General features: G+C 48.1%; 2 protein-coding genes and 1 long non-coding RNA gene across 6 annotated transcripts; 2 read left to right on the forward strand and 1 right to left on the reverse strand.

The window, feature by feature from the left end:
* Nucleotides 1–874: 874 nt before the first annotated feature.
* Nucleotides 875–29,369, reverse strand: MLKL (mixed lineage kinase domain like pseudokinase). 2 transcript variants are annotated; one of them, XM_075576614.1, is made up of 11 exons: nucleotides 29,249–29,369; nucleotides 19,291–19,744; nucleotides 18,219–18,329; nucleotides 17,414–17,576; nucleotides 17,161–17,258; nucleotides 16,694–16,829; nucleotides 10,401–10,485; nucleotides 8,696–8,844; nucleotides 5,346–5,395; nucleotides 3,894–4,046; nucleotides 875–2,138 (listed from the first exon to the last, which is right to left on the reverse strand). In XM_075576614.1, the coding sequence occupies exons 2-11, from the start codon at nucleotides 19,739–19,741 to the stop codon at nucleotides 2,071–2,073; spliced, it is 1,464 nt and encodes a 487-aa protein (XP_075432729.1). In that variant the 5' UTR covers nucleotides 19,742–19,744; nucleotides 29,249–29,369; the 3' UTR covers nucleotides 875–2,070. The 2 variants fall into 2 exon arrangements, with proteins under 2 accessions (XP_075432729.1, XP_075432730.1); XM_075576615.1 differs by lacking the exons at nucleotides 875–2,138; nucleotides 5,346–5,395.
* Nucleotides 29,370–32,998: 3,629 nt separating this feature from the next.
* Nucleotides 32,999–86,720, forward strand: LOC142469891 (mixed lineage kinase domain-like protein). 3 transcript variants are annotated; one of them, XM_075576618.1, is made up of 11 exons: nucleotides 32,999–33,125; nucleotides 48,195–48,645; nucleotides 52,275–52,418; nucleotides 55,102–55,264; nucleotides 56,242–56,339; nucleotides 56,598–56,733; nucleotides 56,846–56,930; nucleotides 59,390–59,538; nucleotides 59,999–60,048; nucleotides 61,062–61,214; nucleotides 63,564–65,319. In XM_075576618.1, the coding sequence occupies exons 2-11, from the start codon at nucleotides 48,198–48,200 to the stop codon at nucleotides 63,590–63,592; spliced, it is 1,455 nt and encodes a 484-aa protein (XP_075432733.1). In that variant the 5' UTR covers nucleotides 32,999–33,125; nucleotides 48,195–48,197; the 3' UTR covers nucleotides 63,593–65,319. The 3 variants fall into 3 exon arrangements, with proteins under 3 accessions (XP_075432733.1, XP_075432732.1, XP_075432731.1); XM_075576617.1 differs by lacking the exons at nucleotides 32,999–33,125; nucleotides 61,062–61,214; nucleotides 63,564–65,319 and adding exons at nucleotides 45,607–45,756; nucleotides 84,025–84,177; nucleotides 86,503–86,720; XM_075576616.1 differs by lacking the exon at nucleotides 32,999–33,125 and adding an exon at nucleotides 45,607–45,756.
* LOC142469893 (uncharacterized) lies at nucleotides 71,407–73,579 on the forward strand. The gene is made up of 2 exons (XR_012789118.1): nucleotides 71,407–71,542; nucleotides 73,503–73,579. It is a non-coding gene; the product is annotated as an uncharacterized LOC142469893 (long non-coding RNA).
* Nucleotides 86,721–108,825: the final 22,105 nt, after the last annotated feature.

Here is a 108,825-nt window from a genome sequence, read left to right on the forward strand (position 1 = left end):
GTAACTGCAATGGGAACTTCTTTAAGTGACAAGAAACTGGGTCCCGTCCCCTAGGACTTTGACGAATACCGGGAGCATAATGCCAGAACTTGGAGGTATACAAAGGCAATTCCACGCCATTGCTGTGCTGCATTGCTCAGCTCACTCATGGGAACTAGTGGTTAAGGCAGCGCTGCGCAATCTTTCCTGCTCGCGCCCCCCAGTTTGCGCACCGCTGGGTTAAGGTATAGTGGTACTAAGGGAGTGGTACTAGGGGACCAATCTTCTCGTCACTCCCACAGTACAAATACTTTTTTGTTGTTTACAAAAACCATACATTTCCACTTTATTTTTTAAGGGAAGAGGATTTCTTAGTACACATCTCCCCCCTCCTTACTTTTCAAGTATAAATATAGCTTACATCCTATTAAAATAGAAAGCCCGAAGAGCTCCGTCCTGAGATTTAATAAATGTGGATCATTTTTGTAATCTGGTCCAGTACCATGGTTATTTGTTTCTAAACCACGTTGTCAACTGGTGGTAAAATAATATATTGAGACACAATGAACAAGAGAATGCTGTGTAGTATGAAATATGTAGAAGGAAAATGATCACTACATATGTTTGTAATATCTTTAAAGGCAGCAGCTACATGTAACACTCTCCTCGGGACACCCCAGCCTTACCATGTTTTGGGACGATCAAACCAATCACACAAGGTAACCCCTAACAAGATAAATACATACATGTGTTCTTGGTAATTAACGGACTGTTTCCATAACTTGGTCTGGCTGGGAGAGGGTTGAGAAACCCTGGTTTTGCAATGACAAGCTTTTGGGAGCTAAGTATATGTATTGAATGTTCTTGTACCTGCATCAGACACCACCACATGTAAGACTAGATAATTCCTTTTTATTTTTTTATTTTTATGTATTTGTGTGTTCAAAAAAATAAATAAAAAAAAAGCTCAATACATGCTCATCACCTGCGACCGAATGAGGAGAGAATGTTCCATCCTGATGGATGGTCAATCAAGAAAAAGTAATATTTTAGTGTTACTTATCTCATTCTGGGCTCCTTACAGTATATTTAAGTATATTTAAGAAGCGCTGTCCTGGTCTCTGAAAGTAGCGACCGGGGTTACTGAGTTTTTTGTTTATACTTTGGGGGATTTCGATATATCCATTTGGGGATAGGGATACAAAATAATAAACTGGCAACGCAAACGTTGTTATTTCCCGGCTTCTGCGCCAAATATGAGTAACTAATAACCAAAAGGAGGTAAAAGGTTTCTTACATAATAATAGTTTTTTCTTGGGCTAAGGCCATACAACCTTCGCCCCCGCGCGGAAGCCTGCGAAGGCTGTGATGTCACCCGCGTGAAGCGGGTGCGTTTTCCGTCCATGGTGTACTCGCGTCACAGAGCTGGTTCGACCTCATTGGGTGATTTGTCGCGCCCAAAAAAAATCAGTTTGAACTGATTTCTTGCGCAACGCGCCCCTCCTGCTTGCGCCCACGCACATCCGCGCTGTCTATGGGCGCGATCAACGCCTTTATGCAACGCGATCGCGCCCCACGCGGACACCTCAGCGCAGTCTGCAGCATTATGGACCTGCCCTTATTTAGCACTGGTACAGTATCTTCTCTCCTTACCTCTCTCTCCTTAACATAATTATCACTAACGGCCATCATAGTTAATGCGCTGCTCTTTCTGGCTAAAACCAGAACTTAATATTACGCTATTGGACTGTGAAGATCCACGATAAGTAAGGCGCTGGTTAACGTCACGAAGCTTACAGTATGTGGATCTGGCCCCAAGAATTCATTCTTATGCGGCTGAACGTTCCATTTATTGCTTCGTGTATTTCAATATTTTCTGATTTCGAGGATTCACAGAGCGGTCCTTACTTCTGGGGTGATAATATGGCAGCGGGCATTATTCTCAGGATACGGTCATATTACAAATGGAAACATCCTGGAATCAACAGAATCTGAAACCCCGAAACTAGAGATTCTAAAGTTTTTTGGAGCAATTTTGCTGTTGAAATAACAGAGATACTGCAATTAGCTTCAAATACTGTACTATTGGGACTAGGTCTCAACTGAGACTTTTTTTGGCTCGGGCTGGTTCCGATGAGATATCAGCAGATCCACAATAACTGTAAGAGAACAAGAAAAATTGCATTTAGTGAAACACTCAAGTCACTGCCATCCCACGGGCAGTACAAAGGACTCGGGGCATCCCTTAAGGTTGGAGGAAAGGAGATTTCACCAGCAACAAAGGAAAGGGTTCTTTACAGTAAGGGCAGTTACAGTGTGGGATTCATTACCCATGGAGACTGTGATGGCAGATACAATAGAGATGTTCAAAAAAAGTAGGACCACTTTTTAGAAAGGAAAGGTATACAGGGATATCCCAAATAAGTAAACATGGGAAGGATGTTGATCCAGGGAATGATCTGATTGCAAATATTTGGAGTCGGGAAGGAATTTATTTTTCCCCTTATGAGATATCATTAGATGATATGTCACTGGGGTTTTGTGTTTGCCTTCCTCTGGATCAATATACTGTAAGTACGGATATAGGATAAAGTATCTGTCGTCTAAATTTAGCATAGGTTGATGCTAAATGGATGTATATCTTTTTTTCAACCTCATCTACTATGTAACTATGTAACTATGTAACTATGTAAGTCTGTTTACTAGCCAAACTGAACACATAGAAAGGGAATTTACTGCAATTTCCTTCAAAAATGAGGATACAGTAAACGGTTATGGTGAAAAGGGCTATATTTACTAAGCGGTGCTACTTCACAAGCCACCCGTCAGCCCCGGAAGACACCTCACAGCAGTGGTTCCCAACTCCAGTCCTCAAGACAGGTCAGGTTTTAAGGATATGTCTGCTTCAGCACAGGTGGTGCAACCAAACTGAGTCACTGATTGAGCCACCTGTGCTGGAGTCGGGATAGCCTGGAACCCTGACCTGTTGGGGTTCTTGATGGTTGGCATTGGGAACCCCGGCTTTGCAGCGTTTTTGAGTGAATGGGCCACAATGTGTCTTCTGGATTCGGAAGGTGTTTTATGCAGGCGCTAGAGATGGGAGATCTCTTGGGGTGCATTTGGATCCGCTTTGGGTCGGCCAGTTCATTTGGTCCACGGTTCAGTCTCAAAAAGGCAAAGCCGCCGTTTCCTTTTATTTTAGAGAGCAATTTGAAATCCGTGGTCGGATTGTTACAAATCTGGACACGGATAAATCTGCGGGGCGGCGTCTCGCTCCCTCCGTGGATTAATCAGTGTGTGGATTTGTAACAATCTGGCCACAGATTCTTGAATCCGTGGATCCTATTCTTCCAAAAACAATCCGGATTGTATCCAATAGCAGATATGGATTGATCCGCACAGATGTTCACCCATCTCCGAGTAGTACTGGCTACCAAACATGGTCCAAAATGGGATACTTTGGCAGGCTAATGAGAAAAACATTTTCTTATGAGGAAGATGCCATAAGACTCAATGGCTACAACTAATTTATTGTAGATTGGTGATCCTAGTAAAGTCTAAGAAGACAAATCATTTTCTAAGGCGGGGGCTCCTGTGACCGTCTCGTCAGCAAATCATTATTTCACTAGTTCAGTTTTTTTTATTCATATTTCATCTATAATGTAAAGGTTTCACTTGGTAAATTAATTCTATATTCAGTGATGCGGCAGCTTTAATATCCACATGGCCTATCGCAGAGCATTTAAATAACAATGTTATATGTAAACCCAGAAATAGCTCAGCCACGGTGGGATTAAGAATGTAGAGTTTGGGATTAGGATTAATATAGGGCATTGGATTAACAATATAGGGACAGCCCTTCCCCACTATCAGCTGATATGCCCCCTCTCTCCATCCCCCTTGATTCTCCATACCTCCAGCAGAGGGGCGTTCAGTAGGGTCCACGGCCCGGCTCCTCTTGATGAGGTCACTCAGGATAGGGGGGCAGTCTGCAGGGAGGCCAGTGTCCACCTCTACACACACCCTCTTGTATATGTCATCCGGCTTCAACTCAGAGAGAGACTGGCCTATAGGTACATAAACACATTCATTATACAGAGCTTTAGTCTGCTCTACCCAATCAAATGAGCAGTCACATCCATTATAATGTTTAACATTTATTTATAAAGCCAACGTGTGTGTATACATACATGTATCATCCGTAATATATATATATTTAAAGTTTCTTGGGTGACTGGGAGGGGGGGGCGTGTTAGCTGGGTGGGTAACTCCTTTCCACCCCATTATTATGTCAACTACATGGCTAAGGCTGGGCAAACTTGCTCATACTACTTAATGTGTTTGTTTCATCCGATGTTTAACACTGATAGGTATATACCGGTAAGGAGAGCCAGGGAGAGAAAGGGGAAAGGGAGAGGGGGGGAGGATAGAGGAGAGGGGGGTTAAGGGAGATGATGGGGGCGGAAGAGAGAGATGGGGGGGGAGAGGGAGAGAGGGGGGGGAAGAAAAGCATGGGAGAAAGAGAGGAGGGGCAGTGGGAGAGAGAAAAGGAGGGGGAGGGAGACCATTTACTGGGAAGGTCCAGATGCCTGAGTGAGTGATCTAAGGCCGGGGCCATACAGAGTTCAGCAGAGCGGAGGCGCGCTGACGCTGAGGCTCGCCTGCTGAAGTCAGCGTGATTCCATGGACTTGCAGACGAGCCAGCGTGCGCGAAGGGAGCCGGAGGCGGGGCAGTGACGTCGCTGGGCCAATCGCCCGCGACGCACTGACGCCTAAGGCTGCGTCCATAGAAGGACAAGCAGCGCTGAGCCGTGCGGACGCTCCGCGCTGAGCCCCTGCATCCTCAATGAGGATGCCTTGAGAGGGGGCTCACGCAAGCGTCCGCAGGCGTGCTGAGGCTTTGGAGTTTTCAGCCGACAGCCAAGCTGTTTTTCAGCGCGCTGTCGGCTGAAAACATCCAATCAGCCTGAAGCAGCGTCAACATCACGGCGCCGTGACGTCGACGTCAGTGCGTTGCGGGCGATTGGGGCAGCGACGTCACTGCCCCGCCTCCAACCACCTCCCCCCGGCTCCCTTCGCGCACGCTGCTGAACCCTGTATGGCGCCGGCCTTAGTTGTATCAAGAACAGGCTGTTGTAATTGAGCATGTGATGTAAGCAAAGCAATGCATTTTGGCCTCTGGCAGTGAAGGAATTAAAATAAAATATTTTCGTGACAAATGCTTGTTTATGATAAATAAACCACTGTGGGACTGCAGCAAACGTTAAATCTTTCCCAGCATCCTTTAGGAATTGTAGCTAAGCTCCGTCTTTGCACAGTGTGGAGAACTGGGGTTAGCCCAGGACCCTGCAGGGAGTAGGACTTGCCTTGTAATGGTGTTATTCCGCTAGCAATCTCCCAAAACACAATTCCCAGACTGAAAGCACAAAGACAGACAAAGGAATTCGTTACATAAGCAACATGTTAAAAGGAACGTTGCATATTTAGTGGGTAATTGCTTCTAACCTGCTCAGAAAATGAACATGATGAACTGCACAGCGATACTGTATGAACTTATACAGGGGGTATGTTTATTTCCAGAGAGGTAGAAGCTTCCCAGCCACTACTCACCTCACCCGTCTAATTGAAATACAGGTATGTGACGGAGTGAAGAAGTTAACACCCTCACTCTTCCAGGCCCAGGAAGACCACAGCCTAGTTTTCAGGTCTGATAAAGCGGAGTTTAAATGGCGCTGTTTAGTGTTCCAGAACCAGCAGGGAAGCAGGTTCCCACAGGGTCTGTCTGGGAATAGCTGGGACTCACACCCAGTTCCAGAACCAGCAGAGAAGCAGGTTCCCACAGGGTCTGTCTGGGAATAGCTGGGATTCACACCCAGTTCCAGAACCAGCAGGGAAGCAGGTTCCCACAGGGTCTGTCTGGGAATAGCTGGGACTCACACCCAGTTCCAGAACCAGCAGGGAAGCAGGTTCCCACAGGGTCTGTCTGGGAATAGCTGGGACTCACACCCAGTTCCAGAACCAGCAGGGAAGCAGGTTCCCACAGGGTCTGTCTGGGAATAGCTGGGACTCACACCCAGTTCCAGAACCAGCAGAGAAGCAGGTTCCCACAGGGTCTGTCTGGGAATAGCTGGGATTCACACCCAGTTCCAGAACCAGCAGGGAAGCAGGTTCCCACAGGGTCTGTCTGGGAATAGCTATGACTCACACCCAGTTCCAGAACCAGCAGGGAAGCAGGTTCCCACAGGGTCTGTCTGGGAATAGCTGTGACTCACACCCAGTTCCAGAACCAGCAGGGAAGCAGGTTCCCACAGGGTCTGTCTGGGAATAGCTGGGACTCACACCCAGTTCCAGAACCAGCAGGGAAGCAGGTTCCCACAGGGTCTGTCTGGAAATAGCTGTGACTCACACCCAGTTCCAGAACCAGCAGGGAAGCAGGTTCCCACAGGGTCTGTCTGGGAATAGCTGGGACTCACACCCAGTTCCAGAACCAGCAGGGAAGCAGGTTCCCACAGGGTCTGTCTGGGAATAGCTGGGACTCACACCCAGTTCCAGAACCAGCAGGGAAGCAGGTTCCCACAGGGTCTGTCTGGGAATAGCTGGGACTCACACCCAGTTCGAGAACCAGCAGGGAAGCAGGTTCCCACAGGGTCTGTCTGGGAATAGCTGGGACTCACACCCAGTTCCAGAACCAGCAGGGAAGCAGGTTCCCACAGGGTCTGTCTGGGAATAGCTGGGACTCACACCCAGTTCCAGAACCAGCAGGGAAGCAGGTTCCCACAGGGTCTGTCTGAGAATAGCTGGGACTCACACCCAGTTCCAGAACCAGCAGGGAAGCAGGTTCCCACAGGGTCTGTCTGGGAATAGCTGTGACTCACACCCAGTTCCAGAACCAGCAGGGAAGCAGGTTCCCACAGGGTCTGTCTGGGAATAGCTGTGACTCACACCCAGTTCCAGAACCAGCAGGGAAGCAGGTTCCCACAGGGTCTGTCTGGGAATAGCTGTGACTCACACCCAGTTCCAGAACCAGCAGAGAAGCAGGTTCCCACAGGGTCTGTCTGGGAATAGCTGGGACTCACACCCAGTTCCAGAACCAGCAGGGAAGCAGGTTCCCACAGGGTCTGTCTGGGAATAGCTGGGACTCACACCCAGTTCCAGAACCAGCAGGGAAGCAGGTTCCCACAGGGTCTGTCTGGGAATAGCTGGGACTCACACCCAGTTCCAGAACCAGCAGGGAAGCAGGTTCCCACAGGGTCTGTCTGGGAATAGCTGGGACTCACACCCAGTTCCAGAACCAGCAGGGAAGCAGGTTCCCACAGGGTCTGTCTGAGAATAGCTGGGACTCACACCCAGTTCCAGAACCAGCAGGGAAGCAGGTTCCCACAGGGTCTGTCTGGGAATAGCTGGGACTCACACCCAGTTCCAGAACCAGCAGGGAAGCAGGTTCCCACAGGGTCTGTCTGGGAATAGCTGTGACTCACACCCAGTTCCAGAACCAGCAGGGAAGCAGGTTCCCACAGGGTCTGTCTGGGAATAGCTGTGACTCACACCCAGTTCCAGAACCAGCAGGGAAGCAGGTTCCCACAGGGTCTGTCTGGGAATAGCTGGGACTCACACCCAGTTCCAGAACCAGCAGGGAAGCAGGTTCCCACAGGGTCTGTCTGGGAATAGCTGGGACTCACACCCAGTTCCAGACCAGCAGGGAAGCAGGTTCCCACAGGGTCTGTCTGGGAATAGCTGGGACTCACACCCAGTTCCAGAACCAGCAGGGAAGCAGGTTCCCACAGGGTCTGTCTGGGAATAGCTGGGACTCACACCCAGTTCCAGAACCAGCAGGGAAGCAGGTTCCCACAGGGTCTGTCTGGGAATAGCTGGGACTCACACCCAGTTCCAGAACCAGCAGGGAAGCAGGTTCCCACAGGGTCTGTCTGGGAATAGCTGGGACTCACACCCAGTTCCAGAACCAGCAGGGAAGCAGGTTCCCACAGGGTCTGTCTGGGAATAGCTGGGACTCACACCCAGTTCCAGAACCAAGAGTTCCCAACCTGCAAGTGCACAGAGCTTCACAAGCCTGCTAGGAAACAGGGTTTCAGTTTGCAGAAGGATTGGCTGGTAACAGCTGGCACTCACACCCAGCACTAAAGGACATTTTATGTTTCAGACGTATGTTGTTTGCTGTCTGACTGTTGTACTGTCGAAGAAATTTGAAGCCTGTTTTTTCAATTATTGGAAGGCAGCAGGCACACGTTAAATTGAAGAAAAAGTTTATTTATTGAATATACATATGTATCCATTAGCACCACTACTAACTTGTTCCAGTACAGTGAGTAATAGGAGTGCAAGCTCTAAAACCATTTATTTTAAGTAGCTTGTTTTCCCAATCTATGATATAAAGTCCTTTATTTTGGCGAGAAACAACTGTGAGAGGACTCCTCACTCACCCAACATTTCACAAGGTTTCAAGAACTAATTTCTGGATCTTACAATATTGGTATAAAATAATAATAAAGTCCAAATGTTTGGTTTTTTTATTGAATAATAAATTGTATAGTTCCAAAGTATTTTACAATTAAATTGTAGCATTATTCCTGCAGCAGTCTCTGAGATTATGGAATGCTTATTACCCAAATAAATTAATCTGAATCTGGTACATTCAAGTCCAACACCTTAACTACACCTCCTAACAGACCAATGCTTCATGGTGTTAGCCCGCACTGACCTGTAAATCTCGCTGTGCTTGTTGTATGCATTAATGTCGCCTGATGTCTCAGGGGCGATGTAAGCCCAGTCGCTAATCTCATTCCGCTTCTCCACATTGGAGCTTCTCCTCATGGAGGTCTCTGTCTTAGAGAGCTCGAACCCGGCCAGCTGAGGAGAGAATGAGAAGATAGGGCAGTGATTGAGAAACCCTCAGGGTCTGTGAGGTTTCTCCGAGGGATTCACCAAAAGAAAAACATGTAGAAGGTGGATCCCAGATAGTTCTTGAGAAGTGTGGGGACTACACACTTTATTAGGCACTATATTTCCCCTTTAATATAGGCGATATAGCAGTCACAGCATGAGCTTCCAAATTCACTCCCCACAATGCTTTACATTTGAGTAGGCAATTAAATGTATTCATTAGGGCTTCGCAGAACAAATAATTTCTAGCAGGGGGTGCACAGTGTAAAACAGGTTGGAAACCACTGAATTATGGTCACCATCAAGCATCGGGCTTCCAATCCGGCTTGTGTAGTGCTCATTCCCTGTAGTACTTTATGTCATTTAGCATTTGGATTGTCCCATACCCAAGGCGAAAGCCTTGGAAGATGTTTTGGGGCTGTACACTGGAAAAGTCTCCCTATTTATCATGCATACTCAACCTGCTCCTTGAAGTCCTCCTTTTCCCATTTCAATCATAGCTGCGGTTCTCAGTGTCTCTTGTTCAATATGCTGGAGAAGACTTTAATTTCAATTCTCCAGCACTGGGAAGGAGCTTCTCAGCATGTTGAATAGAGGTCAAAGAGTTATAAGGCCAACTAGCATGTTGGCCTTTCAGGATGTTCAGTGAATGGGATAGGAGCGCCCTAGGTGTAAAGGCTGATTATTTAAGTTATTCAGAAGTACAGATGTAACGTGACATTGTTCCCCCAGATAGCACAACATATCCACTTTATGAAGCCGTATATCACCGTTTCACAGGAAGAATGAAACCTGCTACATGGCGCCATGAGTGTTGGATGCAAGAATGGTGGGCGGGAGAGAGTGGTGGAGATGGAGGCAAACTCAAAGACCTAAAGAGGGAAAGTGAGACCTAAAGAGGGAAAGTGACAGCGGGGAAGAGGACGCGGAATCGCAGCGAGAGAAAGGGCTAAAGCGACGTTCATGAACAAGCTCCCAGGTATCTATTGTACTGGTACCTGAAGCGACAGCATTACAGTGCCAGGCTTGAGCCCTTCCATGACTCCGATGAGTAACGTAACATAAGGACGTTTATCTGTATGAATTTACAGATGAGTAATATACTACACTATAGCGTTCCTGTTCCTACGTTCGAGTGGGAAGCTCTTCTGAAAAGCAGAATGGGAGGTCTGGAGTAACAAGACTTGGAATTCCTATGGGATCATATACCCCCAATTACTGTGGTATTTTTAGTATAAATTAGTATAATTAAAAATTCTACTATACAGGCAATGGACAATTGAAAAACAGATGTTGCCTGTACACCGGTCACCGGGATAAAAGCATAACCCAGTACAAGTCAAATTATAACAGACTTTGTATATGATTCAATTGAAATGTTACATCAGTATATAATTTGTGATGTATAACCACATATCAGACATCTGGACACTTAGGAACAGAAAGAGATGGAGGATATCAGAGGCATTTGAAAAGTAGTAGCAGGAGGTTAGATAGACGGAAGATAAGAGTGTCTTAGGTACCTTTACACAGTATCTCCCATCCACTAGGAACTTGGAACTGCTCAGACTCCCATGCAGAATGGCTTTACTCTCCGTCTGATGCAACCTGCAGTATATGTAATAGAATGAGGAACGCCTAATAATAATACAGAAGTGATACCTGATAAAGAAAGTATGATACATTCTCTTATATAGCAATACTTTATATGTTCCTTGATAAAGAGACATGCAGATCCTCACTTGAGTTCCTTCAGTTTTCTATATTATTTATTTACTAGCTGAGAGACCCGGCGTTGCCCGGGATGTAAATGCGTAATAGGTAGTATTATTTATAAATCGTGGAACAATAGGTGACTGTTTGTTGTAAAGGTTGGATAATAATATTGAAAAGAAAGATGGAAGAAAATGTAATACGATGTTGTATAAAAATGGTTTATTGTAACCACACCACAGTACAATGTATATTTTGGTGGCATAAGTGATGTAAAAATCTGAGTCGTGTGTCCTGCTAGGGTGTGAGGCGGCGGGTGGCGCGTGGGTTGTGAGTGCTGTGTGCGAGTGGGGGTCCTGCTAGGGTGTGAGGCGGCGGGTGGTGCGTGGGTTGTGAGTGCTGTCTGTGAGTGGGGGTCCTGCAAGGGTGTGAGGCGGCGGCTGGCGCGTGGGTTGTGAGTGCTGTCTGTGAGTGGGGGTCCTGCTAGGGTGTGAGGCGGTGGGTCAGTGATGTCGGTGCGTAGGGGCGGGAGGCAGCAGGTGTGTGTGGCGGCAGGTATGTGTCGAGTGTGGCGGGTGTCTGTTGAGTGCGTGCAGCGGCTGTGAGGCGGTGGGTGAAAGGCAGAGGCGGCCGGAGTAAGGGCGGGTGAAAGGCAGAGGCGGGGGTGGGGAGGCGGTAAGGCGGGCATGAAGGCGAAGGGCGGCGGGAAGGGGAGGAGGGGGTGGAGGAGGGGGGCAAGGGGTGGAGGAGGGGGGCAAGGGGTGGAGGAGGGGGGCAAGGGGTGGAGGAGGGGGGAAGGGTTAGAGGAGGGGGGAAGGGTTAGAGGAGGGGGGGGGAAAGGGTTAGAGGGGGGGGGGAAAAGGGTTAGAGGAGGGGGGGGGGAGGGTTAGAGGAGGGGGGGGGAGGGTTAGAGGAGGGGGGGGAAGGGTTAGAGGAGGGGGGGGGAAGGGTTAGAGGAGGGGGGGAAGGGTTAGAGGAGGGGGGGAAGGGTTAGAGATGGGGGGGAAGGGTTAGAGGAGGGGGTGGAAGTGTGGGAGGGGGTGGGAGGGGAAAGGGGAAAAAGAGGTGGAGGGAAGAGGAGCGGAGGGGGGGGGTGGAAAGGGGAGTGGAGGGGGGGTGAAGGGGAGCGGAGGGGGGGGAAGGGGGGGGAAGGGGAGCGGGGGGGAAGGGGAGAAGTGGTGGGAAGGGGGAGGTGGTGGAAAGGGGGAGAAGGGGGGAGGTGGTGGAAAGGGGGAGAAGGGGGGAGGTGGTGGAAAGGGGGAGAAGGGGGGAGGTGGTGGAAAGGGGGAGAAGGGGGGAGGTGGTGGGAAGGGGGAGAAGGGGGGAGGTGGTGGGAAGGGGGGAGGTGGTGGGAAGGAGGAGGAGGGGGAAAGTGGTGGAAAGGGAGAGAAGGGGGGATGTGGTGGGAAGGGGGAGGAGGGGGAAGGTGGTGGGAAGGGGGAAGGTGGTGGGAAGGGGGAGGAGGGGGGAAGGGGGGGAGGGGGGAGGTGGAGATGGTGGGAAGGGGGGGAGGTGGTGGGAAGGGGGGGGGGTGGTGGGAAGGGGGGGGAGGTGGTGGGAAGGGGGGGAGGTGGTGGAAAGGGGGGGAGGTGGTGGGAAGGGAGAGGAGGTGGGAAGGGGGAGGAGGTGGGAAGGGGGAGGCGGAGGGAAGGCGGGGGGTGGGAGGCGGTGGAAAGGCGGGGGGTGGGAGGAGGTGGGAAGGCGGGGGGTGGGAGGCGGGGGGTGGTAGGCGTGGGATGGCGGGGGGTGGGAGGCGGTGGGAAGGGGGGGGAGGCGGTGGGAAGGGGGGAGGGAGGCGGTGGGAAGGGGGGGGGGGGGCGGAGGGAGGCGGTGGGAAGGGGGGGGGGCAGAGGGAGGCGGTGGGAAGGGGGGGGGGCAGAGGGAGGCGGTGGGAAGGGGGGGGCGGTGGGAGGCGGTGGGAGGGGAGGGGGTGGGAGGCGGTGGGAAGGGGGGGTGGGAGGCGGTGGGAAGGGGGGGAGGCGGTGGGAAGGGGTGGGGGGAGGCAGAGGGAAGGCGGGGGGTGGGAGGCGGTGGGAAGGCGGGGGGTGGGAGGAGGTGGGAAGGCGGGGGATGGCGGGGGGTGGTAGGCGGTGGGATGGCGGGGGTGGGAGGCGGTGGGAAGGGGGGGAGGCGGGGGGGAGGCGGTGGGAAGGGGGGGAGGGAGGCGGTGGGAAGGGGGAGGGAGGCGGTGGGAAGGGGGAGGGAGGCGGTGGGAAGGGGGGGGGCGGAGGGAGGCGGTGGGAAGGGGGGGGGGGCAGGGGGAGGCGGTGGGAAGGGGGGGGGGCGGTGGAAGGGGGGGGGGCGGTGGGAGGCGGTGGGAAGGGGGGGTGGGAGGCGGTGGGAAGGGGGGTGGGAGGCGGTGGGAAGGGGGGGTGGGAGGCGGTGGGAAGGGGGGGTGGGAGGCGGTGGGAAGGGGGGGGAGGCGGTGGGAAGGGGTGGGGGGAGGCGGTGGGAAGGGGGGCTGGGAGGCGGTGGGAAGGGGGGGGGAGGCGGTGGGAAGGGGGGGAAGGGGGAGGCGGTGGGAAGGGGGGAGGCGGTGGGAAGGTGGAGGGAAGGGGGGGGGAGGCGGTGGGAAGGGGGGGAGGCGGTGGGAAGGGGGGGGAGGCGGAGGGGAGGTGAAGGGGGGGGTGGAGGGTAGGTGAAGGTGGGGGGGTGGAGGGGAGGTGGAGGGGGGTGGAGGGGAGGTGAAGGGGGGGGAGTGGAAGGGAGGTGAAGGGGGGGGTGGAAGGGAGGTGAAGGGGGGTGGAAGGGAGGTGAAGGGGGGGGTGGAGGGGAGGTGAAGAGGGGGGGTGAAGGGGGGTGGAGGGGGAGGAAGGGGGGGAAGGGGAGCGGGGGGGAAGGGGAGAAGTGGTGGGAAGGGGAGAAGTGGTGGAAAGGGGGAGAAGGGGGGAGGTGGTGGAAAGGGGGAGAAGGGGGGAGGTGGTGGAAAGGGGGAGAAGGGGGGAGGTGGTGGAAAGGGGGAGAAGGGGGGAGGTGGTGGGAAGGGGGAGAAGGTGGGAGGAAGGAGGAGGAGGGGGAAAGTGGTGGAAAGGGAGAGAAGGGGGGATGTGGTGGGAAGGGGGAGGAGGGGGAAGGTGGTGGGAAGGGGGAAGGTGGTGGGAAGGGGGAGGAGGGGGGAAGGGGGGGAGGGGGGAGGTGGAGATGGTGGGAAGGGGGGAGGTGGTGGGAAGGGGGGGGGTGGTGGGAAGGGGGGGGGGGGTGGGAAGGGGGGGAGGTGGTGGAAAGGGGGGGGAGGTGGTGGAAGGGGGAGGAGGTGGGAAGGGGGAGGAGGTGGGAAGGGGGAGGCGGAGGAAGGCGGGGGGTGGGAGGCGGTGGAAAGGCGGGGGGTGGGAGGAGGTGGGAAGGCGGGGGGTGGGAGGCGGGGGGTGGTAGGCGGTGGATGGCGGGAGGTGGGAGGCGGTGGGAAGGGGGGGGAGGCGGTGGGAAGGGGGGAGGGAGGCGGTGGGAAGGGGGGAGGGAGGCGGTGGGAAGGGGGGGGGGGGGCGCGGAGGGAGGCGGTGGGAAGGGGGGGGGGGCGGAGGGAGGCGGTGGGAAGGGGGGGGGGGCAGAGGGAGGCGGTGGGAAGGGGGGGGGCGGTGGGAGGCGGTGGGAAGGGGGGGTGGGAGGCGGTGGGAAGGGGGGGTGGGAGGCGGTGGGAAGGGGGGGGAGGCGGTGGGAAGGGGTGGGGGGAGGCGGAGGGAAGGCGGGGGGTGGGAGGCGGTGGGAAGGCGGGGGGTGGGAGGAGGTGGAAGGCGGGGGATGGCGGGGGGTGGTAGGCGGTGGGATGGCGGGGGGTGGGAGGCGGTGGGAAGGGGGGGGAGGCGGTGGGAAGGGGGGGAGGGAGGCAGTGGGAAGGGGGAGGGAGGCGGTGGGAAGGGGAGGGAGGCGGTGGGAAGGGGGGGGGGGCGGAGGGAGGCGGTGGGAAGGGGGGGGGGGCAGGGGGAGGCGGTGGGAAGGGGGGGGGCGGTGGGAAGGGGGGGGGGGGCGGTGGGAGGCGGTGGGAAGGGGGGGTGGGAGGCGGTGGGAAGGGGGTGGGAGGCGGTGGGAAGGGGGGGTGGGAGGCGGTGGGAAGGGGGGGTGGGAGGCGGTGGGGGGAGGCAGTGGGAAGGGGGGCTGGGAGGCGGTGGGAAGGGGGGGGGGAGGCGGTGGGAAGGGGGGGAAGGGGGGAGGCGGTGGGAAGGGGGGAGGCGGTGGGAAGGTGGAGGGAAGGGGGGGGGAGGCGGTGGGAAGGGGGGGGAGGCGGTGGGAAGGGGGGGGGAGGCGGAGGGGAGGTGAAGGGGGGGGGTGGAGGGTAGGTGAAGGTGGGGGGGTGGAGGGGAGGTGGAGGGGGGGTGGAGGGGAGGTGAAGGGGGGGGAGTGGAAGGGAGGTGAAGGGGGGGGTGGAAGGGAGGTGAAAGGGAGGTGAAGGGGGGGGGTGGAGGGGAGGTGAAGGGGGGGGGGGTGGAGGGGAGGTGAATGGGGGGTGGAGGGGAGGTGGAGGGGGGGAGGTAAATGGGGAGGTGAAGGGGGGTGGAAGGGAGAAGTGGAGTGAGGGGAGGTGAAAGGGGGTGAGGGGAGCTGATGGGGGGTGAGGGGAGGTGAAGGCCGCTCACTCACCCGTCCGGCAGGTCCCACGTGGATCTGAGGCGGGAGGCAGCGTGTTGTGGCCGCTCTCCCGCTGTGTCCCGGGTGCTCGCTCGCTCCCCCGCTGACTGTAGCGGCGCCGGGGGGGGGGGGGGGGTATCGGGGAGACACTGACACTGGAGGGGAGGTGAAGGGGGGGTAGAGGGGAGGTGAAGGCCGCTCACTCACCCATCCGGCAGGTCCCATGTGGATCTGAGGCGGGAGGCAGCGTGTTGTGGCCGCTCCCCCGCTGTGTCCCGGGCGCCGCCATCTTGGGCACTCGGCGCCGCGAGGCAGCCTGCCTGGCCACTGGCTGTTCCCCGCCGGGGAGGGGTGAGTTGTAGCGCCGGGGAGGGGGGGCATGTATATGTGTGGGGGGGGAGAGGTGGAGTGATATAGAGGGGGGGTCTCGCACGGCCGCTGACACTGGGTGGGTGGGTGGGGGGGGGGGGCGCTGAAGGGGTAATAATAGTGTGTGTGTCCCGCTGACTGTAGCGGCGCCGGGGGAGGGGGGGGTCGGGGTGAAAGCGCGGAGACACGGGGAGAGGAGGAGGTGCGCGCGGGTGCTGCTAACACTGTGAGCCCCGCTAATGTGTGTGTGTGTGTGTGTGTGTGTGTGTGTGTGTCACTGTGTGTGTGTGTCACTGTGTGTGTGTCTGTCACTGTGTGTGTGTGTCCCTGTGTCCCTGTGTGTGTGTGTGTGTGTGTCTGTCAGTCACTGTGTGTGTGTGTGTGTGTGTGTGTGTCTGTGTGTGTGTGTGTCCCCCCCTGTGTGTGTGTGTCCCTGTGTTCCCTGTGTGTGTGTCCCTGTGTTCCCTGTGTGTGTGTGTGTCCCTGTGTGTCCTTTGGCCCGTCACTACGCCTCAGGCCAATGAGAGGTGTGCGGGGGCGGGCGGGCCAAGGGACCAATGAGATTTCCCCTAGGGACACCGGACATCCAGGCAGGCATGCATGCAGGCAGGCAGGCAGGCAAACATACAGTGCTTTCACTAATATAGTATAAGATAAAAATGTTGTTACCAGGAAGTAATACATTGAGCGTTACCTCTCGTTTTCAAGTATGTCCTGGTCATAGAGTTATTATGACAAATACAATGTTACAAATACATAGTTACACTAAGTGAACACATTATATACAAGACATTGCATGCACGGTTAAAGATAATACATGTTATAGGCGTATGTAACAGTTACAGACCAGATTAAAATGTGAGACAGCTTTAGTTTTGAAAGAATTTAGACTGGTGGTGGCGGTAGATTGTTCAACCCACAGAATAATTCCTTCTCTGATAAAAACCCATGAGTTTGGTTATGGTTTGCACACTAGAGAATCTAGATTTTCGAGCGATTCAGAGGAGCTACATTTCCTGGTCATGCCACCAGTGGGTAGATCTATGTTCCTACACACTAAAGACTGCTATCTTTGGCACTATTAAAATGCTCTGTCATGATAATATTTACCTCAATAGAAAAAGCCAAGAGGTGCTCTTTGGACCATGTACAGTTTACATGATACACGTACCTGTACAGAGCCCTTGCAACATCCAATGTCATGCGAACACACAGCTCCCATGGCAGATCCTTCTCTCTGTTCAACAACTGTCTCAGAGTTCCTTTTTCACATAGCTCCATCACCATGGAGTAGCATGGGTTACTACCTGCAACAGTGAGGAGGGAAGGTTTAAAAAGATGGGAGAGAGGAGAGAGAAGAGAGAGAAAAGAGAGAGAGAGTGGAGAGAGAGAGAAGAGAAATTAGGAGAGGAGAGAGAAATTAGGAGGGAAGTGAAGGAAGAGAGCAAGATAGAGGGAGATGAAGCAAAATATACGAAGGGGGTAGAGTCAAATAGAGAAAGTAGTGAGCATGAAATAGTAGGCAAAGAAAAATTGGGAGAAAAGGGAACATTAGCCAGAGATCTGGTGAGAGTACAAAAAGTGGAATAGGCAAACAGGCGAGAGAGCCAATCAGCAATTAAATATTACAATGTTTACCGGAGTTATCTATACAGATGCCGAATAGTCGTAGAATATTCGGACACTCAAATTTCTTCATTGTCTTAATCTCAGACTGAAAGGTTTTCCTTACAAGACTAGAAAAGAGAACACAAATCTGATTGTTATCAGTCGTTTAGGAACATAGGGCGATGTACAGACTAGTCCTTCAAAATAGCTGTACCCCCCGCCCCCCTCTTAGTGACAGTGATCTTTCACAAAGGGACACACTGACAGACAGAAAGTGACTCACTCAGCGTCTCGTAGCAGGCTGCCCTTCAATACTTTGATAGCCACCGGACCCTTGTGGTACTCCCCTCTATACAGGTCATGATTGGGTCGCTGGAGCAGCAGATCTCCACGTGTCAGGTCTGTAGCTCGTATCTCTGTGATGGATTCCCAAGATGGGCCCATTACTGTGAACACCAGAAAATGACAATAACTCTGTCATGCTGAGAAATACCCCATCCAACAGTAATTCAATAGGTGGATCTCACATGTCTCGCTATAGGTAGAAGACAACCTACTGTACTGATGATAGAGGGGATTTTAGTAGTGTTGCACCCCATACCCTAATTAATAAGCACCTAACCCCTTCCAGTGACAGACTCGGATACATCCTAACCCCGCCCGGCATCTGACCAGGGCATGGCGACACAAAATATAGATATATAAAATAGTATTTTTTTAGACATGCAAGAGGTGTAAGGTGTAGGATAAGGCGTAAGATTTATTTATTTATTTATAAAATATTTTACCAGGGAGTAATACATTGAGAGTTACCTCTCGTTTTCAAGTATGTCCTGGGCACAGAGTTAGGACATTTAGGATGAGGCATGGGGTAGGTTGTGAGTTGTAAGATTTAAGCCCTTTAGGATTTGGTGATTACAGAAACTCAGGGCACATGCAAATGGGGCACATTTACAAAGTTTGCGTTGTATGGAGGGTGCCGAAAGGATTTGATGGGCACGGGGGATTTGGGGAGGGTGAACGTGAAATGCATGGAGGTCACTTGAAATAGTTCATGTGTATGTAGGATTTGCTTAGGAGGCACTTACACAAAGAACTTAGAGCTTTGAATGTGGAAAAAAAGTCCTGCACTCCAGCTCCTATATCTTCTACTGCGTCAGTCAGGTGATCCACTTTATCGGCTACTAGTTTGAAGTCAGCTGCATGAACAAACAAAAAAAATGCAAATATTCAGAGGCTACACTCATTCACCTACCACCATTGTGGCATTAGCCAATCAGAATGCTTCACCGTCCAAAGCCCAAGTACGCGACCAATCCGCAGCAAGCGGCTTTCCAAGCATGGAACATTCATACACAGAACACAAACTCCTGCTAATTACACACGGACACGTCCCACCTCATCACACTCAGCAGTCCTTTAGAATATTAGGTGAACTACAGGTTACCAAGAAACTCAACGTACATTTTAATTTGAAATATACACACCTTGGATTATTAATAATAACTATTAATAAGGCTTAAGGATGCAATCCAAGACTGTTTTTATTTTTTTCCATTTTTTTTTTGTATACAGAATTGAAGCAAACGGTCTTTGGAGCTGAACCCCGTTAATTTCAGCTCCGCCGACCCCCTCCTTCCAGAGGTACCTCCGGAGTGGGTGCCGGTAGCCACTCGAGGGTGCCTGTTATGGCTGCTTTTCTAAGCTCCCGGGCCCTGCGGGCCAATAGGAAAACATGACGTCACCTGGAGTGGCTTCCTATTGGCCCATGTGACAAGGGAGCTTTAAACTGCAGAGATATCGGAACCCCTTTGGAAGGCAAGTATCTCTCGAAAGCAGGGGTTTCCTGGAGCTGAAATTACTGGGGTTGAGCTCCGGAGCCCCCCCACCCCCCCCTGCTTCAAACCTGTATTTAACAAAATTCATACAGTGCTATTTTAAGGCAATACAGAGCCCAGTAATATATAAAGTGGTCTTCTCGCATAGGAGTAGGTGTCGTTGTAGCTTATAGCCTGCATTGCAAAGAGTCGAAAATAGGCTAATAAAATTTCCACCCAACAGGAGGCTGCATGTATGTCTGAGACATATAATTGCAGAGTATTTTGGAACTAAAAAAGGTGCTATGTAATTTTATAAAACTGTAGAAAAATGAATACATACATTTCAGGTATTCCCTCAGCTCCTTCAGGTCCTCCTCAATATCTCTCTGGTTTTGCTGCTTCCTGGTGTGTTGATTAAAGTATTTTAGGAATCTCCCCCTATGTTCCACATCCAGTAGGAAAGAGATGGCCTCAGCGGCATCACTTAAACGTTCATTAATGTCATCAAAATCTTCCTTTATGCCATTGGCCTGGATGACCTTTCTCCACCACCCCAGATTGGAGTATTTGGTTACCCATAACTCAGCATTGTTCAAAGTCAGCTGCAACTCTTTCCCAACCTCCTTCAACTCCACGGACATCTGAGGCTGTGTCTTCAACCGCTCAATGGGCACCATCAGGATTTTGATCCTGTTCTTCAGACGTTTGCATTGTTTCTTGTTGGATTTGGCCTGATCACAAAGGCTGTATATAGTCTTGGCAATACCAAAGATAGGCTCCAGACCTTCCATGTTCTAAAAGAGAGGTATCAAGGTATATGAACTATAAGCACACGCACACACAAACATATGTAGCAAGTGCCAACTCTATGGAGAGCTACGGATTGGACGTGGTTTAAGAATATACAGGTATAGCGGGCCTCACTGTTCCCCCAGATACTTCAACATACCCAGACATGCCTCAAAATATCACAGAGTGTTCATAGGAGTTAAAGGTGATGGTGATGCAGAATACAGCAGTATGTAAAAACAAATATAAAAATGGGAACAGTTATGATGGCTACATCTGTGTATGTATGTATGTATATATATATATGTATGTATCAAAACATAAATAATACCGCAATCTAAATCACTAAATAATATGGTAACCAAAAAAACAGAAATAAAGCAAAAATGATACTGCTTCTGGCAGCGTTATTGGGAAAAATAATGAAATGACACGAGAAATAAAGGGGTATCCCAAAATAAGCACTCAGTGTACCAAAATATCAACAGATTTAATTAAAGCCAAAAAATATAAAAATGACAGTTTAAAAAACAACAGGACCTCCAATCGCCCATAAGCTCAATGAGGAATGCAAAGAAACCCCAGCGGTAATCGAAGGGGAAAATGAGCAAAAATGGAGGAGATCACAGGAAATAGTCAGTCGCCAGTGTCAACTATGTGGTTCAGTCTCAGTACTTAATTGTGGGTTGCACACACACACACACACACACACACACACACACACACACACACACACACCTTAAACAAGCAATACGTGCATGGACTAATCAATTTATATACGCATGAGATACAGACACTAAGTAAGTGAAGTGGTGTGAAGTATATCAAAGTGATTCTGAAAAGTTCAACACACACAGAGTTCACCAACTATTTACACATGACTCGAGATGTGTTTCTATGTGTTACTAAGTGTGACTGTGTACCTATATGACCAGTGGTGCATATACTATATATTCTCTGTCCTCCACCTAAATAGATAGGAAGAGACACTTTGTCTATCAGTTATAACCATATTGGTTATTTACTCTCTCGTACCTACCCCCTGTTTCCAACGATGTTGGACTAAATGGTCTTCTCAGTCGCTTGTAAAAATTAAAACAAGAGAGCCCATTTCCAAGGACATCGTTCGGAAGGGTTTGATCCATTTAATTACTGTCCCAGCACCACAGATGTCTTCTTGTTTCCAACTCAGTACTAATTTGTACATACTTCCATGTGCTAAGGCAGGGGTGTGCAAACTGGGAGGCGTGTGTAACGTCACGTGACCCCACGGTGTCATTTGACGTCACATGACCCCCGAGGCTTCATCTGGTGCATGGTAACGCGTCCTGAACCTCGGTAAGCAGAGGTTGCCGAGGCCTCGCGCGGTCCCCCGGCATTTCATTTAAATGCCTGGGGGGGAGAGTGTGGAACCTCTGCAACTGCTCGCGCCCCCCCAGTTTGCGCACCGCTGCAGTAAGCTCTAGCACAGTGGCGCTGCCCCCTCCTATATCCTACCATGAGGTCATATCCTAGCATGAGGTCACTATCCCCAGGCAGAAGGGGGCGGGGTTTAACTGCTACGGAGTCACTCCATGTTATAGGGATGGGGCGTTACTCTGTGTGGGCCCACACAGTTCACCCCTAAAGGCTCCAGTAATCCCAAAGGGGGGGTTACATATAGATCAACATGTTTTTGTTAAAAAGGTCAGGATTCTGACTGATGTGAATGGCCGTTGATGCGGGACCAGGGTGCGATACCCCACATCGCAGCTTAACGAGCCCCAGGCCATGTTTTCTACAGATTCTGCCATGAGATTTGGATCCAGCGCTGCAAAGCAATGCGTTGAAGTCCTCTCTGGCATTGAACGGGTTAACAAAGAAACAGACCGATTGGAGATAAGAACCCCGTGCCCCCCTCTTCCCACCCCCACTCCCCCCGTGTCTGCCCACTTCCCCATCTGCTGTAAAACCCTCAGACCCTACTTCATCCTGGGCTTGCTTTCATATTTCGGATAGCCTCGTATCTACACCAAGCATGTTTGATTTCCCTTGCTGTATTAACCCTTACCACCTCTGTCGGGAGGCGATTCCACACATCTACCACCCTTTTCCGTGAAGAGCTTCCTCTCATGTCTCCTTAGCCTGCCACCTTTCAGCGTCAGAGAATGATCTCTTGCTTTTAGTGTTCCTCTTTCAACTCTGTTCCCTCTGCCTTCCTGTTATTAATGCGGGGGCACTTCTGTGAAAATGGAGATTTAGGGAAGCAGCCCTGGGCTGCAGTATCAGGTTGGCAATACTGCAGGCACACTGACATTGGCATCAACGATTGGAGTCAGGAAGGAATTTATTTTCCCCCCTTATGAGATATCATTGGGTGATATGACTCTGGGGTTTTTTGTTTGCCTTCCTCTGGATCAATAAGTAAGTATAGAATACAGGATAAAGTATCTGTTATCTAAATTTAGCATAGGTTGAACTTGATGGACGTACGTCTTTTTTAACCCTCATCTACTATGTAACGATGTAACGATGTAACGATGTAACGATGTAACGATGTAACGATGTAACGATTGCCTTTCCAGCAATACAGTAATGTTGCCCGTGGTCCAAATCTGCCCTCACACCAATCCTTGGATAACATATGTAGATCTCCTGCATAAAGTGATAAGGTCATGTTCTGGTTAATATTAGTAAAGAATATAATAATATCAGTAGGGAACACACAATAACCTGATAGTGTCGCTTTGCAAAGAGATCCCGCACATCCGAAAAAAATATTATCCAAAGCAAAACTTTTTTTTTTTTTTAGTTTGCCAAAAATGCATTAGCTCCAACTTCTTACGGAAGCGGAAAATGACGATATTCACGAGGCTAGCTAAAAAGTATAGCAACGCCGGCAAAAGTGCTGGCACATCCACACGGGTAAATCTTGACGATTTTTTTTTTAATCCTTCGCAATCTTTGAGAGTTGCAATGTTCCCAAATCCTCAAACTTGGGCAGAATTCCGTCCCCGTCCCTAATGGTTACCATCTGCGTTTCTCCACCATTATATTCCTGGGGCAGATCTACTAGAAAGAATATTTCATTTGCTATACAGCTTTATACAGTATAATGCGTCTTCACTGTTACTGGCAATCGTAGAGGCTTTCATTGTATGTTTATTAAATATCGTATTTAATAATATGCTGTAATTTTTCTTTTTCTCTGGGCTTTTTTTTTATACTCTAGCTATTGAATGAATCAATAGAGTTGTTACGTTTTACCCACTGGTGCTCTGTTATAGGGGATTTCTTCCTTCAGGGGATTTTGTGGGTTCATTTATTTACTTTGATATCCATGTGAGCGCTGCTGGGTGAAACAATTGACATTATTTCAAAATAAACACATTGTGTTGCAGGCCCCTCTGGAAGCATAAGGGTTACGTTCTTGGTCCACATGGAGGATCAGTTATCAGGCTCTTTGTGGTGTGTGGGGTCACTGTTAGTGCAATTTGTCTGCCACACCCTCTCTGTGCTTTTTAACACACTCACTTTCCGGCAGGGACTCTCCCACTAAATCCCATGACATGCTTGTAGACTTAAACCCAGAGCTAAAGAAATGGAGCCGGGAAATTCCTTGTTCTATGCTTTCCCCAATTCCCATGTTGCAACATAAGTGACATTACACAGTGCCCTCAGCTTAACCTGCCAGAATAAATATCCAAGTGTAACTATGATCCCGACTGTTCATTCTTCCGATCTATGATGAGAAATGTTACTCCTGAAAGACCAAAATCAGTAAGAGTTGAGGGGGTTGAGACAAAAATATAGCATTTTAATGGAAAAAAGTAATGATCAGTGAACAAGATGACTGAAGTTTGTGAGACTTTGTACATTTATATGAAGGGATTACATATATATACAAAAATTGTAGTTTCATAAAGTAGCATGTATACAAATATTAAGGATACAAAAATATAGAATTATAACACATGAATCAAATAGAATTAGATGAATTCAATACAATGTTGCTAAAGACCCCATTGGAATTAAAACCTATCCCTTGCTTCATTTTTGCATAGCCAGAATAACCAACCCCACACTGATGAGACCCATTAAGGTCAAAACGGCTGTCTGTGGGTGGGTTTACTGGCTATGCATCTTAACCCAGGCTGTGCTCAAAGCTGTGACCATGCAGCAAGCTTAAGCCTATAGGGATCCAGGTTTATGGTTTTGAAGCAAAAGGTGGCATTGTGTGCTCATTTGCATGTCATTTCCCAGAATCCCTTGCTGCAGTGGAAGTGCTGTGTGCTGGGTGATAATGGGGAAAGGCAGGGTTGCAGACCTGTCCAAGACATGCAAATGAGCATACAGTAATATTTCCATATGATTTGCTGTGGAGGATTTTTGTCAAACAATAATTATATATAAATATCATAGTAAAGTTCTCGTCGTCTTCTTTATACTATTTGCTTTTAGAAATCCCATTAAATTTGTATATATTATACCATTTAATGATAATTCAGCTGCATAATCAAACTTTTCTGTAAGACAAAATGCAAATCTATACTTTTTAATGGCTTTTTGCTAAATAAATAAATGGCATCATAACGCACGAGAAACTGGCCAAATTCAACCACTATTACCACTGCGCAACTGCCGATATTCGTACAATAGTATACAGTACAGTAGCTCCCACCTGCAGTCTCATTCATTCCAGGCAATCACATCATCCTTATTACTTGTATCACTCTGAACGTGCCATGTGAGTGTGCATCCTGTACTGACCCCCACAGCGATACAGCATGGGAGTGCGGTTGTTGTCACTCTCATAAGCTGTTGCATGACCCTTAAAGCAGCACGCCAGGTTGCATTTGTAGGTTTAGGATTGAAGCGGGGGGGTCTCCGGAGCTGAAACGTCGTTCATTTCAGCTCCAGGAACCCCTTGCGTCCCGAGATACCACCGTAGAGGGGGCCGGGATCTCCTTCATGTTCAAATGCCCCCCGTCAAGCCAATAGGAAGCCGCAAGGGATGAAGTCACGGCTTCCAGTGGACAAGATGCAGCCATTATGTTAGCCCCGTTGGAGCTGCTACCTGCAGAGACCATGGCACCCCCTGTGGAGGTAGGCATCTCAGGAATCAGGAGGTCATTGGAGCTGAAATAAACATAGTTCGGGTCCAGCGACCCCCCTGCTTCAATCCTATAACTAAAATAAATAAATGAAGCAAAAAATATGGAACCTGGAGTTCTGCTTTAAGTGAAGATCATATCAACAACAACAACAACTTTATGTGACGATGCTCGTCTCAAATCAGGAAGCGGACCCGCAGGGCTGAGGTAGGGATACAAATAAACCGACTAGAGCCCAAGGGACAGAGTCCTGTAAGAGTCTGTAGTCGGTAAGCAGGCATGGGGTCAGGGCTGGCAGCAGAGTTGCAAAGCCCAGGAGACAGGCAGAGCTCAGGGCTGGCAGAAAGCAGCGAGGTCGGGGTCACGGTCCGGGTTCAGCAACAGGAGAATCAAAACAGGCAACGGGGTAAAGCGAGACTGCAAAGACCAACAGGAGCTGCAAAACGTAGGGACTTTGCTCGGCAACTCCCACCAGGAACTGCAGCCTTAGGCTGCGCTTATAGTGCCGGCGATGGCGACTGTCACGCCAAAACAAATGCATTGCCGCCGTCGTCGGTGCTTATAGTTCACGCGACAAAGTGGCGGAGTGACAATACTACCAAAAATCTGGTAGTCACTGATATTTGATTTTTTCGGTGACAGTCTCCCCTTTTGGCCAATCAGGAGCTTCTGTGTCCCTCTGCCTTCCCCCTTTATGTCGCCTAAATTTGAAATGTAACAATCGCAATGGCGACGGCATCGGTCACGTCGTCGGCACTATAAGCGCGGCCTTATATAGCAGGCTGCCAGTACACACAATGGCCAGTTTGAGCAGAAAGGGCAGGCAACCTGGAAAACAGGGCACGGATCAAGCAGAATCCTTACACTATTTCATATAGTGCTTTTCTCCCAAGGGGACCCAACGCGCTTCACAAGTACAGTACACGTAACGCAGGACATAGGAATGTTACAGGCACAGTCCCTGCCCAGATGCACTTACAATCTATGTTTTTAATCCCTGAGGCACAGGGAGATAAAGTGACTTGCCCAAGGTCACAAGGAGCCAACACCAGGAAATGAACCGGGCTCCCCCGATTCAAACTCAGTGTCATTGCTTACAGAGTCAGTGTCTTACTCACTGAGCCGCACTTATTAACCTTATTCACTCCTGTACAACCAAAATAAAGTAGCCTAACATCCCACCTCAGTAACCGTTACAGGCTTGTGCAAAAAAGAGGGAGAAAAACGGAGCACTATATCCAAAACTGGCTGGGCCAGAACAGAAAACAAGGATGCGTTCCCATAATAAAAATTAAAGCTTATTTTAATGGAAAAAGAACAAAAAAAACACACCAACGCGTTTCGGACTAACAAAAGTCCTTTCTCAAGGTGAATAACTACTAACCCATAAGGAGTGTTATTTATATATGATACTGACCAGTGCACGCCAATCGCCACCATTTCCGCATACGTCACATGACGGGGACGTCATGCGTCATCACGTTTGAGCGCGTCACGCCCCCGCGTGAGGCACAACCCTGGGACGCCGACGGAAGGGAGCGGCAGAGAAACACATCGGCAGAGAGATCACTGCATCTCAGTGGTCAATGAGTTCAAGTCGCGTCTATGGACGCTGATGTCACACGCTGGTTACTGCCTACGGCGGTCGCGACTTGAACTCATTGACCACTGAGATGCAGTGATCTCTCTGCCGATGTGTTTCTCTGCCGCTCCCTTCCGTCGGCGTCCCTGGGTTGTGCCTCACGCGGGTGCGTGACGCGCTGAAACGTGATGACGCATGACATCCCCGTCATGTGACATATGCGGAAATGGTGGCGATTGGCGTGCACTGGTCAGTATCACATATAAATAACACTCCTTATGGGTTAGTAGTTATTCACCTTGAGAAAGGAATTTTGTTAGTCCGAAACGCGTTGGTGTGGTTTTTTTGTTCTTTTCCCATTAAAATAAGCTTTAATTTTTATTATGGGAACGCATCCTTGTTTTCTGTTCTGGCCGAGCCAGTTTTGGATATAGTGCTCCGTTTTTCTCCCTCTTTTTTGCTCAGTGTATCTTCTACAGACGGAGGCACATTTAACCCTTGGATTACTGGACACACTAGGACTTGCTGTCAATCGTGGATATCCATCCCCATGTGAGTCTATTCCAGTTTATCCACTATGTTACTGGACTTTGTATATCAAGTTTATTCCGTTTAACAGATGTTTATTATACTGGTCACCGGCAGGTGTTAAACTATCATTGTATCCTTACTGCAGTGCTTTGTGGGATTATAGTTTACCAGTTTACATCTCTCGGAATTATTGGTTACCTGCATTCATTGGGTTAATTCCATTTCTTCAAGGTTTTATCATGTTTTTTGCTGTTTTCTATTGAGCACCACACAACACACTCTTCCTGTTACAGGCTTGTCAAAGAAACGGCACAGCCCACGCTTACACCAAACACATCTCTGCCACTTCATTTAGTTTATCATTGCGATGAGACCCAGCAATGTGTAAATATTCAGCAGGTCCTTTCAAACTGACCCAGATCTTAGAAGCTACAGGAGTGTGAAGTGGTAATTTATTACGCTGTGTCATTGCTAGTACTGTACTTGTTAAACAGGTTTGGCAGCCCCAAGCTAAATACATTTTGTAATAATGCCATCTGTGTAATTCTTTTGGTTTGTTTCTTCTTTTACTCTGCTTTTGTTTGTGTCAATTTTCAGTAAGTATTTCTTGGGGCCGCTTTTGCAGCGGGAAACTAACATTGATTCAAATGAACTCTTTTGCTGTCAGAAGGGCCGGCAAGGCACAGGGGTTAATAGAGGCTTGTTTTATTTAAAGATGGATTATTTATTCTAGATAAGACATCATTTAGTTTTATGCCTTAGCACCCCCTACACAAATACCCCTGACTGCTATATTACTGTGTTGATATTTGCCAGCTCCACTTTAAAGCTGCACTTTGTCACTTTGGAAATGCTTCATACATTAGAAACATTAAAAATGTCTTTTAAAAAAACATTTTTTTTTTACATTTTAAATGCTACAAGTATTTTCTCATAGTACAGAACTGATTTATTTAAAAAAATAAAATAATAAAAAACACACATGTAGGATATTGCTTGAACTGCAGCTTTAAAATGTGCTCCAACCTTAAATAACCACGCTTTGTTAAAAAAAACACAAAAAAACAAAAGTGCACATTACATCTAACTTTGTTGAGTCTTTTAAACAGTTTTCATATGGTTACGGTGTCCTACCTATTGAAAATACCAATACTTTACTTACTGTAAGAGATCTTTTTTTCCCTTCAATTGTTTTTTTTTTAAACACGATGCTTCATTCAGGGGATAGAAGTTTAAAATATTATGTGTCTGGGAGGTTAAAATGAAGCTCTCCCCAGAGCCCATTGAATTGAAAAACGTTACCATGGTAACCCTTAGCGCTTAAGAAAATCATGTGCTTGAACACTAGAAGAAAAAAAAATGTGCGCGGAATAGAAGAGCAGGACGTGGTTATGGGCGCCGGATACTGCTAAAGTCGTGTAGCTGCTGATTTAACCCTTTGAATGCCGGAGTGGCCACCGCAGCGGCACGTCGGGCAAAGCGCGGTCACATGACCGCGGAGGCCCTTAACTCAGAAACAGAAGAGACCTGTTATGTCCCTACACTGCCGGTGGCGCCCTCTGCTTCATGGGAACGCAGAACGCCATCTAAGCTGGGGTGGGTAGGTGGGGGGGGGGGTACTCGAGTGTGACGTAGGTATTACCTCATTGGGCCCCTGGAGTGGCAGACCCCATGATGTAGTGACTACGTCTTGGGGCACCTAAAGAGTTAAAATGCAGTGAAAACACATTGCGAACCCCAGTGGTTATAAAGGGGTTAATGGTAACATCTATATCTGCTTACCCCCTCCTAATGTCAGCACTTGTTAGACCTTAGCCCCACAGCACAAATTCATTAGCGACCAACACGTGGTGATACAGACACACAGATGTAAACATGCACACAGACACACAGACAGTGTGTGTTTTTTTGTGTGTGTGTGTGTGTGTGTGTGTGTGTGTGTGTGTGTGTATATATATATATATATATATATATATATATACACACACACACACACCGCTCTGTTACAGTATATACCGCTGTACACACACACACCGCTCTGTTACAGTATATACCGCTGTATTCTGGAATCTTGCTTTTACTAGTGCTGGAACCCTGCCAGTTTAGTTAATGGTAACGCTACGTGTCTCTGTATTGCTCTTTGTGTCATTGAGGTGAAGTGTACACGCAGGGGGAACTTTGCTCTACAACCCGAAAGAAAGTGACACAGCGTAGAAGTCACGCAGCGCGTGTGTGGACGTGATCCGTTTTAGTTTCAAAATCACGACTCCCCCACCCAAACATGGACTCGCTTTCCTTCTCACCTGAATCGGAATGGGTGACCCGTCTGCCTGTGTGTCCCGGCGAAGACCTTCCCTTCAGCCTCTAGCTGACTGCATTTTTCTATCCAATTCTGACTCCTCCTGTTTCCTTTACGATTACAGCAGGAAATTCCCTTCTAAGAATCCTAAATATCACATTGCTCTCTGCTTCCTATCAGTACATAATAGAATTTGTGTTCCCCAATCGCTCGGTGTGTCCATAAAAATTGCTTATGGGGCCTGTGTTTGGTTTTTTTTATGGCATCAATGTTTACTTTCAACGCCTGAATTTCAATGAGGTTTGGGGGGTCCCGGACCAAAATATAGTATTCTAAAACAAAATAAATGATTTTTTTTTTATCAGTGAGTCTCCATGGAACTACAAGAGATCAGTGAAGCTGGCGCTTAATCAGTGACACGGGCTGAGACATAGCTCTGCAAGCAGTGTGTATCCACAAGTATAAACATCCCATGTAAGGCCGAGTCCATAGAAGGACAGGCCGCGCTGAGCCGTGCGGACGCTCAGCACTGAGCCCCTGCATCCTCAATGAGGATGCCTTGAGAGGGGGCTCGCGCGAGCGTCCGCAGGCTTGCGGAGGCTTTGGAGTTTTCAGCCGAGCGCCAAGCTGTTTTTCAGCGCGCTGTCGGCTGAAAACATCCAATCAGCCTGAAGCAGCGTCAACATCACGGCGCCGTGACGTCGGCGCTGTGACGTTGATGTCAGTGCGTCGCGGGCGATTGGCCCAGCGACGTCACTGCCCCGCCTCCAACCACCTCCCCCCGGCTCCCTTCGCGCACGCTGGCTCGCCTGCAAGTCCGTGGAATCGCGCTGACTTAAGCAGGCGAGCCTCAGCGTTAGCGCGCCTCCGCTTTCCTGAAGCCTCTATGGCCCCGGCCTAAGGATACAGAACCCGCCCCGCACTCTCGCACTACCAGAATAACCTAGAAAGCCCCACTCAGGTTTCTCACAAGAAACTATTTTGTAATCACAAAGCCTATTACGTATATTTAGGCGGTGCCAGGAATAGTAGTTATATACCAACAGTTGCACCCTTTGATTATGATTGTATTCAATTACTAGTATAAAATTGCAGATCAGATTGTAAGCTCCCCGGAGCCGGGACTCCTCTTGTCACGTGTATTACTAATGTGAAGCGCTATGTACACTAATGGCGCTATATAAATTAAGACATACATACATACATACATATCAATTAAAAAAATCATTACAGGGATCCAAGATGAAACTACCAATCAGCCAGATATCTTAGCAATATTCTGTGCACGTGTCTCGCCCAATACCCCAATATAAAAGTCTTCGGACAAATCAACAAAACGGAACCTGAAATACAAGTCGTAACGCTGTTTCCATGTAATCCCTGTGGCGTATAATTAATGGCAGCTGCAAGTCGCACATCTGAGACAAGTAGTAACTATGCATGGAGGATGAGGCTGATGTGGCCTTTGAAGTGGGCGAATCTGGTTAGAATTCCCAATGCATGCTCTGAGCAAAGTCACTTTATATCCCTGTGCCTCAGGCACGGACATTAGATTGTAAGCTCTGCGGGGCAAAGACTCATTCGAAGACGTATTGCTCCCATAAAAAAAATGCAATCGTCGCGATAGAATTCAATGATGTGAGGCCAATAACCTCAAATAAAGAGGACTTTGTTGTATTAATAGTCTATTAAAAGGGATAGCTGACCGATTTCCTCATTCTAAGCATGCAATTCTAAGCTTGCCCACCTGGCAGTGATACTCGTCTCAGCTCACCCAACAAAAAGATGTTATGCTAAAACTAACAGTGTATGTATGTAGGTATATCTTTATTTATATAGCGCCATCCAGGTACATAGCGCGTCACAGCAGTAATACACGTGACATGATAATATAACACATAATGGGAATAAGCGCTTCAGACATAAAAGTTACATTAAGAAGAGGAGTCCCTGCCCCGAAGAGCTTACAATCTAAGTGGTAAGTAGGAAGAATGTACCGAGACAGAAGGAGGGTGTTCAGGTAAGTGCGTGTGCAAGGGGCCAAGGTCGATATATGAGGTGTATAGTATCAGCCACGGAGCTACCCATGTGCTTCGTTAAAGAGGTGGGTTTTAACAGTTTAACTGTCTTTGTTATAAATGTTATCATTCTTAAAGGGAAAAGAAAATTGCTTTGTTGCGTCTTTGGAAATAAAAGTTTGTATTTGCAGCGGGGACGTGGAAAATGAAAATGCCTGTCAAACAAGTGTGTCCTTGTCTCGACTTGGAGATCCAATGTGGGGAAACTTGGGTGCGCATTACCTGGGGAAAATAGGAGTTATGGGAGATTAAGTACCTTATGCGTCCAACCGGGTCTCTGATTGTCGCAGCTGCCCCGAGCTGCCGCGGGCCTCTCTCTCACCAGCGCACACCGGAAGCTGGGCCCCGACTTCTGGCCCCGCGTAGGAGAGATTCCCGCAGCAGATGAGGGGGAGCGGGGGTACCAAAGTCCTGTGACCATCCTCATGGTAGGTGTGTGTTGTATGTAATTGGGGATGGGGGGTAGTGTTTAATGTATTTGAGGGTGGGGGGTAGTACTGTATGTATTTGGGGATGGGGGGTAGTACTGTAGGTATTATGTGGGGAGGATTATTGTGTGGGGGTTATTGTTGTGTGTGTATTGTTGGAGGGGGATTGTGTGGGCATTGGGGGGGATTGTGTGTAAATAAAATGATGAAAAATATTGTGGAATGCTGCTTTAAAATCACAAAGATTACCTGCGACTCGTTTCTTTTTGTTCACAGTAAGTATTGCATCAAAGAGGCCTCTTTGCAGACTGGGAAATTCCATTTTGTTTATCTGTGGTTAAGCAAACGTTGCGTAATCATGACTATTTTAAGCTCTCATCTCTGGCTCTGTAGGCCTGGGGAATGTCTCAACTGATTTCACATATACTTCTGCGAATGTTTGGAGAAGTTTGCACGAAGGTAAAGCGAATAAGTGCAAACTTTGTGTGTTAAATTTGCGCAGTTGCAGAAGCTAACTGCATTTTTTCCTCCGCCCCCAAAAATTTACATTCGCTGTAGTTTCACCGAGATCGAGTTTGTTAAAGCAGCAGTCCCTCCTAAGCCCCCCCTTTGCAAAAATATATTTGTTTAGAGAGATTTAAACGCCATTATGTTTCCCCTAGAGGGGATGCTACCAGTGGCACCTTCACCGGTAAGCGTCTCAGAAACCTGTGGGTAAGGTTGCCACCTTCTATTGAAGGCAAACCCGGAGACTTTTTGCAATGAAATACATTTTGTTACATTTATTTGTTTTATTTATATATTTATTTCTCTTACCTTCTTCTCCGGCGGCATCTCCTGACATCTACCCCTACAAGGTCCAACCAACACGGCACTGCAACATCAAATGTCACCGTGTTTCCATGGCAACGTGACATCACACAACATTGTGGCGCCATGCGGTGTCAAGTTGCCACGACAAGGAGTCCTTGAGAAAGCGCTGTGAAGCGTGAAACGCGTGGGAGGAGATTTTTTTTGTCCTTGTCCCCATCATGTTTTTTGTTTTTTTTAATCATGTAGCTTAATAAAACTTTTTTTATTTTTTCAAATACCCGGTGAGTTGTTCTGTGCATTTTTGTCTGGACGGCAGACCAACCGATCCACAGTATCTACAGTGTGCTAATCGTCTGATTGGAGTGGCGATCCGGTGGGAGAGGCAGATCTCAGTGCGGACAAGCTATGAGGTCTCATTTCTAAAGGAGACGGTGGACAGAGGACTGGGAGAGCAGCAGAATACAAAGGTTCCAACAGAACAGGAGTTCTCTCGCAGCTGCAACGCTGAGCGTGGACTACGGGACGCTGCGGCTGTCGGATCCGGGATTGCACGGAGACGGAGGTAGGATTACCATTTGGCTAAGGGACGTACGAGGTCCATCTATATATCCTCTGACAATATATCCCCGCCAGTGTTCCAGGGTACCCCATAACTCACTCCGCATACCCCTTTCTCCTTTTTTATCTGATGAAACACCGAATCACATATTTTCCTATATCTGCCTATTGAACCACTGGATATACCCAGACCACGGAGCTATATATATTCTATCATTAATTAATAAATATCCATTAAGTTATACTTTGAGCTATCAGTGATCCACTTTTGATTTTTTTTATATAGAATGACCACCTTAGTCTATTATTTCTATTGCGTGGTGAGATCAGTATCTCAGTACAGGGTTACATTACTTTGATTAAGTTCCAACCTCATATAAGGGGAAATCACATTCCATGAATACTTCTGCTTTTTTTTTAAAACTTGGTAATGCGGTCGTTGCAGACTTGGGAGTTTTACGTACAGTATTTCGGCATCATATTTCACCAGGTGTCCGAGGGGTGAACTGCACATTACTTACTAATGCCGTAATTGCCAACAGGGGGTTTGTGAGGTGTGCCTCCAAGGGGGTCTCCCCCCAAAATACGCAATGGCTAATCCCAGGCTGGATAGTGAGTTCCTGCGCCCGTGTGGGGACTGTACACTGTAAATAGATTGCGGGGGTTCAAAATTCCATTTAGGGGTTAATTTGGCATGTTCTGTGAAACTGCTGAGACAGGGTATCACACAGTGCAAGAGAAACAAACAAGTACACCGGAGTAAGGTAAGTTGGAGTACACCGGAGTAAGGTAAGTTGGAGTACACCGGAGTAAGGTAAGTTGGAGTAAGGTAAGTTGGAGTACACCGGAGTAAGGTAAGTTGGAGTACACCGGAGTAAGGTAAGTTGGAGTACACCGGAGTAAGGTAAGTTGGAGTACACGGAGTAAGGTAAGTTGGAGTACACCAGAGTAAGGTAAGTTGGAGTACACCGGAGTAAGGTAAATTGGAGTACACCGGAGTAAGGTAAGTTGGAGTACACGAAGTAAGGTTGTTGGAGTACACCGGAGTAAGGTAAGTTGGAGTACACGGAGTAAGGTAAGTTGGAGTACACCGGAGTAAGGTAAGTTGGAGTACACCGGAGTAAGGTAAGTTGGAGTACACCGGAGTAAGGTAAGTTGGAGTACACCGGAGTAAGGTAAGTTGGAGTACACCGGAGTAAGGTAAGTTGGAGTACACCGGAGTAAGGTAAGTTGGAGTACACCGGAGTAAGGTAAGTTGGAGTACACCGGAGTAAGGTAAGTTGGAGTACACCGGAGTAAGGTAAATTGGAGTACACCGGAGTAAGGTAAGTTGGAGTACACCGGAGTAAGGTAAGTTGGAGTACACCGGAGTAAGGTAAGTTGGAGTACACCAGAGTAAGGTAAGTTGGAGTACACGGAGTAAGGTAAGTTGGAGTACACCGGAGTAAGGTAAGTTGGAGTACACGGAGTAAGGTTGTTGGAGTACACCGGAGTAAGGTAAGTTGGAGTACACCGGAGTAAGGTAAGTTGGAGTACACGGAGTAAGGTTGTTGGAGTACACCGGAGTAAGGTAAGTTGGAGTACACGGAATAAGGTTGTTGGAGTACACCGGAGTAAGGTAAGTTGGAGTACACCGGAGTAAGGTAAGTTGGAGTACACGGAGTAAGGTTGTTGGAGTACACCGGAGTAAGGTAAGTTGGAGTACACCGGAGTAAGGTAAGTTGGAGTACACGGAGTAAGGTTGTTGGAGTACACCGGAGTAAGGTAAGTTGGAGTACACCGGAGTAAGGTAAGTTGGAGTACACCAGAGTAAGGTAAGTTGGAGTACACGGAGTAAGGTAAGTTGGAGTACACCAGAGTAAGGTAAGTTGGAGTACACGGAGTAAGGTTGTTGGAGTACACCGGAGTAAGGTAAGTTGGAGTACACCGGAGTAAGGTAAGTTGGAGTACACGGAGTAAGGTAAGTTGGAGTACACTGGAGTAAGGTAAGTTGGGTCCAGTACATGGACAGTAAATAAACGACCTGTAATAATATTAGCATGTTCTTGTATAGCGCTGCTAGTTTTACGTAGTGCTATACAGAGGCATTTTGCAGGCACAGGTCCCTGCCCTGTGGAGCTTACAATCTATATTTTTGGAGCCACAGGCACAGGGAGATAAAGTGACTTGCCCAAGGTCACAAGGAGCCGACACCGGGAATTGAACCAGGTCCCCCTGCTTCAAACTCAGTGCCAGAGTCAATGTCTCTACTCAAAGCCGCTCCTTCTCAATAATGAATATGTGTTTCTTCCAACTAACAAGGTATGAAAATATTAACATGAAAAGGTTAATTTGTAGTTAGGAAAAAAAACGATATGACGCTTTGCTTGAGGAATAGAATCTCACAGCAGATGAGAAACATCTAACCAAAAGACTGCTCTCCATTTATAAACATACCATTTGATTCCTGCTAAGGATTGAAGCTTGGTATTGTAAATTGCCTCAAGAATAAATATATCGGAACTGCAAAGAAACCTGTGTCGGAATCTGTATTTTCATACACACAAGGCTCTTATGATATTGTCAGTGCTTACGAACCAGCATTGAATTTGAGGAACATTTATTTTCAATGGCGAGACTTGGCCAGCATCTGTGTCCCACATATCTCACAATGGAGGGATTGCTCACTTTTGTAAGGGTGAGTTCCAATTTTATCACTATTCAGCATTATTGTGAGTATGTGGTCTCAATAAAAAACCTGAGGAAGAAGCATCCAGTGATTATACAAGGACACTTTGAGACTTTACGGCCTGAATACTGTACCATGAGAGTTGACACAAGAGAGTTGACACAGGAGTTGACACAAGAGGTTTCTTGGACAGCAGCTTCCGGCAGGAACCATGATCATGGAACTAACTTAAAGGGGCCCGGCGTGAGGCCCTCCAGAGTTTAATACGCTAGGCAAAAGCTTTTGTGGGGGTCCACCGTCAGGCACCTGACGGGGGATATTCACTAGAACTTGAGTATTTACCTCTGGATGGTCCTGTAATACAAGCTTCAGAGTGCATAAGGACCTTGATATTATTCAACTATTCGCTGCAATACAGTGAACAATAGAGAAAGTAGTCTCCAAAATCAGTGCATCCGAGTTAGGGATAACAACACCATAAATGAATAAAAGTCTCAAATGGATAAAGGACAGGAATATATAGAACACACCAGTGAGTATAACTTAATACACTTGATAGAAGAACTAATTGATGGGTTAAATAATGCCTGTAAGTGGAGCACTGCCAGAATCAACCACTGTTGTGTTGGAACAGTAGTGACTCAGCATGCCCCTATGATAGGCAAACACCCTAGAGTATAATTCTCATCACTCCAATCTTCATGAAGAAAAAGATTGTACTCGCGTTGCTGGTGTGTACCGTCCCTGGATGCGTGCGTGCATGCAGCCGAAATGTACGCAGAGAAGGTTTCCACGTGGAGAGAAAAACGGAGCACAGCAAAGGCCAAAATAGTCTGGGGCTAAGCAAAGGTGGTAATAAAATTAATCTTTATTGATGGTGAACAACACGGAAGAGTGTGGATATACCTCTAACGCATTTCGCTCTAAGATAGCGCTTTGTCAAAGAGTATCCTGCTTAAACCCAGACTATTTTGGCATTTGCTGTGCTCCGTTTTTTCTCTCCACGTGGAAACCTTCTCTTATTCGCTGCAATAGTTTGAAAGGTTTTTACGAGAATAAGTCTGACTTTTATTCTAGTGCAGGCTCAGAAATATAGGATTCCTCTGGTCCTGCCCACAGATTCAGGGTGCATTAATAACTGGGGAGCATTATGGGCACAGGTTAGAAATGTTTTCAAAGAAATTGCTGAAAAGAAATTTGACACCAATAAAGAGAAAAATAATTTCGGCACTTGGCCAAGATGGTGTTAATTTATGAGCGGGAAATTAAATTGACTAAAGGTTAGATAGTCTGTTTCTCAGAGACCAAGTAACAGTATGGTCCACCATGCCCCCGTGCAATGATATAAAAGGGTATAGGGGGAGATCTACCAAAAAACAAAACCCCATGTAAACCTTTTACCTGTTACTATCGTAACAAAAACAAAAGAACACTGTCCTATGCTCAGAGGAGTGAAGCTGTGCTCCATAGAGCTGAGTGATAGCGATGTAAATATCATAGGTTGAAACATCAGGTCCTATAGTCATCCTTCAGAGAGGCACCTAGCCAGGACATATGTAATATGGAGGGCAATTATAATCTGCATACCTACTTGTAAGTCTCTGGATCACTGGTGCCGGGGGCCTCCTAAATTGTTGCTCTGTTAGCAGAGTCGCATGAATGCAGCTGGAGTCCAATGCGTGATTCCGAATGGAAGAACTTATCAGAAATAAACAAGAAAGGAAGGAGCACAGCAATCGGATCAAAAACTGGAACCTAAAGTTCTTTCTTCTATTTCCTACTATTCCACGAAGCCGTGCACCTAAACGGCGAAACGCGTAGTGTCCAGCCAACCAACATCCAGAGGGAAGATCCAAGAAAGCGCCCTCACCACAGAGTCCGGAAGTCCCAGACGCACCGGAAGTGATGCGGGCCGCCGGCGTGGATGCGGGAGCGTTTAGAAGCAGCAGAGACCGGCACGGTACACAGGGAGATCGCAACCAACTGTGTACCCGCCATCTGCTGCCGATCACGCTGTTTTTTTATCATCTTAAGTGTAAGCCTCCAATTTTATTATGTTATAAGAATATATTTTTGCTGTCTATACTGTTTGGTCCTTTTTTCCTTTCTCGGAGATCGGTTGCTGGTAGTTGCTGCACTAACCACAGGGAACATCCACACCTTAAAGTTGGAGGACTGCTCATTTTTTGCTACTTTCATGTGAGTAGCCATTCGTGAGCCTATCGCATTATTATCACATTCACTTTATGACATTTCTACACTATGTGATGTCTTTTTATTTGACATGGCTGCAAGCTGCTGTTTTCTTTGGAAGAATTCTACATGCAAGACTTTTGAAACAGTCTCACAACAAGGGTTGAATGTGTTTGTCAAGCCTCTTATTTTAGCACCTTAGCTCACTGCATACTGTCACTTATTTTGTCGTTATATTTTGGCACCTATTTATTTGGGCACTTATTATTTTATGAAAAGACATTGCAGACAAAAGATGCAGGATGGGGAACAAGCCACAATCTACAATACTGCTCCCCCTACCACTCTTTCATTTGTCGCAAAGACAAAATTACCTGCTCATTACCTGCTCTCAAATTCCCAGTACTATACATACGAGCCAAGCTCCAATCAACAATCTCACATTTTTGTATACAGTGTACACCAGCGCTGTGCAATCTTTCCCGCATGTGCCCCCCTCCTGCTTCCCTCCCTGCTCACGCCCCCTCTCCGGCTCCCGGCGTCAAATGATGTCGCGGGGTCACGTGGCGGCACGTTGCCATGCCAACGTGACATCACATGACCCCGCGGCGTCATTTAACTCCACGTTGCCATGGCGACGCATCGCGGAAGAGAAGGTAAGTGAAGTTGCAGGGGCCTCACGCGAACCCACGCATTAATTTAAATGCCTTGGGGGAAGAGCGTGGGGCCTCTGCAACCGTCCCGGGCCCCCCCTGAATAATCTTGCACCCCCCAGTTTGCGCACCGCTGGTGTACACTATTGCTGTGTTTTTCTTTCTGGGTTGATCCTGCTCCTTCTGGACTTTGGAGGAGATTTGCTGTGTTAGAGGGCTTCTGGAAACAAGTCCTCACCTGAGGTTTTTGAGCAATTTTCACCCCAGTATTTATTATCCATTCACTATTGTTTTATTCCACTTAACACACGTATATTGATTAGTGCGGGAGCGTCGTCCAATTCTTTTGGTGTGTGGTTACAAATAGATATGACATACATTTTTAAAGATAAAATCCTATTTAAAAATACATATATTTAGGCATGTGTAATAAGGCAGAATGACCACTAGATGGTAAATCTAAAAAAAAAAAAAGCAGTACAGCAAGTAATGAATAATAAATAACAATAGTATAAAATATCCAATCTACTATATATTTTTGAAAGCATTGTATGTATGTATGTTTCACTGTGTTCCCTGTCCCTAGCGGCAATCTCATTGGTCCCTTGGCCCGCCCGCCCCCGCACACCTCTCATTGGCCTCACACACTCACACCACCCCCTTGGCCCGCCCCCCACACCTCTCATTGGCCTCACACACTCACACCACCCCCTTGGCCCGCCCCCCACACCTCTCATTGGCCTGAGGCGGAGTGATGGGCCAAAGGTCCAAAAAACACACACACACACACTGCGCGGCTCTCATCGGGACCCGCGCGCACCTCCTCCTCTCCCCGGGTCTCCCGCTTTCCCGCACTTATTCCTCCTCCCCCAGACCCCCCTCCCCTCCCGGCGCCGCTACAGTCAGCGGGGGAGCAGAGCGAGCGCCCGGGACACAGCGGGGGACTCTCACCTCACCACCCATAGGCCACGCCCTCAACCCCCCCACAACACACACAGAGCACGCGGCTCTCCCTCACACCGGTCTCTCCCCCCCCCCCCCCCCGCCACACACACAGAGCACGTGGCTCTCCCTCACACCGGCCTCTCCCCGTCCCCCCCCGCCACACACACAGAGCATGCGGCTCTCCCTCACACCGACCGCTCCCTGTCCCCCCCGCAACACACACAGAGCACGCGGCTCTCCCCGTCCCCCCCGCCGCACACACAGAGCACGCGGCTCTCCCTCACACAGGACGCTCCTCCGGCTGTCTCCGCCTCTCCCCGCGAGAGGTGCAGCACCTCCTCACCGGAGCGTCTCAGCCTCGCCGCGGAGGAGCCCGAGGTGGAGGAGGAGGGCGGCCGGGACCCGGAGGAAGAGGAGCGCGGCCGTGTGCAAGGTGAGGAAACGATGGGTTATTTTACGCGTCCCTGACTCCCCCTGCCCTCCCTCCACCTTGCGCCCCCTGCCCTCCCTCCCCATGCCCTTTGCCCCCCCTCCCAATGCCCCCCCTGCCCTACCTCCCAATGCCCTTTGCCTCCCCTGCCCTCCCTCCCAATGCCCTCCCCCTGACCTTTGCCAACTGCCCTCCCCCCCTGCCCTTTGGCCTCTTGCCCCTCCCCCCCTGCCCTCTTGCCCCACTCCCTGCCCTCTTGCCCCCCTCCCTCCCCTCTTGCCCCCCCTGCCCTTTGCCCCCCTCCCTCCCCTCTTGCCCCCCCTGCCCTTTGGCCCCCCCGCCACTCCCTGCCCTTTGGCCCCCCCGCCCCTCCCTGCCCTTTGCCCCCCCGCCCTTCCCTGCCCTTTGCCCCCCCGCCCCTCCCTGCCCTTTGCCCCCCCCGCCCCTTAAAATAAGAGCAATATAATGTCTTCTTTCACCAGGAGTAAGTGTTCTATTCCAAAGATACATTTCAAGTACTGTATACCTTTCCTTTCTAAAAAGATGTCCAACCTTTTTTTTTTTTAACAAATCTATTGTTCAAAAAATCTATTGTTTTCATTTGTCAAAAAGCCATTAAAAAGTATAGATTTACATTTTGTCTTATAGAAAACTTTAATATGATATGTATATACTTTTTTTTTATTATATATTATATTTTCTCCCAAATTTGTAGACAGATTGCACATTTTGATCACATAATTACGTTGATTGATTGGAGTAGAAGCCTATATATACTATGATAAGATTAGACATGATATGATTCCTGAAGAAGCTCTGGCGAAACGCGGAGGATGTGGTGAATCTGCACAGGGAACGAGGGAGTAGAGTCCTGGCTACCGGATCAGCTGAGTCAAGCCGCTTCCACCCTCAGTTGAGACATCACCGGAAGTGACGCAGGAATGCGGAAGTGATACGCGTACCGGCAAAGATCTGCAACAGAGACGCCGCGGACCCACCATATTCGTACAATGCGCTTATTTCTCATGTGAAATGTGAGTGTATTTCCACATCTTCTTGTCATTTTACAATATACTTCTAGACATACTTGTGACGGTGGGGAGGATTTGGCCCGGGATTAAAGGGGTTACACCCCAATTGGCCACCCTCTAACCTCACCAGGGAGACAAGGGGTTAACTGGGCTGAGGCCCAGACATGTGATTTAACCCTTGTCATAACCTGAAAATGTATATTCCACTGTTCCCCTGTTTTATTGTTATAGCAGTGTCTGCATCACACACCCACTGGGATCCATCCGGGAGCACAAGGGTTAATGGTTGTATAGTGATTATAGCCCTTTGTGTAATTTTCCCGCCTTTTCAGGCACCATTTTGCAGGCTCCCATAGGCCGCCATTGGAACTCCATGTATTTCAATGGCGAATCTTGCTGTCGAGTCCTGTTCCTGAGAAGACCAGCAGATGGCGTCCGAGAGAGCGGCGGTTTCCCATTGAAAGTCAATGGGCTCATTGACTTCAATGGAGAAATCCTCGAAAGAGCTTTCCAGGAACGAGTTGGCTGCCGTCCAAACCGCTTAACCGCAAAGCGGATACATTTTCAATAGGAGAGCTTTGATCACTGATAAGTCAAGTTCAACGACAAGTGGCGTGGGAATAAACAGTTCTAGGGCACCTAGAAATAAAATTCTTTCTGTCTCTAGTTCCTAGACCTCCCCCCACTCGACCACAACCGGGTCCCCGTATCCTGGACCCCCGATAAGGATCGAACCGAGAAGAGCGGGCCACGCCATAGGTTCCAATGGCGGCGGCAGAAACAGCTCAAGAAAACGGCTAAGTGTGAAAAGTTGAAAATTGGTAATCCATAGCTCCGGTTCCGGAGGGCCCAGCGGATCAGAGTTTGGGGTATCTGTAGCCACTGCTCCGGCATCAGTGCAGAACCATGCTTGACCCGCTTGGACCAACCCGACGGAGTATGGACCCCCTTGAAGGGTCGGGACTTTTCCCATAGACTCCAATGGCGGCCAAACCCCATTGACCGGCTACGGCGGAAAAACCCCATTGACTTCAACCGCGGCGTCGCCCCGTTGAAAGTCTATGGCGGGGATTCCCATAGCCGCCAACGGCGGCGGTTTGCCATTGAAAGTCTATGGCGGCGAAGCCCGTTGTTTTCAATGGGGATTTAGTGAAAAACCGTGATTTAATTTACAGCGGAGATTTGTGTATTAAAATGTGAAACGGTTTTAAGTGTATTTGTGTATCTCCGGTTCCGAAGGTCGTAGCATGTCGCAAATTGGACCATAGGGTGTCCCAGTCCCAGCATTGAGAACTGGGAAGTTTGGACCTGCTGGACCTAACGGAACCGGATATTTTGATATGTTCATTTTTTATCTATCATACTGTGTTTCAAGGTATGGGTAAAACCCAGAGGAAATTCCTTTGCATACCAGGGTAGCATATGGCCAGAAAGGCGACCCAATGTCTAGGACTTGAGTATGTTTCAAAGGATTTTGTCACCTCCACTGTTTGCATGAGGGCAGAGATTACTCAAACCAGAGCAGTCTTCAAGTGTTCCATTTCACACCTCACAAACAAAGAATATCCTGCCAGGACCCCAAACTGGTAGACTAGCTGGCATTCCTGATGTAGAGGAGGGGTTATAGAAATGAGACCCCAGAGCTCTACTGCGCATGTACCGACTAGCAGGGGGGCAGGGATCAAAATGTGTTCCCATGTTAGTGAGTGGCTGGAGGTAATTGAAAACCAATCACCTGTACTTAAGGTTAAGGATAGGGCCACAAAAGGTATATAATCTGTGGTCAACCCTTTATACTTGGTCTGTTCTATACCATCTTGATTGCTGAGAGAAACGCTATGCACTGTCTTCCTGCCAGAGGTCTTTCATGTCTTTGGTGTCTTGATGACTATGAAGAGTGCTGTATGAACTGCCAGTCCAGATATGACTGCTTCATCATTTCCATTTTAAGTAAGTGTCTATATTTTGCCTGTTATTTGTACATTTTGTGTGTTCACCTTTATCAAGGAATAAATTATATTTTATCATATCTAAGTCTTGTCCCAGTTCAGACCCAGTTATAAATATATATTATCTTTTATATATTTATGTGTGTAACATACAGCCTGCCACAAAGTCACCGTGACAATACTATAGCATTCGAGTTTTTCTTTTCATTCTTTGAGACGAACCGGAAGACCACTGCAGCATCTTTTAGGGTATGGCCCCAGTGCCTGCACTGCACGCTCGCCTGCGAGGCTGGCGGCACGTGCAGCCGAATTCCCCAGGGGGGGGGGGCGTGACATGGCGCGGCCATGACGTCACCCGGCAGGTTTGCCCTCATTGGCTGAACCGCCGGGGGCGTGGCCTAGCGCTCCGTCGCCCGTGTCCACCTCAATTTTAGGGCCTGGAAGGAAAACTCGCCGCGCAGCGCTGCTGCCCCTTGCAGCGGGCCCGGCCCCATTGAGAGGCGGCTCTTGTCGCCAAAGCGAGCGCTGCAGTAGCCAGCGGGGACCAAGCCTTAGAGACACATACTGGAGGTCTTTTCATCACTGCTCCAATAAGAGAGAGATTGTATCTCTGATATGCCATATCCCCAAGGAGAATTCGTGAGTTAAACTGATCTACATTCACGTATAAGAATTCATCATTATTTTGGTCGCACTATTGTATTTACCTTATCTCACCCAGAAGCCCACGAAGTGTCAGGATGCCCTGAAACAATAAGGCGGCTGATCAACGAGGGGGTAGTACTCGGCCCATCAGGGGCCCCTGTGGATATGGAGCGCTGCAGAGCAGAGGGGCTCTATAAGTAGCCTCGTGAATATAAAAGCTCAGCACTTTCCTGGTGGGCTGAGATGGGGGCAGCTAGGGAAGCAGCACAAACGGCACAGGCCAAGGATACTCTATTGGAAATATAAGGAGACCTCTGTATATTAAATGTGCGACTGTTCCTACAAGATAATAAAGCTGCTGTTTGAATGAATAAACTTCCCGGTGCCCAACATTGTGTACCCACGCCCAGGCTGCAGGAGGCCTGCACCCCGAACCAGGCAATGCAACCTGAGCCACCATAACACCGATACTGAGGTATACTCCCTAAGATCTGGGCCGGGGAGGGAAACAGGATTAGCTGCTTCTTATGGGATCTAAAAAAGGATTTCTTTTCTCCCTAGCTTCCTCTTTCAAATCAAACAGCTTTTTTTTTGACACTCTCCATCTTCTAGACCTATTTGTGTTAACAGTGCAACTTCCAATATTTAATGACCAAATCCTCCCTTTGGTTGAAACTCTTGTAGTCTATATACACTTCAGTGATTGAAATGCAGTGCTTCCAATAGGGAGGGGGATTGAGTACTGCTCTCCCAGCAGGTGCATAGATACACTACTGAAAAACCCTGCAATGCAGGGGGGCCCCAAGAGCAGGTGGAGACCCCCAGCTGGCCGGCACTTGAAGGGGGGCATGGCCAGAGGTCTGGCCCAACCTCCGTGTCGGGCTGCCGGGGCCGTTATTTGCTGCGGGGGGTGTACCAAGATTTGCCAGGTTTCCAGTATTGAACCGGACTGTCCTGTCTTTACACACTCTGTCCGGTAAATAATGAGAGGTTATACTGGATATGTATGTGTATACCGGTATTACCTCTCTGGACATGTATGTGTATACCGGTAATACCTCTCTGGGCGTGTATGTGTATACCGGTATTACCTCTCTGGGCGTGTATGTGTATACCGGTATTACCTCTCTGGGCGTGTATGTGTATACCGGTATTACCTCTCTGGGCGTGTATGTGTATACCGGTATTACCTCTCTGGGCGTGTATGTGTATACCGGTATTACCTCTCTGGACATGTATGTGTATACCGGTATTACCTCTCTGGGCGTGTATGTGTATACCGGTATTACCTCTCTGGACATAGTGACCTGACCGGCTTTGGGGGGCCGCGGGATTTCCCTGAGCAGGGAGTGAGCTGGGCTCTTGCTAGGGGGCTGGGCAGCTTCCTACATCCTGTTGTTGGCTATTCGGATGCCATCCGCAGCTTGAGCCTCAGGAGCATGGTGTTTGGCAGCTGGGGTCGGCGTCTCCCTCCTCTCCTCGCGGCCGCGTCTCGAGCCCGCCTCCTCTCCTATGACGTCACTGCGAAATCGAAGAGTTTGGGTGGGGGTGGGAGAGATAAAGGTAGAGAGGAGGGGGAGAGAGTTCGGGTGGAGAGTGAGTTATAGATGAAAGTGAGAGTGCTGTGTAAGGCTGAGATTATACAGCCTGCGATTGCGCTCGCGTGCCAACCTCAAATTGACTAATGTCTATGAGGCCGCTCCGTGTGCGGGCGGGCGCGCGCGCGCGACGTAGAGCTCGCTGGAGCGACCACTTTTGAAGAGACAATTTTTTTTGTCTTTTTCAAGCGCTGTCGCATGACATCAGCATCACGTGAGCTGGTTCAGCCAATAAGGGCGAACCAGCATCGTGACGCGTCCGCCACGCCCCCCGCATCGCCGCCAGCACTATGAGCAGGGATCGCTTCTGCTCCACCCGTGCGGCAAGGTAAGAGCTCGCACTCTCGCAAGCAAGCGAAGTGTATGAGCTTAGGCTATAGTGTGTGCTGTGGTCTGCTGAGAGCTGCACCCCTCCCTCCCTGTGCTGGCCCTGATGTGGGTGCGGCTGTTTCTGTTACTGAGGACTGCCCCCCTTCCCTTCCTTCCCTTAGTCTCTTTTCAAAGCGACTCCTGTCTTCTGTTGGTGAGTACAACTTTTACTTAACTACCCAAGTTGTTTTAAATACTTTGACAATACGGAGCATCTGCTTCCTCTTTCTTGTTATAAGACACGGCTATGGATTAGATAGAGCTTTTTTGTTAGCAGACATTAAGGACGGTGAGTAGTCTGATGTGTGTGCGCGCGCGTAAAAAAAATAATAGTAAAAAATAAAATATATATATATACACAGCATAAAACGCTGCTATAACGCAATAAAAGAGATTTATTCCACATGCAATGTTATGGGTTACAAATTGTAATCTCACAATTTACTTCAATTATAAACATTTAAAGGCATTAAAGGTTCTTTCAACCTCATCTGGAAACTCCCCTACCCTGGAAGCCAGCTTTTCAGAGATATATATATATATTCATGTGATATTAAACGTAAATGTATTTACATATTGCATGGCACTGTGAGTTATGTTTAGAACTACTGTATATAGATATTATCCTAAAGTTACAGTAGCGCAATTTTTTTTAACATACTTTATATAGATAGTACATATGTATGCGTACATATACATATACATATATTACTTGTGAGCACATTCACATGTCTTAGACAGGTCTGCAGCCCTGCTTTTCCCCATTATCACCTAGCATACAGTGCTTCCACTGCAGCAAGGGATTCTGGGAAATGACACCCACCATAACTTAAATCATATACATATACATTTAGGCTATGGCCCCAGTATTACGTGCAGCATGCGCGCCTGCACAGTTGAAAGCCGCGTTGTGCGATCTGTATGGGAGTGATGGGATGCGCAGGGGGCACGGCCGTGACGGGGCATATCTGCCCTTCCATTGGCTGCGCGCCTACCATGTGATCTTGGCACGGGAAGACAACATTCTTGTCTTCCCTGCCAGCGTACGCGTTACAGCGTTTTGCACGGCCACTGGGGCCTGCCCCATAGAGGGCTGTGCGGCGTGCACGCCGTAACGCGCGCCGCAGCCTACACTGGGGACTTGGCCTTATAGTGCTCAATGAAAGGCGTCTTTAGGAACATAAGTCTTATCTAACCACTGTAATCATAAGCAGGAAAGGTAGCTCCTCCAAATCTCTCTTAGACGAAGATTACAATGGCTGCGTGTGTGACGTCACGCGCAAAACCTGCACTGAGGTCCGAGGCGACAGGGAGGCGTGGCTGGGACGTCACGTGAGCGGTTCATCCTCATTGGCTGAGCCGCGCACGTGACCCGGCAGGTGCTTGGCAGAAACAAAATGATTTGTCTGGCCTAGAGTCGCGTTCGCGGTCGAGCTTCATCGCAACCGCGCGCTCTACGGCCTGCCTCATACTACTATGGTCGCGACCTTAGACCCAGATTCTCCAGTGTGGAAACCATAACCAAACTCTGGTTGGGAGTTGGGAGTGACTTTGTGGATTATTAGCAGCGATGGAATTATTAACTGCATGTCTATATTAAAAACTGAGGGAGCTCAGTACATACACACATAAATACACACATACAGTATGCATGTGCTGTGAACACATTGGAAAGGAATGTATTGTGCTTTCAGTTTCGATTTCCTGTAACTGTACCCGGTGATAGGAAGGGAGAAGGCTGCAATGCAATATACTCTCTGTATTCAAACCCTGGCTGCCATAGGGAAAGATCTGAGCTCCCAACCACCTGGTTTGGATACGATGTGTCATAGTGCAAGGCAAAGACCAGGCAAAAACCTCAATTCTGCTTCTGGATTGGGCTCAAGAAATGTCACAGGAACAAGCGTTCTCACGGCATTTACTTCCTCAAGGAAGGGAAAATGGTGTGGGGGGGGGGAGGGATGGGAAAATGGTGTGGGGGGGAGGGATGGGAAAATGGTGTGGGGGGAAGGAAGCGTGCCATCTGAGCTCCCTGGGAAGGAAGGAAGGAGGAGAGGGCGACTGAGTTTGGAGGGAAGGAATAGGGGACCGGCTGAGCTCGCTATCCCAATGTTTGTGACCTTCTGGGGGCCGACACATCAGATATGTCTACATGTTGTACTGAATAAATACTCTTCTTTCTTCTACCCCTTGGGTTGTGCTAGTATTTTGGATCACCTTGGTGATCTCTACTGACTATTCTTACCTACCTTTTACTGTGCACCTCCTACCCCTCTGCTGAGCGACTCACAACAATATACATACATACACAGATATAGCCTCTTCAGATCTTAACTGTTTTTTTTTTTTAATTTGTTTTTACATATTGCTGTATTCTGCATCACAATTATCATTGAGTCCTATGGAAACTCCATGACATTATGAGGCATGTCAGGGTATGTTGAGGAATCTGGGGGAACAGTGAGGCCCACTGCACCTGTATATTCTTAAACCACGTCCAATCCGTAGCTCTCCATAGCTCTAGCCCTTGAGAAACATATGTTTGTGTGTGTGTGTGTTTATAGTTGATAAACATTGATATCTCTCTTTTAGAACATGGACGTTCTGAAGTCTCTCTTTACAATCTCCCAGACTATATATAGTCTTTGTTGCCAGGCCAAATACAACAAGAAAAAGTGCAATCGTCTTCAGACCAAGATCGAATCCATGATGGAGCTCATTGAGCAGTTGAAGACACAGCCTCAGATGTTCGCGGAGCTGGAGCAGGTTGTGAAAAAGTTGGAGAAGACTTTGAACGATGCAGTGTCTTGGGTAACCAAATACTCCAATCTGGGCCGGGGGAGAATGACCATTCAGGCCAACAGTATTAGTGAAGAGTTTAATCACATTATTGAACGTTTATGTGATGCTCACCAGATCCTCTCTCTCCAACTGCATGTGAAAAATAGCAGGCAACTTCAAAACGTTTTTGATGAAATAACCAGGAAGAAGGAAAATCAGAAAGATTGTGAAGAGGACATGGAACTAAAGGAATTCCTGCAAGGTTTGTCTTATTTTTTCTACGGTTCTATAAAACTACTTGCATAGCACCTTTCTGTTCTAAACTATTCTGCAATTATACGTCAGAGACATTTATGGCACGGCGTTTGGGTGAAATTCTATTTTTGCTCTTCGGTGACTCTGGAAAGAGGCTCTTTGTAATGTATGCTGTAATCTAAATGGTTAACTACACCTTCTCCTATATGATAAGGCATCTCATATATGTGTAACCCCTCTTTATTTGCCTAGATGTATTAATATGTACTAGCTACTGTAAGTGCCCGGCTTCGCACAGGTTCCGGTATTCTGGAGTTATAATGTAGGAGCCGTACTCACACTCATTGCATAAGTTAAAAACAGTTCACAATATATTTGGACATCGTGAGTAGCCAATCAGCAAACCGCCACTGATCCTTCTGGGACGCTGGTGTGAGGACCGTCTCCTCAGCTGTGGGAGCCTCGGCCGGTGTCTCCGTGAGCTCCGTCACTTCCGGTTCGGTCAATGCGTTTCGCCAGTTGATTGGCTTCATCAGGAGTATCTCCAAATAAGCAATAGTACTCCTAATTAAGCCAATCAACTGGCAAAACGCGTTGACTGTGAGTGTTTGAAGTCGCAGAGCACTCACAGACGCGTACTAGCCAGTAACCCGAAAAACGGTAGAGACGTCTGACCAAACCGGAAGTGACGTGACGGAGCTCACGGAGACACCGGCAGGGACTCCCACAGCTGGGGAAACATCCTCACATTGGCATCCGAGCATCCCTGCTCGAGGTGGGTCTTCTTTTATTGGCCATGCCTCCATGGCTCTGTCTCCCTACCCCGATCAAATCTGATACTCTCTTGTTTGATCTCGCACTCAGTGGCTAACCTGGAAGTAGAAGTTTTCCTCCTTCTCCACTCTCTGTGGCTCCAAATGTACTCTGTAAGGCCTGCGGTTAGTCAACAGGGGTGACAGCTTCTCCCCTTCTCTAACTGCTCATATGATAGCCATAGCAGGCCCTTTAACGCTCTCGGCGATTCAGACTTTCTTATCCTGCTCTGATTCACCCCATTCTTCCACCATCTGGGTGACCTGCTCTATCCAGCTCTTGAAGTCTTGCTCACTGCCTGGAGTGGCCCTTGCACCTGAGCAAATCCGTAGCCACGATAGTAAATTTCCCCTTTCAAGATTGCATGGACTTACTTCCCCATGCCCGTGCCTCGGGAGACTTTGGGTTTATCCGTAGAGGATGTGGGGACAGTGGGGCACATCTATCTTTGAAGATCTTCCATTATTGTTCCCTCTTTGGCTAGAAACTCTTTGACCCCAACAACTACAATAGCGGTGGGCAACCTTTTCTAAGCCGCAACCCGTACATTTAAATGTCCACCACGTGAACCGCCTAAACGCAGCCATAAAAACAGCAAGGATTAACCCTGCGGGGTCCCGCAGCATTAATCTTCTGATTGGGACCCCCGCAGCAATAATCATCTGACCGAAGTGACATAAACTAACTTGCACTACAGCAGCAGCAGCGCGTCTCTCTCAATCTCCACAGCAGCAGCACGTCTCTCTCCACGTCTCTCTCAATCTCCCCAGCAGCAGCAGCAGCACGTCTCTCTCAATCTCCCCAGCAGCAGCAGCGCGTCTCTCCCTGTGTCTCTCTCAATCTCCCCAGCAGCAGCAGCAGCCCGTCTCTCTCCGCGTCTCTCCCAATCTCCCCAGCAGCAGTCAGAAGCAGTCTCTCCGGCTCATTCAGTCAGCCTGGATGACAACGTAGAAGCCTGAATATGGATATGTCGGAATATGGATATGCCCATATTCAGGCTTCTACGATGCTATCCAGGCTTACTGAACGGAACCGAAGAGACTGCTTCTGACTGCTGCTGTTTCGGTCAGAAGATTAACGTTATGAGGATGCCATCCAGAAGCAGGGACGCCCACAGAGTTAATTCTGTGATGTTTTGGCAAAGCCCAGAAATTTGCCAACGACCCCCATGAATCCTTCTCTTACCGTGCTTCCCAAAACTGGAACAATCTACCAGAGACTCTCACAGCCGCCACCAGTCTAAGTTCTTTCAAAATTAAAGTTGTCTCACATTTTAATCTGGTCTGTAACTGTTACTTACGCGTATAATATATATTATCTCGGTGCATGCATTGTCTTGTATATAATGTATACCTGTTTACTTATGTAACCATGTATTTGTCATCTTAACTCTATGCCCAGGACATACTTGAAAACGAGAGGTAACTCTCAATGTATTACTTCCTGGTAATATAATAGGAGAAGCTGCACACCACAATGAATAGAATCAAAAATACTTGCAAAGACCGGTGCTACTGGTTCAGGGGTAAATGCCTAAAAAGATCCAGTATATGGAGAAAAGATGAACGATCCAGGGCAACTTCGGATTTATCTAAAGAAATTTAATCAGCACAAAAAAAACACGTTTCATCCTTCCAAGAGGACTTTATCAAGTGACTGGAAGCCAGTCACTTGATAAAGTCCTCTTGGAAGGATGAAACGTTGTGTTTTTGTTCTGATTACATTTCTTTAGATAAATCCAAAGATGCCCTGGATCGTTCATCTTTTCTCCATACTTCCTGGTAAGACGTTATAAATAAAATAAGGGGATCACGACCAATGGGTTGCGCACCACGGTTCTACTGCGACATTGGTGGGGTTGCTAGAGCCCATGGAGGAACTATGCCGTGTAATGATATTCCACACAGCATTCTCTTCCATCTCTGCTATACTGTCGGGTATCCGGGCAGGATCAAGCCTTTTAGCACACACACACACACACGGTACAAATGCATCTTTTATATTATAGTGTAACACTGTATTTATGCCCTTCCCCACACTTGAACCGACTTTCATGGTCGTGTCATTGACTGTGTCAGGGATCCTGTTACTACAAAGGTGTTATCACAATCTGGGCTTTTCCTGGTACACTCAAAATGGCCACACATCATGGCTAGCTACTTTATATAAGCAGCAGGGGGCACTGTTGGGTGGACATCTCCCTGGTTGTCAAGAACATTCCAGAACAATCTAATGCCGAGTAGCGGAAAATGTGTACCTTGTTGAATGACCTTTACAATTCATCAGGGGAAGGTTTATGTGTTATCTACACCAAAAATGAGCTCAGCAATGTCTCCAATTTATGCCTTCTTTACTTCCCTAGATGTATTAATATGTATATACTAGGGCAGGGGCCTGAGTATACCTCACCTGTACCCAAGAAAAAATATTCAGCCCGGCGAGACTTTTTATATGAGGAACACAGAAATCACATGCAGTGGCCCTCCGAATCGAAGAACCATGAAAAATGCTTCTGACAGTCACACAGAGAGAATAGTATTGTACCCTGCTGCGCAATTATCTGTATCTTACTCAGTGGCTCAGGTACTAAATAATGGGCCACTGTTGGTGCCGGTACAGCCGTGTGAAAGTATGGGTATGTTATTAATAGGTGCAGGCCTGTTACTTCGCAATGAATGGCAGTAGCTGTGTATGTTGAAAAGGATGCTGAAGTATCATTGATGGATTGTGTATCTGGGCTTACTGGCTAATGCCACAAGTCTGATTTAAATGATATGGTGGGAGGTGAAGGAGAGTAACCTCAGTTTTTTTTTTTTTATGCAGATCACTTAAAACTAGTGGCAGATAAAGTGGATAGTGTGGCAGATAAAGTGGACGATGTGGCAGTTAAAGTGGACCGTCTGGTTGTTGCAGTAAAAACTAGCACGCCCACTGCAGGACGGGAAATCAAAGATCAACGTTCTTTGTGTAAGTGACTCTGTGCAAATGCTACATACACATGAGCCATTTCAAGTGACCTCCATGTATTTGCCGTACACCCTCACCAAATACCCCGTGCCCATCAAATTCTTTCTGCACCCCACATACACAGCAAACTTTGTAATTGTGCCCCATTCGCGTGTGCCCTGAGTTTCTGCAATCACAAAATCCTATAATGTGCTTATATCTTACAACTCACAGCATTCCCCATCCTACACCTTACGCCTCATCAAGATCCTTCATACCATGCCCCCCGCCGGTCGTGATGCCACAACGCCCGGGTGTGCAAACCCCTGCATACACCCCTGAGCGCACACTCATGCGCTAGACACCTCCACCCCCCCCCCCCCCCCTGCGTTATACGTCACAACACCCTGTCGGGAGAGACAGGATGTATTACTAACTTTTATCTAGCTTTAAATCTTACTATATATTTCTGAAAGCGTCCTATGTATCTATGTCTGTATGTGTCTCCCTGTGTCCCTCCTTGTGTCCCTAGCGACAATCAGATTGGACCTTGGGCCAGGCCAATGAGATTGCTCCCTTGGCCCGCCCGCCCCCGCACACCTCTCATTGGCCTGAGGCGGAGTGACGGGCCAAAGGAGAGACACACACACACACTCTCTGTTCCCCCGTCCCCCCATCACGTGCGCCGCTCTGCACCAGCTCCCGGACGGAGGGGAAGCGCGGCCCTCCTGCCCCTGCCAACTTACGGCTCCCCCCCCCTCGCTCTCAACCGGCTCCCGGAAAGACAGAGTGGAAGCGAGGCGCTACCTCACCACCGCACCCGTACCTCTCCGCAACATCCCCACCGCGTGCGCCGCCACCCTGCACCGGCTCCCGGACGGAGGATAAGCGCGGCCCTCCTATCCCAGCCGCCAACGCTCCCTTACCTCCCCGGCGCTCTCTAACTCCCCGCCCGCTAACTCTCCGGCTGCTAACTCCCCGGCCGCTGGGGGGCCAAGCAGCCTCCTCGGATCTGCGGCAGTCCCACTCTCCACCACCTCTCACTCCCGTCGTGTGTGTGTGTGTGTGTGTAAGGACATTTTACTCCTGCCAACAATTTGTGCCTCACTTTCACCCCTACCCCTGCCCTTCACCCCCCCTACCCCTGCCCTTCACCCCCCCCATGCCTGCCCTTTGACTGACGCACGCACACAAACCCTGACTGACGCACGCACACACCCTGACTGACGCACGCACACACCCTCACGCACACAGCCTGACTGACGCACGCACACACCCTGAGTGACGCACACACACAGCCTGACTGACGCACGCACACACCCTGACTGACGCACGCACACACCCTGAGTGACGCACACACACAGCCTGACTGACGCACGCACACACCCTGACTGACGCACGCACACACCCTGACTGACGCACGCACACACCCTGACTGACGCACGCACACACCCTGACTGACGCACAGACACACACTGAATGACGCACACACACACTGACGCACATACACAGACTGACGCACACAGACACACACACACACTGACAGACGCGCGCACACACAGACTGACGCACACACACACTCACTGGCGCACACACACACTGACACACCCACACTGACGCGCGCGCACACACCCCCCACACCCACGCACGCACACACACACAGTGACTGACTGCCGCACGCACACACACTGACTGACTGCCGCACGCACACACTGACTGACGCGCACGCACACACTGACTGACTGAGGCACACACACACGCACACAATGACTGTGTGTGTGTGTGTGTGCGTCAGTCAGTCTGTGTGTGTTTGTGTTTCTGCGTCAGACTCACTGGCGCGCGCGCACACACACACTGACTGACTGACGCACACACAATGACTGACGTACACACACTGCATGAAGCTGTAAAGGGGGACAAACAGAGCTGTAAATGAGGGCAGGGGGGGAACTGGATTGATGTGAATGGGGGACAAACAGAGAGAGGGGGAAGGGGAGAGGAGAGAGGAGCAGGAACATTACATCCCGGGCAATGCCGGGTCTCTCAGCTAGTACTTAATAAGTCTCAAGAGGTCACAAAAATGCTTAGAAAGAAAATATCCATATTTGGTAGAATGCCAGGGTTTCCTCATTCTCAAAAGATAAAATATTTTTTCAATTCCAAAAATCAGAATAATAAATGCATGTAATCCCAAAAATGACTCAAATTCCATTCCACATTCAGGCCTTTTGGGACACGTGTTCTCAAAGTGAAAATCCAGAAGGCCTCTCAGCGATCTACCAAATTTAATTTATTACCCCCACCACCACCCCCCCCCTACTCATTCATGGTGATTTTCTCAATCCCCATAAATAAAAACTTGTTAACACCACCCTGGCTACACTCAGAAAAGTATTTGGAAACCGGGTGGGTCAAATCATTTTTCCTAATGAGTCGTAAGTGCTCCATTTCTCTAACTTTAAGGGTTCTTGTGGTTCTCCTTACATATCTTTTCCCACACCTGCACGTTAGCGCCCTAATTCTCTTTTTACCATTGCAAAATAATTTGGGTGTGGGCTGCAGCGGTACAAAAATAACCCTCTCTATCATCAGTACAGTAGGTTGTCTTTCACCTCTAGTGTGAGATCCACCTATTTGATTACTGTTGGGTGGAGTATTTCTTATCATAACAGAGTTATTGTTTGTCGTTTTCTCGTGTTGACAGCGAACGATACATCTTGGGAATCCATCACAGAGATCCAAGCTACAGACCTGACACGTGGAGATCTGCTGCTCCAGCGACCCAATCATGACCTGTATAGAGGGGAGTACCACCAGGGTCCAGTGGCTATCAAAGTATTCAAGGGCAGCCTGCTACGAGACGCTGAGTGAGTCGCATTCTGTCTGTGAGGGTGCCCCTTTGAGATACAGCACTGTCACTATAAGTGGGGGAGAAGAAAGAAGTTCGGTGCACTCAATGGATCTATATAAGTGCCTCGGGTGCACAGAGATCGTACCCCTTCGGGGAGCCCTATAATGCATCCTCCAAAAACAAGAAGGAACTGGCACTCCAGAGGTCTTGCTATTGTGCATTACATATGGTGCACCCCCGTCTCCCCCCCCTCCTGCACGGCTCATGCGGCAAATGACTGTGGGGTCATGTGACATCACGTTGCCATGACGTGACCACGCCGGGTTGCCACAAAGACGCATCGCTGGAAGGCAAGGTGAGTAAAGTTACAGAGGCCTCATGCAATCCCCGGCATTTATTTTAAATGCCCTCGGGGGAGCGCGGGCCGGCTTTTCGTGCCAGCTCGACCCCCTCCCCACACCCCTCTGGTTGGCTGGCTGAAGTACAAATAGCAGAGCAACCGGCTTCGTTTTTAGCCGGAGAAGCCTGCCAAGCTGAGACTAAGTGCTGCATTTTGCGGCCAAGTTCTATTTTCCGCTTTGCTCGCGGTTAAGGTATCTTCCCGGAGGAAGGTACTGTGACGTTTCTGGACCAGGAGCGGACAGGGTAAGCCTTCTGAAGCAGCACCCTGCACCTAGTTAGGCGAGTGTCGCCCCCCAGACCCCTAGTAAGTGTATATTCTCTGTAATTTGTGAAATATATGTATGTCTGCTGGTCTCACCAGAATAAACCTCATTTTATTCCACTACCTTGTTTTGCCTAGTGAATAATCCCAGTAGGTAAAGGTGTTAAAAGTACTGGTGTCCCGAGACACCAGTTCCTTCTTGTTTTTGGAGGACGTGTCCTACTATAACTGGGGGTACAGCTGTTTGAAATACAGTAACTAGTCTGTACATCGCCCTATGTTGGTTCCTAAACGACTGATAACAATCAGATTGGTCTTCTCTTTTCTAGTCTTGTAAGGAAAACCTTTCAGTCCGAGATTAAGACATTGAAGACATTTGAGTGTCCGAATATTCTACGACTATTCGGGATCTGTATAGATAACTCTGGTAAACATAGTAATATTTGATTGCTGATTGGCTCTCTCCCACCTCTCTGTTTGCCCATGCTGCTTTTTGTCAGATCTCTGGCTAATTTTCACTTTTCTCCCACTCCCCCCCCCCATGCATCTTGCTTTATCTCCCTCTTTCTCGCTCTCTTCCTTCACTCCTCTCCTAATTTTTCTCTTACTCACTGACACTTCTTCCAGCCGTCTCCCCATCCCCTGCTCTCCCATCTTTCTAAACCTTCCCTCCTCACTGTTACAGGTAGTAACCCATGCTACTCTATGGTGATGGAGCTATGTGAAAAAGGGACTCTGAGACAGTTGCTGAACAGAGAGAAGGATCTGTCATGGGAGCTGCGTTTTCGCATGACAATGTGTGTTGCAACGGCTCTGTACAGGTACGTGTATCATGTAAACTGTACCATAAGCAAACTCTTATCATACATTCCTTATCAGGTACCACTTCTGTATTATTATTAGGCGTTCCTCATTCTATTACATATACTGCAGGTTGCACCAGACGAAGCTTAAAGCCATTCTGCATGGGAGTCTGAGCAGCTCCACGTTCCTAGTAGATGGGACATACTGTGTGAAGGTACCAAAGACACTATTATATTTCATTTATATCTCCTTGTAACCTCCGCCACCACTATTCAAATTTTTCTGTGATATCCTCCATCTCTTTCTGTTCCTAAGTGTGCAGATGTCTCATATGTGGTTATATATAGCACAAATTATATACTGATCTAACATTACCATTGAATCATATACAAAGTCTGTTATAATTCGACTTATCCCGGTGACTGATGTACAGGCAACATCAAGATCCTCTTTACTGCCAGAAGAGTCACGCTGAAGCACAAAACTCTAATACATTTCACATTGACACAGCATGGTATGCACTGATGCTCCTTCAAAATGTCTTTTTAGCATCATGTTAGTGACAAAATAAGTATTTGAATATTTTACATAGCTCTCAAGGTAACCGTATAGGTGCGCTCAAAGGGGAATCGTAGAAACTCTTAATGTATTATGTACAGTAAAACTCATCTCCTTGTTACAATAAAGAGGCATAACAGTATAATTATATAAAATATAGATATAGAAATAAAATAATAACGAAGGGAAGAACCTTGTGAACTGCGACACATTTGAACAATGAAAGTATCCAGCCGCTTTTAGGAAATGGTGCAAGATAAGTGAAATTATATGTATGTATGTGTATGTGTGTGTCTGTATATATATGTATAAACAGTGTTCGACAAACCTATACATTTGCACATCCCGGGTGAGTGGATTTAACATCGTGGCGAGCTCCTATTGGCCCAAGCAGCACACGTGTGGTACTAGGTGGCGAGTAGATTTTTTTGTTCGGCGAGTAGATTTTTTTGGTGATTTATCGACCACTGTGTGTAAATGTAAAACTAAAAATACCACAGTAATTGGGGTTATATGATCCCATAGGAATTCCAAGTCTTGTTACTCCAGACCTCCCATTCTGCTTTTCAGAAGAGCTTCAAACTCGAACGTAGGAACAGGGACGCTATAGTGTAGTATATTACTCATCTGTAAATTCATACAGATAAACATCCTTATGTTACGTTACTCATCGGAGTCATGGAAGGGCTCAAGCCTGGCACTGTAAGGCTAAGGCCCCGGTCACGGCGCTGTAATGTGCGCCCGCGCTTTTGGCTGCGCGTTCCGGCGATTCCCCGGTCTGCAGCTCACTGCAGGAGCAGAGACCGGGGGGGGGGGGGGGGGGGGGGGCGTGGCGGAGGAGTGACGGGGGCGCGGCCATGACGTCACCCGGCAGGTTCGCCCTCATTGGCTGAACCGCCGGGGGGCGTGCCTAGCCGCTCGACGCGAGTTCCTGCTCTCAATTCTATTGAGAGCAGGAGTAGCTCTCGCGCGAGCGCTGCGGCCCCCCCCTCGCAGCGGGCCCGGCGCCATTGCGGGGAGGGCTCTCGTGAGCGCAGCGTCCAGGCAGCGGGGGCAAGGCCTAATGCTGTCGCTTCAGGTACCAGTACAATAGATACCTGGGAGCTTGTTCATGAACGTCGCTTTAGCCCTTTCTCTCGCTGCGATTCCGCGTCCTCTTCCCGCTGTCACTTTCCCTCTTTAGGTCTTTGAGTTTGCCTCCATCTCCACCACTCTCTCCCGCCCACCGTTCTTACATCCAACACTCATGGCTCCATGTAGCAGGTTTCATTATTCCTGTGAAACGGTGATATACGGCTTCATAAAGTGGATATGTTGTGCTATCTTGGGGAACAATGTCACGTTACATCTGTACTTCTGAATAACTTATAAATAATCAGCCTTAACCCTTAGGGCGCTCCTATCCCATTCACTGAACATCCTGAAAGGCCAACATGCTAGTTGGCCTTATAACTCTTTGACCTCTATACAACATGCTGTGAAGCTGCTTCCCGGTGCTGGAGAAGAGATACATTCTTTCCAGCATATCGAACAAGGTCCTCTGAGAACCGCAGCTATGTTTGAAATGGAAAAGGAGGACTTCCGGGAGCAGGATGAGCGTCCCTGATAAGTGGGGAGAGTTTTCCAGTTTAAGGCCCATCAGTTCTTCCAAGTCTTTCGCGTTGGGTATGGGACAATCCGTTTGCTAAGTTACATAAGGTATTACAGAGAATGAGAGCCACTGTACACAAGCGGGATTGGTCTGCCCTGCCCTTGGTAGCCTGGTGCTGGCTGGTCACCATTACTCAGTGGTTCACAACCTTTTTTTAAACTATGCACCCCGTGCTAGAAAATATTTGTTCCGCAAAGCCTTCATTAATACATTGTATTGCCGACTCAAATGTAGAGCATTGTGGGGAGCGAATTTGGAAGCTCCTGCTATCCCGTCGGTGCAGTTTGGGGCCTTACGAAGTGCGTGGTGCCAACATAGCCCAGGAACGCACTGATGCCACTATACTGCCTGCAATTCAACTTTACATATTTTTTGGGGAAAACCCCTTGGACAAACCTCACAAACACCGAGGGGTTTGCAAACCCTCCGGGAATCACTGCCCCATCTTCTCATTCTCTCCTCAGCTGGCCGGGTTCGAGCTCTCTAAGACTGAGACCTCCATGGGGAGAAGCTCCAATGTAAAGAAGCGGCAGGAGAGTAGCGACTGGGCTTACATCGCCCCTGAGACATTGGGTGACATTAATGCATACAACAAGCGCAGCGAGATTTACAGGTCAGTGCGGGACACCAACATGGTCTGTTTTGGAGGTGTAGCGGTTAAGGTGTTGGACTTGAGTGTACCAGGGTGTGTGCCGCTCCGTTTCAGATTAGTTTAAAGATTCCATGATCTCAGGTTGCTGCAAGAATTCTGCTCCATTCTAATTCTAAAATACTTTGGAATTATACAAATTATTATAATTCAATTTCAAATAAAAAGGAAATTTGGATTCTATTATTGTTTAATACCATTATTGTAAGATGCAGAAGTCCATTCTTGATACCTGTATTTCAATGTGATGGGTGGGAAACTTCTACCTCTGGTAATAAACATACCCCCCTGTATAAGTTCATACAGTGTTGTTATGCAGTTCGTTTTCTGAGCAGGTTAGAAGCACTTACCCACTAAACATGCAACGTTCCTTTTAACATGTTGATTATTTAATTAATTCCTTTGTCTGTCTTTGTGCTTTCAGTCTGGGAATTGTGTTTTGGGAGATTGCAAGTGGAATAACTCCATTACAAGGCAAGTCCTACTCCCTGCAGGGTCCTGGGCTAACCCCAGTTCTCCACACTGTGAAAAGACAGAGCTTAACTACAAGTCATAAAGGATGCTGGGAAAGATTTAACGTTTGCTGCAGTCCCACAGAGGTTTATTTATCATAAACAAGCATTTGTCATGAAAATATTTTATTTTAACCCCGTTACTGCCAGAGGGGCCCAAATTAATTGCTTTGCTTACATCATATTTTCAATTACAACAGCCTGTTCTTGATACAACTAAGATCACTCACTCAGGCATCACACAGTAAATAGTCCAACTAGTCACACCCCATAAGTACTGTATGTAAGTAAAAAGGAACTGATTTATATACTGTATCTATCAGACACATACACACCTTCTCTCTCCCCCTCCTTCTTTGTCTCCCCCATTCTTCCCATTTATCTCTCTTCCCCTTCCTCTTCTCTCTCCCCCTCATCTCTATCGCCCCACCTCCTCCCCAATACTTATCCCCCCCTTCCTTATAATACCAGTGTTAAACATCTGATAATGCTACATCAGCTGTAAGTACAGTAGTATCAGCACGTTTATCCCAGCCTTAGCCTCGTAGCCAGGTGACCCACAATGGGGTGGGGAGGAGCTACCTGTTAACCCACCCTCTCCGTCACCCAGGATTTTTTGTAAGTGAAACTTCTTTGCTGCGCATACAGAGTTTTGATGAGGAAAATATAATTCGTTGTCACAAAAATGCATGCCGTAAGTGATATCATGACGCAGAGACGGTCGCGGGCCTCGGCACATGCGCAGAAGGGTCCTCGGAATAAACATTCCGCACACCTGACTTAGACCACACAGAGCGCCCAGTTTCCCAACCCCTGTAAGGTCTGAGACCCCACTTGATCACTGACTTTTTTTTAAACGGGTTTTAATATATACTTGGGATTTATAAACAAATGGTAATAATGTATGTGACTGCTCATTTGATTGGGTAGAGCAGACTAAAGCTCTGTATAATGAATGTGTTTATGTACCTATAGGCCAGTCTGTCTCTGAGTTGAAGCCGGGTGACATATACAAGAGGGTGTGTGTAGAGGTGGACACTGGCCTCCCTGCAGACTGCCCCCCTGTCCTGAGTGACCTCATCAAGAGGAGCCGGGCCGTGGACCCTACTGAACGCCCCTCTGCTAGAGGTATGGAGAATCAAGGGGGATGGAGAGAGGGGGCATATCAGCTGACTGTGGGGAAGGGCTGTCCCTATATTATTAATCCAATGCCCTATATTATTAATTCAATGCCCTATATTAATCCTAATCCCAAACTCTATATTAATCCCACCGTGGCTGAGCTATTTCTGGGTTTACATATAACATTGTTATTTAAATGATCTGCGATAGGCCATGTGGATCTTAAAGCTGCTGCATCACTGAATATAGAATTAATTTACCAAGTGAAACCTTTACATTATAGATGAAATATGAATAAAAAAAACTGAACTAGTGAAATAATTATTTGCTGCCGAGACGGTCATAGGAGCCCCCACTTTACATACATAGTTATAGTTACATAGTTACAAGTAGTTACATAGTAGATGAGGTTGAAAAAAGACTTCCGTCCATCAAGTTCAACTTATGCTAAATTTAGACAACAGATATTTTATCATATATCTATACTTACTTATTGATCCAGAGGAAGGCAAACAAAAACCCCAGAGTCATATCATCCAATGATATCTCATAAAGGGAAAAATGAATTCCTTCCTGACTCCAAGAATTGACAATCAGATTACTCCCTGGATCAACATCCTTCCCATGTATACTTATTTGGTATATCCCTGTATACCTTTCCTATCTAAAAAGACGTCCAACCTTTTTTTGAACAAATCTATTGTATCTGCCGTCACAGTCTCCATGGGTAATGAATTCCACATTTTAACTGCCCTTACTGTAAAGAACCCTTTCCTTTGTTGCTGGTGAAATCTCCTTTCCTCCAACCTTAAGGAATGCCCTTGAGTCCTTTGTACTGCCCTTAGGATGAATAGTTTATTTGAAAGCTCCTTGTATTGTCCCCGAATATATTATTATATAGTTATCATATCCCCTCTTAGACACCTCTTTTCTAATGTAAATAAATCTAATTTAGCTAGTCTCTCCTCATAAGTTAGAATGTCCATCCCCTTTATTAATTTGGTGGCACTTCTCTGCACTCTCTCTAGTTCCATAATGTCTTTTCATAGGATTGGTGCCCAAAATTGTACTCCATATTCAAGGTGTGGTCTTACTAATGCTTTGTAAAGGGGCATCATTATGTTTACTTCTCTTCAATCTATTGCCTGTTTAATGCAAGATAAGATCTTGTTTGCCTTTGCAGCTACTGCATGACTTTGGGCACTATTGCTAAGCCTGCTGTCTACCAGCACTCCTAAATCCTTCTCCATCTTTAGAAAATGATTTTTCTTCTTAGATTTAATAGGATCTCCGATCTACAACAAATTAGTTGTAGCCATGGAGTCTTATGGCATCTTCCTTAATGTTACTTTTATATCTAAAGCACTTATTCCCATGACCTGTTATTTATATTATCTGTTATTTATTTGATTACCCCGTTTATTACTACTGTGAAGTGCTATGTACATTAATGGCGCTATATAAATAAAGACATACAATACAATAAGCAAATGTTTTTTATCATTGGCCTTCCAAAGTATCTCATTTTGGACCGTGTTTAGTAGCCGGTGCTACTTGGAGAGGGGCGAACAGTCCAAATCTGTTTCCCGGAATTTACCAGATTTTTTTGGACCACATCCGTTCCCCCACCAAAATCCGTCTGCGAATTGGGCACTAAAAAAATCCGTGCAGATCAGTCCAGATCCGCGGATTCCAGTCTGTGGCCAGATTGTTACAAATCCGCACACTGATTAATCCACGGAGAGAGCGAGACGCCGCCCCGCAGATTTATCCGTGTCCAGATTTCTAACATTCCGACCACGGATTTCAAATTGCTCTCTAAAATAAAAGGAAACGGCGGCTTTGCTTTTTTGAGACTGAAGCGTGGACCAAATGAACTGGCCGACCCGAAGCGGATCTAAATGCACACCAAGAGATCTCCCATCTCTAGCGCCTGCATAAAACACCTTCCGAATCCAGAAGACACATTGTGGCCCATTCACTCAAAAACGCTGCAAAGCCGGGGTTCCCAACGCCAACCATCAAGAACCCCAACAGGTCAGGGTTCCAGGATATCCCGGCTCCAGCACAGGTGTCTCAATCAGTGACTCAGTTTGGTTGCACCACCTGTGCTGAAGCAGATATATCCTTAAGGACTGGAGTTGGGAACCACTGCTGTAAGGTGTTTTCCGGGGCTGACGGGTGGCTTGTGAAGTAGCACCGCTTAGTAAAAATAGCTGTTTTTTTCACCATAACCGTTCAAAGTATCCTCATTTGAAGGAAATTGCAGTAAAATCCCTTTCTACGTGTTCAGTTTGGATAGTGAAAAGACTTGAGAGTGTTTATTTAAATGCATTTTTTCTTGTTCTCTTCCAGTTATTTTGGATCTGCTGAAATCTCTTTAGTACCAGCCTGAGCCCAACAAATCTGCGACCCCCAATGAGGGCAGCGACATTTAAACTCCCTTCATAATGTACCAAGAATAGCAGTTCTGCTATGAAAGCAATGTGGGAGAAGGTGCATTCATTATTACAATACAAACAACGTCTTCCCATCTTAAATAATTTGCAGTATCTGTTATTTCACCACCAAAACTGCTCCCCAACAAAACACTTTATATTATCTAGTTTGGGGGGTTTCTGTTTCAGATTCTGTTCACAGGATAAGGTCATATTAGAAATGTACTAGGATCACAAGGAGGTTTCCATGTCTAATATGACCTTATCCTGAGAATAATGCCCGCTGCCATATTATCACCCCAGAAGTAAGGACCGCTCTGTGAATCCTCTAAATCAGAAAATATTGAAATACACGAAGCAATAAATGGACCGTTCAGCCGCATAAGAATGAATTCTTGGGGCCGGATCCACATAAGCTACGTGACGTTAACCAGCGCCTTACTTATCGTGGATCTTCACAGCCCAATAGCGTAATATTAAGTTCTGTTTTTAGCCAGAAAGAGCAGTGCATTAACTATGATGGCCGTTAGTGATAATTATGTTGGGGAGAGAGAGGGAAGGAGAGAAGCTACCAATGCATAACCTTCAAAGAATTCCCTGGAGGGTTCTGCAAGGTTCAGGGAGCGTGGCTAAAAGTATTCCTCCAAAGAGTGAATTTATTAAAAATGAGAATATCCGGCGATAACCTCTACGCTAGAGTATAACGTTCAGATATCTGTAATCGTTGCAAGGAGACGCATGCAATGAGACCACACACACACACAACGAGATCACACACACAACATGGGTAAGAGGTGTCAAAGACAGATATCCATTTGTCACTCAAATTTAGGAGCAAGACGGTCAAAGTTGCCTGAATCTATTGATCTGATTCACGTGTGTCTAAGTATTAGGGAAAGGAAGTTATGAGTGCGTTTATATAGTGAGGCAAAGATTTAAACACATTTTTTTAGCAGGTTTTTTTTTCTCTGACATAAAACCGGCAACTTAGCAGCAGATTTTACGACAGGGGTGGGCTTATATTGTTTCAATGGGGAAAAATAGTACATAAGTCTTAGCAAGGTGTTATGAAATCAGAATTCAACATTGGTGTGTTTGGGATCAAACACGGGGATTTCCATCTTTCTACGCCAGTGACCTCTCTGGGGGAAAACCCTGACAAATGATAATGTACTGTATAGGATTTTCTGTTTTATCCTGCTTTTTTAAGAAACTATATAAAACAAAAAAGAGCACTGTGACAGGGTGAAGTCAACCCCTATCAGTTATGCCTGGGAGACATATGTCTGAGTGCTTCCTCCAGCACTCATAAGGGTTAACTCAGGTGGAAGCTAGGTAATCAGGATGTAAGCTGACACCTGATAGCCAGCAAGGTAGAAAAGGATCTTGTTACTGGCAGTAGCTGGCTGCCTTAGATAGGAGCACACTGCTATGTGAGCTGTTAGCCAGAGGGATTTCACCAAAGTCACTACTTCAACCAAAGTAAGGATTGTTCATTTGTTTTCTTGACTGCTTAAAGTACACTTATGGTTTGGTTATGGTTTAGCCAGCCAGCCTGCTAGATAGGCCTGCTGTGTTAGTCAGTTTCTCCCAATGTGGAGCAGGATTTGTTTTGTTTAAAGGGACAGTGTACCCGCATGTTATGTTGCTGTGGAGAAATAAAGCCACTGAACGTTTTCATTTATCCTGAAACTATACGTGTGGACTGTTCCCTGACCTCGGCTACAGGCCGTCCTGCAACAAGCACAAAAAGGAAAACAGGATTAGTTCCAACACAATAACATTTTATAAAAAGAACAAAATACACTTACATATAAAATAGGATCATGTAGATCCAGTCATCCAGATCATGTAGATCAACATTCACAAGGACACACCCACGGAGGTTCAGATCCTGAAGGATCCCGCAATCTCACAGTCCAAGATGGAATCAGAAAAGCAGTCCAGCCAGCAAGTTATTAAATGCGAGTGGTGCAATTTGGAGTTGGCGTCCTCATGGAGGCAGGGGGATGTCGGCTTCCAGGTGTCCGGCGTCACGTAGCTGCGTGACGCATTTCGTGTCAAATGACGCTTCATCCTTTCCCTGGTACACTCAAAATGGCCACACATCACCTATTTCTGTGCTACCCCTCTTTCTCCGTTCTCCCCCCCCCCCCAGAGGGGAGGGACGAACAGTGGAATGGAGGGGGGACGAACAGTGGAATGGAGGGGCGGGGGACGACAGTGGACAGGAGGGGCGGGGGACGACAGTGGACAGGAGGGGGCGGGGGACGACAGTTTGACAGGAGGGGCGGGGGACGACAGTGGGCAGGAGGGGCGGGGGACGATAGTGGGCAGGAGGGACGGGCGACAGTGGACAGGAGGGACGGACGACGGGACAGGAGGGACGGACGACAGGGGACAGGAGGGACGGACGACAGGGGACAGGAGGGACGGGCGACGGGACAGACGACAGGAGGGACGGACGACAGGGGACAGGAGGGACGGACGACAGGGGACAGGAGGGGACGGACGACAGGGGACAGGAGGGACGGACGACGGGACAGGAGGGACGGACGACAGGGGACAGGAGGGACGGGCGACGGGACAGGAGGGACGGAAGACGGGACAGGAGGGACGGAAGACAGGGGACAGGAGGGACGGAAGACAGGGGACAGGAGGGACGGACGACAGGGGACAGGAGGGACGGACGACAGGGGACAGGAGGGACGGGGACAGTGGACAGGAGGGACGTGGACAGGAGGGACGGGGGACAGTGGACAGGAGGGACGGGGACAGTGGACAGGAGGGACGGGGACAGTGGACAGGAGGGACGGGGACAGTGGACAGGAGGGACGGGGACAGTGGACAGGAGGGACGGGGACAGTGGACAGGAGGGACGGGGGGCAGTGGACAGGAGGAGGGGACGGCAGTGGACAGGAGGAGGGGACGGCAGTGGACAGGAGGAGGGGACGGCAGTGGACAGGAGGAGGGGACGGCAGTGGACAGGAGGAGGGGACGGCAGTGGACAGGAGGAGGGGACGGCAGTGGACAGGAGGAGGGGACGGCAGTGGACAGGAGGAGGGGACGGCAGTGGACAGGAGGAGGGGACGGCAGTGGACAGGAGGAGGGGACGGCAGTGGACATCAAAAGGGGACGGACAGTAGACAGGAGGAGGGGACGGGACAGTGGACAGGAGGAGGGGACGGAGAGTGGACAGGAGGAGGGAACGGACAGTGGACAGGAGGAGGGGGGCGGACAGTGGACAGGAGGAGGGGGCGGACAGTGGACAGGAGGAGGGGGGGGACAGTGGACAGGAGGAGGGGGGACAGTGGACAGGAGGAGGGGGGGACAGTGGACAGGAGGAGGGGGGACAGTGGACAGGAGGAGGGGGGACAGTGGACAGGAGGAGGGGGGACAGTGGACAGGAGGAGGGGGGACAGTGGACAGATGGGGGGGCAGTGGACAGGAGGGGGGCAGTGGACAGGAGGGGGGACAGTGGACGGGAGGGGGGACAGTGGACAGGAGGAGGGGGGACAGTGGACGGGAGGGCGGGACAGTGGACAGGAGGAGGGGGGACAGTGGACAGGAGGAGGGGGGACAGTGGACAGGAGGAGGGGGGACAGTGGACAGGAGGAGGGGGGACAGTGGACAGGAGGAGGGGGGACAGTGGACAGGAGGAGGGGGGGACAGTGGACAGGAGGAGGGGGGACAGTGGACAGGAGGAGGGGGGACAGTGGACAGGAGGACGGAGACAGTGGACAGGAGGACGGGGACAGTGGACAGGAGGACGGGACAGTGGACAGGAGGACGGGGACAGTGGACAGGAGGGGGAGCAGTGGACAGGAGGGGGAGCAGTGGACAGGAGGGGGGGGCAGTGGACAGGAGGGGGGGGACAGTGGACAGGAGGACGGGGACAGTGGACAGGAGGACGGGGACAGTGGACAGGAGGACGGGGACAGTGGACAGGAGGACGGGGCAGTGGACAGGAGGACGGGGGGGACAGTGGACAGGAGGACGGGGGGACAGTGGACAGGAGGACGGGGGGGACAGTGGACAGGAGGGGGGGGGACAGTGGACAGGAGGAGGGGGACAGTGGACTGGAGGAGGGGGGGGACTGTGGACAGGAGGAGGGAGGGACAGTGGGACAGGAGGAGGGGGGGGCAGTGGACAGGAGGAGGGGGGGACAGTGGACAGGAGGAGGGGGGGGACAGTGGACAGGAGGAGGGGGGACAGTGAACAGGAGGGCGGGACAGTGGACAGGAGGACGGGGACAGTGGACAGATGGGGGGGGCAGTGGACAGGAGGGGGGGCAGTGGACAGGAGGGGGGGCAGTGGACGGGAGGGGGGCAGTGGACGGGAGGGGGGGACAGTGGACGGGAGGGGCGGGACAGTGGACGGGAGGAAGTGGGGGACAGTGGACAGGAGGAGGGGGGGACAGTGGACAGGAGGAGGGGGGGGACAGTGGACAGGAGGACGGAGACAGTGGACAGGAGGACGGAGACAGTGGACAGGAGGACGGGGACAGGAGGGGGAGCAGTGGACAGGAGGGGGGGCAGTGGACAGGAGGGCAGTGGACAGGAGGACGGGGACAGTGGACAGGAGGACGGGGCAGTGGACAGGAGGACGGGGCAGTGGACAGGAGGACGGGGCAGTGGACAGGAAGACGGGGCAGTGGACAGGAGGACGGGGCAGTGGACAGGAGGACGGGGACAGTGGACAGGAGGGGGGGGCAGTGGACAGGAGGGGGGGGCAGTGGACAGGAGGGGGGGCAGTGGACAGGAGGGGGGGGGCAGTGGACAGGAGGGGGGGGCAGTGGACAGGAGGGGGGACAGTGGACAGGAGGGGGGGACAGTGGACAGGAGGGAGGACAGTGGACAGGAGGGGGGGGACAGTGGACAGGAGGGGGGGACAGTGGACAGGAGGGGGGGGGCAGTGGACAGGAGGGGGGGGGCAGTGGACAGGAGGGGGGGGGGCAGTGGACAGGAGGGGGACAGTGGACAGGAGGGGGACAGTGGACAGGAGGGGGGGACAGTGGACGGGAGGGACAGTTGACAGGAGGAGGGGGGGACAGTGGGACAGGAGGGCGGGACAGTGGGACAGGAGGGAACGGACGACGGGACAGGAGGGCGACGGACGACAGGGGACAGGAAGGACGGACGACAGGGGACAGAAGGACGGACGACAGGGGACAGGAAGGACGGACGACAGGGGACAGGAGGGACGGACGACAGGGGACAGGAGGGACGGACGACAGGGGACAGGAGGGACGGACGACAGGGGACAGGAGGGACGGACGACAGGGGACAGGAGGGACGGACGACAGGGGACAGGAGGGACGGACGACAGGGGACAGGAGGACGGACGGACGACAGGGGACAGGAGGGACGGACGACAGGGGACAGGAGGGACGGACGACAGGGGACAGGAGGGACGGACGACAGGGGACAGGAGGGACGGGGGACAGTGGACAGGAGGGACGGGGACAGTGGACAGGAGGGACGGGGACAGTGGACAGTAGGGGACGGGGACAGTGGACAGGAGGGACGGGACAGTGGACAGGAGGGACGGGGACAGTGGACAGGAGGGACGGGGACAGTGGACAGGGACAGTAGACAGGAGGGACGGGGACAGTGGACAGGAGGGACGGGACAGTGGACAGGAGGGACGGGGACAGTGGACAGGAGGAGGGGGACGGCAGTGGACAGGAGGAGGGGACGGCAGTGGACAGGGAGGGACGGGGACAGTGGACAGGAGGAGGGGACGGCAGTGGACAGGAGGAGGGGACGGCAGTGGACAGGAGGAGGGGACGGCAGTGGACAGGAGGAGGGGACGGCAGTGGACAGGAGGAGGGGACGGCAGTGGACAGGAGGAGGGGGACGGCAGTGGACAGGAGGAGGGGACGGCAGTGGACAGGAGGAGGGGACGGCAGTGGACAGGAGGAGGGGACGGACAGTGGACAGGAGGAGGGGGGGACAGTGGACAGGAGGAGGGGGGACAGTGGACAGGAGGAGGAGGGGACAGTGGACAGGAGGAGGGGGTGGACAGTGGACAGGAGGGACAGTGGACAGGAGGACAGTGGACAGGAGGGGGGGGGCAGTGGACAGGAGGAGGGGGACAGTGGACAGGAGGAGGGGGGCAGTGGACAGGAGGAGGGGGGGAAGTGGACAGGAGGAGGGGGGGAGTGGACAAGAGGGGGGGACAGTGGACATGAGGAGGGAGGGACAGTGGACAGGAGGAGGGAGGGACAGTGGACAGGAGGAGGAGGGACAGTGGACAGGAGGAGGGGGGGCAGTGGATAGGAGGAGGGGGGACAGTGGACAGGAGGAGGGTGGACAGTGGACGGGAGGGGGGACAGTGGACGGAGGGGGGACAGTGGACGGGACAGTGGACAGGAGTAGGGGGGACAGTGGACAGGAGGAGGGGGGACAGTGGACAGGAGGAGAGGAGACAGTGGACAGGAGGACGGAGACAGTGGACAGGAGGACAGAGACAGTGGACAGGAGGACGGGGACAGTGGACAGGAGGACGGGGACAGTGGACAGGAGGACGGGGACAGTGGACAGGAGGGGGGGCAGTGGACAGGAGGGGGGGCAGTGGACAGGAGGTGGGGCAGTGGACAGGAGGGGGGACAGTGGACAGGAGGGGAGGACAGTGGACAGGAGGGGGGGACAGTGGACAGGAGGGGGGACAGTGGACAGGAGGGGGGGACACAGTGGACAGGAGGGGGGGGGACACAGTGGACGGGAGGGACAGTGGACAGGAGGAGGGGGGGGACAGTGGACAGGAGGGCGGGACAGTGGACAGGAGGACGGGGACAGTGGACAGGACAGTGGGACAGGAGGACGGGGACAGTGGACAGGAGGACGGGGACAGTAGGGGGGGCAGTGGACAGGAGGGGGGGCAGTGGACAGGAGGGGGGGCAGTGGACAGGAGGGGGGGCAGTGGACAGGAGGAGGGGGGACAGTGGACAAGAGGGGGGACAGTGGACAGGAGGACGGAGACAGTGGACAGGAGGACGACAGTGGACAGGAGGGGGGGGCAGTGGACAGGAGGGGGGCAGTGGACAGGAGGGGAGGACAGTGGAAAGGAGGGGGAGGACAGTGGACAGGAGGGGAGGACAGTGGACAGGAGGGGAGGACAGTGGACAGGAGGGGGAGGACAGTGGACAGGAGGATGGGGACAGTAGGACGGGGCAGTGGACAGTAGGACGGGGCAGTGGACAGGAGGACGGGGACAGTGGACAGGAGGGGGGGGCAGTGGACAGGAGGGGGGGGCAGTGGACAGGAGGGGGGGCAGTGGACAGTGGACAGGAGGGGGGGCAGTGGACAGGAGGGGGGCAGTGGACAGGAGGGGGGGGGGGACAGTGGACGGGAGGGGACGACGACACAGTATCACACACAGTCTGACTGACACACACTCTCCCCCGTTCGGCGCTCAGCGTCTCTCTCCCTCCTTCCCCCGTTCGGCGCTCAGCGTCTCTCTCCCTCCTTCCCCCGTTCGGCGCTCAGCGGCGCCCTTCTCGGGCACAGGCCCCGCCCCCCGCAGTTCCGTGCGGCGCCGCACCCTACGGGTGAGGGGGGGGGGGGGGGGGTGGTGTGGTACGGGTGAGGGGGGGGGTGGTGGGTGTGGTACGGGTGAGGGGGCTGCCCCCTCCCGACCGTCCATTCCGCCGCTTGGTCCCGGCGGGGAGGGCACCGGTGTGAGGGAGGGGAGGCTGGAGGCACCGGTGTGAGGGCGGGAGGCGCGAGGTGGTGTGTGGTGCTGTGTGGAGGGGAAGCTGGAGGCGCAGGGGTGTGAGGCAGCGGTTTGGGCGGGAGGTGGTGCGTGTGCGCGTGTGGCAGTTGGGTGGCGTCATAGAGCCACCACCAATCTGATTGGCCAGAGGCTGCGCAGTTATCTTACTCAGTGGCTCAGGTACTAAATAATGGGCCACTGTTGGTGCCGGTACAGCCGTGTGAAAGTATGGGTATGTTATTAAATGATATGGTGGGAGGTGAAGGAGAGTAACCTCAGTATTTTTTTATTTTTTATGCAGATCACTTAAAGCTAGTGGCAGATAAAGTGGATAGTGTGGGAGATAAAGTGGACGATGTGGCAGATAAAGTGGATAGTGTGGCAGATAAAGTGGACGATGTGGCAGATAAAGTGGATAGTGTCTGAGATTAAGTGGACGATGTGGCAGATAGAGTGGATATCGTGGCAGATAAAGTGGACAATGTGGCAGATAAAGTGGATAGTGTGGGAGATAAGTGGACGAAGTGGCAGATAAAGTGGACCGTCTGGTTGTTGCAGTAAGAACTAGCATGCCCACTGCAGGGCAGGAAATCAAAAATCAACGTCCTTTGTGTAAGTGCCTCTGTGCAAATGCTACATACACCTGAGCCATTTCAAGTGACCCTCCATGCATTTGCCGTACACCCTCACCAAATACCCCGTGCCCATCAAATCCTTTCTGCACCCCACATACACAGCAAACTTTGTAATTGTGTCCCATTTGCGTGTGCCCTGAGTTTCTGCAATCACAAAATCCTATAATGTGCTTATATCTTACAACTCAAAGCATTCCCCATCCTACACCTTACGCCTCATCAAGATTTTTCATACCATGCCCCCCCGCTGGCCGTGACGCCACGACGCCCGGGTGTGCAAACCTCATGCGCTAGCCACCTCCAGCAACCCCCCCCCCCCCACACTGCGTCACAATACCCTGTCGGAAGAGACAAGATTAATAACTTCTATCTAGCTTTAAATATTAATAAGTCTCAAGAGGTCACAAAAATGCTTAGAATATATCCATATTTGGTAGAATGCCAGGGTTTCCCCATTCTCAAAAGATAAAATATTTTTCAATTCCAAAAATCAGAATAATACATGCATTTAACTCCAAAAATGGCTCAAATTCCATTCCACATTCAGGCCTTTTGGGACACGTGTTCTCAAAGTGAAAATCCAGAAGGCCTCTCGGCGATCTACCAAAAATTTAATTTATTACCCCCCCTGCTCATTCATGGTGATTTTCTCAATCCCCATAAATAAAAACTTGTTAACACCACCCTGGCTACACTCAGAAAAGTATTTGGAAACCGGGTGGGTCAAATCATTTTCCTAATGTTTATTATTTATTTATTTATAAAATATTTTACAGGAAGTAATACATTGAGAGTTACCTCTCGTTTTCAAGTATGTCCTGGGCACAGAGTAAAACAAATAATATATGGTTACAAATACAGTTACATAAATGAACAAGGTATACATTATATACAAGACATTGCGTGCACAGTTAAAGAAAATATATATTATGAGCGTATGAAACAGTTACAGACCAGATTAAAGTGTGAGACAGCCTTAGATTTGAAAGAACTTAAGCTGGTGGTGGATATGAGAGTCTCTGGTAGGTTGTTCCAGTTTTTGGGGTGCACGGAAGGAGAAGGAGGAACGTCCGGATACTTTGTGAGCCTTGGGACCATGAATAGTCTTTTGGAGTCTGATCTCAGGTGATAGGTGTTGCATGTGGTAGGGGTGAGGAGCTTGTTCAGGTAGCTTGCCCAGAAAGTATTTGAGGGTGAGACAGGAAAGGTGAACTTTGCGCCTAGACTCTGTGCTCGTAAGTGCTCAATTTCTCTAACTTTAAGGGTTCTTGTGGTTCTCCCTACATATCTTTTCCCACACCCGCACGTTAGCGCCCTAATTCTCTTTTTACCATTGCTTAATAATTAGGGTGTGGGCTGCAGCGGTACAAAAATAACCCTCTCTATCATCAGCATAGTAGGTTGTCTTTCAATTCCTAGTGTGAAATCCACCTATTGAATTACTGTTGGGTGGAGTATTTCTTATCATAACAGAGTTATTGTTTGTCGTTTTCTCGTGTTGACAGCGAACGATACATCTTGGGAATCCATCAGAGAGATCCAAGCTACAGACCTGACACGTGGAGATCTGCTGCTCCAGCGACCCAATCATGACCTGTATAGAGGGGAGTACCACCAGGGTCCAGTGGCTATCAAAGTATTTAAGAGCAGGCGACAAGACGCTGAGTGAGTCACTTTCTGTCTGTGAGGGTGCCCCTTTGAGATGCAGCACTGTCACTATAAGTGGGGGAGAAGAAAGAAGTTTGGTGCACTCAATGGATCTATATAGATCGTACCCCTTCGGGGAGCCCTATATTGCAGCCTCCAAAAACAAGAAGGAACCATCACTCCAGAGGTCTTGCTATTGTGCATTACATATGGTGCACCCCCCCTGTCTCCCCCCCCCCCTGCACAGCTCATGCGGCAAATGACGTTGTGGGGTCATGTGACGGCACGTTGCCATGATGTGACCACGCCGGGTTGCCACAAAGACGCATTGCTGGAAGGCAAGGTGAGTAAAGTTACAGAGGCCTCATGCAATCCCCGGCATTTATTTTAAATGCCCTAGGGGGAGCGTGGGCCTATAAGAGCTGTGACGTCCCCCCCACCACCCCCCCCCCCCGAAAAATGTCGCGCACCCCTGCATTACACCAACAACAACGTAGAATAATAAAGAGTAGTAATACTGACACTGAAGACAATACCACACATTCAATGATGAATGAACAAATATTGCTTAATCTGACAGTTGGTTAATGAGTATACAGGTAGTCCTCGTTATCCAACGTTTCACTTTACAACGAATGGCATATCCAACGCTTTACAATGCCTCCCTAAGGGCCGTTTTTCTACGCCGGAATGCGTTATCCAACGCTCACGCCACTGATTAACATGGGACTCACTTTACAAAGGTTTCACTATCCAACGCTACTTCCAGAACGGATTCTGTTGGATAACCGAGGACCGCCTGTATATGAATTCTGACCTACACACTAAACCATACACTTGTAGCATTCAATAGCACCTTGGATCCCCAACCACCACAAAAAATAATGCATATTCAATTCTTCATTTAACCCCCGTGGGGCAACGGTATCCAGCCTGAATATCCATCCTGCCTCACTCTGTAAGAGACGATGTCTCACATCCCCCTCTCTGGTCTGCGACCATCAATTCATTCATCGGTATTCCTCTCTTTTCTATATGGCCCCATTAATATGATCTGTTTCCAAATGCACTGTCGCTTTAAAGATAACGTTTTTTGGTTCATTGATGGAGGCAGGGTTTCATTGCTGCACCTTCTGTGCTCCCTTAGGCTGCGTCCATAGAGGGGGGAGCCGCCCTCCTCCGCGCTGACGATGAGTCTCGTCTGCGCAATCAGGAGCGATGCATGAACTAGCAGACGAGCCAGAGTGCGCGATCGGGAGGCGGGGGGAGGCGGGGCACTGACGTCACTGGGCCAATAGTCCGCAAAGCCGAAGCTGACATCACGGCGCCGTGACGTTGACGCTGCTTCGCTCTGATTGGACGTTTTCAGCCGACAGCGCGCTCAGAAACAGGTTCGGCTGTCGGCTGAAAATCCCTGCGCTTCAGCACGCCTGCGGACGCTCGCGGGAGCCCCTTCTCAAGGCATCCTCATTGAGGATGACGGGGCTCATCGCGGAGCGTCCGCACGGCTCGGCACGGACTGTCCTTCTATGGACTCGGCCTAACAGGCAATTTTATATAGACTGTTGTTACTTGTATTTTGTGTATCAACGTTCTATATCAATACCATGTTACAGCCGGGCAACTCGCCCAGCAACAATGGAGACACAGTGTTCTGTTATGTTTCAACAATATTCAGTATGTTTGTTCATATTTAATGTCTTTTCATATATTGGGTGCAACAATAATTTAGATATTTAATTTTGTTGTGCAGTCCGTTTGAAGCTGTTTGTTTTTGGGTCGCTGCTGCACCCGTTTTGCACACTATTCCTATGTGAATGGTGGTGTTCATGATTGACGCAGCTTGCAATCAGGTATTTTTACAATGTTTAGGTGTATAGGGTTAACTTTATCACTGTGCTTATTATTGGGATGATCCTACCAATACCCCCACGAAACTCGATGCTGTCACTTTTATGGGCGGGGCTTAGTCACGCCCTCCTCACCTGTATCATGTAAAGTAGTTCACTATAGTCACAGTATAAGGAGCATTGGATGTCCACCACTGTATCTTGACAAAGGTCAGTGTATTTGACCAAAACCTCCATCTGTGCGGATTAAAATGTATTTTTTTGTATGAAGATCTCTGGATTGCCGGTTGTGACATTAGGGGGTAGCCAGTCTTCATAATAAAGGTGAAGCCAGACTGGTTACCCCTGAAAAGGGGAAGCCGCTGCTCGTAGGCACGATTCCCTTTGGCCAATTCATATTTCACGCTCCGCAGGATTTTCGTGCCAGCTCGACCCCCCCCCTCCCCACCCCCCTCTGGTTGGCTGGCTGAAGTACGATCTGTTGTACGATTTCAGGCTTAGGTCGGTGAGGCATTAACCGGGCTTTTCAAAGTTGCTCTGTTACGAATAGCAGAGCAACCGGCTTTGTTTTTAGCCGGAGAAGCCTGCCCAGCTGAGACTAAGTGCTGCGTTTTGCGGCCAAGTTCTATTTTCCGCTTTGCTCGCGGTTAAGGTATCTTCCCGGAGGAAGGTACTGTGACGTTTCTGGGCAGGAGCGGACAGGGTAAGCCTTCTGAAGCAGCACCCTGCACCTAGTTAGGCGAGTGTCTCCCCCCACACCCCCAGTAAGTGTATATTCTCTGTAATTTGTGTAATATCTGTATGTCTGCTGGTCTCACCAGAATAAACCTCATTTTATTCCACTACCTTGTTTTGCCTAGTGAATAATCCCAGTAGGTAAAGGTGTTAAAAGTACTGGTGTCCCGAGACACCAGTTCCTTCTTGTTTTGGAGGACGTGTCCTACTATATGACTGGGGTACAGCTGTTTGAAATACAGTAACTAGTCTGTACATCGCCCTATGTTGGTTCCTAAACGACTGATAACAATCAGATTTGTCTTCTCTTTTCTAGTCTTGTAAGGAAAACCTTTCAGTCCGAGATTAAGACATTGAAGACATTTGAGTGTCCGAATATTCTACGACTATTCGGCATCTGTATAGATAACTCCGGTAAACATAGTAATATTTGATTTCTGATTGGCTCTCTCCCACCTCTCTGTTTGCCATGCTGCTTTTTGCCAAATCTCTGGCTAATTTTCACTTTTCTCCCACTTCCCCCCCCCCCCCCATGGCCCCCTTCATGTATCTTGCTTTACCTCCCTCTTTCTCGCTCTCTTCCTTCACTCCTCTCCTAATTTTTCTCTTACTCACTGACACTTCTTCCAGCCGTCCCCCCATCCCCTGCTCTCCCATCTTTCTAAACCTTCCATCCTCACTGTTGCAGGTAGTAACCCATGCTACTCCATTGTGATGGAGCTATGTGAAAAAGGGACTCTGAGAGAGTTGCTGAACAGAGAGAAGGATCTGCCATGGGAGCTCCGTGTTCGCATGACATTGTGTGTTGCAACGGCTCTGTGCAGGTATGTGTATCATGTAAACCAGGGCTGCACAACACGCAGCCTCTCTGCGTGGCCCGCGGCGGCCGGGCGCCAGTTATTTAATTAATTAAATAAATTTTTTTTTTTTTTTTAAAAGTTTAAAAAAATGGCGGCGATTCATCCCAAACCCCTCCTCCATCGCCCCCCCCCTCCTTCGCCTCCCCCCCCCCCTCCTTCGCCTCCCCCCCCCCCTCCTTCGCCTCCCCCCCCCCCCCTCCTTCGCCTCCCCCCCCCCTCCCTCGCCTCCCCCCCCCCCTCCTTCGCCTCCCTCCCCCCCCTCCTTCGCCTCCCCCCCTCTCCTTCGCCTCCCCCCCCCTCCCCCCCTCCTTCGCCTCCCCCCCCTCCCCCCCTCCTTCGCCTCCCCCCCCCCCTCCTCCTTCGCCCCCCCCCCCTCCTCCTTCGCCTCCCCCCCCTCCTCTTCGCCTCCCCCCCCCGCCTCCTTCGCCTCCCCCCCCGCCTCCTTCGCCTCCCCCCCCCGCCTCCTTCGCCTCCCCCCCCCGCCTCCTTCGCCTCCCCCCCCCGCCTCCTTCGCCTCCCCCCCATCCGGGTTTTGAAATGCGCGGGGGCAGAAGCAGCATGAGGAGGATGCAGGATGCCGGGGACTGGAGGTCAGAGCATGCTGGGGGCGGGGCTTAGTGCCGGGGAGAGGATGTGCTGAAAAGATGTGCTGAATAGAGGTGTGTGTGTGTGTGTAGAGGTGGGGGGGGGGGGGTGTGTGTGAAAAACGGGCTGGTGCAGAGGTGGGGGGGGGGGGGGGTGTGTGTGAAAAACGGGCTGGTACAGAGGTGGGGGGGGGGGGGTGCTGACATGTGGGGGGGGGGGGTGCTGACATGTGGGGGGGGGGTGCTGACATGTGAGGGGGGGGTGGGCTGCTGACATGTGAGGGGGGGTGGGCTGCTGACGTGAGGGGGGGGTGGGCTGCTGACATGTGAGGGGGGTGGGCTGCTGACATGTGAGGGGGGGTGGGCTGCTGACATGTGAGGGGGGGTGGGCTGCTGACATGTGAGGGGGGGTGGGCTGCTGACATGTGAGGGAGGGGGGGGCTGCTGACATGTGAGGGGGGGGTGGGCTGCTGACATGTGAGGGGGGGTGGGCTGCTGACATGTGAGGGGGGGTGGGCTGCTGACATGTGAGGGGGGGTGGGCTGCTGACATGTGAGGGAGGGGGGGGGCTGCTGGCATGTGAGGGGTGGGTGGGCTGCTGGCATGTGAGGGGTGGGTGGGCTGCTGACATGTGAGGGGGGGGCTGCTGACATGTGAGGTGCAGGGGGGGGAAGTGATGTGAGGTGCAGGGGGGGTATGATGTGAGTTGCAGGGGGGGAGAGAGTGTCATATTGAGGAGAGGGGGAAAGAGTGTCATATTGAGAGGAGGGGGAGAGAGTGTCATTTAGGGGAGGGGGAGAGTGCCATATTGAAGAGAGGGAGAGAGAGAGTCATATTGAGGAGAGAGAGTCATTGAGGGGAGGGGGGAGAGAGTGTTATATTGAGGGGAGGGGGAGATTGTGTCATATTGAGGGGAGGGGGACAGTGTGTCATATTGAGGGGAGGGGAGAGAGTCATATTGAGGGGAGGGGGGAGAGCGTGTCATTTAGGGGAGGGGGAGTGTGTCATATTGAGGGGAGGGAGAGAGTGTCATATTGAGGGGAGGGAGAGAGAGAGTGTCATATTGAGGGGAGGGGGAGAGTGTGTCATATTGAGGGGAGGGGAAGAGTGTCATATTGAGGGGAGGGGAAGAGTGTCATATTGAGGGGAGGGGAAGAGTGTCATATTGAGGGGAGGGGAAGAGTGTCATATTGAGGGGAGAGAGAGTCATATTGAGGGGAGAGAGAGTCATATTGAGGGGAGAGAGAGAGTGTCATATTGAGGGGAGAGAGAGAGTGTCATATTGAGGGGAGAGAGAGAGTGTCATATTGAGGGGAGGGGGACAGTGTGTCATATTGAGGGGAGGGGAGAGAGTGTCATATTGAGGGGAGGGGGAGAGCGTGTCATTTAGGGGAGGGGGAGTGTGTCATATTGAGGGGAGGGAGAGAGAGTGTCATATTGAGGGGTGGGGGAGAGTGTGTCATATTGAGGGGAGGGGAAGAGTGTCATATTGAGGGGAGGGGAAGAGTGTCATATTGAGGGGAGGGGAAGAGTGTCATATGAGGGGAGGGGAAGAATGTCATATTGAGGGGAGGGGAAGAATGTCATATTGAGGGGAGGGGGAGAGTGTCATATTGAGGGGAGGGGGAGAGTGTCATATTGAGGGGAGGGGGAGAGAGTCATATTGAGAGGAGGGGGAGAGGGTGTGATTTGGGGGAGAGTGTGTCATATTGAGGGGAGGGCGGGAGAGAGTGTCATATTGAGGGGAGGGGGAGAGAGTGTCATATTGAGGGGAGGGGGAGAGAGTGCCATATTGAGGGGAGGGGAAGAGTGTCATATTGAGGGGAGGGGCAGAGTGTGTCATATTAAGGGGAGGGGGAGAGAGTCATTGAGAGGAGGGGGAGAGGGTGTGATTTAGGGGAGGGGGAGAGAGTGTTATATTGAGGGAAGAGAGACATGGGGGGGATGCTGACATGGGATGCTTACTTGGGGGGGGGCTGCTGACATGGAATGGGCTGGGGGGATGTGGAGGGGGTATTATGTTTTTGATGTGGAGGGGGGTATTGTGTGGGTGAGGGGGAGAGATGGGTGTATGAGAGATAGATGGGGAGTATCATAAAGGTTGATAGTGAGGGGTTCTGGGGGAGATGAGGATGATGATGATGGAGAGGTGCTGGAGGAGAGATGATGATGATGATGATGATGATTTAACCCGTGCGGCCCAAATTTTTTTTCCTTGGAGCAGTTCGGCCCTTCTCACTTTACGAGTTGGGCAGGCCTGATGTAAACTGTACATGGTCCAAAGAGCACCTTTTGGCTATTTCTATTGAGGTAAATATTATCATGACAGAGTTTTTTAATAGTGGCCAAAGATAGCAGTCTTTAGCCTGTAGGAACATAGGTCTACTCACTGGTGGCATGACCAGGAAATGTAGCTCCTCTGAATCTCTCTTAGAGTCTATACTGTGCAAACCATAAGCAAACTCTTATCATACATTCCTTATCAAGTACCACTTCTGTATTATTATTATTAGGCGTTCCTCATTCTATTACATATATTGCAGGTTGCATCAGACGGAGAGTAAAGCCATTCTGCATGGGAGTCTGAGCAGCTCCACGTTCCTAGTAGATGGGACATACTGTGTGAAGGTACCAGAGACACTATTATATTTCATTTATATCTCCTTGTAACCTCCACCACCACTATTCAAATGTTTCTGTGATATCCTCCATCTCTTTCTGTTCCTAAGTGTGCAGATGTCTCATATGTGGTTATATATAGCACAAATTATATACTGATCTAACATTACCATTGAATCATATACAAAGTCTGTTATAATTTCACTTATCCCGGTGACTGATGTACAGGCAACATCTGTTTTTTTTTAATTGTACATTGCCTGTATAGTCGAATTTTTCAAGATCCTCTTTACTGCCAGAAGAGTCACGCTGAAGCACAAGACTCTAATACATTTCACATTGACACAGCATGGTATGCACTGATGCTCCTTCAAAATGTCTTTTTAGCATCATGTTAGTGACAAAATAAGTATTTGAATATTTTACACAGCTCTCGAGGTAACTGTATAGGTGCGCTCAAAGGGGAATCGTAGAAACTCTTGATGTATTATGTAAAACACATCTCTTTGTTACAATTAGGAGGCATAACAGTATAATTCTATAAAATATATTGATATAGAAATAAAATAATAACGAAGGGAAGAACCTTGTGAACTGCGACACATTTGAACAACGAAAGTATCCAGGGGCTTTTAGGAAATGGTGCAAGATAAGTGAAATTATATGTATGTATGTGTGTGTCTGTATATATATGCAGTGTTCGACAAACCTATACATTTGCACGCCCCGGGCGAGTGGATTTAATATCGTGGCGAGCTCCTATTGGCCCAAGCAGCACACGTGTGGTACTAGGTGGCGAGAAGATTTTTTTGTTCGGCGAGTAGATTTTTTGGTGATTTGTCGACCACATTTTTTATAAATGTAAAACTAAAAATACCACAGTAATTGGGGGTATATGATCCCATAGGAATTCCAAGTCTTGTTACTCCAGACCTCCCATTCTGCTTTTCAGAAGAGCTTCCCACTCGAACGTAGGAACAGGAACGCTATAGTGTAGTATATTACTCATCTGTAAATTCATACAGATAAACGTCCTTATGTTACGTTACTCATCGGAGTCATGGAAGGGCTCAAGCCTGGCACTGTAATGCTGTCGCTTCAGGTACCAGTACAATAGATACCTGGGAGCTTGTTCATGAACGTCGCTTTAGCCCTTTCTCTCGCTGCGATTCCGCGTCCTCTTCCCCGCTGTCACTTTCCCTCTTTAGGTCTTTGAGTTTGCCTCCATCTCCACCACTCTCTCCCGCCCACCGTTCTTGCATCCAACACTCATGGCACCATGTAGCAGGTTTCATTATTCCTGTGAAACGGTGATATACGGCTTCATCAAGTGGATATGTTGTGCTATCTGGGGGAACAATGTCACGTTACATCTGTACTTCTGAATAACCTATAAATAATCAGCCTTAACCCTTAGGGCGCTCCTATCCCATTCACTGAACATCCTGCAAGGCCAACATGCTAGTTGGCCTTATAACTCTTTGACCTCTATACAATATGCTGTGAAGCTGCTGGAGAAGAGATACATTATTTCCAGCATATTAAACAAGGTCCTCTGAGAACCGCAGCTATGATTGAAATGGAAAAGGAGGACTTCCGGGAGCAGGATGAGCGTCCCTGATAAATGGGGAGAGTTTTCCAGTTTAAGGCCCATCAGTTCTTCCAAGTCTTTCGCGTTGGGTATGGGACAATCCGTTTGCTAAGTTACATAAGGTATTACAGAGAATGAGAGCTACTGTACACAAGCAGGATTGGTCTGCCCTGCCCTTGGTAGCCTGGTGCTGGCTGGTCACCATTACTCAGTGGTTCACAACCTTTTTTTAAACTATGCACCCCGTGCTAGAAAATATTTGTTCCGCAAAGCCTTCATTAATACATTGTATTGCCGACTCAAATGTAGAGCATTGTGGGGAGCGAATTTGGAAGCTCCTGCTATCCCGTCGGTGCAGTTTGGGCTTACTAAGTGCGTGGTGCCAACATAGCCAAGGAACGCACTGATGCCACTATACTGCCTGCGATTCACCTTTACATATTTTTTGGGGAAAACCCCTTGGACAAACCTCACAAACATCGAGGGGTTTGCAATCCCTCTGGGAATCACTGCCCCATCTTCTCATTCTCTCCTCAGCTGGCTGGGTTCGAGCTCTCTAAGACAGAGACCGCCATGAGGAGAAGCTCCAATGTAAAGAAGCGGCACGAGAGTAGCGACTGGGTGTACATCGCCCCGGAGATATTGGGCGACATTAATGCATACGACAAGCGCAGCGAGATTTACAGGTCAGTGCGGGACACCAACACGTTCTGTTTTGGAGGTGTAGCGGTTAAGGTGTTGGACTTGAATGTACCAGGGTGTGTGCCGCTCCGTTTCAGATTAGTTTAAAGATTCCACGATCTCAGGTTGCTGCAAGAATTCTGCTCCATTCTAATTCTAAAATACTTTGGAATTATACAAATTATTATAATTCAATTTCAAATAACAAGGGCATTTGGATTCTATTATTGTTTTATACCATTATTGTAAGACGCAGTAGCTTGATACCTGTATTTCAATGTGATGGGTGGGAAACTTCTACCTCTGGTAATAAACATACCCCCCTGTATAAGTTCATACAGTGTTGTTATGCAGTTCGTTTTCTGAGCAGGTTAGAAGCAATTATCCACTAAACATGCAACGTTCCTTTTAACATGTTGATTATTTAATTAATTCCTTTGTCTGTCTTTGTGCTTTTAGTCTGGGAATTGTGTTTTGGGAGATTGCAAGTGGAATAACACCATTACAAGGCAAGTCCTACTCCCTGCAGGGTCCTGGGCTAACTCCAGTTCTCCACACTGTGAAAAGACGGAGCTTAGCTACAATTCCTAAAGGATGCTGGGAAAGATTTAACGTTTGCTGCAGTCCCACAGTGGTTTATTTATCATAAACAAGCATTTGTCATGAAAATATTTTATTTTAACCCCGTTACTGCCAGAGGGGCCCAAATTAATTGCTTTGCTTACATCATATTTTCAATTACAACAGCCTGTTCTTGATACAACTAAGATCACTCACTCAGGCATCACACCTTCTCTCTCCCCCTCCTTCTTTGTCTCCTCCATTCTTCCCCTTTCTCCCCATTTATCTCTCTCTTCCCCCTTTCTCTTTCTCCCTCCTGCTCTTCTCTCTCCCCCTCCTCTCTATCGCCCCACCTCCTCCCCAATACTTATCCCCCCCTTCCTTATAATACCAGTGTTTAACATCTGATAATGCTACATCAGCTGTAAGTACAGTAGTATCAGCACGTTTAACCCAGCCTTAGCCTCGTAGCCAGGTGACCCACAATGGGGTGGGAAGGAGCTGACCGTTAACCCATCCTCTCCGTCACCCAGGATTTTTTGTAAGTGAAACTTCTTTGCTGCGCATACAGAGTTTTGATGAGGAAAATATAATTCGTTGTCACAAAAATGCATGCCGTAAGTGATGTCATGACACAGAGACGGTTGCGGGCCTCGGCACATGCGCAGAAGGGTCCTCGGAATAAACATTCCGCACCCCTGACTTAGACCACACAGAGCGCCCAGTTTCCCAAACCCTGTAAGGTCTGAGACCCCACTTGATCATTGACTTTTTTTTTTAACGTGTTTTAATATATACTTGGGATTTATAAACAAATGGTAATAATGTATGTGACTGCTCATTTGATTGGGTAGAGCAGACTAAAGCTCTGTATAATGAATGTGTTTATGTACCTATAGGCCAGTCTCTCTCTGAGTTGAAGCCGGATGACATATACAAGAGGGTGTGTGTAGAGGTGGACGCTGGCCTCCCTGCAGACTGCCCCCCTATCCTGAGTGACCTCATCAAGAGGAGCCGGGCCGTGGACCCTACTGAACGCCCCTCTGCTGGAGGTATGGAGATTCAAGGGGGATGGAGAGAGGGGGCATATCAGCTGATAGTGGGGAAGGGCTGTCCCTATATTATTAATCCAATGCCCTATATTAATCCTAATCCCAAACTCTACATTCTTAATCCCACCATGGCTGAGCTATTTCTGGGTTTACATATAACATTGTTATTTAAATGATCTGTGATAGGCCATGTGGATATTAAAGCTGCCGCATCACTGAATATAGAATTAATTTACCAAGTGAAACCTTTACATTATAGATGAAATATGAATAAAAAAAACTGAAGTAGTGAAATAATGATTTGCTGCCGAGACGGTTTTAGGAGCCCCCACTTTACATACATAGTTACATAGTTACATAGTAGATGAGGTTGAAAAAAGACTTCCGTCCATCAAGTTCAACCTATATTAAATTTAGACAACAGATACTTTATGCTATACAGTATTCATACTTACAGTATATTGATCCAGAGGAAGGCAAACACAAAACCCCAGTGACATATCTTCCAATGATATCTCATAAGGGGAAAAATAAATTCCTTCCTAACTCCAAGAATTGGCAATCAGATTAATCCCTGGATCAACATCCTTCCCATGTATACTTATTTGGTATTTCCCTGTATACCTATCCTATCTAAAAAGACGTCCAGGCTTTTTTTGAAGAAATCTATTGTATCTGCCGTCACAGTCTCCATGGGTAATGAATTCCACATTGTAACTGCCCTTACTGTAAAGATCCCTTTCCTTTGTTGCTGGTGAAATCTCCTTTCTTCCAACCTTAAGGGATGGCCCCGAGTCCTTTGTACTGCCCTTGGGATGAATAGTTCATTTGAAAGCTCCTTGTATTGTCCCCGAATATATTTGTATATAGTTATCATATCCCCTCTTAGACACCTCTTTTCTAATGTAAATAAATCTAATTTAGCTAGTCTCTCCTCATAAAAGAGATTGTCCATCCCCTTTATTAATTTGGTGGCTCTTCTCTGCACTCTCTCTAGTTCCATAATGTCTTTTCTTAGGATTGGTGCCCAAAATTGTACTCCTTATTCAAGGTGTGGTCTTACTAATGCTTTGTAAAGGAGCATAATTATGTTTACTTCTCTTCAATCTATTGCCTGTTTAATGCGAGATAAGATCTTGTTTGCCTTTGCAGCTACTGCATGACTTTGGGCACTATTGCTAAGCCTGCTGTCTACCAGCACTCCTAAATCCTTCTCCATCTTTAGAAAATGATTTGTCTTCTTAGATTTAATAGGATCTCCGATCTACAACAAATTAGTTGTAGCCATTGAGTCTTATGGCATCTTCCTTAATGTTACTTTTATGTCTGAAGCACTTTTTCCCATGACCTGTTATTTATATTATCTGTTATTTATTTGATTACCCCGTGTATTACTACTGTGAAGCGCTATGTACATTAATGGCGCTATATAAATAAAGACATACAATACAATAAGCAAATGTTTTTATCATTGGCCTTCCAAAGTATCTCATTTTGGACCATGTTTAGTAGCCGGTGCTACTTGGAGAGGGGCGAACAGTCCAAATCTGTTTCCCGGAATTTACCGGATTTTTTTAGACCACATCCGTTCCCCCACCAAAATCCGTCTGCGAATTGGGCACTAAAAAAATCCGTGCAGATCAGTCCAGATCCGCGGATTCCACAATCTGTGGCCAGATTGTTAAAAATCCGCACACTGATTAATCCACGGAGAGAGCGAGACGCCGCCCCGCAGATTTATCCGTGTCCAGATTTGGAACAATCCGACCACGGATTTCAAATTGCTCTCTAAAATAAAAGGAAACGGCGGCTTTGCCTTTTTGAGACTGAACCGTGGACCAAATGAACTGGCCGACCCGAAGCGGATCCAAATGCACCCCAAGAGATCACCCATCTCTAGCGCTACTGCATAAAACACCTTCCGAATCCAGGACACATTGTGGCCCATTCACTCAAAAACGCTGCAAAGCCGGGGTTCCCAACGACAACCATCAAGAACCCCAACAGGTCAGGGTTCCAGGATATCCAGGCTCCAGCACAGGTGTCTCAATCAGTGACTCAGTTTGGTTGCACCACCTGTGCTGAAGCAGACATATCCTTAAGGACTGGAGTTGGGAACCACTGCTGTAAGGTGTCTTCCGTGGCTGACGGGTGGCTTGTGAAGTAGCACCGCTTAGTAAATATAGCTGCTTTTTTCACCATAACCGTTCAAAGGATCCTCATTTGAAGGAAATTGCAGTAAAATCCCTTTCTACATGTTCAGTTTGGATAGTGAAAAGACTTGAGAGTGTTTATTTAAATGCATTTTTTCTTGTTCTCTTCCAGTTATTTTGGATCTGCTGAAATCTCTTTAGTACCAGCCCGAGCCCAACAAATCTGCGACCCCCAATGAGGGCAGCGACATTTAAACTCCCTTCACAATGTACCAAGAATAGCAGTTCTGCTATGAAAGCAATGTGGGAGAAGGTGCATTCATTATTACAATACAAACAACGTCTTCCCATCTTAAATAAATTGCAGTATCTGTTATTTCACCACCAAAACTGCTCCCCAACAAAACATTTTATATTATCTAGTTTGGGGGGGTTTCTGTTTCAGATTCTGTTCACAGGATAAGGTCATATTAGAAATGTACTAGGATCACAAGGACGTTACCATGTCTAATATGACCTCATCCTGGGAATAATGCCCGCTGCCATATTATCATCCCAGAGGTGAGGACCGCTCTGTGAATCCTCTAAATCAGAAAATATTGAAATACACGAAGCAATAAATGGACCGTTCAGCCGCATAAGAATGAATTCTTGGGGCCGGATCCACATAAGCTACGTGACGTTAACCAGCGCCTTACTTATCGTGGATCTTCACAGCCCAATAGCGTAATATTTATTTATTTATAAAAATATTTTACCAGGAAGTAATACATTGAGAGTTACCTCTCGTTTTCAAATATGTCCTGGGAACAGAGTAAAATAAATAATAGATGGCTACACATACAGTTACATAAATGAACAGGGTATACATTATATACAAGACATTGCATGCATAGTTAAAGAAAATATATATTATGGGCGTATGAAACAGTTAAAGACCAGATTAAAGTGTGAGACAGCCTTAGATTTGAAAGAACGTAAACTGGTGGTGGATGTGAGAGTCTGGTAGGTTGTTCCAGTTTTGGGGTGCACGGAAGGAGAAGGAGGAGCGTCCGGATACTTTGTAATCAGGAGCTCAGTCACTGTAAGCTTTAAAATTAATATTAAGTTCTGGTTTTAGCCAGAGAGAGCAGCACATTAACTATGATGGCCGTTAGTGATAATTATGTTGGGGAGAGAGAGGGAAGGAGAGAAGCTACCAATGCATAACCTTCAAAGAATTCCCTGGAGGGTTCTGCAAGGTTCAGGGAGCGTGGCTAAAAGTATACCTCCAAAGAGTGAATTTATTAAAAATGAGAATATCCGGCGATAACCTCTACGCTAGAGTATAACGTTCAGATATCTGTAATCGTTGCAAGGAGACGCATGCAATGAGATCACACACAACATGGGTAAGAGGTGTCAAAGACAGATATCCATTTGTCACTCAAATTTAGGAGCAAGACGGTCAAAGTTGCCTGAATCTATTGATCTGATTCACGTGTGTCTAAGTATTAGGGAAAGGAAGTTATGAGTGCGTTTATATAGTGAGGCAAAGATTTAAACACATTTTTTTAGCAGGTTTTTTTTTCTCTGACATAAAACCGGCAACTTAGCAGCAGATTTTACGACAGGGGTGGGCTTATATTGTTTCAATGGGGAAAAAATAGTACACAAGTCTTAGCAAGGTGTTATGAAATCAGAATTCAACATTGGTGTGTTTGGGATCAAACACGGGGATTTCCATCTTTCTACGCCAGTGACCTCTCTGGAAGAAAACCCTGACAAATGATAATGTACTGTATAGGATTTTCTGTTTTATCCTGCTTTTTTAAGAAACTATATAAAACAAAAAAGAGCACAAAAAGGAAAACAGGATTAGTTCCAACACAATAACATTTGATAAAAAGAATAAAATACACTTACATATAAAATTGGATCATGTAGATCCAGTCATGTAGATCAACATTCACAAGGACGCACCCACGGAGTGTCGGATCCTGAAGAATCCCGCAATCTCACAGTCCAAGATGGAATCAGAAATGCAGTCCAGCCAGCAAGTTATTAAAAGTGGGTGGTGCAATTTGGAGTTGGCGTCCTCGTGGAGGTAGGGGGATGTCGGCTTCCAGGCGTCCAGTGTCACGGCGTCACGTAGCTGCGTGATGCATTTCGTGTCAAATGACGCTTCATCAGGGGGTTGGTCTAATGGATCCTATGGCCGGGGAGAGAGGGTGGGGGGGAGGGAGTGAGGAAAAGAGGGAGTAAGAGTGAGACGGAGGGGAGAGAAATACATGGGAAGAGGGTGGGAAATAGAGGGGCTCGTGAGGTGTGAAATGGGGGGGGGCTTACAATACCGCGGGGGGGGGGGGGGGGCCCGATGTAACTCTATTCCTGGGCCCTGGGAAATCTGTTGGCGGCCCTGTGCATGGGGGGTCTTCTTTTTAGAAGCATTGGGGAATATATATTATAAGCATTACATATATATATATATATATACATACATACATACATACATACATACATACACACATTGGGGGTCTTTTTTTATATGCATTTGTTTTTTATATATACAGTATGTTTTATATGTACCAAATTGGGGATGTGTTTTTTTTTTAAATGTATTTGGGGGGTTTGTATATATTTGGGGGGTGGGGATTTTGTTTGTATGTATTTGGGGGAGGGAAGGTTTTTACATTGGGGGTGGGATTTTTTGGTATAAATTTGGGGGGGGGAATCGTGTGAGGGGAGGGAATGAGTGAGGAGAGGGATTGAGTGAGAGTGGGGTAATTGACGGATGGGGGGTGAGAGGAGAGAGTGGGCGAGTGAGGAAGAGAGGGAGTAAGAGTGAGATGCAGGAGAGTGAAATACATGAGGCGGGGGGGACTGAGTGAGAGTGGGGTAATTGACGGATGGGGGGTGAGAGGAGAAAGGGGGTTAGTGAGAGGAGAGGGGGTGAGTGAGGAAAAGAGGGAGTAAGAGTGATACAGAGGAGAGAGAAAGAAATACGTGGGAAGAGGGAGGGAAATAGAAAGGGGCTCGCAAGGTCTGAAATGGGGCTCGTCACACTGCCGATGGGGGGTTTGGGGGGGTGGGGCGGTCAGAACTGTAATCCTGGGCCCCGGGAAATCTGTCGGCGGCCCTGGCCTCAGCCAATGGGTATACGCGCTGTAGCAGCCTCACACAACCCTGACGCGTTTTGTAACACCGTACTTCGTCAGGGGGTCATGTGTGTGGCTGGCCTCGCGTCTAATATATCCCCTTCAGCAAATCTGAACGGCTGAATAAATAGAAGGGGGGGAGAGGGAAGGGTAAAAGAGGGATGGGGCATATAAGACTTTGGAACTAACAATACGTTCACAGACGCCTGCACCACCGCTTCAGCGCTTTTACACATTGCAGCAATACAAGAAAATATATTAATAACAACATCTACAGTATTGCTTAAAATCTATTAAAGTGCTACCAAATGTGACTCTAATACAAAAGCCTAATAATAAGATGCCATAATGACATTGGCAAATGAATATATAACATAAATGTATTAAATTACAAATTTGCGCTGTGTGCATATCTTTGATCTTTTACATTATATTTGAATCTTTATCATTTTGCGTGAATGGAACACTTTTGTGAGTGACAAACTGCAAAGAAGTTTCTCTTCGTCCGCGTGTGCTGGGCACACACCCCATTTTTTTTTTTACTTGCTATAATTACTATGTAATTTCTGTTAATTCTTGCAGTAGTTTTCCCAGAATCCACCACCCAACCTGTTTCCTCCCTTCTTGAACACTCTTCTCAAGTCAAAATAATTGTGAAAGCCGCCCTGCATATATTAGGCTGGGTGAAAAGAAAATAGTTAATTCCTGAGACCTTCAAAAGGTGCCACCCCATCCAGCATCAATTTATTATCCTACATAATCAGCGCACTGGAAACACGGTTCCTGTTTTGTATTGTGTAATTCAGTAATAGGATTTACCCCTAGAGGGAGACAAACCCCACATAATTGGTGTCAGCATTCAGATTCATCCACAAGGCCCCGATAAATCACTCTATCTAACTAAACGTCACATTAAGATACACTGTAGCGGAGTATCCTCAATAGTCAATAATGTAAAGTTAAGTCACGTTTTCTCCCATAAGGAGCAAAGCGTTAACTAGAATGGAACGTTAGTGATAATGATATGCAAATGATATGCAAAAGGGGTGTTACCCATGAAATCACATACCCACTGAAGTCCGTTGAGGTTAACGCGGGAACTTAACGTTACTTTACTTAGGTCACGCCTAAACTTGGCATTGTTCACACCCAGACCCTGTAATAGGGCTTTTATGTGGTCTGGGTGGGTGACCGCCCAAAGTTAGGAAGGATTTAACCAGCAAAAATGTCCGCCCCCATTTGCATTTGCCGCGCTCTTGGGCCTACCGGACCTAATGGAAAGGACTTACTTATCTGCGCCGGCAGCCTCCTTTGTGCCGCCCTGCTTCTCCTGCAAAATCGAGCGTCAGATGATGCTGCGTACGTCACAAGGCGGCTCGTTGCCATGGTAACTGCGACGTCACACGACATCATGTTACCACGGTGACGCGACGCAGTGCGACGTCACGTAGGTACGTCCGCGGCGTCATTTGACGCTGGATTCTGAAGGAGAAGCAGGGCGGCACAAAGGAGGCGGCAGACACAGGCAAGTGCCTAAGGCGGATTTGGCAATCCCCCGCTGGTTATGCCAACACGCAGTTTATTTATTTATTTAAAAAATATTTTACCAGGAAGTAATACATTGAGAGTTACCTCTCGTTTTCAAGTATGTCCTGGGCACAGAGTTAAGACAAATAATACATGTTTACAAATACAGTTACATAATGAGCAGGGTATACATAATATACAAGACATTGCATGCACAGTTAAAGATAATTTGTATTATGGACGTATGAAACAATTACAGACCACTTTAAAATGTGTGACAGCCTTAGATTTGAAAGAACTTCGACTGGTGGTGGATGTAAGAGTCTCCGGTAGGTTGTTCCAGTTTTGGGGTGCACGGTAGGAGAAGGAGGAGCGGCTGGATACTTTGTTGAGCCTTGGGACCATGAACAGTCTTTTGGAGTCAGATCTCAGATGATAAGTGCTGCATGTGGTAGGGGTGAGGAGCTTGTTCAGGTAGCTGGGTAGCTTGCCCAGAAAGAATTTGAAGGCGAGACAGGAAAGGTGAACTTTGCGTCTAGACTCTAGTGATGACCAGTCTAGTTCTTTGAGCATATCGCAGTGATGTGTGTTGTAGTTGCATTGGAGAACAAAACGACAAATTGAGTTGTAGAGGGTGTCAAGTTTGCTAAGGTGGGTTTGAGGTGCCGAGCCATATACTATGTCTCCATAGCAGTAGCGGATTTCCCATTAGGCCCGATGGGGCCAGGCCTAGGGCGACATAAATGTCCACCCCCAGATACTTTTGCCGCACTCTCGGGCCTATCAGACCTAATGGGAAGTCATTTTATCTGTTGCGGTCGCCTCCTCTTCCTTCCGAAGAGACGTCGCCAACGTGAAGTCACGACGTCTTGTTGCCATGGCAACGCAGCGTCAAATGACGTTATGACCGCTTTGCCATGGCAACGTGACGCTGTGCGACATGACGCCCATGGCATCATTTGACTCTGCGGTTCAGGAGGAGGAGGGGGGCGGCAGGAAAGTCAGCGGCCGCAACAGCTGCGCATAGGGGCGACGGATTTTGAAATCAGCCACTGATAACACGACATTAAGCCTTTTTGGTACATTTTCGCTAATTTTGCCTCATGCTAAAGTTTTTCTCTACTCCACAGGTTCCCCCGCGACACCGCCTCTGGCAACCAAAGAGTTAAATCATACTGGGTAGTAATGGAGTTCATGGTTTCTAGGGAGCGCTGAATCTCTGCTGTCCAACCTTTACCTTCCGTGATGTCATTTATGACTCCGCTTGTGACAGGCAGCTCTTGATAACAGCAGGAGGGAATGTTTGGAAACAGAGTGGAAACTTTTAATATGAAGTTCTCTGTTGACTTCCTTCAGCACGGATCTATTCTGAGTGTTACATGTATCTGTGCTGCTAGGTCATTTGGTTACATTGCACCTTATGAGGTGAAATGGAACTTCTTGTACCATAACAAGCATCAAAGGGGTAACATGGTGACATCTGTTTATTAAAACATTTATAATGTCCCTCTGGTGAGTGAAAATAAACTTGGCGTTTGCACCCAATTTGATGCGTCCTGTCTTTGAAGATACCGCTGGGCCATATACTACGTTGCCCTACTGTAGTTCTGGCCGTGAACATGGTTTTGGTAACGTAGCCAATGGGGCGGAAACTCAAAGTGACTGTGAATCACTCGGGTGGATTAGGGAGGGGGTGGCACAGGGGGCATGTGCCCAGAGCCCCACCCAGCCAGTACTGGCAACTTATCCATCCGGCTGCCAGCAAGCAAAGAACCCAGCAGTGTTCCCCCTCCTCTCCTCTGCTGGTGTGCCTGGGAGAGGGGGGTGTAGGAGGCATGGGGAGGGAGGAGGGGTGTAGGAGGGAGGGAGGAAAGGGGGGTAAAGGAGGGAAGGGCACAGCGCCATGTCCTGGGCACTCTCCAGCCAGTGGTGGCAACGTATCCATCCAGCTGCCTGCAAGCAGCGGTCCCCCTCCCCTCCTCTGTCAACGGGACTGGAAGAAGGGGGTGTAGGAGGGCGGAGGGGGTGGAGGTAAGTGGGGTGTAGGAGGGCGGGGGAGAGAGGAGGGGTTGGGGAGTAGGAGGGAGGGGTTGGGGAGTGAGGGTTTACAGGGAAGTGTGGTAAGGAGGGACAGGGTGAGGTGGTGTAGAGGGGGTTGGGGGAGAGAAGGGTGTAGGAGGGTGGAGAGAAAGGGGTGTGGGAGGGAAGGAGAGAGGGGGTGTAAGAGCAAGGGAGGGGGTGTAGGAGGGAGGGAGGGTGTAGGAGGGTGGGGAGAGGGGTGTAGGAGGGAGGTATAGCTATGGTATACCCTATTTTTTACCATTCTATCTCTTGGATTTTGATAATTTTTTCTCCAATTTCTATAAATTCCCAGATCATAGTCCTGCTTGTCTCTGTCTCTGAAATATTTATTCTGTTTAATCTCTGTTACTTCTTTCTCAACCTGTTTATTCTTTATCTCTATTTTTTCTTCTAAATTTTTGTATTTGGAATCTTCAATTTTCTCAAGATTCTCTTTAAATATTATTGATCTCTTGATCTATTCTTGACAACATGTTCTATTTGCAGATATGAGGCACCACCATGGGTACCAGATTCACACCCAGTTATGCCAACATCTTTATGGGTGTTTGGGAAGAAGACACTATATGGGCTAATTGCCCACTGGGTGCGAATCTGATCCTATGGCGGCGCTATATAGATGATGTAATCTTCGTCTGGGGAGGAACCCAAGACGAACTAGAACAGTTCAAAATATACCTCAATTCAAATGATAGGAATTTAAATTTTAGATTTAAACATAGTACCGAACGCATAGAGTTTTTGGACCTGGAACTATATATAGAGAACAACACAATTCAAACAAAAACATACTCTAAGGAAGTTCAGGCAAATTACTACCTTTAAACAAGTAGTCATCGCAACCCAAACTGGGTGAAAAATATTCCCCGAGGCCAATTCATCAGGCTGAAACGGAATTGTTTCAACGAACAGGTATATTTGGAGCAAGCACAGAAACTTAAAGAAAAATTCTTAGATAGAGAATTTAATGAAAAAGAACTTAATCAGACTACAAGAGAAAAACGTCTTTCTTGGAGTACAAAGTCAAATCAAATACTGCGTAGAGTGGAGTTCCGTTCATAACTCGGTTCAACAAAATGGCACCGCAAATTAAAAGGATATTTAATAGACATTGGGGTTACCTCAAAAGAGATGCCGTTTTGAAAGAGATACTCCCGGAGAGACCTCAGATCTACTTCAGAAAGGTATCATATCTGAAGATGAAACTATCTCTGAGTTGTCCTATTAGTAATAACACTATTCCTGTTAAGAATAAAGTTTTTTTTAATACTTGCTCTATATTCCCTGTAAATACAGCAAGAATGCAAAAACATTTTCTTCGAACGTGACATCAAAGGAATATAAGATACAATCCTTTATCAATTGTCATAGTTCTTGTGTGATTTACTTACTTGAATGTCCCTGCGGGCTACGTACCGTATGTTGGCAGAACAGGCGGGGCATTAAAAGAGGACTCAACACTCAATGTGTCCAATCACTTTGAAATTAAACATTACCAAGCTCCATGGGGACTGAAATGTTTGGCAATGGAATGCCCTGTAGCCAGTTGGAGGAGGGGGTTGGGGGGGGGGGGGGGATTATGATAGGATCAACCAAATTTCGAAACGGGAATCCTATTGGATTTTCTCATTGATATCCCTGACCCAATTGGGTTTAAATGTTGAATTCGATCTAGCAGCATTTTTGTAAGTCTTCAATATCTAAACCAACATTGTTCCAACACCATCTCAATGTAATTCTGAGGAATATTTTGTGATATAGCGCTCGCAGCCGCACGCATTAAGTGCCCCGTCACAGAACGCAGGTAATTGTTTTGGCGGTCACTATAATCGCGGCCTAAAATTGCTATTGTCCCTCAATGTTGCAAGTTTGGCTCAGCTCAACAATCTGGGACTCCCAGAAGACACTCGCATTTAACGCAGAAGTATACACCCTGGCAGTATGTGCATTGATTTGCATTCTTTATCCTGCTCCCATTAATTATCCAGTTTACAAACGCTGCAAGAGGGAATCAATATTTGTAAATAATGGAGTAACAGATTAATTATCTAATCTAAGGGCCTTGTTCCAAGCCTTCTTTGTTGTAAACTGCTTCTGGTTTCAACACTTCGCTCCATCCAACGGCACTTTAACCAAACTGCAACTCTGCCAAACAGCTCATCTCAAACAGCTGTTCAGAGAGCAGATCAGAGAGGAATGAGGATATTTTATACTGCTCTGTAACACGTCACTGATGAATACAGAATTATTTTATAAGAAACTGGGGGTTGTTGTTAAATGATGGAAATAAAAATATGCCTCATTGCTTCATAAAATATGCCACTGTGATTGCAATAATATTTTCAGTGCATTGCTTTCTGTGCCAAGCCTTAAACTTTATATAGAATGTGATCTGTTGAGATTACAGCAGACACACGGTGACAAACACCGTCACGAAGAATGATAAAAACAAGGGCTGAGTCACAGGCATTGACTTCAATGGGCGTTTACGGATGGTAGGGACCGGATAAGCGCCCTCGCAGTTTAATGAATAATCGCTATAGATTGAATCCCTAATTTAAGGAAATCAATTATAATTGAAGTTAATAGATTAAAAATACACCCTGAGACACAATTGTGTTACCTAGGATTAGTAAGGGAAGATGTTTTGACCTCTCCCCTATAAGTACTGCCCTTTTTTATTTGACAGGTAAATGCACTTTTACAGGTACGTTATATTACATAGTAGATGAGGTTGAAAAAGTCCATTGAGTTCAACCTATGTTGAATTTAGATAACAGATACTTATCCTATATTAGATTTCTATTCATTTTATGGAATTGTTTTACTGTTGTAGGTTGTGATACATTTTATTCAGGGGTCAGGGTGAATTAAACAGTACTAGTACTGTACCTGATTAAAGAACCGCTAAACTATTTAACCAATGAGGCAAAGATTTTTGGATCTCCTTTTTGATCCGTCGTGGCTTCCTTTTGGCCCAAGAGATGCAAGATCTTTAAACCTCCACGAGATCCCAGCAGCACCTTGAGAAGTACGCATCCCGGAAATCAGGGTAGCTAAAATAACGGGAATTGATTTTTGTTTTTCTTACATGGAAGGCCCCTTTAATGTTTGAACTTGGTGCATCAGTTCCTAGTCACAGCTTTGTGTGCATGTCATTTGCAAGCAAATCCTTTATAATAACACATGCTATCCCTATACACCTCCTGTCCTACAAAGCAAAGGGGGGTAATTAAGGATGTATTCCTTTTTGGTGTCCACGATTCATTCTGCTAGTGTTAACCTTTGCACCCAACTGATATCAGTGCAATTTTCTGTTGCCTGTGCGCCTGGATGCAAAATACATTTCTTGCGTGTGTTAGGGCAAAAATATAGGCAGCTAATTCATCGCTCACTGCATGGGGCAGGTTATATACAGCGAGTTGCGTGTATTTGCTTGAGCACAAGCGAACGGATGCATGGTATATTAGTCACAATTTTATGGATTGTACTGTAGGTAAACAATTACCAGCACGTCTCATGTGTAATAAGGTGTGTTTTCAGTTAGCCGGCAGTGATACAAGCCAAAGGTAATCCCTGTATCAATATCCTTCTTGGGATCATGGAAAACAATTAGTATTGCTGTGCGTTATGCTGTTGTGTGAGGAGGAAAAGCAGTTAGGTACCTTTTCAATAAGACGTTATTCCTTAATGATGTGTCACTCATCTTCCATTCACTTGAAAAATAGTTAAAGCATAATTATCTGTGCGTCAACCAACTTTCTACTATATTGGATAGAGATCTTAGAGGCTAAGTGTATATCAGTCGAAGCAGACAAGTTTTCCGGCCCATTTGCCCACTTTAATAATAAAAATAATAATAACTTTATTTATATAGCGCTTTTCTACCAATGGCACTCAAGACGCTTTACAGTTACAAAACGGGAAAAGTAGAAAACATTTACGGGTATAAACGAGACCAAACACAAGGAAAGATACAATACAGGATGGGACGGTGCTGTAGCTATTAATTGCTGGACAGGTAGAGGGTCATTAATTAAATGCCTGGGTAAACTGGGAGGTCTTGAGCCTTTTTTTTATAGATTCCCAGAGAGGGGCCTCTCGGACTGTACGAAGCAGATTGTTCCAGAGAGTGGGAGCAGCGCGGCTAAAACCTCGGGCCCAAAGGAAGTCAAGGGGATTCTGGGAACTGTTAGGAGACCTACATCTGCAGATCGGAGTGAGCAAATGGAAGTGTAGGGAACTAGAAGCTCTCAGATAATCTTAAAATAAATTCGCCTTTTTTACAGGCAGCCATTGCAGAGAATGGAGAACAGGTCATATGGTAAGAACAGGTCTGGTTAGTTAACAACCTGGCCGTAGCTTTCTGCACCAGCTGCAGGTGGCACAGCTCTTTTTCCGGAACACCCAGGTAGAGGGCATTGCAGTAATCCAGGCATGAAGGAACAAAGGCATGGAGAAGCATAGGGAGATCCTCTGGGGGGTTGGGGGATCAAGTGCTTAATCCTGGCGATGTTCTTTAGGTGGAAGAATGAAGATTTGATCATGGCTGCCACCTGATGTTTAAGGATCAAGTCACAGTGAAGGACAATACCAAGATTCCGCGCACGGACAAAGTTTAGCAGCTGGGAGACCAGTGTATTGACCTAGCTGCAGTCTTGTTGTCTTCCAATAATGAGCCTCCACCACGAGCACTTCTGTCTTATCAGAATTCAACCTCAACCCACTGGAACTCATCCACTCTAGGAGTTCAGACAAACATCTAATGAAGACTGACAATGGGTCATTAGTGCCTGGTGCAAAGCACAAGTAGAGTTGAGTGTCAGCTGCATAGCGGTGAGAATCCAGGCCATGCTGATTATGTCACGCAGTGGCAGCATGTACACTGCGAATAACATAGGAGATAGGATAGAACCCTTTGTCACTGCACATAACAGGGGCATTGGTGCAGAGACATATTCTCCTGAAAATACTTTATGTGACTTGCCAGTGACAAAGGATCCGAACCAGCAGAAATCCCATGGTCCACAGTATCAAATGCTGCATAGAGGTTAAGGAGTCCTTTTCCTAAATGTCACTTGAATGTCTCAAGCACTTCTTCCCATTATGTGTTATTTATATGATTGTCGTGTGTTACTGCTGTGAAGCGCTATGTACATTAATGGCGCTATATAAATAAAGACATACATACAGATGACTATGATACTTTGATACCATGGCTATGATATTTTGTCTATAATGCTGTTAGCGGTATTGCCTTATATGTAACTGGTCGCCTCTAATGATCGTGGAGGCTATGAGCTAGTGGTAGAGAAGAAGGTTGGAGAAGATGTCTGGAGTGCGTGGGAGAACGTTGTCATTATATGTGTGTGTTAGAATCCGTGTGCGGATATCCAGAGACAATCTTTACTTGCACTGAGAGGGCAGTGAGAGAGGGAGAGAAAGGAGGGAAGAGAGAGAAAGGGGAAGAAGAGAGAGAGAAAGGACTGAGAGAGAGAGAGGGAGAGAGAAAGGGGGAGGAGGGAGAAGAGGATAGTCTATTTGTTTCACTGGCAGGAAGGAGAGGCTCAAATTGATAGAATTAGATCCATCCAGCCGATGGTCTCTGACCAAGGCATTCAGTTAATGGTAAAGACCTGACGGAGCGTGTAGCTGACAGACAGCGGGGAAGACCAGAAAATAAAGATTTCACGCCGCTACCGCCGATTAAATGTATGTATGTGTGTATGAATGTATGTATATGTGTATGTGTGTTTGTATGGATATGTGTGTGTGTGTGTATGTGTCAATTTGTGCACAAATACATTTTTTTTTTATTTATTCAACTTTTTTTTTCTTTAAAAAATCTTATTTAAGCCATTAATTCACTCACACAATCTATACACACATATACACACACGTACACACACACACACACAGTACCTGTCGCTCCTGGCAGCACTGAGACTCTATACACACATGCGGAAAAGCATGCGGCACATGCACAGCCGCAACAGTATAGAACGGCCCTAAGAAGCATTTCCAAAGTGGCAGCCCCCTTCCCCTTCTGATAGGCTCTGGCTCTTGAGCCCCACCCTCTCTCTAGCAGTGAACCAATTGTATCTAGTAACTGCCTAGTCAATCATATTCTTGGAACTACATTGCCCACAATGCTGTGCAAGAACTGAATTAAATAACCCTAAGCAAGCGATCGATTACAGGAGAACGGGTCGATCTGCTGCTTAGCCAATCACTGGTCAGTGTGCAGATTGTATTGATGCACATATTGAACAGGAATATATATATATATTATTTTTTTAAATGGCAGCTTGAACTGCAGCTTTAAAGATACATTTTTACATATATATATTCTTGGTTTAAAATGTGGGGGAGTATTTGGAGTGCAGTGATAGAGAAACCCCTTTTTCTCATCTTTTTCTGTATGGATTTTTGCTCCTAGCTAGCACCACCCCTGTATACAAACATATAAGTAGTGCAGGATTAACTGGATCACAGGTCCCTTCAGGTTTATTGCTGCTGTTTATCACTGTGTATAAAGCTCAGCCTGTGTTAAAGAAGAGCATGGCCAGAAAACCTGCTCTCAGTGTGAGGATGGCTACTGGCCTCGCATTGTGAAGCAGCCAAACCGTTGCTTTCTTTAACCTAGTCTGGCTCTGCTAAAAGCAATTAGATTGGTTGCAACAGGTTGGGGTTACCTGGGATGGCACCTTTAACACTTCAGTGACCAGGATAAAGCACAGGTTTCCATGGCAACAAAGGCATAAATATCCTAACATTTCTGGAAAAGTCACCCAACTATCTGAGCACATGTCTTGCCCCTACTAGACACAGCACTTATCACCTATTGACCTGAAGAAGCCTCTGTCTAAGTTCCTGTCATGTCCCGACTGCTGACACGCAGGTGACCTTGCCTGTCTTCGTAGGAACATCTCTTGGCTACTCCAGTTTTCCAGGGTTTACCACTCTGTCCAGCTCAGCTGCTTCCTGTTTCCCAGCCTATTGAAACCCTTCAGTGCCTATCGCCCTTGCTGCTGCAACAGGTTATTTCCTGTTCTGTTGTTGCTACCTTCCTGGCTCTCTTGTTCTCTGCTGGACTTGCCCCCATTACTATTTTTCCCCTTCTCTCTCTGCTTGATTTCCCGTTGCTGCCGCCGCCTGCCTGGAACTGCCGCCTGCCTTCACTGCCTCTTCATTGCTGGACCCCTCTTCAACTCTGGACCCTTCCTCATCCTCGGATCTCTACTTCAGAGTACAGGTCTCTCTGCAAGTTTCCATCGTGGCCTCTGGGTGTGGCTCGCTATCCCGGTGTGTGTTATCACAGGGGGTGGCGGGTTGCTCCCGGTTATTCGCGGTGGGCATCCATCTGCACTTGTGTGCACTGCTGTCCGTGTTGTCACAGATCCAATAAAGAAACCAGTCGCTCTGTCTTCTCCTATCGGGCACCTCACTTCTGGAACAATGTACCTGAGTCTCAAAACTTCCATCTGTTCAGCCCTACGTCATGGTGTCTGGCACTCCTGGGACCCAATGATGTCATGGTTATGTCATGCTCAAGGAAATCTTTCTATTTTAGATCGCATATCAGGGAGCGCAGGACTCCATCTGAAAGGGAAGAGGAGGATTACGCTAACGTTTCCAGGTTATGGCCAGCCGCGGTCACATCCGCACACTTCGCTGGAGGGGCGGCGGAACTCAAAGGGTTAAGATCCTGCAATATTGACTTTCTTATGTTTGTAACTGTAATATTAATATTGTCATCACAATATTCTGTATCCAGGACATACTTGGAAACGAGAGGTAACTCAGTTTTTTTCCTGGTCAAATATTTTTTTTAAAACAAATAGCAGCCAATCAGCACTTCATACAGAATTCCACTGTTGAGTGGCCAATCGGACGATGGCGTTGCTGCTTCCATGGAGATAGCAGGTGCGGTATCACTCCATGTCAGCACACAAGTGCAACATTAGGTAGTGATAGGAGTTATACAATACAAGGATTAGCCAACGCAAACAAAGCAGCGGGTCTAGATCGATATCAAAGAGTAAAGTTCATTTATATAAGGCAAGCACGTCATGCACTATATATATGGCAAGGAGATATTACTTTTCCAAACATAGTTACCAGGCAATTAACCAATCAGACCTGGCTGTTTAAGACATCTGTCACATACTAAATGATCTGCAGATAGTCTTAACCAATTACACTGAGTAACACTCATAGAAGAGTAGCCTCACTCCCATGGAGCACTTATCACCTGAGATCTTACTCCAAAAGACTGTTCCTGGTCCTAAGGTTCAACAAAGTATCCGGAAAACAAACAATACAAACCGGCGTCTAAAAAGTCCACTTTGGACTTTTTAGGCGCCGGTTTGTATTGTTTGTTTTCTGTGATTTACTGACTGTGTTTTGGGTCAGTTATTCCTGGCAGCCTTGCCTTAGTATTTATAAGGTGTATTGTATATTGTTGCACAGTTGTTTATTATTGTATATTTTGCTTCAATCATTATTATAGCTTTTAGCGCTAATCACACCACACTTTTTTTCCTCAACAAAGTCTCCGGCCGTTCCTCCTTCTCTTACCATGCACCCCAAAACTGGAACAACCTACCGGAGACTCTCACATCTGCCACCAGTCTAAGTTCTTACAAAACTAAAGCTGTCTCACATTTTAATTTGGTCTGTAACTGTTACATGCGCCTATAATATATATTATCTTTAACTGCATGCAATGTCTTGTATATAATGTATACCCTGACCACTTATGTAACTATGTATTATTTGTCATCATAACTCTATGCCCAGGACATACTTGAAAATGCATTGCTTCCTGGTAACCCATGTTATAAATAAATAAATAATGGATTGAGTCTCAGTCAACAAACATTTAATTAAGGTTAAATACAGGATAATATTCAGGAATACCTAATAGAAAACAAAATGATTAGTATTAGTCCGCGTGGATTTATGAAGGATAGATCATGACAAACTAACCTTAGTTTCTTTGAGGAGGTAAGTAGGAATTTAGGCCGGGGTAATGCAGTTGATGTGGCCTACTTACATTTTGCAAAGGCTTTTGATACGGTTCCACACAAGAGGTTTGTGTACAAAATAAAGCAAATTGGACTCAGTGGCTCTTCCTTCCCAGGTTTTAAGCTCCCCCCCCCCCCCCCCCCCCCCCCACTTCCCAAGTCAGCAGTTTCCTTTCATTTTACTGGATATAGATCCAGTGTTAGGACCTGCGAACTGGGTCTGCCTTGTCGTGGCTCACAGGCTTACAATGCTTTGGCCAAAGGGTTAAACTAAATGACCCTTTTTCAAGAGAATATATAAGTATTTTACCGTGTATTTTTGTCATATTGGATGTAGCATTGGGCTTCTCTGTCGTTTGTTGTATACATTTGCCACACTCAATAACACTCCTTTTTGACACATATACATATATATTTTGTGGGGGCTCAGGGGTTCCCAAAAAGAGCTTGCTAGGGTTCTGTGTGTTGTTTGTTAACTGTTAGCAATTACCCTTCTTTCCTGCCTCTTATATCCATCACTGTTTAAATAATAGATACTGTACTTATATGTTTACATACAAAGTGCAATGTTACTCTCTGTATTGGTTATAGATTAATTAAACACAGTTGTAGTTGTAATGTAGGATTCATAGACTTCAATATCCACCCCTACAAACCAGCGCTGACCCCTTTTAGAGCTAAAGAGTTAAATTATCCTTCTTTTTTTTAAAACATAGGATCCCAAATCCATATTCAATGTATAGTATTGCATATGAATATATTGTACGCTGACACTGAGCAACATGTATTTGTATTAAACCGTGAACAGGGTGTATCTGCAATGTGTATCTACTCGTTATTTGCAAGTGTTTCTATTATACTAAATCGTATTGAAATGCAGAATGTGTTGGCGTATTATAAATACCTAATTCTGTGGTATGCGGATGTGGCTCAGCCTATCTATTATAGATTCAGACAGATCGATAGGTAGTTATAAAAGTATATACATAAATAAGTAGATAGATGATAATGGTGGAGACAGCGCTAACATGGTACTGGGACGCATACAGTATGTCCATAATAGGAGGAGGATTCCAGCAGTGAAGGGGTTACAGGCTGCCCAAAGCAGTGTGAGGATTATCCCGGCTCTTAGGTATGCAGTGTAGGGTTTTATTGTCGTAATGCCCATAAATTGGAGTCGTATTGCCAGACGGCGGTCAAAGGTGCGTACCTGCAGGGCTTGGTAATGGTCCAGCCAGGTGCTAGCACGTGGCTAATTATTTACCAGCTTTCTCATAGGAAGCAGATTTATTTAACTCTTGTACATTGAAACATAAGCTGACATGATCAGCTCTGCCACTGACCTTGGTGGAGCCATTCGTGATTCTCTGTGCCATTGGGGGATTGGGTTTAGTTCTGAAGCTGAGTTTCTGCATACACTTGGGCAGCCCCTTGCTTCCCACTGACTACAAAGCAGCTGAAAGTAGCACATTTTCAGGGGAACCCCTTTGTCCCCATCCCATATACGTGGAATAATAATAATTGTTTTTTTAAATTGAAGGGGTTGCTTCTTTCAGTAGAAATTTGGATACTTTTTTTTTACCACGTATAAGGTGATCTACAAAGCAACAGAAACTTCTCCGGTTGCTTAATTCACCATCACGATGGTAAAGCAAGTATTGTATTGTATTGTATGTCTTTATTTATATAGCGCCATTAAGGTACATAGCGCTTCACAGTAGTAATACATGTGGTAATCGAATAAATAACAGATAATATAAATAACAGATCATGGGAATAAGTGCTTTAGACAAACATAACATTAAGGAAGAAGAGTCCCTGCCCCGAGGAGCTTACAATCTAAAAAGTCTTCCTAAAATAAGGGCCACCATGAGTAACAGTTACAAGAGAGTATACGGATGGGCTTCTTTAGCTGTAGCATTAGTAAAGGACTTATTTTCGGTTGCAAGAGACTATGAGCCAGTTTTAGTAAATGGCACTAACCCATCAGGGATCATATAGACCAGGAGTGGCCATCGCCTGTCCTCAAGTGCCACCAACATGTCGGATTTCAAGGATATCCCTGCTTCAGCACAATTGGCTCAGTCGTTTACAAAGCCACCTGTGCTGAAGCAGGGATACCCTGAAAACCTGACCTGTTCATGGCCCTTGAGGCCTGGAGTTTACCACCTCTGATATAGACCATTTAACTTATTAACCTTTACAGTGGACCTTATATAATGTGGTGGGTTCTGGGGTTCTGAGCTGGCCGGGATTGTGTGTTTATTAATTTTAATTTTCAACTGATATCAGTTGTTTGGAGGTTAGTGGGCCCTCCTCCCAGGGTTTAAGCTCACCCCTGCCCATTTTTTAAGTAACAGGTTTTTCCATGTTCCTGTGCAGGACGGGTCTACTGAGACCTTTCTCCCCCCAGCAGAGGTAAATGAGAATTTCACAGGTAGTGTTAGGACCTGCATACTGGTCATGCCGTGACGTGGCTGCATACTGGTCATGCCGTGACGTGGCTGCATACTGGTCATGCCGTGACGTGGCTGCATACTGGTCATGCCGTGACGTGGCTGCATACTGGTCATGCCGTGACGTGGCTGCATACTGGTCATGCCGTGACGTGGCTGCATACTGGTCATGACGTGACGTGGCTGCATACTGGTCATGCCGTGACGTGGCTGCATACTGGTCATGCCGTGACGTGGCTGCATACTGGTCATGCCGTGACGTGGCTGCATACTGGTCATGCCGTGACGTGGCTGCATACTGGTCATGCCGTGACGTGGCTGCATACTGGTCATGCCGTGACGTGGCTGCATACTGGTCATGCCGTGACGTGGCTGCATACTGGTCATGCCTTGACGTGGCTGCATACTGGTCATGCCGTGACGTGGCTGCATACTGGTCATGCCGTGACGTGGCTGCATACTGGTCATGCCGTGACGTGGCTGCATACTGGTCATGCCGTGACGTGGCTGCATACTGGTCATGCCGTGACGTGGCTGCATACTGGTCATGCCGTGACGTGGCTGCATACTGGTCATGCCGTGACGTGGCTGCATACTGGTCATGCCGTGACGTGGCTGCATACTGGTCATGCCGTGACGTGGCTGCATACTGGTCATGCCGTGACGTGGCTGCATACTGGTCATGCCGCGACGTGGCTGCATACTGGTCATGCCGTGACGTGGCTGCATACTGGTCATGCCGTGACGTGGCTGCATACTGGTCATGCCGTGACGTGGCTGCATACTGGTCATGCCGTGACGTGGCTGCATACTGGTCATGCCGTGACGTGGCTGCATACTGGTCATGCCGTGACGTGGCTGCATACTGGTCATGCCGTGACGTGGCTGCATACTGGTCATGCCGTGACGTGGCTGCATACTGGTCATGACGTGACGTGGCTGCATACTGGTCATGCCGTGACGTGGCTGCATACTGGTCATGCCGTGACGTGGCTGCATACTGGTCATGCCGTGACGTGGCTGCATACTGGTCATGCCGTGACGTGGCTGCAGGCTTATAACGCTTTGGCCAAAGGGTTTCACTAAATGACCCTTACTCATGAGAATACTAACAGGGAAGTATTTAACTATGTATTGTGTCACATTTGATGTAGCATTGGGCATTTCTGTCTTTTATTGTTGACCTCATATTGTACCAGGTATTTCAGGGGTACTTTGTTATTTAGGGGCTGATTATGCACACCGCTGCAACGTAGCTGTAACCCCCTCACATGGAGTACAATTTTGGGCACCACTCCTTAGAAAAGACGTTGAGGAACTAGAGAGAGCGCAGAGAAGAGCCATCAAAGTAATAGAGGGGGTGGACAATCTAACTTGAGGAGAGGCTAGCTAAATTAGATTTATTTAGTGGGTCAGTCGTTGACTAAGCTACTGATTGAGCCACCCGTGTTGAAGAAGCGGGGCTATCCTTAAAACTTATCCTGGGGGTGGCCCGTGACGACTGGAGCTGGCCACCCCTGCCATAATATATAGCTTTTAACCTTCAGTTCTACTGTAATAAACCCTGTACGTAAGGTCACTGTTCGCTTTACTTCTTGTATACACGCAGGTATAAAGTGCAATATACAGTTTGGTTAGTCACATTCCTATGAAAGGTGCAGCCACCCCCCCCCCATATATGACTTATTTGGGAAGTGGGTTGTCGTGGAAAGCAGGTTACCAACCTTACTTTAATATTTTATTCCTAGCTGTTCTCCATTTGTTTTTATTTAAAAAGGGCCCAAAGCTTGTGTCTACATGGCAACTCCAGCTGTTTATTCTAACTGTCCCAACTCCACCAGGCAGCACAGAGCCGATTAGAACAGGTCTGAATGGGCCAGACAGTGTGGTCCGGTGTCGGAAGGCATCTTACGGAATAGCGCTGCTTAATAAATATGGGTATACATACATACAAAAAAAAAAAAAATCATTTTTATCTAATCAGTGGTTCCCAACTCCAGTCATCAAGAACCCTCATCAGGACAGGTATTAAGGATATCCATGCTTCAGCACAGGTGGTTCAGTGAAAAATGCTTGAGCCACCTGTGCTGAAGCAGGGATAGCCTTAAAACCTGATGGGGACTCGAGGACTGGAACTGGGAACCACTGATCTAGAGGCGCTGCAGGTTATGCTTTAGGAACCATGAGATACACGTAGCTGTAACTTTTACCGCATTTATAATTTCGTTGAAATTCCTTTCCCTTTAATTCTAGGTGTAAAATAAAAATGATGACCATTGCTTTACATTACAGAGAAGTGTGAGCTGCGAGAACATCTCGTTGTAATCGCGGCATAAAGCCATTCTATCGAGAGATTTAGCATCATTATTTATGAAAGAGTGAGTATGGGCACCCGCGGAAGCAGGGAAACCCGGTTTGAATTACAGTGTCAGCTCTCCTTGTGACCTTCGTCTTGTATCTTTATCCCCCTGTGCCTCCGGTTCCACATTTTAGATTGTAAGCTCTATGGGACAGGAAGTCATTGTGCAAAATGCTATGTACAGTGCACCGTACACTCAGCGTTACGAGGGGGATATTTATTTATAAAGTATCCCTATATTCTGCAGCACCGAACAATTAGAGGTAAATAAGACGAATCTCTCAATCTCTCTCTCACTCACTCTCTCTCTCTGTCTAAATATCTCTCTCTCTCTCTCTCTCTCAATATCCCCCTCTCTCTCTCTGTCTCTCAATATCTCTCTCTGTCTCAATATCTCTCTCTCTCTCTGTCTCAATATCTCTCTCTCTCTCTCTGTCTCAATATCTCTCTCTTCTGTCTCAATATCTCTCTCTTTCTCTCTCTCTGTCTCAATCTCTCTCTCTCTGTCTAAATATCTCTCTCTCTCTCTCAATATCCCCCTCTCTCTCTCTGTCTCTCAATATCTCTCTCTGTCTCAATATCTCTCTCTCTCTCTCTGTCTCAATATCTCTCTCTCTCTCTGTCTCAATATCTCTCTCTTCTGTCTCAATATCTCTCTCTCTCTCTGTCTCAATCTCTCTCTCTCTGTCTCAATCTCTCTCTCTCGGTCTCAATCTCTCTCTGTCTATCTCAATCTCTCTCTGTCTGTCTGTCTCAATCTCTCTCTGTCTGTCTCAATCTCTCTCTCTCTGTCTCAATCTCTCTCTCTCTCTCTCTGTCTCAATCTCTCTCTCTGTCTCAATCTCTCTCTCTGTCTCAATCTCTCTCTCTCTCCCCCTTAAAGGAAGGGGAGAATGAACACGCATGTATAATTTAGAGGCGGCAAGACAAAAAACCTTGTTCATGTTGATATACACAGTAGTTGGTAATAAAGCCGGTGATATACTCTATTGTGAAACACTGCAATGTTCCCCGTGCAACTACTGGTTGAGTTACAGTGCATCCTATACAGAAAATTCCCGCATGGCTTTCAGATGACAATACCCTATGTTCCTTCCATCCCTGGTGACCAGTCCCACAGCCACTTCAGGGGCCAACGGACAAGTCACGCATTGTTTCAACTTCCACTTAGCAACTCAAAGTGAATGTATTCGCATTGCCTTCCCAAGTATACCCCTACTCTGCCTGAGGGCCCAGCAATACATTGATTAAATAAGTCTCCAATTCTAACAATACTCACCCGGTCCTTCACCGTTATATTGTTTTTCTGATCAGGCCATTTAGAAAACTAGTTAAAGGCCTTTAACCTATGTGATCGTTATCAAAATGAGACAAAAAAAAGGGAATTTTTAGAACAAATGTTTTGGTGGGATCTCCTGGCAAAGCACTCTGGGAAAACATACGATTCGTAACACTTGGCCGCTCTTTTTTGCTGTGCCTCACCCTTATCTCTGTTTTCTCTGGACTCTGTACTCGACACAGACTCTGCATGAGCCGAGTGTATTTATTTGCAGGGATCGCCATGCCCGTGTACCAGATATTTTTTATGTAAACAGCGTAACTTCCACTAATTCATGTCCAAGTCCTGCGTTTGGCTTAAACTCAAGTAGTTTATAGATCCTTCGTACAGCGCTCAAAGTGTGACAGCACTAAATGGTACAACTCTTATTTTATGTAACACCACAACTTTCTCATTTATAAGCCTACAATCCCACTTTCATTTGAAAGAAAAGGGGGATTTTTGTCTAAAGCCTCTCCTGCTTTCTATTTTTAAAGCATAATTATTGCTGAAATATTTCTAAATTACAGTCGTTTAATGTAAGTATATCTTTATTTCTATAGCGCCCACAGTGTACTTAGCGCTTT

This window comes from Ascaphus truei, chromosome 19 (assembly GCF_040206685.1).
Source record: "Ascaphus truei isolate aAscTru1 chromosome 19, aAscTru1.hap1, whole genome shotgun sequence".
Taxonomy (NCBI): Eukaryota; Metazoa; Chordata; class Amphibia; order Anura; family Ascaphidae; genus Ascaphus; species Ascaphus truei.

Excerpts from the sequence above, each read along its gene's own strand:
- MLKL (XM_075576614.1), bottom strand. The coding sequence starts at position 19,741 with ATGGAAGGTCTGGAGCCTATCTTTGGTATTGCCAAGACTATATACAGC. Across the intron at positions 17,577-18,218 it reads CAAAGCTCTAAGTTCTTTGT|TAATGGGCCCATCTTGGGAA; the intron begins GTAAGTGCCTCC and ends TGGTGTTCACAG. Across the intron at positions 2,139-3,893 it reads TGAACGCCCCTCTGCTGGAG|TTATTGTGGATCTGCTGATA; the intron begins GTATGGAGAATC and ends GTTCTCTTACAG.
- LOC142469891 (XM_075576617.1), top strand. The coding sequence starts at position 45,667 with ATGTGGGTGCGGCTGTTTCTGTTACTGAGGACTGCCCCCCTTCCCTTC. Across the intron at positions 45,757-48,194 it reads GCGACTCCTGTCTTCTGTTG|AACATGGACGTTCTGAAGTC; the intron begins GTGAGTACAACT and ends TCTCTCTTTTAG. Across the intron at positions 84,178-86,502 it reads TGAACGCCCCTCTGCTGGAG|TTATTTTGGATCTGCTGAAA; the intron begins GTATGGAGATTC and ends GTTCTCTTCCAG.